Source organism: Monodelphis domestica, chromosome 2 (genome assembly GCF_027887165.1).
Source record: "Monodelphis domestica isolate mMonDom1 chromosome 2, mMonDom1.pri, whole genome shotgun sequence".
Lineage (NCBI taxonomy): Eukaryota > Metazoa > Chordata > Mammalia > Didelphimorphia > Didelphidae > Monodelphis > Monodelphis domestica.
Window position 1 is genome coordinate 471,155,847 of NC_077228.1, and position 144,179 is coordinate 471,300,025.

At 35.5% G+C, this 144,179-nt stretch overlaps 1 protein-coding gene across 14 annotated transcripts; it reads left to right on the forward strand.

Moving 5' to 3' along the window:
* Nucleotides 1–33,105: 33,105 nt before the first annotated feature.
* On the forward strand, nucleotides 33,106–98,322 carry LOC100032985 (pancreatic alpha-amylase). Of its 14 annotated transcripts, XR_008916752.1 has the most exons (19): nucleotides 33,121–33,685; nucleotides 35,311–35,358; nucleotides 36,886–37,004; nucleotides 38,936–39,019; nucleotides 39,646–39,757; nucleotides 41,143–41,211; nucleotides 44,484–44,626; nucleotides 48,612–48,737; nucleotides 49,531–49,667; nucleotides 50,175–50,333; nucleotides 51,302–51,396; nucleotides 51,493–51,551; nucleotides 54,324–54,456; nucleotides 55,792–55,864; nucleotides 56,798–58,272; nucleotides 60,080–60,108; nucleotides 60,275–60,351; nucleotides 76,025–76,075; nucleotides 80,661–80,794. XR_008916752.1 is itself a non-coding variant. In XM_001381852.5 (15 exons), the coding sequence occupies exons 1-14, from the start codon at nucleotides 33,497–33,499 to the stop codon at nucleotides 55,849–55,851; spliced, it is 1,533 nt and encodes a 510-aa protein (XP_001381889.2). In that variant the 5' UTR covers nucleotides 33,106–33,496; the 3' UTR covers nucleotides 55,852–55,864; nucleotides 58,195–58,400. The 14 variants fall into 14 exon arrangements, 9 of the variants coding, with proteins under 9 accessions (XP_001381889.2, XP_007485106.1, XP_016284538.1 ...); XR_008916751.1 differs by lacking the exons at nucleotides 60,080–60,108; nucleotides 60,275–60,351 and adding an exon at nucleotides 74,873–75,074; XR_008916754.1 differs by lacking the exon at nucleotides 60,275–60,351 and having other exon boundaries at nucleotides 80,661–80,793.
* The last annotated feature ends 45,857 nt before the right edge of the window (nucleotides 98,323–144,179 follow it).

The window sequence follows — 144,179 nt, forward strand, 5'->3', positions numbered from 1 at the left end:
CTATCAAACTATGCAAAAATTATTTGATAGAGCTAGAAAAATAATAACAAAATTCATCTGGAAAAACAAAAGGACAAGAAATCAAGGAAATTAATGAAAAATAAATATGAAGGAACGTGTCTTAATTATTTCAGATCTCAAACTGTATTATAAAGTGGCAACTATAAAAACAACCTCATTCTGGCTAAAAAATAGAGTAGTGGATCAATAGATTAGGTACTTGACACATAGCAGTAAATGACCATAATAAATTAGTGTTTGACAACTAAAGATTCAAGCTTTTGGAAGAAGAACTCACTGACAAAAACAGCTGGGAAAACTGGAAAACAGCATGGCAGAAACTAAGGCACAGACCAACACTTCACACCATATAGAAAAGTAATGTCAAAATTGATATATGATTTAGAAATAAAAGGGTGACACCATAAATAAATTAGGACAGCATGGAATACTTGTCAGAAATGTGGGTAAGGGAAGAATTTTTATCCACACAAGACATAGAGAACATTATGAGGCATAAAATGGATAACTTAAACAGCATTAAGTTAAAAAAAAAAAGACTTTCTGCACAAAGAAAACCAATTCAACCAAGTTTAGAAAGGAAATAATTAGGAAAAAAATTATAGCAGTGTCTCTGACAAATGCCCAATTTCTCAAATATATAGAGAACTGAGTCAAATTTGTAAGAACAGAAAGCACTCCCCAATTGATAAATGGTCAAATATATGAACAGGCGAAGAAATTAAAACTATCTTTAATCATATAAAAAATGCTTCAAATCATTATTGATTAGAGAATTGCAATTTAGAACAATTCTGAAGTACCATCTCACACTTATCAAACTGGTTAATATGACAAATGTTGGAGGGGATGTGGTAAAACTGGGGCCCTAAGACCCTATTAGTGGAACTGTGAAGCAATTCAACCATTCTAGAGAGTAATTTGGAATCATGCCCAAGGGACCATCAAACTGTGTATCCTTTGACCCGGAAATATAATTACTAGTTCTGTTTCCCAAAGAGATCAAAGATAGTGGAAAAGACCTACTTATACAAAAATATTTATAGAGCACTTTTACTGTGTGACAATAAACTGAAAACTGAAAGGAAATGGCTGAACAGGTTGTGGTATATAAATGTAATAGAATATTATTGTGCCTTAAGAAATGAAAAGTAAGACAATCACAAAAAAAAAATTCTGGAAAGATTTATTTGAAACAATGAAAAGTAAAGTGAGCAAGAACCAGGTCACTTTAACACAGTAACAGCAATAATGTGTGATGATCAGCTGTGAATGAATTAAGGCTTTATCAACAATGCAAGGATCCAGGACAGCACAAGGGACTCGTGATGAAAAAAAATCTTGAATGAAGCTTGAAACATACCATTCTTCACTTTATTTTCTCTATGAATTTTTCGCTAGTGTAAGCAATATGTGCTTTCTTACACAGCATGATAATTATGGATATATGTATTGTAAAATAACATGTTCAACTTATATCATGTTACATTCCATTTTGGGTAGGGGAGTTGAGGGTAGGAAAGAAGAGAACATAGATTGTAAAGTGTCAGAAAATAATTATTAAAAATTATATCAACATATACACTTTTTTAATTAATCCACTCATTTCTTTTGGTATAGTAATATTTCATCATAATCAGTCATAATCAATTTAGTTATTCCCCTGCTGATGGATATTCTCTCAATTTCCAGTTCTTTGCCATCACAAAGAGGACTGCTAAAAACCATTTAGAACTTATAGACTCTAAAGTAGAATATGTCTTTATTTTTCCCCATCTCTTCTAACATTTATTTTACCCTTTTACCATTTTAGCCAAACTGAAAGGTATGAGAAATCTCAGAGTTGTCTTGATTTTCATTTCTCTAATAAATGAGAGAGCATTTTTCACCTAGTTTTAATTATTATTTCTTCTTCCAAAAATTATATATTCATATCTCTTGACTCTTTATCAATTGGGGAATGGTTCATATTCTTATAAATTTGAGAAAATTCTCTAAATATTTTAAATATGAGACCTCTATTCAAGAAACTCAATTCAAGAAATTCCCCAAATTTTTTTTTGTTTTTCTTCTAATCTTGGCCATATTTGTTTTATTTGTACAAAATCTTTTAAAGTTAATGTATCAAATTTATCCATTTTACATCTTGCAATGCTTTCCATTTCTTGTTTATTCATAAATTCTTCTCCTAACCATAAATCTAATTGGTAATATGTTCCTTGTTCTTTTAATTTGCTTTTATGCTTAGGTCATGTATCCATTTTGATCTTATCTTGGTAAATGGTATAAGATATTTGTCTATACCTAATTTCTGTCAGAACTGCTTTCCAATTTTCCCAACATTTTTTATCAAATAGTGATTTCTTATCCTCAAAATTTAGATATTTATTTTTGTTCTAATCATCTATTTTTTATTTCTTAATTAGTACCAGATAATTTTGATCATTACTGCTTCATAATACACTTTAAAATCTGGTATTGGCAGACATCCTTCCTTCACATGTTTTCACTAATTCCCTTGATATTCTTGGCCTTTTGTTATACTAAATGAATTTTGAAAAAAAGAGATAATAATAGATACACCAATAAAATAACCTTAGATAGAAAAAAAAATGCCAAGGAGAATATCTGCCAAAACAAACTCAGGAACTACATTAATATAAGTATAAAACACTTAAATTTTTATTATAATTTTTAAAAATGTCTAGATTACATATCAAAATAACTTTAAATATTCATTTTCTGATATTTTGCAATCCATGGGCTCTCACTCCCTTCTATCCTTTCCCTCTCCCCAAAAGGGCACATAATATGATATAGGTTGCACATATATTATCATGTAATACATATTTCTATGTTCATCATATTGTAAATAAAGACATATTGCTTATACTAGTGAAAAAATTCATGAAGAAAATAAAGAATGATATGTTGTTATTGGCCAATACAACAGTAAAGGAAAATAATAAATGTTGGAGGGATTGTGGCAAAATTTGGACACTAATGTAGAGTTGTGAATTGATCCAACCATTCTGGAAGGCAATTCAGAACTATGCCCAAAGGGCTTTAAACCAATACCTAACCTTTAATCCAGCAATACCACTACTAGGTTTGTACCCTAAAGAGATAATAATGAAAAATGTTTGTAGAAAAATATTCATAGTCATGCACTTTGTGGTGCCAATAAATTGGAAAATGAAGGGTGTTCCTGGATTGGGGAATGGTTGAACAAATTGCGGTATATGAGGGTGATGGAATATTACCATGCTGTATGTAATGATGAACTCGAGGATTTCTTTATGAATTGGAAGAACCTCCAGGAACTGAACCAGAGTAAAATGAGCAGAACCAAGAGAACATTATACACAGAAAGTGAAACATTGTGGAACAATACAATGTAATTGATTTTGCTAATAAATGACAATCTCAAGGGATTTATGAGAAATAATGTCATTCCCACTAAAAGAAAGAACTGTGAGAGTAGAAACAAAGAATAAAAACAAATGACTTGTCATTTGTTTATATGGGTATATGATTTGGGGTTTTGGTTTTAAAATAATATAAAAATAGGTACAAGTAATAACATTTGTATAACCTAATGGAAGAGATTATTGGATCCAGGAGAGGAGAGGAAAGAGGGGAGGGAAAGAAAATGAAATAAGAAAACATGGAAAAAAATTTTAAAATAAAAAAAATTTTAAGAATGATGTTTCAATTTGCATTCAAAATCTATCTATTCTTTCTATGGTTGTGGATATCCTTTTTTTGTCATGAATCTCTTGGAGTTGTCCTAAATCTTTGCCTTATTGATAATATTTGCCATTCACAATTGATTTATATACATTATTGTTGTTACTATGTAGAAATTTTTTCATGTTCTGCTCACTTTACTTTGCCTCACTTCATATGTCCTTCCAGGGTTTTTAGTAATCATCTTCATTTATCATTTTTATGGCACAATAGTATCCCATCATAAGCATTTATCACAAATTGTTTAGCCATTCTACAATTGATGAACATCCCTTCAGTTTCCAGTTCTTTACTACCACAAAAATACCTCCTTTAAATATTTTTGTACAGATCGATTCTTTCCAAACAAAAGTTTCAATAGTGATGTGAATGGGCCAAGGCTAACAACCAGGGCCATGTGGACATTGGCAAGGGTAGAAAACACCAACAAATATGAGAATCAGCAAAAATCTTCTGTTGGAGGTAGCATCTGAGCTGAGTTTTGATGGGGACCAGAATTCCCAGACACAGGATAATTTAGGCAAAAGGAGATGACTGAGAGATGATATATCATTAATATAGAACATCAAAAATTAGCCTTTCACTTAACTACATTATATTGCAGGCAGGAACTTTTGTAATGTAAGCTTAAAAATTAAAATCCAAATACTTCAAGCATTATATTTTATAAGAATTTCTTAATAATAACTTGAAGAAAAAGAGAGAGGAGAGAGAGAAAGAGAGAAGAGAGAGATCAGGATGCTCCCTGATGGAGAGAGAGAGAGAGAGAGAGAGAGAGAGAGAGAGAGAGAGAGAGAGAGAGAGAGAGAGAGAGAGAGAGAGAGAGAGAGAGAGAAATCAGGATGCTCCCTGACTGGGTTTTTCAAACCTTTGACAGCCTACTGACTTTCAACATCTTGCCAGTGGACCAGCTGTTGGCCCTTTCTCCTTTACTAGGGCTACCCAGGGGCCATTTGCTCTGCTTTGTTGTTCACCACCTTAATTGCTGATTTTCACATTGACCTGAGGGAGGGCCACAACTTGGATTTTGTCTTAGTGATCAAGGTCCCCTAAATAACTTCCTTTGCATGGATGGTACCTTCAGTTCTACCTTTTCTCACTTAAGAACACTAGTCAGGATTACAAGGATCATCTCTTACCTGAAAGAAATGGAAACCTGCTTGGGCGGATCAGGTCTGAGATGAAAGTGAAGGGTCTGTTTAGCAGTCCTACTAAATGCCTTTATATTTCTGGAGAGTAAAATAAATGTGATAGATTATTATCTCACTTTTTAATATATCTGTTAATGTGTAATTTTGTATTTTCACTTTTTCTTTAGTGGTAAAGGATTTATCTTCTCATTGATATCTACTTGGGACATTGATAACCTTTTCTAAAAAGGATTCTCTTAATCTCCTTTTAATGACAATAGCTATATGTTTTTAGAATTTTTCCCTGGACTTCTACTTTAGGGTTAAGGCATAACAAACCAGAGAGAAAGATAGAAAAGTCTGATTTTTCTCTTTGGGTTCTAGTTCACCCAAAATTAATTCTGGCTCCATGTCAATCCAGATATAGGAGCCTCTGTATGTACCTCACCACCATCATAAGTCATATAAATTCTGAAAAATGATATCTGAAAATATTTTAAATAGATACAAATAGTTTCCACCCATTCTGAGCTAACAAAAATCTCTTTTGGTAAAGCCCAAATCCTCTGAAATTCCTAAGACCCACTTCAGCCACTCACAAACTGAATGACCTTAGAGAAGTCATAGCTTCGCTGAGCTTCATTTTTCTCCTCTGTAAAATGAAGGGGATGAATTGGATGTATCCTAAAGTATTGTCTTGCTCAAATCTATGCCCTATAAGCTGACATCAATATCAGCTTCAGACTGTATGTGGCTTCATGGATTCCAGGGACAGGGGCTGGAGTTTGTACACTGTAGCATCTCTCTCTTCTGGGCATAAGCTTTTCTTGGAAAGTCGATTCTAACTGGAGCTTCCACTATTGAAAAATAGTCACTTTCGATACATTTAGGGAGCTTATGCTGCCCCCTGCTGGCAGCTGTTTTGCCATTACTTCTGAAGTTGTGATGTCTTCCACTAGTTCTAAAATCTGATTTTTTTTTTTTGGTAAGGTTTGTTTGTTTGTTTTTAAAATGTGGTGTGAATGTGTCTTTTTTCCTCTCCTTCAAAATTAAATAAAAATTTATTTTAAAAGTCTGGGGATCCTTTTTTATTCACTTTGACTCCCATACTTTTAAAAATGCTCCAAATCACTTATAATAAGAAAAATGCAAATCAAAACAATAAAATATAACAGAAGACTGGAATATTTAATGTTGAAGGGGGTATGAAAGAAAGACACAATAAGGCTTTGTTGATGGTAATGAGAATTAGTCCAGACATTCTAGAAATTATGCAAATAAAGTGTGTAAACTATTCATGCCTTCTGACCCAGAGATCCTACTCATAGGCATATACCCCAGTGATGACATTGATAAAAAGAAAGACCACCATATATACTAAAGTATTTTTAGCAGCCCTTTTTGTGGTGGCAAAGAAATGTAAAATTTAGGAGCCCATCCATTGGGACATGGCTAAACAAACTACGGTAGTTGAATGTAGTGGAATATAATTGTTCTTTAAGAAAAGAAAACAAGAAATGCATTGTGGGATGATGGGGGAGTAGGGTAATACCTTTACGAAATGGAAGCTATACATGGCAAAAATAGCCAGGAGTCTGAAGTGAAGCTAAACTGCAACAGAGGAAAGTTTCGGGCCACTTTGGCAGAAAAGGATCAAACAAACAAACAAAAAATTAAACAACAAGGTAATCACTGGGGGCAGGATTAGTAACCTCACCTAATTTGCCTGCATCCTAAAGGACATTACCTAAATCAGCAGGCAGAGGACCTTAGGAGTAGCTGTGTTTGCTGCAGCCTCTGCTCCTGACACCCCACTGACTCAGAGGTAGGGATAGAAGAAGTGGATACCACGGAGTTTGCAGGCTCCAGGGCCTGAGAGCAGAAGCTCATGCATTGTTGCTAGTGAACAAGGGACTTCAGAGGTCCAAGGAACACATACTGGACACTGGCTCTGTCCTGTGCTGCTGCAACAGGAAAGGAAGAGTGAGGACTGAGCAAGCACTAGTGAGTATGGTTACTGCGGAGCCTCGGTCCCATCAGCTGTGGTCACTGCCAGGATAGTGGAGTACCTGGATACTGCCACAGGGGAAGCTGGTAGCAGCAGCAACAGAACTGCTACCTGGCTCTGGGTGGAATGCCTGAGGTCAATCACAGACTGGTTGTTGAGCATAGGAACCAGGACTAGAGCAGACCTTAGATTATAAAAATTGGAAAAACTAAGTAGGAGCCAGGTAAAAACAAACACTAAAGCCTTAGGCAATATACTTTTGTACAATAGGAACACTGAGAGTTCAGTCAAAAGCCAATAATTAAATTTATTGGCCTGGCTGCTAAAATTTAAAAAATAAAAATGAGCAAGCAAAGGAGAAAGAACCGAACTATTGATAGCTATTATGGGGACAGAAGATTATGGCTCAAACTCAGAGGATAGTGAAGTAAAAATACTACTTAAAATGTAGCAAAGAAACACAGTAAATGGCCACAAGCATAAAAAGAACTATTGGAAGAGCTTAAAAAAGGCCTCAAAAATTAAATGAGAAAAGTTGAGGAAAATGAGGAAAAAAGAAGCAATACAAGAAAATAAAGAAAATTGTAACAGTCCAGCACATATGTATAATTAAGATGTAAGGATTGTGTGTGGACACATGGCCATTCTTGTGCATGGCAATGAACTCCAATCCCAGCATTGCTAAGGTTAAGGCGCGAAACTTAGACCCCTTTGTCTTACCCACCTTTACCTTGTTCGAATCTACACCTGAACCAATCAATACACTCTGTATTCATGTTTATGCATTACGCATCTTTGCATATCAAAGACATTAAAAGGAGCAGCCACAGGCACCTCCCCCCCCCCCTCTCTCTCTCTTAATAAATGATTATAACTCTGGCCAGATCTCCTTTTTACTTGTTATGTCATCAAAAAATGTAGCAGTCCAGGCCACATGTGTAATTAAGATGTAAGGATTGTGTGTGGGCACATGGCCATTCTTGCACATGGCAATGAACTCTGATCCCAGCATTGCTAGGGTCAAGGCATGAAAACTTAGTTCCCTTTGTTTTAGCCATGCTGGGATAAAACCCCACCTTCACCTTGTCGTAATTTACAATTAACCAATGGTAATACACTATGTAATTCATCAATATGTATTGGGTACATTTGCATATCAAAGACATTAAAAGGAGAGCCCCCAGCCACCTCTCTCTGAGATCTCAATGGATTGCCTAACACTGTCTCTTCTCTTTTTCTCTCCTCTCTATCTCTCACCTGAAACCTGGCCTTTGGCCAGGTGCCTTTCTTTTCCAATGCTAATACCTAGCTCCTTCTAATTCATCCTATCATACTCTGTCTATTCTCTCAGATAAGCTATATCATCCTCTGACCGGTGTAGTGTTAAAGTTGGATCACTGGATGGATTCTGCCTTTGGGTTATTCAGAGATCGGAGTTGGCTGCGGCTCCATTAAAATCAATATTGCCTGGTTCCTGACTCAATTCTGCCATCTCTTACCTGGATCCCTCATGCCCCCCGCGGAATTCCAAACTACTATCCTTTCTCTCTCTTTCTTATCTTATGGCTCTTGCAGGCGAGAGGCCGCAAAAAAAAAAAAAAAAAACCTCACCTGGAAAATAGAAGAAGAAACAATATAAGAATGGTTGGACTCCTGGAAAGTTATAACTTAAAAAGGAGTTTAGACACTATACTCCAAGAAATGATCAAAGAAAACTGCCCAGAATTTCTAAAATCAGAGGATAAAATGGAAATTGAAAGAAAATACCAATCACTACCTCAAAGAGGCCCAAAGATAAAAATGCACAGGAACATCATTGCAAAGTTCCATAAATCCCAGGCTAAGAATAAAATACTACAAGCAACACGAAAAAAAAAAACAATGTAGAGCTATGGACAGAATAACACAAGACTTAGCAGATACAACATTAAAAGGACACAGAACATGAAAAACATATCATAGAGCAAAAGAATGGGGCTTATAACCAAGAATAACATCCAGCAAAGATGAGCATAATTATAAAAAAATAAAAAATAGACATTTAACAAACTAAAGGAGTTTCATTTCAGCTATTCCTAGGGGAAAACTCAGAGCTCAGCAGAAAATTTGATCTAAAAGAAACATACAAAGGTAATGGAAGACTGATCATAAGTAACCCAAAAGATCAAATTGTTTAATTCTTTTATTGGAAAATGATACTATGGTACCAAAGAATGGCATCATTGCCTGGATTTTTTGAAGGCGCATGTATGAAGGGAAGATTTGAAGTTGAGATGAATGTAGTAAAATGAGCTGAAATGGTAGTGGAATACACCAGGAGGAAGTAGAGTAGATGCTTAATAAGTAGCAATGTCAGTATTACTATATTATAGAGTGATTAAGGCAGAAATAAGTTATAATCATATATCAATTATGAAGGTTTTATTTTACAAATATCATCATAGTCACAAATATTTCAGATTATAAGAGGGAAAATCAATGATGACAATAGATTTATTTTTTTTTTCACCATGACAAAAAAATTACTCAATATTGCTGTATTCCATAATGGTTAAGAAGAGAATAATTCAAATGCAAATATTATCAATTTGATAAATGGAAAAAATACTACTAATTCTTTTAAAGTATAGAAGTTGTCCTGAATTCACCAAGTATTTTAAATTATATGGGCACATAGTCAGGTCATTAATATGGAGTATGTTTAATTAAAAATGTAAAAGAGTCTGTTTTGACCTAAAAGAATATCCTAAAAGTTCTTTCTTTTCTCCTTTTAATCTCCAATTTTAAGTCTTCTCTACTTTGTCTTGCCTCTTGCTCTTGTTCTCCATCTTACCTTTCTTTCAGATTTTTTTTTTCAGATTTTATACTGGAAAATCCTGAAGTTGGAGTTGAGAATCCTGGGTGTCTCTCCCTGATAGTCCTACTATCTTGGACAAATCATTTATCTTCCCTGCTCTTTAGATTGCTTGTCCAAAAAGTGGGGATAATAATAGCTACCCCTCAGTATTCAGTACAACTGCATACACAGACATACCCACACCCTCACCCATATTTCTTGTTCTTTTTACCTTTGATTCCCCTTTCTCTCTGCTTGTTCTTTCCTTTTTTCAGTTAATTTCTTTCCTTCCCTTCCCTTTTCTCAAAAATTATCTAATTACTTTAGGATTTATTTTTGTTGTTTTAAACCCTTACCTTCTGTCTTAGAATCAATACTGTATATTGGTTCTAAGGTAGAAGAGTGATAAGGGCTAGGCAATGGAGGTTAAAGGACTTGCCTAGGGTCACAAAGCTAGGAAGTGTCTAAGACCAGATTTGAATCTAAGACCTTCTGGTCTCTAGGCCTGGCTTTCAATCCATTGAGCCACCCAGCTGTCCCCTGTTATTGTTGTTTTTTTTTAAATAATCTTTTTCACCAAGTTAAAGTGTTATCATTTTACTAGTATTTCAAGGAGTGAGTATACCAGAGTTATCGAGTTTCAAGTGTTTGCTAGTATTTAGTGATTTCAAGTTAATAAGTATATAACAAAGAGTGGTGACAATAAGTAGGGATGCTTTATATGCAGGTTAAAAATTTATGGGTCAAATCATTTTTTTAATCTGTGAAGCCATTTTCATATATGAGAGTGGCTTAGAATCCCCTGGCTTATGTCACTAACTATTCAGATGACTTACTAGTTGACCTTGTAAGATTCACTCAAAATTTGGATGTTTCAGTTTTCTTATATATAGATAAAAATAATGATTCTTCTTTTACCCAACAAGTATAGAGATTCCTATAGGTGGAAAAGATTTTGAATATAACCTTTGACTCAAAGGACTAATTTCAGGGTACTTTCTCCTTTTTGGTAGAGATCAGTGCCAAGTCCCTGGATCATGAAGAGTCAGACATGACTGCAAAATGACTAAAAATGCCTTTTAATAGTCCAACAGGCAGACAGCAAGCATTTATTGTTTGTTATGTGCTAGATACTGGTTTAAGTGCTAGGAATACAAATAAGAGTCAAAGGAGAGAGCCCCTTTACTCAGGGAGATCGAATTCCAATGGAGAAAAATAATATATAAAAAGGGAACTGAAAAACTAGAGATGGGAGTCAGGGAGAAGGCCCTGTACAGGGGAATGGTGATGAGAGTCAGAAACACAGACAGGAGGGGAATGAAATATGGCCAGTCTGGACCCCCACCCCAAAAAGAGGCTCTGTCTGAGAAGAACCAGTGAAAGAAACAGGCTATGATGGAAAGATGTTCTAGGATGAAGAGGTCTCAGGAAATGAGAGAATTTCCAGGGTGAGAAGGCAGCTGAGTCATGAGGCAACTTTAGTTGACACAAAAGTGTTGGACCTAGAGTTAAGAAGACCTGAGTTCTGATCTGACTTCAGATATTCACTAGCTATGTGAGTCTGGTCAGTTCACTAACCTGTATACCTCAGTTTCCTTAACTGTAAAATGAGTATCAATCAATAAGCATTTATTTAAGAGCCAACTATGTGCTAGGCATCACAGCACTTACTTCCCGGGGTTGTTGTGAGAATCAAATGATACAAAATTTGTAAAGCACTTTGGTACAGTACTGGCCAACAGTAGATATAAATAAATACTTATTCCTTCCCCCTCCATCTTCATGGTGGCAGTCCCAGAGAGTCAGAAGCACTGCCTAGAGGGGAACAAAGGATAACCAGCCAGGGAAGGTCTTTTCCTTCTTCCTGCTCCAGGCCTGCAGCTCTTTTAGAACACATAGCCTAAAGGCCATGATAACCTCAAAGCCAAATGTCATAATAGCCCTACCAATCCAGATAATCTATAAAATATAGCAAATGCTCTCAGGCTAAGATGATGCTTTTTCTTGATTCTTCTCTTAATACTATCAGTTGTAAAAATTAAAATTAGATCTCAATAATGAAAATATTATATTTTAGGAGATTTATTAATGATCGCTAGAAATCAAGGAATAAAGAGGATACAAAATAAAGACCACATGCCCATGGCTGATTAGTCCATTTCAAAATCCCCACTCACCACCTCCATGCTCACCAACAGGGCCAAAAGAGGGCAGGACCTTCCACATCCCTGCCTAATATCCCCCATCTACAGGAAGTAGGTAAGGACAGGAAATCAGTTGGCTCCCAGGAAATGTAGTTCTTTTTTAGGGTAACAGATTTTCAATTATACATTCTCCCCTGAGACCCACAGGATACTAGTCTCTCCAATGGATCTTGTAAACATAACCAACTTTGAAATTACAATAATTTGAGGATAAAAGGAAAAAGAACAAACAAATGATTGCTAGGCACATTGACAAAAAGCCAATTAGGGGGCAGTCTTCTTTGATATAAGAGTATTGTGAAGATTAAATTTAATTCTGCTCTGATTGTGAAAATGAAAATAATTAACTCTCCCCTGAATGTGAAGATTTAAATTGTAACCCCTGATTATTTTTAGAACACCCTACTTAAAGCTGAGTGGGAAGATCTGCCCATTTTTCAGATCTAATCACCAAAAGTGTAAACATCCCACTTGATCATTAAGTGGGAGGTCTGTGACCCATGTGTGCAATAGTGGGTGACAAATCAGAATCGACTGACTGCCTCCTAGGCAGTCCTAAGCAAGGTTTTAGACTATGATTTGTCCATGTAAAAAGTGGAGGAAGATACAGGAAATGACATAAAAGAAGTGTCTTTAAAAGGAGTGGACACTTCCTGTGAGAGACACTTCTTCATTCTTTGGAGTAGAGGCTGAAGGAAAAAATCTGCTGACTGAACCTGAGGCCCTGTTCCTGACAAGACTTGGACTGACACATGGTGAGTGAAAGAGCTGACTCCTTTCCAGTATATTTTCTGAAGAAACTAGCCTCAGGAGAGATTAGCCTCCTGAGAGAGGACCTTGGCTTTGCTGAGGCCAGCTAAGAGCCAGCTCTCCTTGCCTGGTTTGGGCTAGGGACTGGAAGTAAATTTCTTAGTGCTTAAGCTAGATATCTTACCCTATCCTCTCTCTGATTTTCTTACTTCATTTTTTCTACATTTTGTAAATAAATTCTAGATAAATCTCTTTGGAATAAATTAAATTCCTGGTGAACACACTCTTAAATAATCCAGTCCAACCCTTTTATAAATAACCCCTTTTCCTCCTTACAGTATACATACAAAAACAAAATGCATTCAACCCCACACAGTTCAAATCACATCTCAAAGTTCACTCTGGATCTTCTGGTGCTGTGTATGGTCTGTGGAGGCATCTTGATGGTGTTGTCTCGAAACAATTCACTTTCTGGATTCAAAGAGGTAGCATGTTTCTTATCCCAAAAGTAATCTCAAAAGAATTTAAACTTTCCATTTTAGAATAATTATACATTCCCCCCTGAAGAGGCTGTTGAAAAACACAGGGGAGAACATAGGAAAGCATGGATGAATTATAAGATATATGAATCAATTGGCAAGAGAAAATCAAAAATATCCAAAAAATCCAAATAAAAGAGAAAAGACAACTTCTGGATGAAATATAGATGATCAAAGTCTTATGTGTAAAATTTCTAAGTAAAGGAAAAATAGACCTATAACAGGTCCTTGAATCGGGGCCCAATTAAACTGATTTAAGAAATTATACATTTACCCAATGAGTAGCCAGGACCACAGAAAGTTCCCACATGATGAAAGACAGAAAAGGGACTAGATTACAGGAGTCAGGTAGGAGCCAAATTTGAGATACTTGGTAGAAGGTGGGACAAGGAAAACTTTGACATATGTCAAACCCCAAACCCCAAACCTCAAACCCCAAACAAGTTCAAGTCCTCTTGTCTTGGCTCAAAATTTCATCAATCCCATTGGGATTGATTGGTCTCTGACCTTGTGTTTGATTGGCACTATGCAGTTTAGCTTTGTGCTTCTTTGGCTCCTTTTGTATTCCCTTCTCCTGGAATCAGAGAGAATCATTAAGTAAAGTCCCATAATTTTTTAAAAATAATCAATGGCATCATTTTTATAGTCGAAAAATTTTGGGGTATGTATTTACTTTAGGGTAAATGTATTTTAAACTTATATTATTGCAAAATCAAAAAAGTTAAAGAAAAATCTCAGTACTGTTGTGGTGAAAATTTCACGTTTTAAGATTGTTATAATATTGAACAATGGCCGCCAAGGAATTTACTTATGAAATTCCTAAAATGAAACACTCAAGTCAGAATGGAGTCTATGGAGGTTTAATCACAATGGGAGTAGGGAAAAGGAGAGGGAGAGAAGTAGAAAGGGGAAAAGGGAAAGGGGCTACTCAACCTCTGACCAAGGCAGAGGGAATTTAGGCCCAAAGGGCCAAGGTGGAGGGAATCAGTCCTTGACTCACGTGACCGATCTGAAGGGAAGCTGTCTGCGGGCCTCCTCCCTGTCCAAGCTCCTCACACGAACTCACGTCTAGCCCTCTCTACAGGAAGTCAGCGAATTCCAGAGGCTACTCTCTCCGTCACTTCCTGTGCCTCACACGTGCCAATGGTGGCTCAAGCTTGGCTTAGGACAGCCTAGGTAGGCAGTTAGTTATTTCTGATTTGTCATTGACTAGCACATGCCCGTGTAGTGTGGGTGTACACAATTTTGGGGTGCTAGACCAAGATGGAGACTTTTAAAATTCACAGTACTGTTGACATGTGCTTCAAATACAAAAAGGAGAGAAAAAATAAAATTAAAATAGTATATTGCACATGCAAGCAAAAACAGTAATAAAAGAATTTTAAAAATCAAAAATATATAGCTTACAATCATTGACATGCTGTGTCAGCTAAGGAAAGGAACAATACAAAGGTTTCTCACGCCCCCCCCACACACACCGCCCCAAAATGAGAGCCATGTCTTCCTTCAAAACTGGTCATGATGCACTGTGAGTGCAAATGATTTTCACAAAGTAACAATTTTTTATAAAGAACAGTAATACAACAGGTAATGCACATTCAAAAAGTATCAAAATCCCCAATGTTATAATAGCCCTTTTAATGACAAAAGCAAACAAACCCATTATCATTAGGATTCACATGAGTCTGCTCTATGACATTTAAAACTAATGGATACTTGTCACAAGTTTTTCAGGCGTAGCAATCTTACAACCTTGGCTGAGATATTTTTTTTAAATCTATTACTGACTATCATTACAAAAATGTGGCAGAGGAGTCTAGAAAAAACAAACCTTTGTATTATTGATGTTGGGTCTAAAAAAATGTCACCAAAAATCTATATCATTCTGGTGGAAGGGTAGAATAAGCTGACAAGTTACAAATGAGAGATGCTCCCTCTAGGGAGCCATCCAGGGGTACCATGTCCTGGGATCAACTTCCCAGCAACTTTTATATGAGATTGTTATGTCTCATCTGTAAAGATTAAAATTTGGGGGAACCTGGGGCAGGTAGAAATTAGTTTTTCTCTGCAAGTAGTATTATATCTTAATGAGGTTTATTAAAGGTTAAGGATTAAAGAAAATACAGAATAAGAAAGCATGTGTCTAGGCCTAGAGAGGCCTAGACAACCTCACCTACATTATGAAAAAGATGTGTCTGCTTGGAAGCTGCAACATGAAAGCAGAGAGACACCGCCACAGGCGGAGACCCTTTAAATAATAATTTGCTCTCGGCCCAGGTGAGAATTCAGTGCAATTACAAAGAATGCTGGAAGTAGAGCAAGGACTTCTGGGATTGAAGTCCTAGATTCAAGTCTCCATTTTTACACATCCATTCACATTTTTGCAAATGCAGAGGTGGGGATCATAACTGTACTGCACTTCACCTACTAAAATAGACTCTTTATTTCTTGTTAAAAATAACTCAGAGGCAGGCAAAATGATCAATCAGAGTTGTTGAAAAAAATCTAAAATTCATGTTTGAAGACTCCTTAAAATCAATTTTAGATGTTTAGCTCATTAAATTTTTCAAAGGTTGTTAGCCAGGTAGAGTTCATCCATCATCTATGTGCTAATTAACAAATTCCAAATGGAAAAAAAGCTGTTTATGGGATATATATATATGTATATATATATATATATATATATATATATTTCAGTATATTTATAGGGGAAAAGTAACAGAATATATCTAATACTTAAAACACAGTAGATTAAAATGATTCAGTGTAATAGAATAGTATTGATCAGATTACTATATGAACTTAAAACGACAAAATTAAATCATAAACAAAACAATCAGCAAAATACAATAAAATACAGAGACTTTCATAAAACAATGGAATCTGGAAAGGTTTAAAATGTTCATCTCCAATCTCTTTTAAGTTCCTTCCTGGGATCTCCCATAGTGAGGGAGAACATGGGTTTGAGGAATCCCAAACTGGATGAATCTTAGAGACTAAGCAGGCCAAAATGGCAAAGGATTGTATGGAGATTAATTTCTCCCCTGTATCTCAGGCAAGATAATTGAAAGGGAATAGTGCACTCATGAATGGTAGAAGCTGTTTGAAATAGGCAAGGTACTGCTCTTTCATAGAGTATGCCATGCTTGTAATTTACTTCCTGTTTGGAAGAGTACCTTCCTTCCCTCCCCCCCCCAAGGTAAAATGCTAGGGAACAGTTTGTTTCCCCAGCCACGTGGAGAGGGAGTTAGGAGGCTAATTGTTGCCTAAGGAAAATACATGCCAGTTTTTACCAGTTGCCCAGAGATATGCTCCAAGTTTGTGAGTTCCAAAGACATATTGGCAGCTACCAGCAGCCCAGCAGGACCAACAACAGCAATTGGGGTTGGGGCTGGAGATCAGGAGGAGGATTCAGGAGTAGGAGCAGAAGCAGGCAGTATTAGCAGCAGCAATGCCAGAGGCAGCAGTGAGGAACTGAGAAACATGGGCTCAAGCAGATGGATGAAAGAAGTGGTTTATCTCCTCTTCACCAAGAGCCCCACTAAAAATAGCCCGGCTAGTAGGGAGAGCAACTGGGCAAAAAGTAGGGAAATAAAAGGGCAGCAGATCCAAAGAGAGTTCAGAGTTCTCTCAGGGTTTGCAAAGGTGGCTGGGGTGGGTGAAAAGCCTTGGCAGGAGAAACGTGGCTTAAAAATTTATCTAGGTTATCTTAAAAAATTGAGCGTTTCTTCTCCGATTAGTGATTGCCATCAATGTAAAATTTAAATTTAAATCTCAATAAGAAAAATATTATATTTTAGGAGTTTTATTAATGATCATTAGAAATCAAGGAATAAAGAGGATACAAAATAAAGACCACGTGCCCATGACTGATTAGCCCATTTCAAAATCCCCACTCAGCCCTGTCCCCATGATGACAAGAAGCCAAAAAGGCTGAGTAGGACCACCCACCACCCACTCAATATTTACCCCCTGTCTACAGGAAGTACATAATGGCAGGAAGTCAGTGGGCTCCCGGGAAATGTAGTTCTTTTTTAGGGTAACAGATTTTCAGTTATACACAGTATACCTTTCTTTAGGTAACTCTCAGACTGGAGGTTATACAATTTGTTTTAACTTTTTTTGTATTCTTTGTTATCAGCCTGTGTTCCTTCAGACTATTTTGAAGATTCCTCACAATAAAATGTTAAAAAATTTATTTTTATTTTTCACAAAAACCCACTTTAATCAAAAATCTGCTTGGGTAATTCTGTAGAGCACTGCTTTCAAAGACTTTCTACTTACTACTATTGGCATTTTCCTCTTCCTTATGGACCATATCCAAAAGCATCAATTATTTATTTACCCTACACCAGTGTGATAGAGGAATGATCCAGAGACTTTGAAGGACAGAGCCTGGAAGACATGCAAAGGTTTAAATCCACAGTGGGGAAGGGTTGAGGAGGCTTGGAATCTTGAGGGAAGAGGAGATTCCAGGAGGAGGCAGTTGATCTCTCTCTCTATCTTGAGACAGCAAGGATGACAGGCTAATCAGAGATTTCTCTCTTGAGCCATAAAAAGTCCCTCACCCAGCCTGGACATGGAAAGGATTGATGATTGATAGGTCTTTCTCAATTCTGTGGGTGGTGGTGAATGGCCGTTCTTAGTTGGTGGAGCAATTTATCTGGTTAATTCCAATAACGAAGGAGACTCTGGCATGCTAACTAGTTACAAGACCCCTGAGTGGTTGGCATCCCAACTTCTTGGTGGGACAAGTGTTTTTCATCCACCCAAGACTGAGCAATACCAGGTCTGTGATGCCCTTAGATGTCCAGGGCTGGACACACACTACACTGACTGGCTCAGCGTGTTCCTACCCTATGCTGGCAGGCACGGGTAACCCATTGAACCCCATTTGTGATGGGGTTCAGGGACTTCAATTATTCCCCCTGAATGAGGAATCCCCAGTAAGTGTGGGTCATAAGCTTGTGTTGATTAAGTCCCATCTGGGGTGCCAATTGTATTAGAGGGGTATAATGGAGAAAAAGCTGATGATAAATGTATAGAAGATAGAAGGAGGGTGAGATGAATTCCCCCCTTCAGTTTTCCTCAAATATGTCTCCCCACTAACCCTTCCTTTACTCCCCTCTAATAGCTGATTTTAATGGATGAACCACTTCCCTTGGGGAAAGAGAGAGAAATCAGTTTTCTCCCTCTTCCAATATGATAAAGAAGTCAATTTAGGATAACTGACAACTTTATTCTAACAAATTGTGATTAGGGGTAAGATAAGCGAGATGTCTACAGGTTGAGGTTTATAGGAAATGGGGTAAAGGAAGTCCCTATCTGTCTAAAATATCTTTTTTTTCCCTCCCTCCAAAGTTGAGAGACTCAAGCTTGCCAGCTTGGTATCTAAGAGGTTCAGGGTTTTGTGACCCCTGGTCTATCATAGCAGCACCAATGTCCAGATCCAGGGTGTCACAGGAGCTGTGTGAGATCTTTTTATGCTGTTCTTATTCGTTTCAGGTCCTGCTACAATTCTTGGTATCTTTGGGGGGAAATGGTGATGAAGTTCAATGAGGGATGTTATATGGCTCAAGAGAAACTTCTCTGATCAGCCTGTCACCCTTGCTGTCTCAAGATAGAGAGGGAGATCAACTATCTCCCCTTGGAATCCCCTCTTCCCTCAAGATTCCAAGCCTCCTCAACAATCCCCTGCTGTGGATGGGAACCTTTGTATGTCTTTCAGGCTCTGTCCTTCAACATCCCTGAATCATTCCTCTATCACAACTGTCAATAGACCATACATTCCTTCTAATACCAGGGTGCCCAGACAACCTTCTTGGATGAGACTTTATTTGTTAAATCGGGGCAACATTGCAGTGGGAGCAATCAGGGAATATATACCTCCATTTACCTAAAAAATCCCTGAAGCATTACCCACTCTTATTTCTGGGACAGTTTAATGAGACTAGTGACCAACAGCAGGTTATAGCATCACTCTATGATATTCCTACAGATATTCCACAGGGTGTAATGGGCTGGACACAAGAATGATGTAGGCATGATAAAATCAGTAATACCAGTGAGAATAGAAGTCCAGGATTGCATACCTCCCAAAATACCTCAATACAAGCTTAGCAAAGAAGCTTTTGAGGTCATTACCCCTATAATCAACAGCTTGCTGGAGCAGAGCATATTAAGATCTACAGTATCAGAATATAAGTCAAACCAAGATGGGTCTGTGAATTGGCAATTTATTCAGAATCTCAGAGCAATCAATAAGATAATAAAGAAGACATATACCATCACTCCATCCCTAAATGACATCATATCAGAGATACCTAGTAACACTTGGTAGTATACGGTGATAGATCTCAATAATGTCTATTTTACTATTCCATGCCATCCTGAAAGCCAGAATATTTTTGCATTCTCCTGAAAAAAATCTAGCTCTGCTGGGCTCATTTAGTTCAGGGCTGTTGCGAGAGTACATCAATTTTCTGTCAGCTGATACAAAAGAGACCTAGAAAATATAAGATTTAAGCATAGAAAGCTAGTAATTTATATAGATGACCTGCTCCTTGCATCTCCTGATACTAAAACATGCCTAGAAGATTCAAAGAGACTATTAATAGAGTTATACAAAAAAGGACACAAAGTCTCCAAGAGAAAGTTACAGATGGTTCTCTCTAAAGTTGAGTACCTAGGCTTTATCCTGGAAAAGAGCACCAGGAAAATATTCAATAAAAGAATAGCAGATATACAAAAGCTAGGTATTCCAAGGACAAAGAAGCAGCTCAGGGCATTTCTGGGCATGATAGAGTTCTCATGTCAATGCATCTCAGGGTATTCACATATCTCGAAATGCCTCACAGATCTAACCAAGAATATTGAAGAGCCATTGAAGCTCACAAAGGAACATCTTAATGTTCTGTCCACCTTAAATCAAGCTATGCTAACAGCTCCAGCCCTTGGCATACCAAATTACAACAAAGATTTTCATTTGTATGTCCATGAGGCACAAGGAATAGCTTCTGGAGCAGGGGTTCCCAAACTATGACCCACTTGCAGCATGCAGCCCCCTGAGGCTATGTATCCAGCCCCCATCTCACTTCCAGAAGGGGCACCTCTTTCATTGGTGGTCAGTGAGAGGAGCACTGTATGTATCAGAGCTGCAAAGAGTGGTGTTGCTCATATACAGTACTATTTCCGGTGATATAAACCTTTGTGTGGTGCCTTAGAATGAGGCACCTCACAAAGGATTATGTGGCTATACAATGGAAGACATCAGCATGGTGAACGGTGATCTGGGGAAGGGGATTCCACACTGTGTATACTGCTGCCCAGTTAGAGCTAGGGTTAGGGTTAGGATTAGGATTAGGGTTAGGGTTAAGTTTTTATAGTCCGACCCTCCAACGGTTTAAGAGACAGTGAACTGGCCCCCTGTGTAAAAAGTTTAGGGACCTCTGTTCTGGAGAGTTAGCCCAATATCTAGGATTGAATTTAATTGAATTTAAGATCTCTTGCATATTACAGCACAATTCTAGAGCATGTCGCAAGAGGCATGGTGCATTGTTTGCACAGCATTGCCACCATTGCCCTCCTGGTTAAAAAAGCTAATGAATTAGTGCTGGGATGCAAGCTACATGTTTACTCTGCACACCAGCTAGAAAAACTGTTGAAGTTCCAGAGTAGATATGCATTTACATCTGCAAGGCCATCCCAGTATGAAATAATTTTGCTGGCAAATGACAACTTGATTTTACATAGATGTGCTACATTAATCCCTGATCGACCATTGGGAGAAAAACCCTTACATGATTATACCCAAATGGTAGAAACCGTATATAAGACCAGAGAAGATCTTAGGGATACACCACTCAATGATCCCAACCTTCAGATATTTTCAGATGGTTCTTCTTATGTTTTCAAAGGGAAGAGGGTGACCAGAGCAGTGGTAGTGACACTAGACAAAACACTCTGGCATGCTTCATTGCCAAGTCATGTCAGTACCCAAAGCATGGAATTAAAAGGTATTATAAAAGAACTTGAGCTGTCAAAAGGAAAAAGTGTTAACATATATACAGATTCTGCTTATGCATTTAGAATTTTATTTGCTAATGGACAAACATGGAAGACTAGGGGATTTGTCACAACAAGTTATCTTATACTCACACATGAAGGAAAATACATACAATATTTAAAAACACAAAAATCTCACTTGCACTCACCCAATAAAAAACTCACTCTTACATAAATGCATACAATGGCAAAACAAACATACACGCATGATCTTGTATGTTCTGGTAATGAGATGGCAAAGATCCAGAGATCAACAATGAAGGCGAGACAACAGTAAAATATGTATCCAGTAAAGGTGAAGACATCCAGACCTGTGATACCTTCAATCAACACTAGAGGCCAGCAGAGAAACAACTGGACAGAACTTTAAATCAATGACATTATGGGAAATGAACTTCCATTAAAGGGTCATGTAAGACTGAATTGCCATACACATTAGCATCACACTTAGGGAATTACATCCGCATGCACATACAAATCTGCATAAGAAGAAAGATGATCAACCCATCAGGCAACAGGAGAAGTGGAAATCCAGGGGATAATGTGAGTATATGTATTCATCACCACATATTTAACACACAAACCATGAATTCACACTGATATTGGGGGCTGATTCATAAATAAGGACAGCCTATACAATTGTACATTTGTAAATAACTATCTAGTAGAAGTCATGCAGATAGGAAGGAAAAGACTTTCCTGTCTGAATGACTTCAAATCAGAGTATATGTATATGTATATAGTATCATATGCAATATTTGTAGAGAAATAATATATGTACATATGTAAAGAATAACAATCAGGGCTGGAAGACATGCAAAGGTTTCCATCCACAAACATTTTATTCTTGTTCCAATTTAATTGTAGAGAAAACATTTTCATAGGCTGACAATTAGTAGCATAGTGTTCTGACTCTTTCTCTCTTCAACTGCAACCACACTAAACTATCAATATTTCTTCCCTATCCTCATATTCTGAAATACAAACTTTTTTCAGTCTTAACTTCCCATTATTACTAAAATGCCCTTGTGTATGTCTGGTTTACAGGAATGGATTCTTTTACATTACTTTAAAAAATTCAATCCTTGGCTAAAATATTTGTAAAATCTACAATTCCCTCAATATAGTCCTTTCTCCTTATTATAGGTGACACTTCTACATGTACTTAATCCCTCGATCTTTCCCAGCAGATGCCACCCTCATTCCAACTCTTTTTTTGCTATCTATCCTTAGCTATTGGCTCATTCCTAGCTGCTTAAAAATATTCATATTTCCAATCCTTAAAATCCCCTTACTTGATGGGGTCATCCCCACAAGCTACTATTCTCTTCCCATTTACAACTGAAATTGAGAAAGTTATACTGGATACATCACTTTCTTTCCTCTTATTCCCTTTCAAACCCTCTATGAATTGGCTCCTAGTATCTTCATTCAATTAAAACAATTCTCTTCAAAGTTACCAATGATTCTTAAATGAAAAATCTAATGGTCTTTTCTCAGGTTTTTTTTTTTCCCCTTTATCTCTCTGTACAATTTGACACTTATTAACAGACATCCAGTTTGTTACCAGGTTCTTGCTTACAGTCTTTCTAGCCAAAAGATTTTGCATTCTGCTAGCTTAGCCTTCAAGCATCCCAATTTCAACAGGAGGGAAAATAATCACCATAATTAATCAAATAAAAAACACATAAATTACATTAAGAATTACCCAATTACAACAATAGGTGCAAAAAAAGGCCTCTGGAAAAATATAATGTTCATTTATTCATATGAAAATGCTAAAGAAAGAATAAGTTTAGAAAGGCATTTTCTGAAGATGTTCACAAGCATTCATTAAAAATTTGCTAATGCTATTTATAGTTTACCTTTACACAGATGGTCTGATACATCTTTATTAGTCTTCTTGACCTCATAGGCTGACAAAAATGGCAGAAAAAAGTGCAATGATATCAGATTATATGAATTTTATGAACACTAGATTGCAGAAAGATTTTTGAAGGGAGCGGGGAGAAATAGTAATATTCATATTGGCCTCCATGTTTCCAGGCTCCAATTTCTAAGCATCAATACTTCTCACTAAACATGAGGCTTATGGAACATATAAACACTTCAGTCAGCAAACATTCAAGGCCAAAGTAAGAGCGAAAGAGATAAGTATGAAATGATCATTACCATAAGCCAAGAATGGTCTATGACCATGATGGCAAACCTATGACATGTATGTCGGCACTGACACGTGTAGCCATTTTCAATGACAAGTGGCCACATGGGGGCTCAGCAAGCCTTGGGCCCCAGGAGCTGCCTAGGGAGTATGGAAGTGAGAAATTGAGAATAATTTTGTAGCAGGAGTTTGGAGCAGCTGTAACTGATGACCTGTCATTCAAACGAGAGTATTCTATTTAGAATGTGACAGGGAGAAGCAGTTGGAGGAGACCAACTGATGGCTGGATTTTCTGGCTTGAAAGAGGGAAGAAGGATGTAATCTCTTGACTTTGGAGACTGAAGTCTGAAGGTGGTTTTGGCTTTGAAGACAGAAGAAAGAAGGACAAAAGCAGCACCCAGGGCAAGCCAGCTGGGGAGGAAGGGGCAGGGGCAGGCTGGCAGAAGATTGGGCAGGGCTCCTGCCCAAGTGCAACAGAGGAGTGCCTGGAATCGATTACCAGAAACTTTTAGCTCCCTGAAAAACATAACAATGGCTTTACTAACAATTTTCCCCTCTACATACTTTTGTAAGAATTTATTCTCAGCATTAAATATTAAAACCAACAAAAGAAACATTGACAGATGAAGTTAGTAGAGCTTGCTTGGGCTTGAAGTGTACAAAATACCAATCTTCAATTGAAGATTTAGCCAGTGAAATTCAACAACAAAAAGGGCACTAATAGGCAGGTTAGTTAACGAATTCCCCCTCCCCCTCACTTATTGTTAAATTTAATGTGGTTGGACTCTGAATATTTATATAGGTGATCTCCAGGGATTTAATTTCTAAATCCCAAAATGAATTACTAAAGTAAAATGGAATTTGTGGTAGTTTATTTACAATAGAAGGAAGATATTAAGGAATGAGAGAGAGAGAAAGAGAGAGAGAGAGAGAGAGAGAGAGAGAGAGAGAGAGAGAGAGAGAGAGAGAGAGAGAGAGAGAGAGAGAGAGAGAGAGAGAGAGAGAGAGAGAGAGAGAGAGAGAGAGAGAGAGAGAGAGAGAGAGAGAGAGAGAGAGGAAACTCTGGCTTCCTCTGAGCCAGGTAGAAATACTAAGGCCCTAATCAGGTAAAAGAGTCTCAAGATAATGGGCCTTTCTCAGAGGTTTAGACCCCCAAGAAATGCAGGGTCACTAAGTCAGCCTTTCACTCACCAACGGTGACTGGCTATATGGAAAGAAGTCTGGGTGTCCATCTTCCAGTAGCTCAAGTGTCTGTCTTCCAGTCTCTCCTCTGAGTCAGAGAGCTCTTCGATCTCCTTGAATCAAATATAGAATCGAATATCTCTTCTTCTGGCCTCTGATCCTCTTTTTAAAGATCATTTTCTCTTGTGTCACCTCCACTAAATTTCAAGTCTACCAATAACAGCAGATGTTCCTCTCCAGGACTACCCACTCTTTAGTTCACAACTTCTTTGGTTAAATTATACCTTTTTGGGTTACTTAACACCTTTTTTGGTTAGTTCACCTTTCGTAGTTACTTAACACCTTTTTGTAGTTAAAATGGGTAGATCTACTTAAAATACTGATTTATCACCTTTTGGGGATTAAAATCTAAAAATAGATTATGGATTACAATTTGATCTTCCCAATAAATGAAGAGCTAAGTACCTTCTGAAAAGATTAAAATTTAGGGGAGACTGAGGCAGGTAGAAATTAGTTTCTCTCTGCAAGGAGTATTATATATTTTATGAGGTTTGTTAAAGGTTGAGAATTTAAGAATATACAAGTAAGAAAAAACATGTGCCTAGGCCAGAGGCCTAGACAAGACATCACCTACCTTATGGAAAGAGCCACATCTGCCCCAAAATGGAAGTCCAAAAGAGACCACAAAAGCCTTTGCAATCATCTTAAATCCTTCCTCTATCTCGGCCCACCTCAGAATTGCATGAGATTACAAAGCATTTTGGGGAAGTGGAGCAAGGGCTTGTGGGGATTGAAGTCTAGAGTTCTAGTCTATTTTTTATAATTTCCCTGTTTGATCATTTGAAAGAAATTAATTTTTTTTCCCAAAGGATCATGAAAACATAATCAATTTAAAGATTACAATAATTTGAGGATAAGAGAAAAAAAAAGAATAAAACCAATAATTGCTGAACGCATTGACAAAAAGCTAGTTAGGGGGCAGTCCCCATTTGGCAAAAAAGTATAGATACAAATAAATGTTCAATCAACCACACCCAAAGTTCAATTTTGTGCAGCTGGCTGGTGTGGAGGCTTCTTCATGGTATCTTTTCCAACAGTTCAGTTCCGGATTCAGAGAGGTAGCATCTTCTTTACCTAAAATTCTTCTCAAAAGGAATTTAAACTTTGCAATTTAAATAATGATATTTTTACATTTCCCCCGTTAAGAGGGTGATTGAAAAGGATCACTTATGGATGCATGGCTGAGGTATGAGGTATATGAATCAATTGGTAAGAGATATTAAAAAAAATATCAGAAAAATCAAAAATAGAGCTTATAATCATTGACACTCAGTGTCAGCTAAGAAAATATAAAATACAAGGCTTTCTCACCAAAAAATGAAATCCATTTCCTTTTTGTATCTGGCCATGATCACTGTGAGTAGAAGGCAGATGAATTGAGCAAGGTATATTTTTCATTTTTAAATAATAGTAGTACAAATATGTAGTATCAATATCCCCAAAATTCTCAATAGCCCAATTAAGTACAATAGCAAACAAACACACTTTCATATTTCACATAAGTTGTTGTATGACATTTTTAAAAACCTACGAATTGATGGACATTTGCAACAATTTTTACAAATGTAGCAATCTTTCAACCTTGGTAATAAACATATATATATATATATATTTTTTTTTAATAAGGTAAAACTCATCTTGGGTTAAGAACATAATCAAGAAATCTATATATCATTCTGGTGCAAGTAAAGTAGTGAGCTGAAGAGTATAAATAAAGGGGTGCTCCTTTTTTGTAGGCTTTTTAGGGGTACAAATGCCCTGAGATTAACTGCCCAACTTCCATTCACATATTTAGAAATGCGGGAAGGTTGGGGGTTATACAATGTATTTCACTTCAGCTAGGATTGGCTTTACCTCGTGGTAGGGGCAGGCAAAAATAACCAGAGATTGTTAAAAAATTCCAAAAATCATATTTAAAAAACCCTTAAAATCATTTGAGATATTTAGCATATTAATTTTCCAAAGGTTGTTCTACAATTATGACCAGTCCTGAAGTCCATCTATGTGATAATTTACAAAGTCAAAATAGAAAGGCTGTTTTTTTTTTTTTATATGGGCTTAATTACAATAATATTTGTTCAGCACAGTTATAGGGGAAAAACAACAAAATTTCAAAACTCAGTACATTCAAAATAAATTCAATCAACCTTCAGTGTAACAGAATATTGAATCCAGTAATATATGAACTTAAAATCACAAAGTTAAACCATAACAAAAAATGCAATAGAAATACAGAGAGCTTTTATAAACCATTGGAGTCCAAAATGTCTTAGAATATAGCCTCTAGTCTTTAAAGTTCCTTAGGTGTGTTTATCCATTTAAATGTCTATTGTCCGAAGGCAGAGTGGTAAGGGCTAAGCAATGGGGTCTGAGCGATCTGCTCCAGGCCACACGGCCACGAAGTGTCTCAGGTCAGATTTCAATCAGTCTGGGCCTGGCTCCCAGTTCGCTGGGCCACCCATTTGCCCCTTCAAAGTTAAAGTTGAATCTTTGGGCTGAGTCTGCTCCCTGACAGGCAGGTGAAGTCAATGAAATTACCAGAAGAGTCAAAAGGTATCCTTTTAAACAGCCCATTGCTATTAAGTTTCCTGCTTGAAAAATCTGTTTCTTCTCTCTCCCTTTTCTCTCTCCCCTGCTCTGATACCTCCTCCTGCCCCAGTCCAAGTGGAGCCCAGGCCACCCACGTGGAGCCAATACCACCCCCACCCCCCGTTTTGTTGCCAGCTGATAGAAATGAGTCCCGAGCGATCTGCTCCAAGGAACTGGGTTTGTTGGGCAGGCAGGTCACCAGGTGATTGCAATCTTGGTTGAATCAGGTGGGTCAGGTGGGCAGGGCCGGGAATGGGAGCGCAGACAAACAGGGCCAGGAGCTTGGGCACCAGGTGAGAGGCCAGGAGCAGAAGCAGGAGCCGGAGAGGGCCGCAGGCAGGAGCTGATCAAGATGGTTTTCTAAAAAGCATCTTGGAGAAACGTGGCTTAAAAATGATTATCTAGGCTAAAAATTTTGAAAAGTTCTCATCCAATCTAGTGGTCGACAACTGTAAAGATTAAAATTTAAGGGAGACTGAGGCAGGTAGAAATTAGTTTCTCTCTGCAAGGAGTATTATATATTTTATGAGGTTTGTTAAAGGTTGAGAATTTAAGAATATACAAGTAAGAAAAAACATGTGCCTAGGCCAGAGGCCTAGACAAGACATCACCTACCTTATGGAAAGAGCCACATCTGCCCCAAAACGGAAGTCCAAAAGAGACCACAAAAGCCTTTGCAATCATCTTAAATCCTTCCTCTATCTCGGCCCACCTCAGAATTGCATGAGATTACAAAGCATTTTGGGGAAGTGGAGCAAGGGCTTGTGGGGATTGAAGTCCAGAGTTCTAGTCTATTTTTTACACTTCATTGTTATAATCAGGAGATAACTAAATCCAGTCTTCACCTTATCTTAGTTCATGGCACCCCACACAAGTTAAATAATATCAAGACCAACAAAAGAAACCAACTGACAGATGAACAAAGAAGTCACTAAGCAGATAAGTGAAAGAATTAGTTTTTGGCTTATTAAATAGTTACATATTACAATTATACATTTTTTATTTAAACTATAAATATCGCAAAATTATGGGTTTTTTTTTTTCTCATAGTGACACACCACCAGTGTTATGCTCAATTTTTTGGTGAATTTTGACACACCAAGTTCAAAATGTTGCCCATCACTGGGCTATGAGTAGCTTCTTTTGTACCTGAATGCATAATTATGACCCACACATTTGTGAGCTCAAGCAAGAGCAAAAGAAGCTTTTAGGATTTCATTCTCTTTTACACACTGCAGGGTTAGACTGGGGCAGTGTCCTTTGTTCATCTGTAAACCAGGATGACCAGATCAAATTCCTATCATCATGACCCAAAATTTGCCTGGGGAAACAGAATTGGAGTAAAGAAATACTAGCATAAATGTAATATTTCCTATTTGAGAAAAATAAGAGGTTGAATATGGGAGCAAATGGAATGTATTTTCTGCCACTTGCTATCTTTGGGACCTTGGGAAAGCCAAAACTTCTTTGGTCCTTAGTTTCCTCTAATGTAGAAGGGAATACTAAACAATGTTAAGCTTGGATAAGAAAGAAACATGGAAAGGTAATAATAAATGTCTTTTCTGCACTTCTGCTTTCATCCTACCCCAGTTCTCTTATACTTTGCTATTAGGACAACCAAACCAGACAAGTTGGTAGCAGTAGTTCATTCTCAGATCATTCATAAATGATCTATAATTCTGCCTCTATCTGAAAATAAGCATTTTGGAAAGCAAATATTTATCATGGTTAAAAAATATAGAAAAACACTTTTAGTGCCTTTCTTCTAAGATTACTTTCCACTTGAATTCCATATATGTTAAGGGTAAATTTTTGGGTTGAGACTGAATATATTATTTAGTGGTCACCAGGGATTTAAATTCTAAATCCCAATGAAATACTCAAGTCAGAATGGAATTTTATGGTGGTTTATTTTCAATAGAAGAAGAAATTAAGAATGAGGGAGACAGAGGGAAAGGGGTAGAAGATCTGTTCTGGCCTGGCCTGAGCAAGGGGGAGTTCTGAGGTCTCTCAGTCAAGGGGCCTTCCTAGAAGATTAAATCTAGCTCGGCTTCCAGTCATGAGGCCTCCTCCAAGATGAGGGGCCTCCTTAGAGGCTGGTGCCTTCAGAAGGGTCAAGGGAATGGGGAGTCAGCCTTATCACTCATCACATGGTCGCCTAAGGGAAGCAGTTCCACCAGGTCAAGTTCTACTGCCAAAGTCCACAAAAGCTTCAAAAGTCCCCCTCACAGGAAGTAACTCAAAATATAAAGGCAGTTCTTTACATCACTTCCTGTGTCTCACATGTACCAATGGTGGCTTAAACTTGGTTAGGGCAGCCCAGGGGGTCAGTCAGTTGTTTCTGATTTGTCACTTGCTATCACTCGCAGGTCACAGACCATCCTCCTCCCTTATGTGGGAGTGTATATATTCCTAGTTGCTAGACTAAGCAGGGTGGAGTAAATCTAAAATTCACATATATCCTGCAAGTATAATTTTTCTCTTATTGTCGTTTCTATTACAGTGTAAGCCCTATGAGGTCAAGGACCTTGGTTTTGCCTTTCTATGTAAACCCAACACTTCAAACAGTGCCTAGCATACTATAAGTGTTTTATAAATGCTTGTGACTTAGTGCTCGAATGATAGCCTTAAATATCCCTGATAGATGATGAGATGAGATGAGAGATGATTCGTCAGAGTGCCTTCTGCACTAGAAAAGTTAGCTATAGCAGTAAGAGGAAAATATGTGAAAGGATTAATCTTTGGCAAAATTATCTCTAGTTGAAGAAAACTTGATTTATTTAGAAAACTAATGAATCAATTAAGAAATTAACAATATTTTAGGATCAGCAAAGTCACAGGATATAAAACAAAAATTTAAACTCACTTAAAATGCATATATTCACAAATGAGATAAAATTCAGTGTGTCCTCTTCAAGGTAAAGCATCCATCTTGTCCCTCCCCCCTCCCAATCAGGAATGAAATGTGTAAATAAGTATGTTTTTAGTTTCAAGGTTGTCTAGTTATTTTAGGACTAGACCTTTTAATTTCACTTCAAGTGTATTGTTAGGGCTCAAGAAGCAAGGAGAACAAAGCCTCTCAGCCCAGCTGCAGCTGCCTCCTTATCTTTTCTTACCCTTAAAAATTTAGGGGGATACACTTACCCTTACTCCTCTCACCTAATGAGCTCATATAATACTATGTATCTTGCTATTTTCTGATTGGGGTAGACTTCATGCCTAGATTGTAAATCCTAGGAGAATGAGACAGAGGAGAGTGTGGGGGAAATTTCCCATGAGGAACCTATAAAATGTTTGTATCTGTACCCATGCCTGACATTTCTGCCTTACTTCGGTGAGGTGCCCTTTTTCATGAAAAAGAATAAATTTCTGTCTCTTCAACTCTCACTTTCTGATTCCAGGTTTTTTTATTTGATTTAATGGGACATTCATGCTTGCTTTTATCACATTCATTTATATATAGTGTATATACATAATTACATGTGTTTTATGACAAAATAGGAAGAAAATATAGAAATATAAATACAATTGGAGATCATAACAAAACACACAAAGACCTGGGATTTGACTACAGGACTTATTCCCCCTCCTCCCAGTGTTATGAATAAAAATTAATCTTGGGGACTTTATACTAAATTCATAAGTATTTATTGGTAAAGAGAAAGAAAGAGAGAAATTAAGGTTTTCAGCTTTCAAAGTAATAGCAGGTCCTCAATTTCAGCCTGGTAATGTTCCCTTAGAGCTGTTGCTTGCTTAGATAAGCAGGCTACCTGACAGCTCAAAAAATGGCCAAGAGAAGGAGCCAGAGCTGAGTCTTGAGAGAGCTTCATTAGCTGGCTTTTCATGTCTCTCTCTGAACTCTTTCCATGGGTCCTTTAATTGGCCCATGGCATCCATATGTCATATCTCCTGGTCTCCTTGAGTTCCTCACCCCATGTTGGCAGACCCAGACATGTGGCTCTGTGACTCCTATGTTCACCCACTGTGATGAAGCTTCTGGGATTGGACTGAGCTAGAGGTCCCCCAGATATTTAATTTACTCCTTAGCAAACAATTCTATTATTTCACCTTATTTTTTAAAATTAATTTTTTTCAGTTAAATGTCAAACAATTTTTGACAATTGCATTCTGATATTTTAGAATTCAGATTTTCTCCTTCCCTCTTTCCTCCACCCCCCCAGCAATAAATAGTCTGATATAGGTTATGCCAATGCTTTCTTGTAATACAAATTTTTATATTGCTCATATTGTGATAGACATGTATCACTCTTTTCTTGTTCTCCTTCCTTCCCATAAGGATAAGAAATATTTCTATAGTTGAATATGGATATTATTCCTACTTTGCTCATGAGAGTACTCTCATGAGAGTAATGTTCAAGCACTGCCCAGCACACATTCCCATGTTTCCCTCCACTGAATTGTTTCTTATACAACTCCTCTTATTTTCCTAGTGTATTCTCTTCTTAATCCTTGATTTTTAAAAATATCATCCCATCATATTGTCAACATTGAAAAACACAGAACCATCAAAGTAGTTAGAAAGAACAAGTCTTCAATGCTCTAATGACCTAAACGCAGTGTCATGCACAAAATATCATACAGAAACAAGTTCTGATACTCTAAGAACACTGTACAGGGTAAAAATGCACCTTCTATGGATTTTCCAATGAGCTAAACTTGGGGTCTCATTTACCTTTTGGGAAATAAAGGACACAAAGGACAACTGATTGGCTTACAAAGGAAGGAGGATTCCAGCCTGAGGCTAGACTACCTAGAAGAGTCCTACATACAATGGAAGAAACTTCTAAAACAAAAGGGCACTTAAGATTTTACTATATAGAATGTGAAATATGTACAAAGAGAGATCTAAGCAAATATAATAAAAATTTTCAATTTAGCTGACGCGGAACAAGGAAGCTTTCATGGCAAAGGTGGTGCCTGAGTTTAGCCTTAAAGAGTGAGGAGCTTCATTGGGAAGGAGATTCTTGGAGTGGAATGGTAAATACATCCCAGATATAGTTGATAATGTGGATAAAGGCACATAGCACAGTGTCTAACACATAGCAGGCTATTAATAAATGTTATTTAATTGTATGTGTTAAGGTTTTCAAAACATTTTACTTGGTTTAATTCAGTGTGTCTGAATTCTGTGTGGCTCCATGGACTATAACTACTCATGGGGTTTTCATGGCAAAGCTATTGGAGTGGTTAGCCATTTCCAATGGATCCTTTTGTCAGGCAATCACCCCAAGATTACCCAGCCATGTAGTATCTGAGGGCCAGATTTGGACTCAGAAATATGAGTCTTTAACTCATTAAATCGTACTGTTCTCATTTTACAGACAAGGAAAATGAGGAGAGAGATTAAGTGATTTACCCATTCACAGAACAAGGCAGTGCCTGAAGAAGCACTTTAACAGTGGTCGTTAGAACTAGCTGACTCACATAAATTTTGCATAAGTATACAAACCTCTTAGGTTCAAGGACTTAAAAGGGCAGGGAGTTTAGCAGTCATCAGGTTTTTCTCTTTTAACAGACAAACCACAAAGCACGGAGGTTAAAAGAATTGGTCAGGTTCACATAACTAAGGTCTGTGGCAGGATTCGAAGTCATTTTTTTTTACCTGATTCTACGTCCAACACCCTATCTAAAAGGACACACAGCTGCCTCAAACGATTTTGGGATATTTCCCCAATATGCAAGAGGAGAAATTCAGACTAGAAGATTTCTAAGTAACTTTGCAGACTCATTCAAAGCGTAAGGTAGAGCACGAATTTAAGTGCTTCCGGGACAGGTGAGAGCTAGTTACGCATGCGTAGTCAGTCCCGTCCAGGAGGGAAACATACCCAACTACTTCACCTCCCTCATTTTTTGGTAGAAGCAAAAAAGCTCCTTTTTTCTCCTCCACTTCTCAGAAACCTAGGGATGTGTTCAAATAGAAAAGTCTAATTTAGGTCAAGTTGGGAATTTAACTCTTCATCTTTGTTTTCTGGCCACTTTTTGGTCACAGTCGCAACCGCTATAAGTACCCCAGAGACCCGTCTTTGCTCATGCGCAGAGAAGTAGTCTTAGAGGATTCCGGGAGACGATGCTTTCCTGAGGCCGCACTTCCGGTCGTCGTCCTGGAGCCGCCCTCCGTGTTGGTCCTCTCCGATTCCTGTCATCGCCTATTTACCCCGAGATTTCGGCGTCCTTAGGGGTGATGGCGGCCCCCGAGCAAGTCCCGCTGTCGCGGGGCTGCCAGGTACCCTCAACGCCGCCGCTGCCGCGGGCCAACCGGACCCTCCTGGTGCGGCATTTGCCGGCTGAGCTGACGGCGGAAGAGAAGGAACATCTTCTGAAGCACTTCGGCGCCCAGGCGGTGCGGGTTCTGTCAGACAAGGGCCGATTGGTAAGGGAGTGCTGGCTCCTAATCCGAGCCTAGCGGAAGTGCTGGTGGGGAGGGGGGGGAACACTGGGGATTATTTGTTAGGGTGGAGTCAGGGTAGCGGCCAGGCCCAGGTGGAAAACATGCTGTCCTTGTCCTAATCTAGATGACTGTAGGGGAGAGAGGGGAGAATTCCCCTACCTTGAAAGAAATGAATACATCCGGGAATCCGGGACGCGAAGGAAGCTTTGAGATTATCTGGACCAGCCCCGGAGAGGCAGTTGGGTATAGGGTAGAGTGACAAGCAAGTGACCATGGGGAAATCTCTAAACTCTAAAAGTCAGTTTCGTCTTCTTTAAGAGTGGGATAATTATCTCTGCTGAAGTTCCTGGTCCACGGGTTCTATGTGAGGCTCAAATGAGGGTGTTCAGGGCTTACTAACACCTCTGGTTGTGAGGGCTTCTTAGTCCCTTTAGGGGTGTCTATCTTCACCCCACTCTCACGTGGCTTCAAGAAGCTGTATTGGCCACACCTCCGTAAAAATGTCTTGCGATGATATGTCCCCCAAATAAGGGTTGACTTTTGTTACCAAGGTCATGAGGTCAGCTTTAAAACAGGTGCCATTCGAAGTACTTAAAGCTTGATCAGACATCAAAGATGACTGCATCCCAAGCCATCACCAGTTCACTTTACTTTTGTCATTCCATTAGAAAATGAGGCTGATGACTTTGTATAACTCTTCCTCATTTAAATCTAACTCACTGGGAAATCAAGACCTTTCAGTGACATCATTGATCCTTTTCTAGAAAAATAGTAGAGAACATGAATTCGAACCCAAGTGTTCCCACTCCAAACACCATCTTTTTGCAGTACCAATATGTCTTTTTAGTTAAGCAACCTATTCTTACTATTCACATCTATCATTCCTTGAAGAGACCTCTTTGACCTTGATGAATGGGAAATTTTGAGCCCAGAAATACTAGCTTAGATCTTTTAGTTCAATGCCTGTTTTTTAGTTGAGGAAAAAACAAGGATTCAAAGGTTCAAAAAAGTAGTAAGTAGCAGAGCTGTTTTTTACCCCATGTCTTTTCCATTTATAATTAAATTTTTATTTAAATCCTTTGCTTTCTCTGTTACCCCATAATCCCTATATGATTTTGTAACTTAAGTGCTAATGTCATGTTTTCCATACACTAAGAAAAATGATATAAATAGGTTAAAAAATTCAAATGAAATGTTTCAGTTGAAACTCATTTATATTGTTCTAGAGTAAGTCTAAAAATGCAAAACTTCATTTTGAGAAAACCAAAGACAAGATCTTTGTTCATATGACTAGATAATACAGTAAATGTTGATATTTGCTGCTTTCTATGTTTTCTGTCCTTTTAAACTTTGATTTTTAGAAGTAGAATTTTCCCATAAAGGCTGAGCAAAAGGCTATATATTTAAGCAATGACATAAGGAATTATTTTTCTACTAGTGAAAACTGTAATGCTTTGCAGATGAAAGACATTAAAATACTACTGATATAGTTTAATAGATCATCCTCTCAGATTTTCCTGCCCTTGCTGATTTTATGTCTTTTGCTAATTATTTCTTGCTTTTGAATATACTTTGATTCTATTCAATATACTATGGTTATCTTTCAGAAACACACTGCTTTTGCTACTTTCCCTAATGAAAAAGCAACGATAAAGGTATGTGATATTCTTGACACTAAACATTTTATCTACATTCTTTCATTTCAACACTTTGGTATGTAACATTTAAATTGTTTCATGCTGAGGCCTATTGATATGTTCTTGACCTTTCTTATGCTACCCTTTCATTCTTTCCCTCTTTCACCTACTCTAAGTACATAGAAGTAACCACAAGACTTATTTAATAGTAAACATTTTCAAGTAGTTCTTTTATTTGAAGTGCAAAATTGGAACTGTTTCAAAAAATACTTAAAATTTAACTGAAAAACAGTTACTGGACTTTGCCCATGTGCACTAAAGCTCCTAAAGAAGAAAGAAAAAGAACAGATTGGGTAAATTTCTTTCTCTCTAAAGACTGTGTGGTCCTGAAATTGTGCAGTAGATTTGCTTGTGGTGGTTCATGTTGTCAAAGGTAGGTCTCTTCTATTTATTAGGAGGAGCAGATTGAATATAAGCCAAAATTTGAACTAAAGTTGAGCCACAAACCCATGTGACATACTCCTGTGATATATGTCAATATTAAAAGAAAGAGTAATAATTGCACTAACTAATCAATTCTTAATCATAGAGTAGGTGCTAAGTACTGTAATAAGCACCAGATATTTAAAAAAATCCCAGCTTTCAATGAGTTAGCATTTTAGTTGGAAAGACATAAGTACATTACTTAAGTATATATAAAATATATATAAAAGTTTTGAGAAAAAGTCAGTATAGCATTGATAAGACCTTAGTAGAAGGTAGCTAGCACTTCAGAGTTGAGACTTGGAAGAAATGAGATTGTGAGAAACCAAGATAAGGTAATAGGATTAATAGTAATTACAGTGCAAAGTTAATGTGCTTTAAAGAGTTTGGTTGTGGAGATTCTAAGCAATGTCTTAGATGCACAATAGTTACCCTGTAAATATTTCTTGATTTGAGTGTCATTGATGGTATTTTTTAGTTCTGCCACCAAAAATAAAAACTGACAAAGCATCCACATGAATAAAAGAAGTCATTATTGTAAAATTAGATATTAATAATTGGTATTTTTAATGAATGTTTGAAGAAATATGTTTTTGTTCATTTTTGGTTGTAGTAAGCCAACTGTTTTGAATTTTTTTATCTTGTTAACATGAAAGACTTTTTTTAGGATGATTGCATACTTAAAATTTTAGTCTGTTTTAAGAATTTTAACTTATGGGGGCAACTGGGTGGCTAAGTGGATTGAGAGCCAGGCCAAGAGATGGGAGGTCCTGGGTTCCAATATGACCTCAGACACTACCTAGCTTTGTGACTCTGGGCAAGTTACTTAACCACCATTGCCTATTCCTTACTGCTCTTCTGCCTTAGAACCAATACACATGATTCTAAGATATAAGGTAAGGGTTTTAAAAGGGAAAAAAAAAGAATTTTGTGATTTATGAACTTGAATGATAGAATATTTGGGATAGAGAACACTAATTAAAAATGTATTATTATCTAATGAATTTTAAATGTTAGTTAACATTTATCAAATTTAGCTTTTTTGCTTTCTGTCGTTTGAAGGCATTATCAAGACTTCATCAGCTAAAAGTTTTAGGTCACACTTTAGTTGTTGAATTTGCAAAAGAGCAAGATCAAGCTTCCTCCTTCTGTCAAACTTCATATTCAGAGAAAAAGAAAAGGTATGTGGTTTTATTTTTTGGCTCTCATATTTTTAGAATTATTTTGGAATAGAAAATTCTGAAAATAATTGCTGAATAAAGTTTGTAGCTGTTGAAGCCAGTAAGTAAAGAGAATTAATATTTTTGGAAAATTTTGCAAGCCAACATATTCCGAAATTTTATTATTTCAGTACAAGCATTTATTTAACTGGTTTGAGGTATAGCATTGATGGAAAAGAGGATTTACTCTTAATGAGTGAAGAGGGAGTTGAGTTGAGGTCCTCTGCCTAGAGGAAATAGGGGGTGCAATTAATAGGTGGTTTGAAAAGAAGAGTGGGTTTGTAATTGCTACTGTGAAGAGTGCTTTTGGGAATCAATCAGAGAAAAATAAAAGACTTTCCATGTAGCAGTGAGGGTCCTATTCAGAGTAAATAGCATACATTTGTAGTAGACTTAGTTTTCCTAACTGTATAATTTCCTTCAATGTTAGATTGCTTGGGGAAAAAATTCCTGGATGAATTTTGTATGTTGTCTTAAAAACCTAACATCACTAATAATTTGATAGGAAATATAACAGAAATCAACACTGAAGTTACAAATAAACTTTATATCAAAACTTGTTAATAAGTTAAGAGCTTCTTGTAGTAGTATTTATTGAAAAATATTTGACTGGAAACTTGTCAGTAGAGAGGACCAAAAAGATGTGAGTTATTTTTCTAGAAATTAGGAAAGGAAGATGAGAGATTGTTACTTCACCAAATTTTCATTACTAGGAAGTGACGGAGCCAGAATTTTAGTGATTTTATTTTCATCTTTTTCCACATTTCAGAGCTCTTAATTTCTGTGTTCTATGGCAGCTCATTTCTTACCAAGCACAGATTCTGGTATACCTTATCCTTTCTTGAACATATGCTATTGAATAGAGCTTGAAGGCCTTGCTGATTGAATACCCTATGAATTCATGGTTTCCAATTTTAATTAGACTGTAACTTATAGTCATGATTTCCAACTACTTGGATCCTGTACCCTATAAATTCATGGTTTCCAAATTTAATTGGGCCCTCATTGCAGAAAGCCAATCCATTATTCTTCCCTGATTTCCTCCTTGATTACTTCAGCACAAGCTATACCAAATCTTCTCAAAGCTTCCCAAGCTCCCATACCTTCACCTTCCTCCCTAGCCCCTAATATCTCAGCTGAAGACTTTACCTTTTACTTTACTGAGAAAATAGAGATTCTTTCCCCTTCTCTTCATCTCAGATACCCTTGACCTCATCTTTCACCCTCTGCTCCTTTCCGCATTATGATATGGCTATTCTAGCCAAGGCAAGTACCTCTCCAATTGTTCTTAATCTCATACCCTCTCATCTCCAGAAAATGGCTCTCTCAATAATCCCATTGCTCTAATCTTCAGTCTCTCTTTACTCATTAGTTATGAAATAAAAGACCAGAAGGTGGTCACACACTCACATACTGGGGCTGTTCCTTTGCCTTCCTGGATCTGATTTTTTCTTCTTTTACAACTTCTCTCTTACAGTTACTTTCCTACTGCTTTTAAACATAAATAGTGCATTGATGTTTGGAAATGATGTCACACATTTTCTTACTTATTCCTTACATTTCAATAAATTAGTAGCAATTGTTATGCCCATTTCACATAAGCTGAATCTGAGGATTAGAGATTCGATGACTTGCTAAGGTTTACATACTAGTCAGGTTATTCTGCCTAGCTTAAAAGTCTAGGCCTTTTAACTACTACATTGTATGATTACAATTTTATAAACATCTTAAGAACATGGATTTTGACTTATTTATCTTTTGTATATTTAGCATCTAGCACAGTACATTTTTGTTTGTTAGATGAATTAACTTTACATAACATAATTTAATACTTCATATTTTTTTTAACAAAATTTTGAAAGTAAGACCAATTTTGGTCTTTCATTTTCTAGGTCTGATGAACCTGTGGAAGAAGATAAAGAAAAAAAAGAGCCAAGTTGTTTGACCATAGAAAATGGAATTGCACCAAATCATGGGTTAGCATTCTCTTTTTTTCCTACAGTTTTGTTCTTTTTTTTTAATGAGATTAATGAAAATAAAATAAATTTGAAGTTAGAGATTTTACTTCAGTGCTTTGTAACATATTTGTAAATGAGTATAAATTAAAAATTGATTACTCTAACAATTGGAGAAATACAAATTAAAATAATTCTGATACTACCCCATACCCTTCAAACTGACAAAATTGAATACACTGAATTGAATACAATGAAAATGCCAGTGATGGAAAGGATATGGAAAAATAGGTTCATTGATGTAATGCTAGAAATGCTGTGGATTGGTCTAGCTGTTCCATTGAGCGCAAGTTAGCATGCCTGTTTTCTCAACCCTTCTGATATTGATTTTTTTACTTTTTATCTTTACCAATTTGATAGGGGTAATACTATGAATTATTAATAGATTTTGTGTTGATTATTAATGACATCAAGCATTTTCAAATGGATTTTTAATTTTCTTAAACTGCTTATTATATTCTTTCACCATTTATTGATGAAAAACTTTGGGAAATGGTTTTTTATTTTTTTTGAAATATGTTAGTGATATCATTGATTAAATTATATTAAAACTTCATAATAAGAATTTTTAAAAAATTTTCCCATAGGCTAACTTTTCCTTTAAATTCGTGCCTCAAATACCTATATCCACCACCTTCAAGCACAATACTAGCCAACATAGCAAGTGCCTTGGCAAGTGTGCCTAAGTTCTATGTACAGGTAAGTGAAGGAAATTTATACTTTTGAAATGATAAATTTTGTATGCAAAATTTGGAGGAATTTAGTCTAACTTGAAGCACGAAATGATATTGTGTCACATAAATCCTTAAAAATCCAGGAATCAATGTACTATATAATAAATCAGCAGTATAAAATGGTATTCCAGAAAGCTTGATTCAGCCTTGGAAGCACTGAAATTCTGGGGCAGCCTGGTAGCTCAATGGATAGAGAGTCAGGCATGGAGTGTGGAGGTACTGGTTTCAAATCTGGCCTTAGATATTTCCTAGTTGTGTGACTCTGGGCAACTCACTTAACTTCAATTGCTCATTCCCGATTACTCTTCTGCCTTGGAACCAGTACTTAGTATTGATAAGGGTTAAAAAAAGAAGAAAAGAAATAAAGGTATGTACTAGACCTGGAAAGTGATAGTCTCACTGTTTTCTGTCTTCATCAGACCACATCTGGAGATTTGGTTCTGGGCACTATGTTTTGAGAGATAAATTAATAACTTGGAGATCAGAAAGCAATCTTAAGATGTCAAACTTCAAGAACATACCATAAGAAAGTCAGTTGAAAGAGCTGAGTCTAGAAAAAGCTTGAAATGGGAGACATAATGGGAAATGGGAGACAAATTTCCAAGTTTGTAAAGGGCTGTCACATGGTAAAGATTATTATGGATGTCCACAAAGGCAGAACTGAAAATAAGAGTTGCAAAAACTACCAATTTAGGCTTGAAATAGAGGAAAAGCAATTCCTGCCTTTTAGTGCTATCTGAAGATATGTACTGCCTTAGTGGGTCTTGACTTACCTTTTCAAGAGAATTTTTTCCCATCTTTTTATACTTACTCAGAATTTCATTACTATATTTGAGTTTCCTTAAATTTTGAATTAAATATTAATGTATCAATTCCTTTAGAATAGCAGTAATATTTAATGTGGGTCTATAAGGTGTTTGGCTTTATTATCATAATTATGATTTTTTTTCTTTACTGGCATGAATTGATAAATCAATGTTATCTACTAATTTTAAATGCCTCCATGTTAGCACTACTTGAAAAAAATAACAGTATTTTTTATTCAGCAAATATTAAAGAGACAAATGTACTTTTATAATTGAATAATTTATATATTACCAGGTCAAGTCTAACTAAAAAAATTAACAAATACATATCTTTTTAGAAATACATTAAAGCTTTCTTTAGTATTGTCTTTAGATTGTTTTCTGTGTATTGTATTATAGTAAAGTTCATTGGTACTTAAGTAATTAAACCTATGTGCATGAGGTTAAAGATGAATTTGCTTTATACTAAATATTACTGAAAGTACTTATATTTTATACATATTAAGTAATCATTTTAATTCCAAATAATTAAAAAATTTTTAAGGTGCTTCATCTTATGAATAAAATGAATTTACCTACACCATTTGGACCAATTACTGCCCGACCTCCCATGGTAAGAATATATTTCTATAATTTGTAATATAAAATATTTTAAATTTGTTATCGTAAATTAGAACAAAGATCAACAACCTTCCCCCCTGAATTCATCTGTTGAACTTAAATAATGCTAATAAGATGGGATTAAAAAGACCTAAGATTTTGAAGACAGAAAAAGAATGTGAACCAAAGGAGATGAAAGATAATATCCAAATAAATTTGGAAACAAAGACAAGAGAAAAAACAATTAGTAGATTTCATCCATGATAACTGAACCATCTATCACCTTATGCACATTGATAATTATTAAGTAATGTACTATATGTGAATGTGTTAAGAGTTCATTGTTCTCATTTTTAGAATTACCTTGAAAGTGTTGTTCAAGGCACTTTTCTGGAAGATGTTGAAGGCAGTTGTTAAATATAATATTCAAATTTTAATAGATAATAGTCATGTAACAAGCTATATCATAGAGTTATAGATTTAGAGCTAGAAGAGACCTTACAAGTTGTTTAATCCAATGCTTTAATTTTTAAATAAGAAAACTGAGGCCCAGAATAGTTAAATAACTTGGCCATAAATAGTAGTAGTAAAAAATAAGTAGTAAGTAAAGTAAAAAACAATAGACCTAGGAGTTAAGACTACATCCTCTGAGTTCAAATCTGTCTTTAACAATTCTGGGAGTTTTTTTTTTTAATAATCCTTATATAATAAGACTCAAGATAGATTTTGGTTACTAAGCTACAAATAAAAGAAAATATTCTTGAAGAAAATAGTTACTTTTCCCCCCCAATACAGAACACACTTCTGAATTCTGTTGCATTCAAAATTTTGAGTTAAACATGGATTTGCAAAGGATTTGCTTATAGAACACAAACTTTTGACACTAATAAGTTAGAAAGACTTCCATTAAACTTTTATTTAGAGAAACTTGTCATCTTGACTTGCCTCATTGATGTATTTTTTGACCCTGGCAACTTTCAAAGACCTGGTAGTTTTTAGAATTACTATATTCTTCGTGGTAGAAGAATAAGTACCAACACTGCTTTGAGTTTGGATTAGTGAACATCACAGTATCTGGAAATTCAAAACAGGAGATGCAAAAAAGAAATCATAGGCAGTATTACCTTACAAAACTTTGAAAAGTAAGAGGGAAAATGAACCTGTAAAAATCTTGTGTTGTAATTTAAGCCAGATCATTCCAAGGAGACTTAGACATGAAATTGAAAAGACAATAATGATGAGAAGAGGGTTAGATTTGGAACAAGAGGACCTGTATTTGGATCATAACTGATATTACCTATATTAAGTCATATTCTCCATGAGTCTTTTAGTTTCTTTATTGATAAAATATCAAATAAAAGATAACTTTTGTGATTCTTTTCATCCACTTCATTTTAAAAGTATTATTTTTTAAGGCTGTTAAGACATTAGCAACTATAAATATGCTTTATCTCTAAAACAATATGGGAATGATCTCTACACATATATACTTAATGGTGCTGTGAGAAAAAAACAAACTTCTGTGGTCAGTTTTACAGACCACATTTTGAGTTACACAACTGATTCAAATATTTTATCACCTGTGGTGTTTTGCAAATTAGTCTGAATTGGTAGTACTCTTGGCTGCCATATCTCTTGAAAATGGAGATTAAGGGTTTACTGACTGAGTCTTTTTTTCTCCTCCTTTTCCCTTAGAGTTGTCTTGACCATTCTGGAATAGTTCATTTCTCAAAGAAATAGTAATAGAGTCATTATTTTTATTCATTTTCTATTTTTCAAAGTTCAACTAGTTTAATTGTAACCAGCCCTTTATATTTGTATCCAATATTGTCTTCTCATTTTTATCCTTCCATTTTGGTATTAATTTTACTTTTGCCCTATTTGTTTGGTTACTGCACACAGAAGATTCAGAAATAGTACCAGTTTTTTGTTTTTTTTTTCTGTCAAAATATAAGCACTTAAACCTTTTTTGCAGTGTTACTCATCTCTGTGACTTTCAGATAATTTTTCACAGAAATAGTAATGATTATAGGATTATATGTTTAGAACTGAAAAGAACCTTGAAGGTCCAACCCTCTCATTTTACAAATGAAGAAGCTGAGATAAAAAAGATTAATTTCCTAAGATTGTACAAATAGTATGTGAAATTTGAACCCATAACCTCTTATTCAAAATTTAACATTCTACAAAACTGACCTCTTTCATTTTAATCCCAAGCTATGTTTTTCCCATCTTCTGAATTAGTTTATCTGTTGACATCAATAGTTATTAGTTTTTCAACTTCTTCATCCCTTTCAACAATCTGTATAATTCCCTTGTTAACACTTACCATTAACATTGCAGACAGAGTTATTTCTCATTTTCTTTTTTTTAACCCTTTCCATCTTAGATTCAACATTGTATATCAGTCCAAGGCAGAAGAGTGATAAGGACTAGGCAATGGGAGCTAAGTGATTTGTCCAGGGTCACATAAGTAGAAGGGATCTGAGATTTGAACTCAGGACCTCCTATTTCTAGGCCTGATTCTGAATCCACTGAGTCAACTAGCTACCTCCACTAATTGTTATTTCTTTTGGCATGTTCTGACATCTAACTTTGCCCAGTCTTTTATTAAGCTTGTAACTTACCTGTTTTTTCTGATTTAATTTATAGTCAGAATGTCTGATATAGGTCCTGATTAGTATGAATAATAAATCCCCTGAAGCAGTCCTATGTATTTGAATTCACACTCTTTGAAGTTATAATTTTGCTAATTGTGTTAATTGGTTTCAGCATAAAAATATATATATATATGGTGTGAATTCAAATAATAAGACCACTTCAGGAAATTCATTATTCAAACTAATCAGGACCTAGTTGCTATTCCTCTAGTGACATATGATCTCTTTGATTATTGAGCAGAGTTTTCCCATTTAGAGTTCTAACATTTAGTTGATCTTTATCACCTTGAACTACTGAAGGCCATTTTTGTTCATTAGGTACTGTGGCCAAAAAGAGCATAAATTAGTTGCCATTATGTTGTTGACTAATGTCTTTGTACTTTTCTAAGCTGATTGTTGGACAGTAGGGAATGTACTCAAAGCCTTTCCATCTTAATAGAATCTGTCAGAGCTTGAATCCTGCTGGCACAACCTATGATAACACTGTGCTGTTTCCATATCAAGAAAAGCCATTGATAAAGTGTTCTTTTAGTAAACTTTTATGAACTATTAGTTCATATCTGTCTATTCCAGTTGAATTTATAAATCACATTCTATAATTATACTTTCTGATTCTTTTGGTTAGTATGAAGAGTATATGCCAGTGCATGTGCCTCTTCCCCCTGTACCTCCTTTGCCACCTGAAGAACCTCCCATGCCAGAAGAAGGTGAAGGATCTAGTGGAGAAGAATCAGAATATGAAAGTGGTGATGATGAAGCCCGAGAGAGGTTTGTAATAAATACATTTTAAGTGTGAGAAATTGCAAATAGAGTATCATTTTTCCTTTTAGATTTTTACTTTGTATAATAGAATATGTAACTGATTAGGAGTAATACGATTATTCAGCTTATAAGTTACTGAGTAACTGTAATTAAGCAAGAGTAGTTGGATCATCTGATAGTTGGGTATCTGAAGGGGAGAAAAGTATAAGAAAAATCATGAGAAAGCTAGGTTTTGAAGGACCAATTGAAAATAAGTATATGACATTTTGACTATAGATTTGAAGGTCAGGAGGAGAGCATAACCAAAGGGAAAAGTTCATGGAGATTATAGGGAATGTGATGTAGGGTAGAGGAAGAACAGTTGGCTTTGTTAAACTGAAGAATCTGTTCTTCCTCTGAGATTTGCACAGAGGAAGAAAGAATAGAGAAAGATGGACTTTTGAGATTAAGTGCTTCCAGGAGTAGCTAAGGCTAGCATATTGTTTGAGTTTAGGAATTCTAAGCTGTAGTATGCTAACTCCAAAGGACTGATCTGTCACCAATACATTGATCTCCCTGGAAGTGGAGAACCTGTAGGCTTCCCAATGACAGATAAGTTTTAGGTCAGAAGCAGAGCAAGTCAAATCTCCTGTACCTTTCATTGGGTTAGGCCTTTGAGTGTCTATTGTACTTATAGCCTCATTGAGAACCCAATCTCAAAATAAGTTTTTTTTTGTTTTGTTTTGTTAAGGAAAAGCTTCTGACATAGCTTCAGTTTTCCTAATAACATATATGATGAGGTCCTTTGTTGAGAGGGAGTCGGTTGTGTAGGTGGCTTGAGAACAATAGAAAGTTTGGAACTGGCAAAGCAGAGCACAATTTAGAACCTATATGAGAAGAATAGATGGAATTTCATATACTAGTGAGTCAGTTGAGATTAACATAAATTTATAGCAGATAAAATAAACACAGATCAAGCTATTGGATTCATCTTCATTGTGTTTGGCAGTTTATAGATAGGAATAGAGTAAGCATATATAAAAGCAATCTAAGGTTGGAGTCTGCAAAAGGCTAGAACAAGGGATTCAAGAATAAAGGACCAGAAACTAGAATCATTTAATTAAAACACTTAAATCTTGGTATTTTATCTTAGATTTTTATATTTAAAAGTATCAAAACTAGCAGTGCAATGGGAACAAGAAGAAGCAAACTGAGAAAAGCAGTATCAAGGAGTGTTGTTATACAAGTCATTATTCAGGATATGTATAATGTTAAGATTAAAATTCTCTGGAAATTGTCTCCTGATCTCCAGGGTGCTCCCCTTCTTTTCTCAATGAATTCGATACCTGATTTACAGTCTTTCTCTCCTCTCCAACTTCTGACCTCATAAGAGGGAATTTCAACATACGTATATTTAACTATGAAATATCCTATCCTCTTAGTTATTCAGCTTAGTCATTTCCTGTGACCTTGCCTTCCAACCTATTTTAGCTACACAGAGATAGTCATTTCCTTCCATTAACTCATTAAGGTACCACTTCCATCTTCTTGAACTCTGAAATTCTGTGGTCATTCCCCCAAACAACATTCTTTGTCTTTAACATAACCTCTAATTCTTTAGGCCCTCAATTTTCTTCCTCCCACCTATTCCCTGTTCCCAGCCATTACCCACTGGCTATACTAACTTCTCTTCTTCATTTTGACCCATTAGTGGGAATTATTTTAACTCTACACTGTACTCTTCTCTCCAGTCATCCTAGAGATTCGTTAAGCCCCAACCTTGGATTGATGACTCTTATGACTCATGCTGCTGAAGCTAAAAAAAATGAAACCATGCCTATTAGCATAGCTCCATTATGAATTTGTGTTACATAATCTCAACATCAAAGCTATCTTTGTATATCTCTCTAATTAATTCACTATCCTATTCTCCACAGAGACTTTTTCCAAACCTTTTCATCCTGCAGACCTTACTCTACCCCGTTTACTTAGCTGAAAACTTTGCCTTATATTTCACTAGAAAAATTGAGGCCATTCACTTAGAATTCCCTCTTCTATCCTCTTCCTTATTACACATCACTCAGTTCTTTCTTCCACTGTCAGCTCCTTCACAATCATATCTCACATAATGAGGTGGACCCTTTTTCTTAACAGATTATATTTTCTTATTATTCTCCACTACCTCATTTATTTCATTCTCTCCTCTTTTATTGGCTATTTACCTAAAAACATATCCATACCCATCCTCAAAAATTCCTCATTTGAGCAACCTATTCTTGCCAGCCATTGTCTCATTTGTCATCTATTTCTCCTTTTTGATTAAATTTTAGAATATCTACAGTCGCTCCTTTTTTTCTCATTCTCTTAACTTTTTACAATCTGGCTTCTAGCTTTACTCAACCCAAACTTCTTGATACATTGATAATATTTATTTCCAAATCAAGTGACCTTTACTCAATCTTCATTCTTGACATCTCTGCAGCCTTTGACATTGTTAGTCACCCTCTTCTTGACATGCTCCTCTCTCTAGGTTTCTGTGACTGCTCTATCTTGATTTTCCTATCTGTCTGATCAGGGCTCTTTACTGGATCTTTATCTATGTTACACCTTCTCTTTCTTGTTCCCTTTTCTCTTTTCTGTCTGTACTGTTTCAGTTGGTTCATAATATTTTTTCATTAATTAGCTCCCATGGTTTCTATTATCTTTTTGTTGATGATACTGAGATCTCCTTTTCCTGCTCTGATCTCTTCTAACATCTAGATTTGAATCTCCAACCATTTATTGTACATCTCAAACTGGTCTCATGCAATTTTAAATTCAGTATTTCCAAAACTGAACTTAACTTTCTCCATAAACTTCTCCCTTCTCAAGGCATATTGTTACCATTGGGAATACACTAATTTCCCAATCACCTGGCTAATAATCAAGGTGTTACTTATCTCCTCAGTCTCATCTCTGATATGCAATATGTTGCCAAGCCCTTTTGATTTTAATTACATCAGAGTTCTCATGTTACTTTCTCTATCATTTTCTCTCTTATATTCTGTCTCTCTGTCTCTCCCCTTCCCTCCCTCCTTCTCTCCCTCCCTTTCTTTCTTCCTCCCTTCCTCCCTCTTTCCTTCTTCCCCCCTCACATTATCACCACTCTGGTGTAGGTATCTTCATCACTCTATGCCTGGATTACTGCAGTAGCCTGCTGGCTAGTCTTTCTACTTCAGTCTATTTTCCACTCAGTTATCAAATTGTTCCTCCAAAGATTTGACCATGTCACCACCAATCAAAAAAAAAAAATCCCAATGCCTCCCTATCACCTCTAGGATCATATACAAAAGCCTATGGTGTTCAGAGCCCTTTGTAACCTTGTCCTTTAATACCTCTCCATTTTTCTTATGTTTTACTTACCCCCACATACTCTTCAATACAGTGACATTGTCCCTCTTGTTATTTCTCTAGCAGAACACTCCCATCTCCTGACTGGACATTTTTACATTCCCTTTGTCTGGAATGTTCTTCTTACCCATTTCACTCTCTCAGCTTCCCTGGCTCCCTTCAAGTCTCAGTGATAATCTTACCTTCTACAAAAAGCTTTCCCTAATCCCTATTAATGCTTGTGTCTTCCCTTAATTGATTATTTCCAGTTTTATACTGTATATATCTTCTTTGTACACAGTTGTTTCATGTTGTCTCCCTAATTAGATTATGAGCTCTTTGAGAGTAGGGACAGCCTTTTGCCTTACTTTGTAATCCCCAATATTTAGTTATTTTCCAGGCACATAGAAAGACTTTAAGGGCTTTAGACTGACTGACAGAAGTAGTTGATAAAAATCAATTGTAAAAAAAAAATGCTTAGGTTAAAGTTGTAAGTAATTCTACTTTTCTTTTTGTAGTATGCCTAATTTTGAGTTGTGATTTTCTTAACAATTTCATCTTGAAAAAACAACTTTAAACAATTTATAAATGATGACCTGTAGATAAATCCAAAAAAAGGAATATACATTATTTTCTAATTTAGGATGACAAAACTAATGGAATTAGCTAATTTTCAACCCAAAAGACCAACAACTGCAAAGCAACGCCGTGTAAGGAAAAGGCAAAAGATAAAGGACATGTTGAATATACCTACATCTACTTCACATAGGTAATTTCAAGTTTCTGACTTTTTGTTGTTTAATTTAGACTTGTGATTTCATTAGTTTCTGAGTTACACAATAACATTATGAAATATGAGTTATATCCTCTAAAAAACTTGAAATAGCCATGCCTTCTTTTGTAGAGAAATTTCATTAAAGTTGGTTAAAATAAACTGATTGGCACTACACATTTTCATTATGTTGGTAATGGAATTTAATTTAGAAATGTTTGGGTTTCAAACTTTTTAAATACCTTAAAATATTTTGTATCTTGATGTTTTTTGTTTTAAGTGAAGACATTTTAAAAGTTGCATTTTCCTTTTTTATTTCCTCACACTTACACAGTATTATCACCCAGGACTTTTAGGTTAACTGACCCAAAAATCATATTTAAATGTTTTTGTTTTCCTTTTATTCAGATTTTCCCTTAAGTATTAAGTAACCAAAAGGTTTGAGAAACACTGGTCAAGAAAAGTCTTGATAATCCTAATTTTAAGAATGTAACTTTGTTTTGCTTGATATTTACAATTATTCTGTTGTCAGGCTTTATATTTCTGTCTTTGAAGTTTTGCCACCATTTTTAGTTCACTTTTAAGTATAAATAATAGATTAGAAATTATTTTGCCCTTGTAAAGGTATTCATTTTCAAAACCCCAAATAAATACATCGTTAATGTTAAATAGTAAAAGTAAATGCAGAAATCAGTAGTTAGACTTTGGGGATGACAATCCTTCTTCACTAGCTGGAAGAGTTATTTTTTCCTCCCTTCAGTGAGACTAATCTGGTGCTATTTTTAAACAGTAATTTACACCCAGCACTGTTGCCTTCAGATGTGTTTGAGCAGCCGCAACCTGTAGAGCATAAAAAAATAGAATTCAACATATCTTCAGGGATACCAACTTCATTTGTAAAAGATTTAGAAGGAGAACAAAATAGTGGTAAGGAAACTTTATAATTTTATCTAATACTGTGTAAAATCAGGTTATATATGTTTTTAACATCTTTTATTTCATAAAAGATAAAACTTTTATATTTTACTTCTTCACATTTTTTATTCTTAAACTGGTTTTTAACACATCTAATTAGATGTTATTCATTAAAATCACTGAATAGTATGTATATAGTAACTTTGCCAGACCTAGAAATTATATTTGAATGTTAATATCTTTAAGACATTCAAAGCTGACATTTAGGACTAGGTACCTATGTCACAGACTTAAAATATTATAGAGCTAGAAAAGGCATTCTACTCTTATTTTATAGAAGGGATAGAGATCTAGAAATGTGAAGGACTTACCATGGTTATGTAACTTTAATTAGTGACAGATGTAGCACCAAAATTTAGCTTGGTAATGATACCATTACTATGTACTTTTCTTTTCAAAACTTGAAACTCTTCTAAATTAGGCATTTATATGACTAATGTTAATATCAAACTACTTTAGATTTGTCTGCTCCTGGAGATACAACAAATGAGGGTTTTGGAAAGATCTTTCCAACTCCTATTCTGAATGACAAAGAGGAGATTCAAGAAGACTCAGATGAAATACCAGCAGAATTTGTCTCTAGAAAAGAATTGGAAAAAGGAAGAATTTCTAAAGAAGGTAAAAGGTTACTACTTGTTTTTGTTTTTGTTTTTTTATTTTGTTGCTGATAAAGCTATTCACCCTTGTAAAAGTGAATAGTTGAATTCTTTAGTCCAAATAGATAATCACCAAATCCACAATATGAATATGGTATACGTAATTGTACTGGAATTTTACAATAAAATTAAGAAGTCATATTATTAAGACTTGAGTCAGCAATTGTAGGACTAACTAGGTACTGGTTAGTTGAAGCTCTGAACTCTTCAAGTCATTTAACCATTTTCATTTCTTTATCATTAAGTTTCTATGAATAAAACCAGAATTGCAAAGTATAGTGTTAGGTATATAGTAAACACAGTTATTAAATTAATAAAGGAGACCATGATAGGAATATCTATAATACTCAAGAGAAGAAACTTTCAAATATGATTTTGTGAAAACAATTAACTTGCTAATTAACTTACTTTCTTAAAACATTTCATTTAGTAATGTCTTTTAATCACTGTTGACTGAATTTGGGCTAATTCTATGAGAATTAACAATAGAAACTCCAGATATATTTGGTAATTAAAACTACATTATTTTCAGTAGTTGATTTATTAATAACTGGCATTTATGTAGCATTCACTATTTGTCAGACCCTGTGTTTTTATAGTTGTTATCTTGTTTGGTCCTCACAACAAAACTAGAAAGTAGGTGCTATTATGTCTCCTATTTTATAGATAAGGAAAACTGAAGTAAAGAGAAAAGACTTATCCAGAGTTACAGATAAGTGGCTGAGATCTGATTCGAACTCAAATCTTCCTCAACCTAAGCCCAACACTATCCAAATACACTTTATCATCTCTAACCATTCTTCATTTTCAACTAGATATTGAATGTTTCATATTATTTGTAATTGGTTACATTTATGACATTATACATTCATTTTGGAAATTGATTAAAGCCTCATGATTTCCCCTTTCTTTTTTATTTATTGCTTCAAGAAATGGAAACACTTTCAGTTTTCAAAAGTTATGAACCAGGAGATCCAAATTGTAGGATTTATGTAAAGAATTTAGCAAAGCAAGTTGAAGAAAATGTAAGTAGAATTTTCTAATTTGATCTTTAAAAAAATTTTTATTTTTTGGGCTTCTTTGTGATTTTTCTTTTTTTTTCCTTTTTGATACAATTCTAGGATCTTAAGTTTATTTTTGGAAGATATGTTGACTTTTCATCCCAAACAGAACGAATCATGTAAGTCATCTCCAGCAAAGTTTTCTCTCATTTATCTTCATTTCTTCCCTATTACTTTCTCTCTAAAACAAAGTGAGTGAGGATTGCATAACAAACCATAAACCATGGAGGTTATGATACAGCTTGTTACTTATCAGCAACTTCTTTAACCTCAAAAACCATTTCCCCAGTGACTTTCAAAATTAGTGACCTAGTTTTTTGGAATCTCTTATTCTTTTATTTCTCTAGCAGCCTCTTTTGGCTTAACAGACGCTATCTGAGGAAAGATACAGAACATTACTTTTAACCATAATTGTGTTTGTAAGAAACATTTGGAGGTGCTAAAACACGGTACTTGGAGGATTTCCTTTAAAGTTTCAAATTTAAGACTTAAACTTTTTAGTCAGGGAAAGAAGCCTTCAGGTGGACAGTAGCCCAAAAATCCAACATTTGAGAGAAGTTGGAAGGCAGAAGTAAGAAAGAAGTGATGTGACATTTTTAGGGGAGAAGTTGTTGAAATTAAGGAGTATTCTCTATTCCTATAACTTGACCTTTTATTTCATCTGGGGAGCACAAAGTATATCATTCTTCTTTGAGAGATCTATCAGTAACAATTTCTTTTCAAAGGAGAAAAAAAGATTATATTTATTTGAGAAAAATATAATCCTTTATAATTAATACTGAAGAGAGAAATATCCACAAATAAATGTTATATGTTAAGCTAATAACTTAGTGTTAAAATTTGGTTTTTAGAATTCTCATTAGTTTCAGAAGAGATTTTTTTTGCCAGTGTAGTTTTCAATGCTTTTTTTTTTTTGCAACAAAGGTACACACCATCAGCCTCTTTTTATTAATGTCCTTAAAATAGGATTGAAAGCCAATTATCTTAGTACTGATGTCAATCTGTATATTACTTCCATTTGCCATGATTTTAACTTTTTTAAGAATAAAAGATTTTGAACATAGAATGCTACAGACACCTATAGTGCTGTATTTATATATCTGTGTGCCAAGAGTTTTAGCAATTTAATTTTTTGCTGTTTTCTAGGATTGTTAGATTTAAAATGGTTGAAGGCCTTAAACTGTAACAGTTAAAAGAGTGATGTTGTAAACTGTAGTGAGTTAAAATGGTGGAAGATATAAATTGTGATAGATATAAGAGAGGGTGAGTAAATTTGACCGCAGAAAATGTTTCACTACAGTGTCTTGGTTTTTAAATCAAATATAAGGTGGTCGCCAGGGAAATATTCCCAATTATTCAAATACCCAAGTCAACTGGGTTTTATAGAGATTTTAATTAATACAAATGTGGAATTAAAGAAAAGAGAGAGAGAGAAAAAGGAAATAAGTATGAAGGGCCTTAAGCCAACATGGCCTAGACCTGAGTCTTAAGAGAGAGAGATCAGTCAGTCTTTTAACACTCACCACAAGGTCTGTCTAAGCAAGGATTCTGGTGACACCAGACCAGCTCCATCTCAGCTGACTTCACCAGAGAGAGTTCCAGCCAGAGTTCTCCTTAAAGAGCCTTCCAGCCAGAGACTGTTCCAAAGGGCCTCTCTCCAGAACCTCCAGAGGGACAGAGTCCCCTCAGAGGAGCTCCAGCGAGACCTCCTTAGAGATTGTCCTCCAAGAGCTTCCCTTCTCCAGAACCTCTCTCAAGAGATTCTTCCCAAGCGATCATCAGAGATCCTTCAAAAGGCTTTTTTTCTCAAGAGATTCTGCTTTTTTCTTATATTGGGGTTTTTCTCCTATGTTACCTCCCCTAAGTCCTTACATCTACCAATCACTGTAGACGTTTTCCAAAGGACTGCCCATCTGAATTCCTGCTAAGTCGACAAATCTCCTCAGTAAGTCTGAACCAGTGAAAACACAGCTGAGTCAACTAATCTCATTAAGAGAAAACTTGCCTGACCCTTTTAGGACCTAGCATCTCATTGTATCAATTCTAAAAAACAGGCATGGCTCAAAGAACTCCTTGCCTTATTATAAGCATGGGTCCAAGTACTTTCATTGTTTAGCAAGGATTTTTCTCCCCTAAAGCAGTCTTAAGTACGGGTGGAGTAGAGGTCCTCCCATAGCAAGGATTTTTCTCCCCTAAAACAGTCTTAAGTATGGGTGGAGTAGAGGTCCTCCCATTTCTGATCCTTGCGAGTTCTCACATCAAAATGGGGAATGTTTCCCAGTAGAGAATTTGTTCCAATGGAGGATTCCTCAATGTGGAAATTTTTAACATTCTCAAGTCTGAGAAATTTCAAGATTTACAGGATCCTATATTTCCCAGTGAAGAATAAGACCTAGATTCTGTCATTGGTTCTTCAAGGAACCAGCTTGTGATATTGGGGTAGTAATATTGCATACCTAATGAACCTGCTTCCTCAGTTGCTTAATGAGAAGACTAGATCTCTGTAGTGTCATTCAGCAGGTTTATGGCTATTCTCTTATGAAAATCAGCATTCCTTCTTTCTGTTGGTGTTGAGTAGTATTCTGTCTTAATCATAGTAAAGTAACCCCATTTATTTCAGTAGTGGGAAACTGTTAAAAAGAACAAAACATTTGGAAATATGCATTCATTTTAGAGTTTTAAATGTATTCCTAAGTTTAAAAAATCCCAACAAAATTAGATGAGTCATCATTAAAGACCTTTATAAAAACAAAACGTAAATATATGTTTTTTGAATATAACTAATGAGATGCCTGGGTGATAATGAATATTTTACATGTATTTCAGGCAATTAAACAATTTTGATTAATGTTGATTAGAACCAAAACTACATTTTTCATAACTTTTTCTAGGTTTGATATACGCTTGATGAAAGAAGGTCGCATGAAAGGTCAAGCTTTTATTGGATTTCCAGATGAAAAAGCAGCAGCTAAAGCTTTAAAAGAAGCTAATGGATATGTACTTTTTGGAAAACCCATGGTGGTGGTATCCTTTTTAAAGCTATTTATGAGTGCTTTGTTGTTTAGGTATCAGCTTGTGTAATTAAAATCTTATGGAGTCCAAAATAGGCACTTGTTATGTCTCTGGTACCCTATTATAGGATAAAAGTGTGAGGGAAAAAAGTATTGATGTTTAGGATTTATTTTTAAAAAACAAAAGAAATCTGGTAACATAAGGATACTATCAGACCATTGGTGTGTTATAATAAGTAATGTTCTTTTGATGTACCTTAGGTACTATATTTTTCAGAGAAAGATTAGTTTTTTGGGTGACTAATTTGTATGGTAAACATAACCAGTAAATGTCATTTACCAGGAAATATAATAGACTAGGTTATAATAAGGCTAATGTTGACTTCCGTAATATAGCAAGAATCACTGGGATCAGTCAATCAAAACAACTTTTATTAAGAGCTTAGTATGTACCAGGCATTATGCTAAATGCTGGGGATATAAAGAAATATAAAATAACAGGCCTTATACTAGTTTATGTCATAATTGGAGATACTACATGTAAGTAACAACTTCAAAGTTCTTTATGTTTGTTCCTCGTGACAAGGTGAACTTGACAATTTTTAGGCCTTATTTTACTGAGTTAATAAGTTGGGGTTAGGGTTGTCTAGCATTATCTTTCAGAACTAATTCAGCTATTAAAATGTATATGTGTTAGACTAGGAATAAACAGAAAATGGGGTACTGTTATAATTCTACAAACTACTACTTCTCAATGCAGTAATTCCTAAGATTATAGAATTTAGAGCTTAGTTTATAGAGTTTAGAGCTTAGTTAGAGCTTAGTCCAGCAATTAAACTTTTTTTTTTTGTGGATTTCTCAGAATAATGTTTTAAAATATATATTAAACAAAAAAAACAAAATTATCAAGATATTGAACCAACTTGATGGACTTCAGGTTAAGAACATCTAATCTAGTCCATCCATTATATTTTTAATACAAGAAAGCAGGCCTAAGGAGAACATATGACTTTCCCAAGTTCACCACATTTGCTAAGTAACAATCAAGGTGGAACCCAGGCCATCTCTCCAGTTCCTTTACTTGATCCTACTGTAGCATGTGGTATAATTGGATTTGCAAGAAGGTATGTGTAGTGAGATAGGGCCAGATTTTGGAGTGAGTTAAGATTTCGAAGGGGTAGTAGGAAGAAGCAGCCTTACTATAATAAACACAGGGTTATTGTTACTAGGGATTTATAAGAATTGGCTGAAAGCCATTAATTAATAGAAATTAAGTCAGTATTATTGATCCTTGTTAGCAAATACAACTTTCATTTTCCCCTCAAGAAATCCTTAATTATACCATTAGCAATTTGCTCGATCTGCTAGACCAAAACAAGATCCTAAAGATGGAAAAAGGAAAAGATAGATAATTGCTAAAGGTAAGTGTGGACTTTTATGTAACAAAGGGAAATTGTTATTCTGTAGTGGGAAACTAAGAGAAAAATTCACATTAGAGTAGCAATGAAAATATCTCAATTTTCTAACACCTTTTTTGTTGGGGGTACTGTTGCTGTTCATTTTGAAATAATAATTGTAGAATTACGTATAAAAACTTATATTTGCAAGGGAAAAGATTTAAAAACAAATTTTGCATTGAAGAAAAGCTCTTGCAGATTATTTCTTTACATCACGACAAGTTAAGATTTCATATAGTAACCAAATAGAAAGCTAAGTTTACTAAGATTAGTTTTAAAAACTAACCAGAAATATAATTGCATAAGTCCTATATGGAAAATAATTATGAACATTTCACAGAAGGAAAGTTAGGTACAATTTATGGATTGATAGACATTTTGCATATGTCAAGTTTGTACTTTCATGATAATCTGTTTTTAGTAAAATAAGAGCAAAAATGATATAAAAAGCCTTATGAAAATTATCTGCTTAACAGTAGCTTTAAGCATTTTTAGTTAGAAAATCTGTTTCAGTGGTTTCAGGTTTGATCTCTTAATGAAAAAAGAATAATGTTAAAGTAGTAACCCTGAATCAAAACGTAGTCCTTTTGTTTCCTTTTTAAAAACAAAAGCAAAAAATCCAACTCTGCCTTTTGAAAAGACTAAATGATAGGCCAAAATGACCAAAGCTTCCAAATAAATGAAAAGTTGCAACATTGCCTAATAGTCACTCATTAAAATTCCTTGAACACTTGTATTTTATTATTATCCCAGTATTGTTGTACAGTTATCCTAGAATGAAAGGATTTTAGCTTTTAGCAATCAAAGCATACTCATTTATGATAGGATATCAATTCTTTATAAATCTAATGCTGAAAAATAAGGAAAATTAAACTACATTCTGCTGTTCTTCTTTAGAAGCATTCCTGCGTAAATACTGCAGTAATACTGTCATGCAAAGTGTATCCTTTCTTGTTGTATCCTTTTTTGGGCAGTGCTTTTCTCTAGAAATCTTTTATTTTAATCTTTTTTCCCTGATGTAGATTTGAGATTAACTTTTCATTCTAGAAATAATATATTTCAAAATTGTTTGATGTAGGTTGAAGAAAATTTGATATTCCTTCTAGATTTGTTTAAATTTGTCTATGATGTGCTTTATTTTTAGAAAATTCATTCCAGGGAAAGTTAGTGAATCAGGTCATCAAATTTACTAAAGAGATACTAACAGTTGCTTTAATTCAGAATATGATGTTAGCTCTTGATATTTGTCTTCTTCCTGAAATTTAATTATTGTAATTTATGGACTTGGTGGTTTTGAAATACCTGGTTTGGGTCTTTTTTATATTTTTTTTTGCAGTGTAGTACATGAAATATGTCAGTACTGATTGGATGAAAAACTAAAAATTTAGTCTTTAAAAGATATTACAGAAAATCCATGCAGAAGTTGATTTCTAAAGATTGTCTTCTTATTGGCTTTTTAAGTGTTATAATTGCCAAATGACACTTTCACTGTTCACCACCTGAAACCTAGGGTGTCAAATTTTTGAAATCCCTACTTTAAGTAGATAACAAGTAGAATCATCCATTACTAGGATAAGAGATAAATGGAAATGTCAATTTTTTTTTTGGTGAATACATAATTGAAACAAATAATATATTTGCTTATGTTGATTAATGGTGGCAGCCACAGTATGTCTGCCAAATGTAATGTATAATAATAACCTGTCAGTTGCCAAAACGCTTTACCTGACCATTTCTTAACCTTAAAGGTTGGTCAAATAGAAGGTATGTAATCTTTCCTTGCACCCCGAGTCTGGCACAAAGCATATACTTAATAAAATGCATTTTGATTGAATTGGCATAGTACAGTGGATACTGTGCTTAATAATTGTTGAGTAAAAACCCACTTTTTCCCATCCTCAACCTCTTGAAGACATTGGTAATACTCATCAAACCAAACTTTTTCAACTGATAACTTCATAAGTTCTAAAAACAATCTAGGCTATAGTTGTTTAGTCGTCCCTGAAACGTTTAGAATGGGGAAAAAAAGACCAATATAGAGAAAATAAATTGAATTCATATAATATTCATCTATATTGTTGTATGAGAACCTTAAACTATATTTAATTTTAGTGCTTTAATTCACAATTTAATTTATATAAACTGATTACCTATGAAAATTATTCTGTCAAATTGACATGATTCACTAATTTTCTGAATATTGAAATTTTAACTTTCTAATATATTTATAAAATACAAATATCTATTTCTACTAAAATAATTTTCATTTTTGATGGGCTTTTATGGTGTTTTAGGTTCCTTTTGAATTCCATATCTTTCAAGCATTCTCCAGCTTTGAGAAGAAGAAACTTGACGATCTGGACTTTTGAATTGTGCGTAATAGCTTTTAGAATATATTTTAAAACTAAATGAAATGCATTTAGATCTTATTGGAAGATATTCAGTAAATGTGTTTTAGTCAACTCTATACCTCCAATAAATTATTATTTTCTTTCCATTACTATGTCTTGATTTTTTTTGTGTTGGGAGCAAAGGATTAGATGTATTGTCATTGGAGAGAACTGCCCGTGTATGATCCTAACTTGAGCTTAATATCATAAGTGATGTATAGTAAAAAACACTTTAAAATTCCAAATGTAAGTTTCTATTTTTTTAACTGAATCTGTTTTTATTATTATAGGGAAATCGCAGTATGGAAATGCCTTCTCCCAGAGCACATCAGCATAGCTCTGAGACATAGCTTTAGAGAGTTTACTGGGACAGTGAGAGGGGGAATGGTAAATGGCTTGCTTAGAATCACATAACCATTTTGTGTCAGATTTGACAATTGAAACCAGATCATCCTAAATTCTGAAGTAATTTATTATAAATTTTGTCATTTATTACTTATACATGGTTACTAAATATTTAGGTACACATTTAAGGAAAAAAAAAACCTATTCATAAACTCTTATTTAAACTTGGGAATTTGAAACATACCCAAATGGAATGTTGCATTTCCTACCTGTGCCACTTAATATCATCCAGATTTCACTACTCAAAAATTTTCATGTGCTCATTTTCCAATTATCTTTTGAAAGGTTAAAGGAAATGGTATGAGAAGAGTTTATAAGAATGGTGCCATTAAAGAAATGATGATAATTAGCAAATTTATATGTAGAGTATATAAGAATGAGTAGTAGAAAATAAATATTATTAGTAAATAAAGGATAATGGTAAATAAAACCTAGAAATAGACATGAGGATAGGAAAGGATGTGAGAAAGAAGAAGCAAAAAGTACTGGAGTCTTTTGGGATACTATTTCATGTCCCAGTAGAGAAAGGAAGAGAAGTGGTTTGGAGTGATAATGAATTTGCCTTTAGACATGTTAAAACTGAGATTCCAGTTTGATATCCAGGAAAAGATGTCATGTAATAGCCTTTAATTCTCCGATATTGAAATGCAGGAATAATGAGGTATCCGTTGTGAAAAGATGTAGTGTAGTACCATAAATTCTTTGGGGTAGAATATTGTGAAGTGTCTTAATGGGATATTAGGAAACTAGATTATAAATGAAAGGAAAAGATACAACCATTTTATAACTACTAATTTTTCCAAGAGGATGATGGGAGAAGTCCATTAGAATGAGTAATATTTTTAATTATTATAAAATTTACTTTGTTTGCAGATAATAAGTTAAGGATAGTGAAATGTTATGCAAATAATGATGAGCTGTAGAAAAATCCTTTAATTAAATAAGTGCAGAAAATGTTGATCCATGAGTGAGCAGAGATATAAATACTGGAATGAGCATGATATAAGTGAGGATTGGTAAACTAGACTTCAGAGGATAACATTGAGAAGTTTTATCACAATGAATTATTTGAAATCACGTCAGAAAAATCTAGTGGCCAAAAATAAATCATAAGAGCATAGACTGAATAGACTTCAGAAGACATTCTTCATTTTACCAATAAGGACATGGAGACACAACCAAATAAATTGATTTGCCCAGGCTCACCCAGCCAATGTCAGAGGCAGAATTGGAACTCCGATCTTCCTGACTATAATGCGAGAGAGAGTTGGTTTTTGTTTTGTTTTGTTTCTTTTGTAATTTCAGCTAGGTTTTTTCACTGTTCAATGATAAAATACATATTCTCCAGTTTTTTTTCATTTGTCTTATTCCCCTTATCTTTCAGAGACCTTGCCTCCTACTGAGAAAATAAAGGTGATTTTCAAAAGTTCCTCTTCTTCCCTCCTTCATATCTCAAAGCACTTCATTCCTGTACTCTTCTCCATTCCTAATTTTGGCTCTGTATTCATTCCTTGGAAACTTATTCCCTGATTCAATCCTCCTTGTTCCTCCCCTACCCCTCTTTTTGTGTATTATTTAGACTCAAAAGGATACTTCAGGCAAAGGCTTAATGTTATCCTGAGTTTGGACCTGAAACACCAGGCCTGGAATCAGAAGGTTGGGAAAAGTTTCCTATCTTAATTCTCTTATACTCCATTTGAGTCATTCACCCATTCTGTCACTCAGTCCTTCATTTTCTACCCTCCATTTCCATGTAGAATCTACTCAATTGTTACCTAACTCCCCTTCATCTTTGGAGTTTTTATATTTTCTCATTTTTTTTTCTTTTTTTAAACCCTTACCTTCCATCTTAGAGTCAATACTGTGTATTGGTTCCAAGGCAGAAGAGTGGTAAGGGCTAGGCAATGGAGATTAAGTGACTTGCTCAGGGTCACACAGTAATTTTTCATTTCTTATACTAAGAGGAAATTGACTGCTCCTAAAATATGCTGTATCCCTGACCATACTCACTCCAGTGCTAGTTGCCAATTCATTTGTCCCCTAGTCCTCTGGACTAAGAAATAATTTACTCCTTTCTTCTCACTTCTGCTTTTATAATCTGCTCCTGTTACTATTGCTCAGCAGACTCCTCTGGAAATCACTCTAGTTGTCTATGCCCTCATTGTCCAGATCTTTGCTACTGAGATTTCCTATCTTTTCATTCAGTGACCTTTCTTTCAAAAGAAACTGGGTACCTAAGTTATTCTTCTCCATCTCAGTCTCTGCACTTATTTATACTGAGAGTCTAGTATATGTTTATGCCTCTTACAGTACCTTGGGATTTGAATTCATCTACTTCCTAAACTGATAGCTTCTTTCTACCCCCTACTCGCTCCTAAACTATAACTTCTCTCATCAGCCAATTACCTTCAAGGATGATCATTTATACCTTAGATCTCACCATCATCAATAACTGCCACTACCATGTTCCTATGTGAAATTTTGAAAATCTTTTCTCATTAAAATCTCCATCCCCCCCCTTAGAACCTATTCTGCCTATTGTAACTAACAGACCATTCCTCCCTCCCAGCCTATCTCTTCTCAATTTTCTTTTCCTAATTTTTCCATTATAGGTAATAGGATATTAGATTAGAATATTATTTCGTTCAGTCTATTAATTTTACAGTGTAAATTTCAAAACTATTCCACCCTAATCAGACCATTCTTTAGAAGATCTGATGTAGCTATTTCCTGATCAATAACAATAGAGATACTTGGAATAACAGAATCAGGTCTTGGAAACCCACATTCTCCACCCTACTCCGTATAATAAGATTAGGAAGGGCTGCATCAAACTCAAGATTTAATTATTTGAGAAAATGGCCTTCAACAGATATGTGCAAAAAAAGGACAGACCTCTAGGTGGTCCTAAGTCAAGCTTGAGCCACCATTGGCACATGTGAGACGCAGGAAGTGAGGTAGAGAACAGCCTCTGGAGTTCTCGAGACTTCCTGTGAGGAGGGGAGAGGGCAGTTTGATCCTGGAGCTTGAGGTTGGTGGAACCCCCACAGACTCCTTTCCTTCAGATTGGTCATGTGATTGATAAGGACTGACCCCTTTCCCTGCCTTGGCTCTCCACGGGCAATGGCTCAGAGTGGTTCTGAGTTAAACTCCTTTCCTTCTCTCTTTCCTTCTCTCCCTCTCTCCCTCTAATATTTTCTTCCTCCTGTTGTAATTAAAGCACCATAAAAATTTGGCAGCTGACTTGGGTATTTTATTATTTGGGATTTCCCTAGGTGACCTTTTAAATTTAGATTTTTTTTCAGTCTCAACAATAATTTTAACTGTTATAACATATGAGGAAACTAAAGCTCAATGAACTTGCCTAGGGACAAACAGATAATGAGGGACAGAACTGAGGTTTGAAACCAGGCCCTTTGACTCCATATCCTTTGTTAGTGAAGGTTCTTAATAGGATTTTGGGAAACTAAAGGAAAAGATACAAAGACCTATATTATAACTGATAGTTTTTCCAAGAAAAAACTACACTGTCCTCAACCCTTGATTTCCTCACTTCATACAACTATTGATGTTTTACTCAACTCTATCACCCCTACAATCCATCTTTTCATCTCCTACCCAATAGATGCTTAACACCATTGGAGGTAGTCATACTGTCAGATTTATATGGTCCAGTTCAAAGTTTTTAACCAACTACAACCTCCAGAGAACAACATACACTATTTAATGTGCAACTTCAAGCCCACTGAATTCTCTCCTTTAACATTGAATGAAAAAAATTAAGTAAAATTCACAACCATGGTAGCCATTTCTGATAGCATATGCAGCATTTATTATACTATTCTCTTGAGGAAAGAAGTAGACTATGCTTAAAGACCCAGTTTTGTCATATTTAAAATCACAGTTGTACTGACACCTCTCACTATTGTTTTCTTTTACATTATTATTACTATTTGTGTTCTTCAGGTTCTGATGATTTCACTTCATATCAATATAGTACATATGGGTCTCATAGTTTTCATGGATTCCTTTTATTTCTTACTGTACAGTATTCTAGTATATTCATATAAAATAATTTTTAAAGCTATTCCCTGGTTAATAAACAGTTTTTTCCAGTTCTAGAATGTTTTTATATGTATGGATATTTTGTAAATATTTTTTACCTCCTTGGTAGTTGTCCAGGAGTTAAATTGCTAGGTCAAAAGGTATGAATAATGGAGTGATTGTTCTCACTTAAGTCCAAAGTGTTATCTAGAATCATTAAATCAGTTCACAGATCCACCAACTGTATATGAGTGCACATATTTTCCCATAGCGTCTTTAAGACTTCCTGCTTTTTTTTCCTTTTCATCATAATTATGCCAGGTTGGACATAACTTGAAAATTTCAGTTTTGTTTTGCATTTATTTTTATTATTGATTCAATATATTTTTCCATATGGGAATTGATATTTTTTAGTTCTTTTGAAGCTCTCATCTGACACTTTACCTATTAGGGAATCACCTTAGGTCTTAATATATGTAGAGTTTAGACAAAGGTTCTTAATCTTCGATCCATGAACTTATTTTTTGCGGGTGGAGGTGGGCATGTACTATTTTTCAATTGTATTTTAATGTAATTATTTTTATCCGTAATACTATATATTTTATAATTTAAAAATATTTAGAGAAGTGGTTCTATGGATTTCATTGGACTCCCAAAGCTGCCCATGACACAAAAAAGTTAATAACCCATTGTATAAATTAATAACACTTATTTGGTGTAGCTTTTGCCTACTTATCATGTATTGATTACCAAACTAAACAAGCAAAAAGGCATTTGAGTCTAAAATGTGAAATATTTAGTTTTAGAGCCACTGCTTTTACAAGGTGTTTCTATGCATGATATTAAAGAGAAAATTGATATGACTAAAATATAATTTAGACTCAAGCCTGCCAGAAATAATTTTACTTAACATGTATCCAAGTTATTTCTATCTTGAAGAAATATCCAAACTGGAATAGGCACTCATGTTTCATCATGACTGTTTAAAGAAGATTTCAAGTAACAGGGATCTTGAAAAAGGAAAATATAAAATAAAGTTTTGAGTTAATATTCCAGAATAGACACTGTTCAATTCCTTCTTATACCATTCCCTGAGTTCTTTCTTATGACTAATATTTCAACCTTGAATTTTGAAAGAATGCAGATACTGTCATAATGTGGGTCATGGCACCAAGCACTCCAGATGAGTAGGAAGAGAATCATCCCAGCAAGACAAGCAAGTTTGATTATCACTCTTATTCTATGACAAAGGAAGGCTCTATCCTTTGTTCTTGCCACTCTCCAAAAAGGGAAAGGATTCAAAAGGGTTTTAAGTCAGGGAAATAATATTTCTAGAAATACTAAGAACATTTAAAAAAATGTTTCCATAATAGAAAATTCTTTGTTCAACATTTTCTATTATTGATATCAGTTGAAGCGTCAATAAAATTGCCACTGTCCTATAAACTGTCCCATTTGGACTAAGTGACATTAATGAATTTAATTTAGATTTTAAAATAAATTAAAGATTATCTAGTTTAATCTCTGAACAGATTTTGTATATCCTCCTCAGTGTGTAGTTTTTTCTGTATCTTCTGTTCCAAAGTAAAAATACCTCCACTTTATGAAAATTTTGTAATATTTTAACAATGGAGAGGAAAATATACTAGAAATACATATTGTTAGTCTAGCAAAACTTAGAATTTAAATTAGGTTGGATGATAATATAAATGCTCTCTGACACAGAGATCTTAATTAAATCTCAGAAAAAGAAATCAATCCAACCATAGAAGAACTACATGGTTATAGGGTGGAGGACATTAATGAGCAAGATCAATTAATCATTTGGGAAAATTGCTTGCAAAAAGAAAAAGTCTTTACCAAACATCTTTTATGAAACAAATATGTGTCAGTACTTAAGCCAGGAAGAGACACAATTGATAAAAAAAAAGAAGCACTGATGATTTAATATTGATGTAAAAATTATAAATAAAATATTTGCAATGAGACTGTGGTAATAACATATTTAGAAAAATATTTCATTATAATCAAATTAGTACCATTCCAGGAATGTAAGGATGGTTCAACATTAGGAAATAATTAGTATGAAATAAAAATACATAATTTACCAATGAATACAGATAAATCTGAGAAAATACTGTACTTGTTTACAATTAAAACTAAGAAGCGTAATCGTAGAAATTCATTTTTAATACTTTGAAAAATAAAGGATAAAAGTTCTTGAAAAGATGAAATACAATTTTAACTAAAAGTTTTCAAAGGAATAAAACCAATGCATATTGAATAGTAAAGGAAACCTTTAAGTGGGCAAATTTTTGCATCATAATCTTTTAGTGCTTTGGCAAAATTTTAAGACTAGAAGGTGCTGACTTAACATTAGGGATTTCTTCACTTGGCAGTTTCCTTGTACCAGTGAAATCAGAGGACCAGTCTCTATTCCTATATATGATCAAAAGCCATTCCCCAATAGAAAAGCCATCCAAAATATGAATAAAGGTTTTTCAAAGGAACTCAAAACCACAGTCACATGAAAAAATGGGAATTGTTAAGTGTTGGGGGAATGGTGGGGAAACACTGGGAAAGGAGGTACACTGTTAGTGAAGCTATGAACTTGTTCACTCATTTTGTATAATAATTGAAACTTCAAGAAAAATGAGTCTACAATAAGTACCCTATAATCTAGTGATCCCACACTTGACAAAGACTTCCAGGATGTGAAAAAGATGAAAATTCCATATATGCCAAAATTTTATAGAAAGAAATACAATGAGGAAAGCTAAACATCTCATGGTATGTGAATGTAATGAAATTCTGTTGTGAGAACCAATGAACATGAAGATTTCAGAGAAACATGGGAAAACTTGTTGGAGCTTACGTGTAGTGAATTAGAACTAAGAGAAAAGCAAATATGAGAATTACAATGATACAGATAACACTAACAGGTCGCCAAACTATAGGAACAGTTTGGTCCCATAGAAAAGAACGAAACTTACGTTGCATTTTTATGAGAGGAACAGATTTCAGAGTTTGCATACATTGTCATAAAGTTTATAATGACATTAGCTTTACATTATTTTGTTTAATTTTTTACTACTGATTTTTCATGTATACTAGCATTTTTTTTTTATTACAGAAGTAGGTTCAGTTCTGGAGAACAGGAGTAAAGTAGGGACATCCAGAAATGGATGTTAAAAAATATAACATACAAATAAAACATTAAAAAAGCTTGAATGGAACTATTCAACAAATATTAAATATCTTGCATGTATAGGCAACTGCTGTATAAATTGGCAGAGGTAAAAATTTTAGATAAAACTTGGTCCATGCCCTCTTCAAGAATATGTTCTAGTAGGGGTTAAAAACCACATTCAACTATCTACATACTTGTAATACAAATTAAATGCATGAGGTCCAAAATAAAATTTATGTTATAAGCAGGGATATCTAAAACTGAGGTTGTCTGGAAATTGGACTGTTCAATATCCAATCTAGCCAGTCTTATTTTTCTTGTTATCTAGCTGAATTAATTAAATGTAGTTGGAGTTCTTGGTCCTAGGAACAGAATACCATGAAATGTATAAGGTGGGGAAAAAAATTGTACTTTTCCTTCAATAACCCTTTACAAGGTTTGGATAAATTTGACAGCTATGACTAATTATATAAAATTCAATTCACATAATCTAATTTGTTATCATCCATAATAAAATGTTACGGATATATTTGCTCTTTATAAGTTTTGTAACTGCTATCTTTTATGAATATACCTGAATTGGCATTGCTTATTAGAAAATATATATATACATGTCATGGGTATGGAGGTATTAAGCACCTAACTATATACCAAGCACTGAGAATATAGACAGAACAATGAGAAATCTCTACAGGTATATGGAAGACTTAAGCTTAAAGTCACATGTAAGAGTCTCATGGTTCTTACAGTGTAATAGCAAACAGATGGTAATATTCCTTCTTAATGTCATTTCCATTGATAAAAATCCCATCAGTTTCTGGTGTTTAACCATTTGACAGAGACTTTGGAACTTTCTTTTATTGGTCTTGAGAATATCTATGCTTGCCTATGATTACCAGGCTATATCTCCATGGGAATTGCTTCCTGAAAAGATAGCCACAGACACTGGACTTTCAGAAGCATTGCTTGCTATTCCTAAAGCTCTTGGCTTCAGGATCCTAGGCCAGTGATGGTGAACCTTTTAGAGATGGAATACCAGGCCCCACCCCCTTCTCATATCCTAGACTGAGTGCAGTGCCTGTCCTGCCCCCAGACCACATGTTGTGCCCCTCCCCATGCTGGGTATGCCCTGCCCCCTCCCTTACCCCACACAGGGGAGGGAGAAAGCTCTTCCTATTGGGCTGCTAGGTGGAGGGGTGAATGATATGAAAAAATGTCATCAGGTATGGTGGAGAGAGGGAGGGGTACAGCTCCACCAGAGTCCCTTTGACTTTCTAGTAATGAACTCTGAGTGGGGGAGGGTAGCCATGTGCCCATGGAGAGTGCTCTATGTGCCATCTTTGGCACCTGTGCCATAGGTTCTTCATCATTGTCCTAGTCTGTCTCCATTAATGGCTGAGGGGACATATGGTTCTGTTTGGGACATACCATTTCTCTCATACATCTAGGCTAAATTGCTTGACTGTATGAGCATTCACTTTAGATCAAATAGGGTCCTATTTAGATTGGGAAGACAAGCCATTTCAGAAATTTAGTCAACAAGCATTTATTATGCTCCTAAATAATTATGCTAAACACCAAGTAAAAATAAAAACAATCCATTCCCTAAAGTTGCTTACATTCTAATGGAGACAACAAATAAACGTGTACCTGCACAGACAAGTTCCAGAACCTTTATTTAATATTTATCTATGTTCTAAAACTGATTGTTTCTCTCACAAATCAGAGGAATGAGTTTCTGAGTTAATGAAACAACCTGAATATTTATCTGTCCATGCACTGCTATATCTTTGCCATTGTCTTCAAGTTTGTTGGCCCCTTCAGCTAGCAAAAGGGGATATCCTTTGACTCAGCTGTTTGTACAGTCTAGTCAGCCTCTGATGGTGGAGATTCTTATATTGGGGAGCAATGCTGCAAGGAGATCTAGTAGAACCTAAGAACCCTGAAAAAGTATTGATGAAGTTCAGAATTGAGGCAATTTTATCACTTTGGGAATTTGAAGGCCCATGTGCTAACATCTAGGCAATTAGAATTAATTGAAGCAAGGAATTGCCTGCTGTTCATAATTCAGCATTTTACAAGAAAGCAGCAATTGCTCTTACCCAGAGACTTTTGAGGGTAAAGGGTCACTTGACTTTAATTGGCCCAGTTAGGCTCAACCACAACATATGAACATATTAGCAACTGCTTATTGGCCTACTATACAGATTCAAAATTTCTTGATATATGAACTACTGTGCAAAATTCTTTGAGTTAATGCTAGCCTGTTTATTGCATATAATGTTTTAGAAGTTAGAGTTTGATTCAGAAAAGTCAAGGTAAGTCAAAATTTCAGGTTAACATATGGTATCTTATCCCCCTTATAAGCTCACAGTCAGATATTTGGGGGAATGGGCTCATTGACTGGGGAAATTATTTGGAATATATCCAAGACCATAAGAACAAGCTGCTGAACAGAGCCAAAGTCAGTCATGTAAATCTAACTCTCTTCCTTCTCTCTACCATCCAACTTCCTTTTCCTTTTAGCCCTTAACTAGTTACAATACCCCACCCCCAAAAAGCCAGGTCAGAGAGCAGAGGTAGCAGATAACACTTTGTCATTTCACCAGTTACTCATTTAAAATCCTTAGAACTAATAAAAACTAGAAGTATCAGAGGTGGGACCTTTCTAATTAAAAATAATAATAAAAGGAAAGTTGGCAAGATTGTCACTGCCCTATCCCCGTGATCTGATCAGATATTTAGGTCACCTAGACAGCTTATGTATGTTTACCACAAACTACCTAACTCTCATGAGACCCCTTTCAACTACAAAGAATCTTTTAATAAATCTCAAATGTTTTATCTGTTGTATGTAGTCTGTCTCTTTTCCTTTTATTATCATTGACACTCTATCACTGACTTGGAAAATCATTTGTTGCTCAATTTGTTGCTAAAAAGAACTTGTTCAAGTCATTTAAAGAAAAAGCTTATGGCATAAGTGAATTGGTATTCTCAGGAAAATGTGAAATAGCCATCTATTTTGACATCTTCTAATCTTTTCTATGCCCTCTCTTATTGTCTAATTCTATTTTTCCCAGGTTGGCATTGTCCTCATTGAAATTTCAAAGTTCCTAATTTTATATTCCATACAAGACTGTCAAAACTCCCAATGTGCTCAAATCCTACCCCACATAAAGAAGACAATTAAAAAACAAACACTCTTCTTCCCTAAAAAACAAAAAAAAAAAACAAATTCAAATGGACATTAGAAAAAAAAAAGTATCCTAATTGAACTCACTAACACTATAGTATTAATGAGAAATGACCCTTTGACCCTTCTGCTCCTTTAATTTTTAAGTACTTATATTAATACAATATGACTGCAATTAATAAAATTTCAAACAGTAGAACAAACAGATTATTATCCAAATTGCAAATAAAAATACAGAGTAAATATAGATAATTCTTTTATGGAATTCTATTTGATATTTTTTGTCTATGATAACTTGTAGCAAAACATAGCTTACTTGTTTATAGCTTTTAATTTAATCATTTTTTTTTGTTTCACTTTAGACTAAGGTCACACTTGCAATCTCCTACCTTTTTTTTTTTCACTTCAATAGAATTATGAAAGATTTTGTTCCACTCCATTATTTTAATTCTGTATGTATATTTTTCTTTCAAATGTGTTTCTCTTAAGCAACATATTATTGGATTCTGCTTTCTAATCTATTCTTTTATCTTCCTTTTTATGAATATATAACATGATGAACAATATAACAGTTAAGCATGTATTTTCCTCTTTCCTTTTTAAAATTCTTTTCTTAGTTTTTGTTTCCCAACCCTCTTTTATAAGTTTGCTTTGCTTAATACTAAATTCCTCCATTAACTTGACCTTCCTTGTTTCCCTACCATTTTGTTAGGTTTCCTTATTGAGTGAAATATATCTCCAATTGTATTTCCTTTTATGAATTCTTCCATAATTTTTCATAAAATGATGTTTTTTTTCTAAATATTGAATCCCTAGAAAAATCAGCAGAGAAATCAGGAAAAACTCTTGTGAAAAATGAAAGGTTATAGCAATTGACATAGAGATATTACTGTTTCAGAGGAGCTTACTGACATCAAGTTGAAAGCAAGAACAGAAAGCAGTCAAAAGGTTTAAGGTCAACATTTCCAGGGTCCAGGACAGGACATGTATAAAAGGCATGGTAATAGTCTAATCAGTCATCGTGGGACATTTTGTTACCATATCATAAGTTTACATTTGTGATCCTATCTACTGTATAAATGAGTTATTCTTTCATATAACAAATACTACTAATTATATATAATATTATTTTTACAAATCCTATGGGTGGTATTCTATGAAATAAGTTTTGACAGCAAAATCAATCCTTAAATGGACAGTTTTAACATGTGATTCTGTGTGCTGTTATTGACTTTACTAGCAGATCTGAATGTTACTTTATTTGAATACTACCTAATAATACTTGCTGGTGTTTTCTAGTTTTTGAATATTCACTTCAGTACTTTGTAAATATAAGCTTAATATTTCATTTTAAGAATGGTAACTATAAAATTAAATATATATGGTATTGTTCAATTTTTAAATGATTTTCTTTGACATGCATGTTGATGTTCCTTTTTAATATTTTCTATTATCAAATGTCTCTATCAGGTTGAGATCATTTTATGTTGTCGAAATATATAATGTCACAATATTCATAATAACTAGACATCTATTTTTTAAAATCTCTGAAACACAAAATGATTCATTTTATTATGTCCACTTATTTTTATTTTAAAACATGTAAATAAAATGTTATAAAAATGCAGAAAAAAACATGATTTTGAGAATTCCTGTGAATACTGATTTCTTTTTTCTTAGACTAATATCAGTCTAGAATTTGGAAATCTTATGTCTATGTATTCTTCCTTCTGACTAGTTCAGATGAAAGTGAGGCTCAAGTGTCTTCATTCCTTCTATTCCCTCCTTATTTAGAAAGATTTCTTATGAACACAATTTAGATTTTTTCCATTCTTCCTCCCTTTTCCTCCATTCATCCAGTGTATCCCCTTTCCTTTCTGATTTTCTTTTAAAATCATCAAAACCAAAAAATACCATTCCCAGGCCCTCTAATTAAATTTCCTCTATGACCACAGATGGTGATAGAGTTCTGAAAGGCTACATGTATCATCTCCACACATTAGAATATACATTTTTGTTGTTCAGTGGTTTTCAGTTATGACCAACTCTTTGTGACCCCCTTTAGGGTTTTCTTGGCAAAGATTCTATAGTGGTTTGGCATTTCTTTCTCCAGCTCAGTTAGGGTTATTGACTCGCCCACATCACACAGATAGTAAATGTCCAAGGTCAGATTTGAATTCAAGATTTGAATTTAAATCACTGACAGGTTTAAGTCTTATCAGTTACCCTCAACCTGATTTAGCCCATCTGCCAAGAAAGTGTATGTACACAATACATATATAACCAAGGGAGGTGATCTGGCATAATGAATATAGGTTAGCCTTGCAATAAATAAGATCTAGGTGTAAGTAGTGCCTCTGACATATTTCAGCTGCCTGATCATGGGCAAGTGACAACTTCTCAGGCATCTAAGACAATAAATTGCCATTTCAGAGAGAATTAACATACTAGGTTTTCCCTATATCAGTGAAATCACATATAAAGGAGATGGCTGTGTATATCGAATATAAAAACACACATATCACAGATGTATGTATATGAGTATGTGTACATATATGCATCTATGTAGGTGTATATGTGTATATGCCTTTAGTATGTAATGCATAATAATGTGATTGTGCATTATTGGCATAAATATTTACCACAGAGATTATTGTGCCCTTAAGGAGATGATAGAAGTTTTTTATGGGGGAAACAGGTGTTAAATTGAAACTTTAGAGATGGAGAGTAGGGAGGAAATATTCCAAGTTAGGAGTTTGATCTGGGTTTTGTTTCCCAGATAATGGGAAATAAAGCAATGAAATAAGGGGCATATAGTTTTGTTTTGCTTTCAGTGATCAAGTAATTGATAAATTATCTTTAAAATTATATGATATACTATAACTATATAATATAATATAATAAGACAATATTGGAATTATTCCTGTAAATGTGTATATATGTCCATCCATGCTGATACATTTTTAACAACTGGCTCTGGACTAAAAGTACAAATGACACATATAAAATAACTTTGCCTTGTTAACAATTCTCTTCACCACTTTTAAAACTCTAATTAAACAAAAAGAAAAATCAAGCTCTAACTTATAACATTTGCATATTTCCAAAGTGAAAATGCTCATACTGAACATTTAGCAAGCAGGGAGGGCTGGTTGGTGTTGATTTTAGCACCCCTTTAATATATACCAGCTGATAATGTTTGCTTTCTCCTGATTATCAACACAAGGAATGACATTTATCTTGCTTTGTAGTGAGTAACCAAAAAAGAAATTCTAGTCAGATATGTTCATGTCCTTAGAATATAAAGCATGTTTGTAATTACTTTTGAAATTTTTATTTCTGAGATATAAAGGATTAAACATCTGTTCTCAGATTAGAATGGAGCACTAAACAACAGCAAAACAGATATTTCCCCCTTCAGTTTCAATTTATGATATTTTTGTGTCATTTAAAAATTTATGACATCTGGATAAAAAATTTTACTAGATGTTCTAATCAGTTATAGTCTCTAAAGAACCTTTAGATTCTTCCTAAATTTTATGACTCATGACAGATTAGAATTTTGTTTGGAATTGGAAAACAGGAGCAATAGGGAGAAGCTATAAGGTGGTAGATGAAGAAGAAACAATTGCCTAAGAATTCCAGCTGTCCAAAAAAAAAAAAAAAGGATTGAGCTGCTTTCAAAAGTAGTGAGATCTTTATGATGGGAACTATTTGAACAAGAGATGGAAGATCACTTTTGTATTTTTGTTTTAGATAGAGGCTGTAGTAAGAAAAGTAAAATGTCTTAGAATTCGTAAGATTCTGAATTTATGTGGATTTCTTCAAATCCACTGAAACTCATTTAAGCACATCAAAGAGCTATGCTCTACTTATGAATATGTTTTACAGTTAAGTTTGTTAATGCCTAAAGGTTCATCACCTTGTCACTACCAGTTCTCTGCCCTAAATTTGGTGGGTCGAGCCATGAACACTTAAATCTTCATTTAAGGAAGCTGCTTAGCACAGACATGTCCTCACTTCCCATCTACCTGCATTTCTTTAGGACTTCTCCAACTTCTCCATGTCCCAGAATCTCGTTACTGAGAAAGTCGCATCATCCAGCAAGATCCAAACAGCTTCTATCCCTCTGAATGGGAGGTGGAACCATCAACTCTAAAACCTATTTAAGAAGGGAGCTCAATTCAGAAATTTCATTTCTTATCTGGCTGTATTATTTGGAAACTTCTCATAATTTCCATCATGCACCTAGGGTGGCTACCTTCCCAGTTCTATCCCTTCCCTTCCCCTCCCCCATCTTTTTCAGCTTCCCTTTCTGTATATATATTCATTAGATTATAAACTCTTTGAAGGCAGGGATTATCTATTTTCATATTTATATTTTCCAATGTTTAGCATTTTTTTAAATTTTTATTATTTTTTTTAAGCCCTTACCTTCCATCTTGGAATCAATACAGTGTATTGGCTCCAAGGCAGAAGAGTGGTAAGGGCTAGGCAATGGGGCTCAAGTGACTTGCCCAGGGTCACACAGCTGGGAAGTGTCTGAAGTCAAATTTGAACCTAGGACCTCCCGTCTCTAGGGCTAGCTCTCAATCCACTGAGCCACCTAGCTGCCCCCAGCATGTTTGTTTGTTTGTTTGTTTATAACACATGCTAGATGCTTAGTACATGTTTATTGACTGATGGACTAAATAAAGCCTTCAAGGATATCCTAGAGATGTTTTTTTTTTTTTAGTTTGAGTATTTATACTTAAGGAATATACCATATGGTACAAATCTAGGCTTGAGTGATTGTTTTGTTGATGTAGGTCTAGACTTAAGCTGATACAAAAAATGTCAATAAGGCAGATTAAGTTTAGAAGTGTGTCTTGTGCATATTAAAAAAAAATCTAGTAGTTGACCACTTACTAGTATGTCTCTGCATGAAGCTAATTGCCTTGGGCATGTGGACAACTAGCCCTTTGAGGTCCACATGTTTTCTTCATGCTATGCATGCCTTTTTTACATTCTGTTTTTGGTAAGGTTAGGCAGTAGGGATGAAGTAGCTTCCGGAAGGTCACACAGGTAGGAAGTGTCTGAGATTACATTTGAACCCAGGATCTCCTGTCTTTCAATCCAGAGTAGCCCCCTCTGCTTGTACTTCTGGTCCTACTGCATCTAGGATTTAGAGACTAAATTCATCACTACCTACTTCCCATCAGGCCTCCTAGTCAAGTGTTGTTTTTTGCTTTTCTTTCCCACTCTCTGAATTCATCTGATCATAAATTTAGAGCTAGAGAAGCTTGAATATCATGTCGGTTAATCGTCTCATTTTATGAATGAGGAAACTGAGGCCTGCAAGCGGTGAATTCCCGGAATCAGGAATAATAAGCATTTCTATTACTTCAAGGCTTGCAAAGTGCTTTACAAATATCATTTGGTATTCAAGACAATCTAGGGAGATAGGTGCTATGTTTATCCCTTCTTTACAAATGAGGAAACTGAGGCAGATGGAAGTTAAGGGACTTGCCTAGAGTCACACCATTAGTAGGTTCCTGAGGTAGGATTTGGATGGAGGACTCCCTGACTCCAAGCCCAACACTCTATCCAGCTGGGGATGGAGTAGAAAAGAGTTTAGGGAAGTTTTATAGAAAGACACCACAGTGTCAACTCTTAGCTCTACTGGCTCACTTGAGCTGGTCTTTCACACTGCCTCCCTAATTTCCTAAATGGAGCTCCTGAGTTCATTATCTTCGCTACTCTTCCTCTAGGAATGAAGGCCCCCATACAGGAACCCATAAACCTCTTCCTGTGCATTGTCTCCTGTGAAGTCCAGAACATTCTACTCTACTCTTTTTTCATACCAACCTTGCTGACGTCGAGCTCCAGTCTTGTCCGTGACCCTCTATCTACACACGTCTCCCTCCGAACCCTTCGATCACGTTTCAACTTCATGGACCATGAAGGGACACAGTAAAATCTAATAAAAGGGATTGAGGGGATGGGAAGGAAGATGGCCTGTTCCTGTCCTTAGAATTCTCCCTCCGTCCACAAGCCATCTCCCTATGCCTGCAAAACATTGCTTTTTCCTGTCTCCCTGGCAGAATCTTTCTTTACCTTCAAGGCTCAGGCTGTTACATCCCCCAGGAAGCTCTTCCTCTTCTCTCCATTAATCACCGTCACTCCGTCTCTGTGTGTCTCCCCTGGCTGTCTCTTTCTGGTTCTCTGTCCCTCTCTATCTCTGCTTTGTCAGACTAATTTATTTAGCTTGTTCATTAGCTCTGAATGCCTTGTGGGGAACCAAAGGAAGGGCTGCTACCCCCCCTGACTCTGCTGGTCCCAGCTCATTACTTCAAACGACGAGTCCTTTAAGGGATGGAGGAAGGGTCGGAATTCTGTTGGGCAGCCAGAGAGAGTAGGAGGGAAGTGTGCATTCAGGAACGGGGGCAGTCCCTTGCAGCCAGCCAAGTCAAATCATCTGGGTAAGCCCAGGCTGCCATTAGTGGACGAGGCTGCAGATCCTCTGGATCCCTGCTCTGAAGAAGGTGAAGTAGGGGAAGCTGTCTAAATGCCCAGGGTGTACAGACCCTATTCTGTTCAATTAACGTGTTTCTGGGCACGCAATTGGATCTAGGGCAGCATTTTGGAATCGGTTTCAGGCTTGTTGGCAGCTACGTAATTGTGCTGAAGTCCAGGAGCACAAACAGAAACTGCTGCTCCTGTCCATGACACCTTTGGCCATGTCTGGCTTCTCTCTGACCTTGCTGTCAAAAGTCCATGCAGGGAATCGAGTCTTTGCATCTTTTTCACACAGTGGATCACCCTGGGATAGGTTCAGCCTCTCTGTTGGAATCTGTCTGTTGTCTAGGAAGTTCTCTGCAGTGTAGATGATTCATATAACTTTGTTTGTTTTTTTTTGGTAGTAAGAGGGATCTCCAGGCTGCCATAGTGGATGGAATGCTGGACTTGAATGGGTAAGTGACTTCAATTCTCTGAATCTATTTTTTTGTTCATAAAATGGGGTTAACAACATCTTCTGTACACACCTCTCGCCTCACAAGATAAAAAAAAAAAATAGATGTGAAGCCTTTTGTAAACTTTAATGATACTATGTATATAAGGTATTATAAAGTCATTTTAAAGTAGGGTATTAGTTATTATTAAGTAGAGTAGGCTATAAATGTTGCATTTCCTGACTGATTAGATTGAAAGCTGCTTGAGGGCAGGTTCTGTTTCCCCTGTCTGTGTGTCTGTGTATCTGCCCCCAAGGCCTAGCAGAGTGCTGTAAAAATTAAATTATTATCTAGTAATAAAATGTTATAATTATGAGGTTTATTAAGGATTATTAGAAATCAAAGAATAAAGAAGATACAAAATAAAACCCATGTGCCCATGGCTGATTAGCCCATTTAAATCCCCACCCTTAGCCTACTTGCTACACTTGCTATATCATTGCAATGCAAGAGAAGAAAGTGGTAGGCGTTACTGCCAGTTAAATACTAATTGTGATCTCACCCAGGTGGAGACTCGGGTGAGATTATAGGGAATTCTGGGAAATACCAAGGACTTCTGGGAATTGAAGTCTAGGCTTCAAAATCTCCATTTTTACAGTGCCTGGCACATAGTAGTAGGTTCTTAATAAATGTGTGCTGAAGGGTAGATTGATGACATGAATAGAAAGTCAGCCCTTTGAGGTCAGGGACTATTTTTATTTCTGTATTTGAATCATGAGCAGAGTGCCTGGCATATACTGAGAGCTCAATTAAAACTTGTTGAATTTAAGAGGAGGAATTTGGTAGAGTGGAAAGAGTGCTAGACTTTGGCCCTGAAGACCACTGTTCATATTCCCCCTCTGACATCATTAGTTTTGTGACCATGGGCAAATCACTTAATCTTTCTGGAATTTAGTTTCCTCATCCATAAAAAAAGGGGTTGAACTAGAATGCCTTCCAGTTGTAATTCTATGATCCTTATGAAAAGCAACTTCCTTTTCTTTCTTTATTTTTTGGGGGAGGGTGGGGGAGATACAAGAAAATCTTATAGTGAAGGAAGAAAGGATGGAAAGAAGTACAGATCCCAAACTGATAGACTCACAATGGCATTACCTAATTAAGGAAACTTCTGGAGAGCAGCCATGAAGTTTATTGGTGTCCCTATTGATTAGTTTGATAAGAAAATCATTCTGTCCACCATTCACCTAGGCAAAAGGTAAAATTAGCCATTGGCTGTTACAAGGGAATCACTTTAAAAGACTGATATATATTAATTTAAGGTCGCCAAGGAATTCAGCTATGAAATTCCTAAATGAAAACTCAAGTCAGCAGTAAATCTTTTATGGAGTTTAATTACAATAGGAGTAAGAAAGGAATTAGAGATAGAGAGAGAGAAAAAGGGAGAGAAGGGAATAGGGCTTAAATACCCCTTCTGTTTAGGCTGGGCCAAAAGGCCCAAGCCCTTAGATAGCTGGGGCAAAGAAAAGAGATCAGTCCCTATTACTCACGTGACCAAAATGGAGAAACAGTCTCAGAGGCCCCCACCTTCAGCTTCCTTCAGAGCAAGCTTCTCAGAGCACACCGCAACCACTCCGGCCAACTCCTCAACCACCACACTGAGTCTTCAGACTCCCCTATCTTTAAGGAAACCATCCAAGTTGCCTCCCCTCAGTTCTCACATCTACCAATCACCTGTCCATCAATTTCCCTGTGCCAATGGAGGCTCTAGCTTAAACCCAGGACCGCCCAGAGGTCTCTGGCTTTTGCACATGTCTGTTGAAGGTCATATTTTCAAATAATTAAATCTTTGATCCTTTGCTACAGCCCTTTCTAAATCCTGTTAACCTGAGTAGGGTAGAGATTGGAATAATTAAATTTTGATCTAGGCTGCAGCCCTTACTCAATCCTGTTAGGACTAAATAGGGTGGAGATTGATTCCAAGTATCTCCATTGTATCAATTCTAAAATCAATCATGACTCAAAGAAATTCCTGTTCTATGCTTAAGCATAGGTCAAAGTCCTTTCCATTGTTCAGCAAAAGGTTTCTGTCCTAAAGTAATCTTAAGAAGGAAAGAGAAGGAACCTCCCATGCCAATGGGGTTCACATTCCAATAGTCAAGACCCACTATCAATAGGAAATTTTTCAAGTATGAAATTTCCCAATGGTGAAATTTCCAACATTTATAAGAATAAGAAATTTTGAGGTTTACAATCCCCCCTGATGATCATTGGGAGACTAGTCTCCCCATTGATCATTTAACATAATCATTTTGTAGTTCTAAATTCACTTCTAACTAAAGATATACACAATATTCAATTTTCTAGGAGAAATTAGAATAGTGAGAGAGGAAATAGAAAAGAAAAGAAAGCAAAACCAATGTTTGCTAGGCGCATTGACAGAAAGCCAAATTAGGGGCAGTCCCTTTTGGCATAAATGTTACAATAAATGTTCAATCAAAAGTTCAGTCCAATCAATCACATCCAAAGTTCATTCTTGATCTTCTTGATGAAGTGTAGGTTTTTGGCATCTTTCTGCAACAGTTCATTCTCTGGATATAAAAGTTTCAAGCTTCTTTCTTGAAGATCTTTTCTCAAACAGAATCAAAATCTTTGAATTTTTTTTTTATAAAAGTAAAATTTTAAACAAAATTCTTGGATTTTTATAAAAATACAATCTCAAACAAAAAAAATTCAAAAATTCTTAGATTTTAAATTAAAATACAATCCCCCCTGAAGTAAGTATTTAAAAAAAATATCAAGTTTTAGCTCAGAATGCAATGTTCAGTTATGGGGGTGTATGTGTCAATTATCAAAAGAATAGAAAAATAATCAAAAACATAAGAAAAATCCAAAATAGACCTTGTATAGGTCCAGTTTAAAGTAATTTCTATCCCACAAGTATGTAGGACAAAATGCAGTAATATTTCACTTAGCCATTTGTAGCCAAGACTACAGGAAGTTGCCATAATATAAGAAGGAAAGAATTAGAATTCTATTTTGATGGGGAAATGTCATTCCCTTGTCTGATTTTTTTTCCTTCAGAGATATAGGGAGCCAGCATGATAGTCAAGCTTTGTACTTGTTTGAGTACTTCGAAAAGAGTGTAGATACAAGGAAGTCCTACGACTTAAACATAAGTTAAGCGTCGCAACCTCGAGTCTCACTTTAATATTTCTTGTGTGCTCTATTGGCACTATTCAGGTTTAGTCTGTGCTCCTTGTTTTTATCCCTTTTCCTGGAATCAGACACAAACATTAATCACAGTCCTATAATATTTTATCAATAAATGGCAGGTTCCCATAGTTTAAAGCTTTTAGGCATATATGGCCAAGAGAAAAGCTAACTGGTCTGGAGGTTGTCCTTGGAATCTCAGCCTCCATGCTTCCTGTCAGATATTCTCTCTCTCCCACTCTCTCTCTCTCTCTCTCTCTCTCTCTCTCTCTCTCTCTCTCTCTCTCTCTCACACACACACACACACACACACACACACACACACACACACACACAGAGCATTGCCTGTAAATTGTACAGATTACTGGGTTTTCTTGATGCTGTTTTGATGGGGTGAAGATTGGGAGGAAAAGATGTCCTGCCTTCTTTTTCCAGCTTTCTCTTGGGAAATAAGAGATGGCTCCTTATCCAGAAAGAGAGATAGTCTGTCCAGTACCGTGAGAACTCCTGATGTGGGTGTGTTTTGGGGGTAGAGTCATGGAGGATCTTTTGGCCTCTGGACTAGTAGTAGATGTTGGCTCTCAAGAACACAAGCCCTGTGCACTGGTTTACATGGAAATGTACATAATATTCTCATTAAATTCCTGATAGATTTTTTTTATTATTAAAGGTTAATTTATATTATTTTTTAAAAAGTCCAATGATAAGCAATTCAATGGTAAAATAAAAAGATATTTTTGTGATTGGCTCTCTTTTAAGATTGGGCTAGGCTGTGAATCAGAGAAAGGCAAAAGCACGATGTAAAGAACTCTACTTTGTTGTTGAGGGAGGAAGCATGGTCAATAGTTGACCTTCTTTTCTAGATGTATATTCTTAGAAAGTTTTCAAGAAGCAACTTGTGTCTTGTTGTTGACCTTTTCTTTGGTTTTTTAAGAGAGGATCATTTTTCTTTCATTAACTTAGAAGAAAACTAAAACTGAGGGTTTTTTTTTAATTTTTAAAATTTATTTAATGAATTAATTAGAATATTTTTCCATGGTTACATGATTCATGTTTTTCCCTTCCCCCACCATCCCCCCATCCCAGAGCCAAAGAGCAATTCCACGGAGTTTTACATGTATCGTTATTCAAAAACTATTTACATATTATTAATATTTGCAATAGAGTGATCATTTAAAGTCAATATCCCCAATCATATTCCTGTCGAACCATGTGATCAATCATTTGTTTTTCTTCTGTGTTTCTACTCCCACAGTTCTTTCTCTGGATGTGGATAGCCTAGAACTGATTTTTTTTTTTAAGGAAGATGAGGAAAGAGTCTGAATTAATAACATTTATTATGTTAAACAGGCTTCTTAATCTGGGGTTAATGCATTCTTTAAAAATATTTTGATAGGGGGCAGCTGGGTGGCTCAGAGGATTGAGAGCCAGGCCTAGAGACAGGAGATCCTAGGTTCAAATCTGGCCTCAGATACTTCCCAGTTGTGTGACCTTGGGCAAGTCACTTGACCCCCATTGCCTAGCCCTTACCATACTTCTGCCTTGGAACTAATACACAGTATTGACTCCAAGACAGAAGGTAAGGGTTTAAAAATATATATTTTGATAACTGTATTTCAATTTCATTAATTTTCTTATTAACCTATGTATTTTATGCATGTAAAAATGTTATTTTTGGGAAAAGATCTGTTGATTTACCAGATTACCAAAGGTACCTGTGACTCAAAAAATATGCATAGGTTAGTTCATTTGAACCTCACAACTTATGAAAGTTATTATTATTGTTATTATCCTTATTTTACATATGAGGAAATCAAGGGACAAGAGACTTACATAGAATCACACAGCTAGAGTTTGAAAAAGGATTTAAATTTGGGTCTTTTTGTTTCCAAGCTCAATTCTCTATTGATTGATTTGTCTAGTTAGATTTCTCTCTGAGACATTTTTCCATTTCAGTAACTTAATGCCTTTCAAATAACTATAATAAAGCCCTGGATGACCAGACTTTTGCTAGAGCTCTAATGGGCAAATATTAGACTATTCAGATTAGAATATTGTTTTCTTTTCTCCATCTCCTCCCTACCCCTTCCTCCTCGCAAGTCTAGCCTCACAAAACACACATTGATGTTTGATTTTTAGAAAATATTATGGGAGTAGCTGGGTAGCTCAGTGGATTGAAAACCAGGCCCAGAGATGGGAGGTCCTGGTGTAAAAATTAAATTAGTCTCTAGTAATAAAATATATTTTGTGAGGTTTATCAAGGATTATTAGAATCAATAATACAAAATAATAACCATGTTTGTGCCCAGGGCTGATTAGCCCATTCAAAGCTTACTTACTGCATCATTGCAATGGACAAGCAGAGAGAGACAGTGGGAGGCGTACTAATTGTGATCTTGCCCAGGTGGAGACTCAGGTGAGATTATAGGGAATTCTGGGAAATACAAAGGACTTCTGGGGATTGAAGTCTGGGGTTCAAATCTCCATTTTTACACTGGGTTCAAATTTGGCCTCAGACACTTCCTAGCCATGTGATCCTGGGTAAGTCACTTGACCCCCATTGCCTAGCCCTTACCACTCTTCTGCCTTAGAACCAATACACAGTATTGATTCTAAGATGGAAAGTAAGGTTTTGAAAAAAGGGAAAATATATATGCAAGAAACTATTTCAATTATTGCAGTTTACAAGGAAAAGGGAGAAGGGATTTCAAAAGTGTAACCTGGAAATTTCAAGAAACTCTTGCTTAGTTTAGGATAACTGCTTCCTGGTAGGACATTTTATAGCCCCCAGATGATTAAGAACAGTAGGCATTCTGATCACAAACCTCTTTTTTTTTTCATCTTTGTTGCAGGATACTGTAAGATGTCACAGAGTTCTATAGGTTCCATGTATATGGACTTATGTATACATGTATATAGTCATACTTATTCATATGAGAATGGCCAGAACTATATCCATCACTCATCTGCCAGGTCCCAACAACTCTGGAAAAAGAATCCAAGAGAAAACCAGTTTCTATAGAGGTTACGTTTATTTCCCTACAGAGAGAGAATTCAGACACGTGCTGGAATCCAGGCAAAGCTGAGTTCACCTAAGAGAAAGAGGCTACAGGTTATATAATGTTCACTTGTGGGGAACTAGAGAGGGGGTGAACTCTAATTCATAAAACAGGAAATGCTTATCATTTATTTGGAATGTTATATACACAGCTCAGATTGCTTATCAGAACATCGGACATAGTCTAGATGAGATAAAAAGGAACAGCCTTGGAGCCATTTGTAAGATTTAGGGCCTTCTTTTGGGACAAACGTGGCCCTGACTCTCGTGCTGGATTTATGCCCAAGACTGGCATCTCTGTCTTATCTTTAAGTTTCCTCCTCAGAGTCAGTGGAGTGAAAGAAATTAAAAGAACCGGGCCAGATTCCTGAGCCAAAGATCTGACTTTCATTTTATAGTCATAAAATACAGTAGCCAGAGGTCTGCAGTCAGGCTGTTTTAGTGGTCTGAAACGTCCTGTGTCCAGATGGCAAATGTTTTATAAGCTTGGGCAATAACTCAGTAGAGGCTGTGAAAAGGGCCAAGTGTTCAGACCAGAGGTATGGAACACCTTGATGAAATGATCTCCTTTTTTAATAGATAGGATTTTCTTTTCTTTTCTCTTTTCTTTTCTTTCTTTTCTTTCCTTCCTTTTTCCTTCTTTCCTTTCCCTTCCCTTCCCTTCCCTTCCCTTCCCTTCTCCTTCCCTTCTCCTTCCCTTTCCTTTCCTTTCCTTTCCTTTCCTTTCCTTTCCTTTCCTTTCCTTTCCTTTCCTTTCCTTTCCTTTCCTTTCCTTTCCTTTCCTTTCCTTTCCTTTCCTTTCCTTTCCTTCCCTTCTCCTTTCCTTTCCTTCTCCTTTCCTTTCCTTCCCTTCCCTTCTCCTTTCCTTTCCTTTCCTTTCCTTTCCTTTCCTTTCCTTTCCTTTCCTTTCCTTTCCTTTCCTTTCCTTTCCTTTCCTTTCCTTTCCTTTCCTTTCCTTTCCTTTCCTTTCCTTTCCTTTCCTTTCCTTTCCTTTCCTTTCCTTTCCTTTCCTTTCCTTTCCTTCCCTTCCCTTCCCTTCCCTTCCCTTCCCTTCCCTTCCCTTCCCTTTCCTTTCCTTCCCTTCCCTTCCCTTCCCTTCCCTTCCCTTCCCTTCCCTTCCCTTCCCTTCCCTTCCCTTCCCTTCCCTTCCCTTCCCTTCCCTTCCCTTCCCTTCCCTTCCCTTCCCTTCCCTTCCTTCCCTTCCCTTCCCTTCCCTTCCCTTCCCTTCCCTTCCCTTCCCTTCCCTTCCCTTCCTTTTCCTTTCCTTTCCTGCATTATTTTTAGAACAATTGGATCAATTCACAGTTTCATCAAACAATGTATTAGTGTCCCTGTCTTTAGGCAGCTCTTTCATTATAGAGTATTTTCATCTTTTGTCATCTTAGCCAATTTGTTGGATGTAATGTGAAACCTTAGAATCATTTTGATTCATGTTTTTCTTAGTTATTTGGAAAAATCTTTCATGGAATGTTAATCTTTTGTAATTTGTCTTTTGAGAACAGTTTGTTTATAACTATCTGACCTCTTCTTCACTTATTTGACTAAACTTTTTAGATTGTTTTTCATGACATCCTACAATGAACAATAATATACTTGCCATTAAAGACTGAACTTTAGCCAGATGGCTTCTAAGGTTTGTTCTAAGTAAAAGTACTTAGATACAGAATTACTTAGATACACAACTGTGTTACGAATTGAAATAAGAAAGAGCATAATCTTTTCAGTCAATTCATGGGTGTTCTACTCTGGAAAGATTTCAGAGATTTAGTGAAGAACATTAAATAAGAATGAACTAATTTTTTGTAAAGAAAAAATTTAGGATCTTATAGTTTATTTTTCAAAAGGATCATGACTTTAGAATTTTACTAATAAATATGTAATATTCTCAATTTGCACTAACTTCTTTTCTTCTATCAGAAAAAGGGCTGATCCTAATTAAATAACAGCTACATCAAGACTGTCTACACAAATAAAACATTCCATATGTTCAAAATGTCTAATCTCTGAATAAGAAAAATATTAAGTCCTTAAAGGTCACCTGGTGTTATGATCCTGGGAAATTTTACAGACTATTTTCACCTGTTTAATTTTGCATTACTTGTAATCTTTTTCAGAATACAAATAAGTTTGTGTGCCAGTTATCCATTCAAATAAATATTTACCAAGAGTTTGTTTGTTTTTTATAGGAGTATAAATAAGTTGCTGAAAAGACTGCTAAAGACTTCAGAGCAAAATGTGGCTCTTGCTGTTGCTTTCAGTCCTTGGGACATGCTGGGCACAGTACAATCCTAATACCCAACCGGGTCGAACATCTATAGTGCACTTATTTGAATGGCGTTGGGATGACATTGCTCTAGAATGTGAGCGTTACCTAGCTCCCAATGGCTTTGGGGGTGTTCAGGTATGTGCACTTTAAAATTTATTTGATATTTATGTAGGCATAATAAATACTTTTAATTTATTCCTGTAAATACAAAAAAAAAAGAATATAAAATGAAGGGGTTGGATTGGATGATCCTCAGAAATCCCTCAAGTTTTAAGAACTAGGCAGTACTTTATACAGAGTCTGGGACCTGGAGTTAAAAAGACTCGAGTTCAAATCCAGCCTCAGACACTAGATGTATGATATTGGTCAAATTATTTAACATCTTTCCCCCTCAGTTTCTTCATCTATAAAATGGGGACAATAATCAAATCTCTTAATGTTGCTTATCTTTCAGTGTTGTGAGATTAAAATGAGTTAATGTTTGTGAAATGTTTTGCGAACTTTTAAGTGCCTACATAGAGAATAGCTATTATTATTAATTCCTTTGTAGTATAGCAGCAAAAGCACTCGACCTGGAGTTAAAAGGTCTGAATTCAAATGTGCTTCTGCCATTTTCTACCTTTGTAATGGTGGCCAAAGTCACCTTAAAGCTTGGGGCCTTAGGTGTCTCATCTGTAAGTGAAATAGAGTAAAACAAAGTCCCTGATCAGTTGGTAAAGGTAGGAATCAATAAAGTAGACTTTCCCTTATAGAAAGCAGGCTTAAGGAATGTGCTTTCCCTGGCTGTAACAACAGATGGTCAGGGGCACTAGGGGATGCCCCCTCAAGGACAGGATAAGCCAGGTGCAGGATAGGATATATAAGGAAGGTCCATCCTCCCCATTTATGGTACATCGGGCCTGTGTCCGATAAGACTTAATTGTCCTGGTCAGTCTGCCCCAGGCATTAAGGTCACATTTCACTTATTTTAAACTTAAAGCCATATATCCTTCATCAGCTTGGTATGAGCTCATTTTACCTTTTCACCTTTCTCACATATGTAAACCTACAAAAACTGTCTGTAACTTTGCCTCAGGGAGGCTTTCACTAGGAAGGCTGCCCTGGACTGTTAAGTACATATTATTAATCAACTGATTAATAAACAAATATTGATTCCATTAATTGGCTGCCCTGACCAGTTACGCACATATCATTAATCAATAGATTAATAAACAAATATTGGTTCTATTAATTGGCTGCCCTGACCAGTTACATATGTATTATTAATCAATAGATTAATAAACAAATATTGATTCCATTGATTGGCTGCCCTGACCAGTTACGTATGTATTATTAATCAATAGATTAATAAACAAATATTGGTTCTATTAATTGGCTGCCCTGACCAGTTACATATGTATTATTAATCAATAGATTAATAAACAAATATTGATTCCATTAATTGGCTGCCCTGACCAGTTACGCACGTATTATTAATCAATAGATTAATAAACAAATATTGGTTCCATTAATTGGCTGCCCTGACCAGTTACATATGTATTATTAATCAATAGATTAATAAACAAATATTGGTTCCATTAATCAAACTTCTGGGTGTCCGGACTTGCTTTATGATGTGCACTACTGCATAAGTGGTTGGATAGGGTGGCCTCTTTGGTCCTTCTAGCTGTAAATTCATGATTCTACAAGTTAATGTCTGTGAAAGAACCTTGAAAACATACTCCCGTGCAAATCAGAGTTTCTATTAAAGGAACTCATCAACCCCTTGTTTAAATTCTTGATACTATATCGCAACTCATTGTCAGTGGATTTTGAAGCATTTCTACATTTAATAAAAATATGATTTATGTGTTATTAACCCTTGAACCTTCCCAAAATGCAGATCTCACCTCCAAATGAGAATGTAGTGATCCATAACCCTTCTAGACCCTGGTGGGAAAGATACCAGCCAATTAGCTACAAGCTATGCACACGGTCCGGAAATGAAGAGGAATTCAGAAACATGGTGAAAAGATGCAACGATGTTGGAGTAAGTGGATGACAATTACTTTCTCAGGGATTCTTATTATGGGGTCCACAAATCCCCAAGAGGTCTGTGGATAAATTTCATGGGTACATGAATTTGGATATGATAAAATTATATCTTTATTTGTATGAAGGGGTCAATGATACAACAAAGATTAAGAACCCCTGTTCTTTGGTGCAGGAGACTCCATGTCACTTTCCCTGCTTCATGCATGCTGCTTCCATGTAAACTGTGATTACCGTGATGGTCCTTTGGTTGATGTCACTGTGATCTCATGCAATTGGAGATTTCCTCCAAGAGCACAGATCTGAACTGCGTATATGCCTTCCTTTAAAACTCTTATTGCTGTCCTGGTAGTCTTTTACAAGGGATTCCATCCACTGAAAACACACACACACACACACACACACACACACACACACACACGCACACATGCACGCACGCACGCATGCACATGTGAACTCTCCAGTTCAAAATTAATTACTATTGAGAAGTCATCTTTTCTAAATCATCACTTGTACTTCATTTATGTACCAGAGAGAATGTAAACCAAAGAAACCTGATGGTGGCAGAGTTGACTTGTGCTTTTCTGAGGAGAAAACAGTTAAACTAAAAGAAAATGCTGATTTCAAGGATTTCCCTCACTCCTTGCATTTAAAACTACATGTTGCCCTTCAGTTCTTGAGGTTTAAATTCATTCCTTTTACAATGTATGATGGATTAGTCACCAATTGTGTTTCCTGCACCATTGAGGTGGCAAAGGGGTTATGTCATAAGTGTTTCCACTTTGAAACCTTTTACTTTCTTAACCAACTTGTTGACAATCAGATGATGGGATGATAATAATGTTTTCAAGACGCTACTTTGAATGGGTCTCTCAAATGGGCAGCAAACACACTTAAGTCATTTCTACAGCACACTTAATTGATTTAGTCAGTTTAGCTAAACTGATTTGGTGAAGTAACTGATTTATTTCAATTGGCCAATGAGTCCAGTCAAAACAGATGGTTCAGTTGTGTGTTGGTATAAACATATTCTCATGAAAGACAAACAAAATGTTGAACGTGTTCTTCTGGGGAATAACTCTGAGAAAAGGTAATTACTGGGAAAAAAAAAAAGAAAATTTTATCTCCTTGAAGTTAGGATTATTTAGTGTCGTCTTTGCATCTCTAATGCCCTGCCTTGAAGTCTGCCCTTTGGGGGTATTTGTTACCTTTTAAGAGGAAAGTAGAATATATTAAATTAATTTCATTGCATGATTTAATGTTCAAGGTTCTAGCTTCTAAAAGCAATCAGTAGTCCTCTGGAGCATTTATTAGTACTTGCCATCACCTGGACAGCTGACAACTCAGAGAACTGAACCTAGATTAAGAAAGACCTGAATTTAAATCAGTTCTCAGATAATTACTAGCTCTGTGACCCTGGACAAGTCAATTGACTTGTCTGGTTCACTTTCCTCATCAATGAAATGGGAATAATAAAAGCCACCTACCACCCAGAGTTGTTGTGAGGATAAAATGAAATAATAATTGTAAAGCACTTAGCACAATGCCTGAAACATGAATGCTTTATGATTTCTACTATTTTAAAATTATAATCTATAGTTTTATGTAGTTGTCTATCTTCCATTTACTATATTCTTCTGGTGTTTAAATGTGGATCTTTTATGTGAGATAATGTGGTACGTTGGGAAGAACCCTAGATTTACAATCAGAAGATTTGTGTTGGAGCCCTGACTCTGCTATCTTCTAACCAAATGACCTTGGGCAAATCACTTATGCTTCTAGGTGCCATTTTTTTTTCTTTCTATAAAATAAGGAGAATACTGTGTACCCTGCCTGCTTCATAGGGTGTTTGTAAGGATCAAATGAGATAATACACATCAATGCTCTTTGTAAACTGTAAGGTCTTAAATAAATGTAATTTGTTGTTATTGTGAGTAAGACTGTGGAGAGGTGGTGACTTTTTATATCATAGTAATTTCTCACGATATTCTTTTCCCTTTCTGTGAATCCTCCCTTCCCATATTGTAATTAAATTAAATTAAAAATAACCAAGCAAAACCATTCCAAACAATGGCCCTGTGTGATTGCACCTGCAACATACTATACCTGTAGTACAATATTTAAAGGGATACTGAAGAAGTACAGCTTTCCTTTCCACAGTTGTACCCCAGCCAGGCCAAGATTGGTCTCATTACAATTAATCAATATCAACTTTGCTTTGGTGTTCTTTTTGTTTTTATCTTTCTAGGCACTGTGTCTATCATCCTCTTATTTCTATTTACTTCATTCTTGAACAGTTCTCATCCCATTTATCTGCAATTAGTGACCATTGATTCTCAAGCCCAGCCTGATTAATTTAAGGTCCAGAGGACAAAGGCAAAGACACATTTTCATGACTTAATTACATAACACCAGTAAGATAGATTTATAAGCTCATTGAAAAAGAAATTGCCGAGCTGCATTAACATTCACTGTCATTTCATAATGAGGGCGAGAAGTAGCATGGCGAAGCAGAAAGAATACAGAAGATGAGATTCCAAGTCCTTTCCGTGATGCTCCACCTGCCAAATTCAAACACATGCCTTGCTTTTGCAGGTACACATTTACGTGGATGCTGTAGTGAATCACATGTGTGGGAATGGCGTGACTGCTGGAAGAGATAGCACCTGTGGAAGTTACTTCAATCCTGGAAAGAGAGAATTTCCTTCTGTTCCATTCTCAGGCTGGGATTTTAATGATGGTAAATGTAAGACCGGCAGTGGGGAAATTGAAAACTATGGTGATATGTATCAGGTAAATTTTTTGTGATAATTAACTAGCGACATATTATTTATCTGAACCCAGTTTTTCTCCCCAGCCTGGCTTCCCTAGCTGACTCTATTAATTCCATTTTTTAACCTCTTCTCTCTAGACATATACAAATATCAGTGTCCCCCTCTCCTGGATTATTCTAACAATCTCCTATTGATCTCTCATCTCCAGTCTCTCCACTCTTTAATCCATATTCCATAGAGTTGCCAAACTGAATCTAATTCTAAATTCTAAATCATGTCTGACCAAGTCACTCACTTGCTTAAGAAGCCTCCATGGCTTCCTAAAGCCTCTTAGATCAATTGCAAATCTTTCTTTGGCCATTTAAAGTACTTTCCAAATTGGCTCCAACCTTTCATTCCAAACTGATCACGTAGTCATTGTCCTCACCCACTCCATGTTCCTGCTATACTGACCTGCTTGCTGTACAAGAAGGTGCATGACTTTCTCTCTCCAGACTGCCTTTGTCTGGAATGCTTTCCTTCCTAATTCTGCTTGTTGAAATTCTAGCTTCCCTTCCAGATTCAGCTCAGGTGCTTTCTCTTGCACAAATCCTTACCTGGTCCCTCCAGTTTTTAGTGCTTTCTTTCATACCTACTCCTTACCCCCAGTTACTTTGCTTATGATCTCTTTGGGGTACAAACCCAGCAGTGCTATGGCTGGATCAAAGGGCAGACAGTCTTTTATAGCCCTTTGGGCAGAGTTCCAAATTGCCCTCCAGAATGGTTGGATCAGTTCACAACTCCACCAGCAATGAATTAATGTCCCTACTTTGCCACATTCCCTCCAGCATTCATTACTTTACTTTGCTGTCATGTTAGCCAGTCTGCTAGGTGTGAGGTGATACCTTTTGATTTGCATTTTTGTAAACTCCCAGCTACTTTGCATGTACTTCTTTATAGGCACACATCTTATCACCTGGGTAGAATGTATAAGTTTCTTGAGGATTGTTTGGTCTTTGTATTTTCTACTGGTAGCATAATCACTCACACATAGAAGATAACTTAAGAAATACTGAATTCAACTTTATCAGTATAAAGAACTCTCCAAAAAACTTGCAGCCCCTTGTGATGTAGAAGAGTGCACTAAAGTTCCATGACTCACTTAGGATTAGGATTTGAGTTTAGCTCTTCCTGATCCAAATCCAGAATTCTAACCACAATACCAAGCTGCCTCTACACATATCTGAAATCATAGAATCATAAAATCTAGATCTAGAAGGGATCATTTTAACCATGTAATCTAATCTTCCCATTTTATAAGTGAGGAAACTAAGGCCCAGGGAGGTTAAAAAACTTGTCCAAGATCATACCAGTGGTAGGTATCAGAGGCAGGATTTGAACCCCAGGCTTCTGACTGCAGATTCAGGGTTCTTTTTATTATATTACACTAAAGGAAAATGAATTTTAAGATTACTCTAGCCAAAATGCTTAAGTACAGTGAGCCTCAGTTTCTCCATATTCACCCCAGATGTTTAGTATTTTGAGGTAGAAGATAATGCTGCATATATATCACATAAAACATTATTATTTTTATAGGTTAGAGACTGCCGTTTGGTTGGTCTTCTTGATCTCGCCCTGGAGAAGGATTATGTGCGTTCCAAGGTTGCTGAGTATATGAACCACCTGATTGACATTGGTGTGGCAGGGTTCAGAATTGATGCTTCCAAACACATGTGGCCTGGAGACATGAAGGCATTTCTGGATCAGCTACATGATTTAAACAGAACCTGGTTCCCTGAAGGGGCCAAAGCATTCATTTATCAGGAGGTACTAAGATAAAATGTGTGTAAAGACTGGAGACAAAGATTGGATGACAGTGTAGGCATCAGTGATTTTATTCATTGTAAAAAAATGATAATTTTGATTAAATATGTGTTTTCTGTAGGAAGCCCAATTATAAGCTAATCCTGGTTATATAAGCCTGGATTGGGTCAGCATTTTCACAGGATAAGAAAAAATAATTGCCTAGATAATTTGATTTTTTAAAATAGCATCCTTCTAGAAGGTATAAATTGTCATCCTTTGAAATAAGCAAATTCATTTGAATATTTAATAGCATATAGAAGTGGAGTTATTGGCTTCACAATGATAATATGATGTCTAATATATTTTAAGAATTTCTAAGCAAAATTTTATTCTTCTGATTTCTACTAGGTCATTGATCTAGGCGGTGAGGCAATTAAAAGCAGTGACTACTTTGGAAATGGTCGGGTTACAGAATTCAAATATGGCGCAAAACTGGGCACAGTTCTTCGCAGATGGGATGGAGAAAAGATGGCTTATTTAAAGTAAATGAAAAGGGCTTCCAGCTTTGCCTTTTCAATGAAACCTTTCCTTGAGTGTGCAGCAACTTTTTGGCATCTATTTTTATATTCCAAGTATTAATTGGGATAGTTCTGCATCGATGTCAGTAATCATCCTTATTACATATAGAGGCCAATTCGAAAGTGTGCACTTTCAGAACCCTAAGACAAAGTCACTAGTTTTTAATCCAATCTCATGATAAAATGGAAGTATATTTGGCTAATGCTTATTTTTATAGTGTACTAAAACATTTGAACGTTTAAAATCGCTGCAGAGTAAAAATAACATGTTGCAGTCTCATTATAACACACCTTGCTTTAATTCAGTTATGTGATAGTCTTTTTTCCTACGTGGTCTCACATAGAGTATATAAATACTACTTAAGTATGTGACAGATAGAGGACCCAATAGAGTTTCAACTTAATTACAGAATATGAGGACTGAAAGAGACCATAAGGGGCCAAACTCATTTTACTGATACAGAAATTAAGTCCCAGAATGGTGAGGTGACTCCTTCAAGGTTAATCTCTTTGCAAATGGTTAATGCAGAATTTGATCCCATTTCTTCTGACTCTTAGTTCACTTCTCTTTCTAGTATACTATGGGGATTCTAGATAAAGGTTCTTTTTATTTATGTTAAGGACTACCCAAAGGGAGAAAAAGACCAGGAATAGCCTGCCTCTAAGCCATAAGAACAACATTTTATTTCTTTGTACAGGAACTGGGGAGAAGGTTGGGGCTTCATGCCTTCCAACAGGGCGCTTGTCTTTGTGGATAATCATGACAACCAGAGGGGCCATGGAGCTGGAGGAGCAGCCATTCTCACTTTCTGGGATTCCAGGTAGGTAATAGAGTCCTTCACCTTTTTTTTAATTGTATCTTCCTAATCATCTCTGGAATTTCCTTCTTTTCTCTAATGATCATATTTTATATCTTCCAGACTATACAAAATGGGAGTTGGATTTATGCTTGCTCATCCTTATGGATTTACACGAGTGATGTCAAGCTTCAGGTGGCCAAGATACTTTGAGAATGGAAAGGTATTTTTAATGTCAACATTTGAAAAGTACCTACTATTTCTAGAGTGCTATGGGGTGGTGTTAGAGAGAGCCGTAATCAATCAGCAATCCATTGATCTCCAAGCAATTATTGTTTGCTCTATGCCTACTCTGCTAGGCTTCAAGACTACAAAGCAAAATAAAAAACAATCAAATGAAAAACTAAGCTAGGCGCAGTCCTTTCCTTGATCAAGCTCATAATCAACTGGGAATATATAGTAAGATATAACACACAGATAACTATAAAATGGAATTATGTTCAACAAAAGAGAGAAAGCTAAGTCAAGTTCTTTGTGAAGTCTGAGGCAAAGGAAAGATTGTAAATGACTAAAAGAACCAGGGAAGGTATATGGTGGAGATAACATGTGAGCTGGGCTTCAAAGTCAAGTAGAGGCAGGACTGGATCTAGGCATAATGATTACTATTCAATTCTTTCCCTAAAGCAGAGAGTAAGTAGTTGAGAGTAGTAGGAGATAAGATTGGGAAGATATGGTGGTCTTGGATTGTAAAGGTTTGGAATGCCACGCTAAAAGTTTAAGTTTTGTTCAATGGGCGATAAGGAATTATTGAGGAGTTCTGAGCAGAAGAGTGACAGAATTTGTTCATGGAATCATAGATTTAGAGGCAGAAGAGACTTAATAGCTTATCTGATTTTCAGATGAGGAAATTGTGGCCCACAATAATTTGTCCAGGTTCACATGAGTGGGAAGATTCATCTGTTAATGGTATAAAACTGAATTTTGAGAACCATGAGAATAGAGTCCAGAAGTCGTCTGTTTAGGAAATAACACTGTATGTAGTCTATGAGGAGTACTAAGTGCATATGCCATGTTAGTAGCAGTAAAAATAACAAGGGCAAGGCAACTACTTTTAAGTTTTCTAAAATAATTTGGCTCCTGAGAAAAAGATAAATGCATCATTGTTGTATATGATCCAATTAAGTTATGCAATTTTTTTAATTCAATAGGCATTGTTCAAATGCTTACCAAGCCTATAGTTCTGTACTAGACATGGTGGATGATACTCAAGAAGGAAAAGTGATAGTCTCCGCTCTCAGGAAACTCAAGATGTGTCAGGGAAAGAAACATTTATGAAACAACTAGTGTGAAGGTCCGGGATTCCACCCACCACCAAGGAAGACCCGTGGACAATGCAATCAGGCAAAGAAAGGGCCTTTTATTGAACTAGTGCGCACCAATGGGAATTCAGCCAAAAGAGTTCCCCCTTCTCTCCTGAAGACTCAGTCTTAAATACTCTTCAGCATGTAGAGCCCCCCTCCCTTCCTCCTTCTAGTCCATTATCTGTTGCATACCCTTGTTGGAACATTGCCGGTATGTTTGGCTCCCCTCAGCCCTTATCTGCTACGTACTGTTCTTGGTACCTTGACATTTTCATGTCACAGGGTCTTTTCGGCCCTTTCTTATCTGGTGCCCAGTGCAGCTGGGATCTTGGCATATTTGTGGCTTTGAATTTCCAAGGCTAGGCAGCTCCCTGTTCAGGCCTTCCTGAACTTCCAAGGCTGGACAATTTCCTGCTTTGGCCTCCCTCACTAGGAAATCCAAAAAGCCAGTTAGATGTAACCAGGGATAGAGTGATGGACCTAGAGTCAAGAAGGTCTGAGTTCAGTTCTGGCCTTATTTTCTTTCTAATCCTAGACAAGTTGCTTGGCCTTTATTTGCCTCAGTTTCTTTTTGTAATATGGAGATAATAATGACTCCTTTCTCCTTCTCAGAGTTATTATGAGGATAATGAGATAATATAAAAAAAGCATAGAGTAAGTGGTTGAGAGTAGTAGGAGATAAAATTGGAAAGGTAGTGGTATTGGATTGTAATGGTTTGGAAATGTGGAAACAATGTAATGTGGAAACAATAAATTGTGTACCTGTGATGGCTTACCTTGGGGTGAGAGGACAAGAGTTCACACCCTGCTTTTTATCCATGTTGACTGTCATACCTTGAAAAATCCACCTATCCTCTCATTGCCCCAGGCAACTTTCAGATCGGATAAGGAATAAATGGATTGCCCTCTTCATTGAGAGAGATAGAGTAGCATAATTTAGGCAGTTGGGCAATGAGTTTTGAATCCCAGCTCAGTCACCTGATGTCAGCTTTCCATCCACAATGTGCTGCCTCGGTGATTAGTGATGCTCACAAAGGATCTTCATGACATCCTTGGGAAAGGTGACTGCAGACAGCAAGAGAAGTGGAAGACATGAGCAATAGTGATTCTTGAAATGCTGAAGATAATGATAATAAAAAATAGCATTTCTATAGCATTTTAAGGTTGGCAAGGTGTTTTACATATGCTGTCTCATCTGATCCTAACTAAGACTCTGAGGTAGTTGCCATTATTACCCGCTACCTAAAGATGAAGAAACTGAAGCATGGAACAGTTAAATTATTTGCCCAGGACCACACAGCTAGTACATGTCTGATGCTGGATTTAAAGAAGTTAGATCTGGGGGCAATTAGGATTGAAATTGAGAGCCAGGTATGGAGATAGGAGATCCTGGGTTCAAATCTGGATTTAGGTGACTTAATTGCATGACCCTGGACAAGTCACTTAACCCCCATTGCCTAGCCCTTACCACTCTTCTGCCTTGGAAGCAATATGCAGTATTGATTCTAAGACAGAAGGTAAGGATAAAAAAAAAAAAGAAGTTGGATCATAGGGAGAAATCAGTGGAATAATCCAGTAGACTTGTTTAACCACTGGTTATGAGAGGAGGAAGAATCAAATAAAAGAAATTACTGATAATGTTCATGTCTATGTTTTGTCAAATTAAGGATATTAATGATTGGGTTGGACCACCCAATGATAATGGAATAATTAAACGAGTCACTATCAATCCAGATACCACCTGTGGCAATGACTGGGTTTGTGAACATCGTTGGCGTCAAATAAGGTAGGAAGATTTGGTGGCATCTGCGTGATGGCATTCTCTTTAGTGATATACCAGTGTCTCAAAATTTAATATTTTAATTAATTTATCTAATTAATTAAAACTTCTCTAAGACTTTTGCAACTGTGTGTATACACAAAGAGGGGAGGGAGGAGGATTTTCAAGTCAAATATATTTACCAATATTTTATATATTTTGTTTACAGGAATATGGTTATTTTCCGTAATGTAGTTGATGGCCAACCTTTTACAAATTGGTGGGATAATGGAAGTAACCAGGTGGCTTTTGGCAGGGGTAATAGAGGATTCATCGTATTTAACAATGATGACTAGTAAGTACCTGCAGTTTTTAAATAGGTTCATGTAAATATATCCTTGACTGATTGTTTTTTCTGATCCCTGATACATTTATTTATATATATTGTAAAGGACCCCAAAAGAGGCTTAGAATAGCTGTTGCCAAGTAAAAAGAGAGCAATGAGAAGGAAGGAAGACTGAAAGGGAAAGAAAATAATTCTCTAACGTCAAGACTTCAAGAAGTACATTCTTGAGTCGTTTCTAATGGGGAAAGCTTTGGTGTATCTTGTGGCCCAGATGGTTAAGTCTTGACATTTTAAAACTTAAAAAAAAATCCTGCTTTAATGAAACTGCCATACCTGGAATCAAGTCTTCTACCTCCAACACTCTGTCTTCCAGGTTCAGGATTTGAAGAAGAAATCAGAACAAGAATTGTATTTTATTAAAAAAAAAACAATTCTTAACCTTAATACTATGCTTTGGTTCCAGTGGAGAAGAGCAGTAAGGATTAGGCAACGGGGAGTAAATGACTTGCCCACAGCCATGCATCTAGGAATTGTCTTAGAGCAGATTTGATCCCAGAACCTGCTGTCTCTAAGCCTGACTCTCAGTCCACTGAACCACCCTGCTGTCCCCCTTCAAACCATTTTGAAAGCTCCAAAGATTAACCCTACTTCAATTTACCCCTTGTTTTTAGCTCACTAGAGCTAAATTATACACTCATTAAGTGTCCTGCCTCGTTAAACATTGTAGCTGTTTGTTTTCTAATTCATATCTTCCATGCACAGAGACAGCAAAGTATACACTGGATGACTTTGCAGTTCAGTTGTTGAAGCACAAGATGATTTTGTTTTATTGAAACAGTTTTTTCTTCCTCAAGGAAAAGGTTAGAAATGACCAGATTTAAATTATTGAGAGCTACCGATCTTTCCCAATGGAAGCACTAATGCATGAATTGGAAATGTTTCCATTTATTGAAGGATCATGATGAAAACCTTGCGTAGATATAAATTTTCTAAAGTCTCCACTGTTGTCCTTTAATTCTCAATCTTCTAACATTTACCACTGACCAGGAAGTTCCATCCTAATCATAAGGCTTATTTTTCCCCTTTAAAGATTGATCAGATTTATTAAGCCATTTTTCAGTCTGTAGCCTCTCTACTTACAAATTTTTAATTATGGCACAAACATACTCTTTTAAAAATTATTAATTTATTTTTACATGTCAATACAATAATAAAAAAAACCCTAACTTATTTCTTAGAATCTATACAATGTGTACATTATAAGGCAGAATTGTAGTAAGGGCTAGGCAATGAGGCTTAAGTGACTTGCTCAGGGTCACACAGCTAGGAAATATCTGAATCCAAATTTGAACTCAGAACTTCCTATATCTAGGCCTGGCTCTCTATCCACTGAGCCCTTGACACAGTTTTTAACAATTGTTTTCTGACATTTTGTGATCCATGTTCTCTCTCTTTTTCCCTCCTTCTACTTTCCCCTCTCCAAGACAGCAAGTAATATGATATAGGTTATACATGTTCTGTTGTGCACAAAATTCCACATCCATCACACAGACAGACTTGTAATCTAAGCAGTTGGGCTGCCTTGTTTCTATGTTTTTCAAAACTCATTTCATATATTTTTTTAACCCTCACCTTCCGTCTTAGAATCAATACTGTGTATTGGCTCCAAGGCAGAAGAGTGGTAAGGGTTAGGCAATGGGGGTCAAGTGACTTGCCCAGGGTCACACAGCTGGGAAGTGTCTGAGGTCAGATTTGAACCTAGGACCTCCCATCTCTAGGCCTGGCTCTCAATCCAGTGAGCTACCCAGCTGCCTGCCCCCTACAGTTCATATTTTTGCTTTATACTAATGGTTTCCCTTTTGTTTTACAGTGAATTGTCATTCACTCTGCAGACTGGTCTTCCTGCTGGAACCTACTGTGATGTGATTTCTGGAGATAAAATTGATAACAATTGTACAGGAATTAAAATAACAGTTTCTGACAGTGGTAATGCTCACTTCAAAATTAGTAACACTGCTGAAGATCCATTCATTGCCATCCATGTGAATGCTAAATTATAAAGCAAACTATATGCATAATAAGCAAAAACAAATGGCCTGATGATCCATTCCCTCTTCTTCAATATGCAATTGTACCAAAAATCAAGAAATTATTGGCTATATGATATAAAAAGCTACTGTCAAAAGAAACCCAATGTTTTAACATTTAAAGCATATTTTGGTGTAATAATTACTATGCAATGATTATAGCCTCTATTAAAATTACATGGAAAAATATAAAAATATTTATGGGTTAATTATGAATCCTGTGTTATTCTTCTGTTTTTATTTCTCACTAAGGAAAACATATGACCATGTTTGTTGTAGTTCATGAACTACTTTAATGGGGGAAAATACATCAGACTTGCTTCTACTTTCATCTGCAAAGGACAAGAATTAGAGAGAATGGCTCTACTTTTGATAAAATGGTACATAGGCTCATAATGGCATCTCAAATGGAATTACAAAGGTTTCTAGTCCAAATCCTTTTGAATATCATTTGAAATCCTTCCCAAGAGATATTTAAGCATCTGCATCCCTTTCAATGATATGTTAGAGCTCACTTTCAGATTTGTCATCTGTAAATTTAATAAATATGCCTTTTACGTCTTCACCTAAGTCATTAATAACAAAAGCTAGCATTTACATCATTCTTTAAAGCTTACAAAACATTTTTTCAGATTTTATCCTCACAATAACTCTGTTAAAGCATATTGTCGCCCTCATTAAAGATGAGGAAATGAATGCAAATGGAGATAAGTGACTTTCCCAGGGTCACAGAGCTAGTCATTATTGGAGGTGAGCTTTAAATTCTGTTTTTTTTTTCTTATTTTAATCCTAGAACTCCATCTATTATGTGACCTAGCTACCTGATTCTCATTATTGAATAGGACGTGGCAGAAAAGGTCATAAATATCATAAAACATCTCCTTCAAGTTTGACATAAACAATAAATCAATCTCCAAACATTTCTTAATGGTCTACTACATATCAGATATTAAAAATACTTTTGGGATCCAGTCACTTGACAACGTGTGCACCTACCTATACTGTTATGAAACCAACAGCTTCCAATCTTGTCCAGAAACTTACCGTAAATAACTTATTAGTTGATACTAGAAACAAAATTTTGAACATATTATAAATAATAAGAGCAAATGGTGAATATGGAAATAACAATCCAAGGACCACTGATTACAATTATATATAACCAGGAGTTTTAGAGGAATAAATAATGATAGTTTACATATATTCATAAAAATTAACACATTATATCATTTGAGTCTCACAATCCTGTGTGATAGACAGTAAATGCAGATATTATCTCCTCTATTTACAGATGAAGGAAGTAAAGTTTTTAGAGGAAATCTGATTGTAAGGAAAATGATTCACACAAAACTGTTAAATGATAGAGCAAAAAATCCTTTGATCATAGATTTAGAGCTGAAAGGCATTTTAGAAGTTATTTAGTTTGAAACCAGCTATATTTAATGATAAGGATAACTTTTCTCATTATATCTCCCTGCCTTTCAATGTATTCTTTCCAATCCCTTTCATTTCTGTGGGTCACCATTATAACACTTAGAAACAAACCTATTGGTAATTCCGGATTATATTTCCTAAATCATTATTTATAAAATTTCGATCTTGTTCTGCTAATACTTTTTCTCAGACTACAAGCCATAAAATGACTACTTATCTTATAAATTACATATCTACACATACATGTATATGTACTAAAATGCTAATAATTATGTATGCGATAAAACTGATTCAGAAAAATGAAATAATATTTGTCATTAAGATTTTATAGGGAACCACTAGAATTTATTAAATAGAAGCAAAGTTTGAAGTTCTCTTCATTTTTTTGATTCCATTTACTTTTATTTTTTATAGTTTATATAATATGCTACATAATAATAATACAAATGATTTATTAAAAATGTCATAAATAGTGATAAACATGTTTTTCCAAGAAAACAAATTCTCACATTGGCATTTTTTTACCATTTCCCTGCCATTTCTCTCCCCATCCAAGAAGGCAGGTAATATGATAAAGGTTGTACATATATCATAATATAACACCTATTTCCTTGTTTGTCACGTTGTTAAACGACACATATTGCTTACACTAGAGGAAAATTCACGGAGGAAATAAATTAAGGAATGGTATGTTTCAGTTTGCATTTAGACTCCATCTGTTCCTTTTATGACTGTGGATGTCCTTTTACCTCATGAGTCCCTTGGAATTGTTCCTTGCCTCGTTCTTAATATTTTAGTTGTTCATAGTTGATACATTATTGTTGTCACTGTGTACAATGTTCTCCTGGTTCTATTCACTTTACTTTGTGTCACTTCATATAATCCTTTCTAGTTTTTTTTTATGGTCATTTTGTTTGTCATCTCTTATGGGACAATAATATTCCATTACAATCACAACCACAACTAGTTCAGCCATTCTCTAATGATGGGCATCCCGTCAGTTTCTAGTTCTTTGCCACCACAAAAAGAACTGATATAAGTATTTAGAAGATATAGGTTCTTTTCTTTTTTCCTTTATCACCTTCAAAAATAAGCCTAATGGTGTTACTGAATGAAAAGGCATCCTCAGTTTTAAAATTCTTCAAGTATAATTCCAGATTGCTTTCCAAAATGGTTGGGTCAGTTCACAGTTCCAACAACAAAGTATTAGCGTCCCTTTCCCCCCACATCTCTTCCAACACCTGCCATTTTGTCCTTTTATCCTTGTAGCCAATCTGATCAGCATGAGATATTTCAAAGTTGTTTTGATTTTCATTTCTCTAATCAATAACGAATTAGAACATTTTTCATATAGCTGTGATTTTTTTCATCCAGAAACTGTCTGTTCAAATCTTTTGACCACTTATCAATTGAGGAAGCTCTCTTCCTGACTGTAGATTTAACACTTTATGCATCACACTCTGCTGCTTACCCACTGTTAATTTTGAAATATATTTTTAAAAGTTATGAAAGAATTTTGTTTTTCTATTTCAAATATTTATAGACTGCTCCAATTTTGTGAGAGGAACCTTGTAACAAAGTAAAACAATTAAGTAAAACTAACAGATCTGTAGCAGCCACCCTCTACTTCTCTATTTTTTTTTCTTTTTCTTTTTTTTTTAAACCCTTACCTTCCATCTTGGAGTCAATACTGTGTATTGGCTCCAAGGCAGAAAGAGTGGTAAGGGCTAGGCAATGGGGGTCAAGTGACTTGCCCAGGGTCACACAGCTGGGAAGTGTCTGAGGCCAGATTTGAACCTAGGACCTCCCATCTCTAGGCCTGGCTCTCAATCCACTGAGCTACCCAGCTGCCCCCTCTACTTCTCTATTTTTAAAAATTTCAGAAATCTATTTTTGTCCCACTCACCTGCTACTACATTAAAAAAATCAAGTTTCTTATAACTATTATATGTAGTCAAAGCAAATTCCCTTAATGGTTGTATAGGTATACTATACATACATGCATGTACATATATGATACTAATACATATGTCATATATATTTTATATATACACATGCCTTATTCTGCATTCTAAATCCATCATCTCTCCTCTGGAATCTTGAATGGTCATTGTATTGATAATAGTTTTCAGTTTTCAAAGTTGTTTTTACTATGTTGTTGTAATTGTATAAATTTTATTCTATTTCTACTCATTTCATTCTTCAATTGTATATAAAGTGCTCAGGATAAATCATTTTTATAATATCATTACTCTGGTATAAATTATACTGGACTGATTTCTTTCACTGTGTAAGTTGATATATTTTCCATGTCTTTTTGAAATAATTTATTTAAATTTTTTTCTATTTCTAATACTTCATTACATTCATGCTCATTCAAACATCCCTCATTTTGTTGTGCATCACTTTAGTATCCAATTAGGTTTTGTTTTATCTCATTTATCATCAACACACAGAGAATAGTTACAAATAGAATTTTGATGTAAAGGATATTTTCCTCTTTGTTTGATCTCTTTTCAGTATAGGCCTAGAAGTGACCCGGCTAGGTCAAAGGATATGCACTAGTTAGTAACTTTTTCTGTTATTTTTCCAAATAGAATTGTTATTCCACTTACAGGTCTGCTAACAGTGCATGAATGGGTTTATTTCCTCATAGCACCTCTGACATTTGTGATTTTCCTTTTTGTCATTCTTGTTACTTTCCTGACTATGAGATGGAATATTAGAGTTGTTTTGATGTACATTGAGTGAACAATTTTTTCATGTTTTCTGATTCATTTATGATATGGCCTTTTATATCTAGGTTGTATATTCACTTGGAATTTGACTTAGTATAAGGTACGAGGTGTTGAGCTAAATCTTATTTTTTCCATATTACGATACCACTTTCCCGGCAGATTTTGTCAGACACTGAGCTCTTATCCCCATAACTAAGATCTTTGTGTTTTATCAATGGATAGGAAAAAATTTCATGATTTGTGACTTTGGCCAAGCTGCTTAACTTTGCAGAGTTCAGTGCAATTCTTTAAAAAGAGAAGTTGCAAAGAAAGTGATCATTTCCAATAATAGAGGATTTTTCATCACCTGAAATTTTCTCATACCAAAGAAATCATAATTCCTTTCATTAATTAAAATGATTGCCTTATTCTGACAGGCCAAAGCAGTGACTTTTTTTCCCCCTGCACATAAAGATTACAGATAGATTTCTGAGGACAGGCACTAGTCCCTTGGTGCAACTGCCAGATAATTTGTAGGTGGGCTGTAGACCTTTATAAGGCAAAGGTTTGTTAAGGGGCAGATGAACCTAATGAGCCAGTCTGATAAGAATATTATATTTTGTAATGTAAAGAGAAAAATGCGGCTGGAAATGCTTCAACCAAAGATAGTATTGCCCTAAATAATAAAAATTGGTACAGAATTTTTGGTAATAACTCTTTGACTTGGGGGAAGTTCTAAGAAATTATTAAGCCTGTAATAAAACCCTAGAATTGAGAAGGGCTGTAGTGAGTAACTCTTTTGAGTACTCAGTTTTCTCATTTCACAAATGAAAAACCAAGAACTAACTAAATACAAAGGACTTTCCAATTCATTCAGATAATGGCAGATACAAGACTACTATTGATTGTCCACTATCATGCTCTCTCCATTATATTACACTGCCTCTCTTGGCTTAAGCTGAACTTTAGGTTTTCTTTTGCTTTTCTATACTTCAAGTCACTCTACAGGAACAACACAGAATTTCTAAGTATAACAGATGCCAGTTTCAGTTTGACTTAAAAAATGTGGTGGGAATAAAGTTTAAAGAAAAATAACTTAAAACCTCCAATTAAAAAATAAATAAAACAATAACTTCTTTATTTAACTGAGGGAAAAAGTAATTTCAAGAAAAGACCTTTAAAGGTCTTTCATCAGAAATTGAACAGATGGGCAAATACACAGTCTGTTTGCTCTATTTGCCCTTGAATATAAATCTGAGGGAAAAAAGATTGAGTATGGCACAAGGCCATTGGAACAATTTGTTTTTAAGTAGAAATGGGTTTATAGAATGGGTTTAGGTACAAAGTGCAATAGACTCAGAATGGAATGAGAAATGGCATTCAACCTCCTCACCTACTCCACTGGAACTGGAAATCCACCACATGCAACTAACTTGTATTCTTTGACTCCTTTAGGGACATTTTCCATGTTTCACATCCTCATTTCCTTTATTTTAGTTTAATATTTAGCTTAAATCATGACCCTTGATTTTTAGTTTAATATGCTACACAGAAGACCATCTGTTATCTCCTATCTTACTTCCACATAACCCCTGTTTTGAAATCTCTAAAATATATAGGATATTAGAACTGGATAGTAATATGGAGCAGATCTAGTATTAACTCAATTTTCCACAGTCACCTTATAGAGCTCCCTCTTTTTTTTTTCTCCCTGACTCTCACCTCACCTATGAAAAGGATAAGGTTCCTTCCTTCCTTCCTTCTTACAGGAGGACAGGGACAAGGCAAACAAAGTGAAGTAACCTGTCCAGAGTCACACAGCTGGGAAATGTCTGAGGTCAGATTTGGATCCAGATCCTCCAAATTCCAGACTTGGCACTCCATCGATTGTACTACCTAGCTTCCCCCAGGTGCTTTTTCTACTATATAGTGATGTCTTCCTACCCATCTCTGTATCTACATTTCTGTCTACATTGAATACTTTCCCTCACACAAAACAGAAAAATGTATGCAGAAATCACTAATATTAGCAGCCAGAAATTTCATTGACTAGGAGAACAAAGGAACCCAAGAGATCAGCTAGTCAATCCCCAGCTCATTATCCAAATTAAAAAAAATTGGCCAGAGATGTTATGTTCCTCTGCCAAGGTTGAATTGATTGAAAGCTACAGAGTTGGAATTCAAATTTATATCTTCTATTTGAAATCCAGCATCTTATCCATGCTACCTATTAATGAGTACATGCAAGTGTGTGCTGGTAAATGATTAACAACTGGTTCAAGGCAAGGGTTTTCATAATATACTTCTAATTTTAATCTTCATTTCTAACATTGTTAACAATTTTCTCAAGTGTAGACAATCAAAAAAGCAATAGCATTTGCTAATTTTAGATGTAAATTCTCCCAATTACAACTTAACAATCAGCTCTCATGAGCTAGTTCAAGCTGATTTTAACACATTCTTGGAGTATATGACAGATTTGATGACCTTATTTCTGGTTCTAGAGAGCTGGTGTCCATTTAGTTTTACCTCTATTAGCATAATTCCACCTTCTCTTCCTCTTGCATTGATATAAATCCTCAATCATTGATACTGAAATTTATTGATTCAATATTGTTATAGTGACTCTACTAGGATGACAAGCATTAAAAAATAGCCACAACCATCAGTAACAGAGTATTACAATTGGATGGGCTTCTTTATTCTCCCTAATTTCAGTGTCTTTCATAAAAAATGGATAATAAAGTAGTTAGATCCCTTTCCTCTTATTTCTGAGTTTTTCTCAAAATTTGTTCTAAGTTCTACAACTTGTAGGATTTTTCTCTTCTTGGAGCTTTAGACCTAGTCTTGCATTGCTGCCATGTACCCTGTGAGTGATCCTACTACAGGTGTTGTTGGGCCAACTATGAAGGCTAAACAAGTTTGGATGATGTAATGAGAATCAGCATCGATAACTGAACAAATATTTATAGATTGTCTAGCATTTCCAGTGAATCATTCATTTATTTATTTATTTAAAGGTATTTAAAGGTATTTAAAGGAAGCCATAAGAACCTAGTTCTTGAACTATGACCCAAAGACTATACAACTATGCATCCTTTTGACCTAGTAATACCATTACTATATTGTAAGAATTGAATTAATATTTCTACCCAGATATACATTTTATAAAGTTTATTAGAAAGGGTAGACAATCATAGTTTTAAATCTCATTCCTCTAAGTAACCTGACCACGAGTTGCCTAACCTGCCAGTCCCTTCCTCTTTCCCCCTTACCTGCCTGCTCTGTTCCTGCATTTGTTCAAAGCCGAAAAGACCCGGCCACGAACTGCCCCCTCACTTTTATTGACATACAACATATTCACAGATGCAAAACCTAGTGTAACTGTGTTATGTGAGGAATGTTGATGGATAGGTCAAGATACTCAGGAGGGTGGGGGGAGTAAACTTCCTTGACACAATATCTATATACCAAACAGTGTTTTTTAAAAAAAAGGGAAATAAAATTATAGGGACAAAAACATTTATTACACTTCTTTTTGTGGTGGTAAAGAATTGGACATTGAGAAGATGTCCATCTATTAGGGAATGGCCGAATAAGTTGTAGCATATGATTGTGAAGGAATACTATTATACTATAAGGAATCATGATCAGGATGCTTTCAGAAAAACCATACACAAACTGATCCAAGTGAATTGAACAGAACTTGAGGAAGAACATTGAGAACATTGTACATGGTAACAGCAGTATTTTATAATGATCAACTGTGAATGATGCAAATATTCTGAGTAATACAATGATCCAAGAAAATTCCATAAGGCTCATAATGAAAAATGCTATCCACCTCCAGAGGAAGAACTGATAGAGTCTAAATGCACATTAAGGCATATTTTCTTTTTCTATTTTTATATTTAGTCTGTGTTTTCTTTCACAATATGACTGATATGGAAATATGTTTTGTGCTCTTCTGCACACATATACTCTATATCAAATTGCCTGCTTTCTTAGGCAGAAATTGGGAGAGGAAAGGATTGAGAGAATTTGAACTAAAAAAAAAAACGTTAAAATTGTTTTAACATGTAATTAAAATAAAATATAAATACAGTATAAAAATTAGTTCCTGATCTCAAGTAGCAACGACCTAGTTTTTGAGATATGAAATAGTTAGGTAGGTAATACAATGACCACTTTTGGCATGGATACTTCTTTCCCCATTCAGATTATAATTCTTTCTTATATTCTCATCCTGGATGGTTCTTCTTTCTTATATTCTCATCCTGGATGGTTCTTTTGATATTTTGACTTCTGTAGGTCTTTAATCTATACAATATGGAATGGAAATTATTTGCACCATGAGGAACTGATCTGAAGTGGCACATAAAGTATTAAGGAGTAAGTAAAGCAAAAAAAAAGGAAAGAAAAGAAAAAAAGTATTGAATCTTTTAGGATGTTAGGTATTAAGATTATATAAGAAATAAAGTTATCAAAAAGAAATCTGTTTCTTTCCTCCTATTCCTTACTCTCCTTCCTTCTTCCTCATCTTGCACTAATTTGGAGAGTATGAAATTCCCAAAGCTTCGGCCAAGAATTTCTCAAATAGGAATAATAGGAGGAGAGGAATTCACTGGGTACTGCATGGGTATATATTAGATAAGAACCCTATTACCTTCAATTTCCTTAATCTTTAAGAGGCTCTTGCAATATGTGGTAAGTGCTAAACATAGCTGGAAATATATCATTTAACACATGAATAACTGATCAGAAATGGTTATGCCTCAGTCGTTAGTCATTAATTGGTCAGACAACAAGCAATTGTGTAACATTTAAAAGAAGTGGATGCCATAAACTGTTATAATTAAAATGGTTGATAGATACAAATTATGCTAGATATAAGAGTGGGTGAGTAAATTTGACTGCATAAAATATGTTTCACTACAGTGTCTTGGTTTTAAATCGAATATAAGGTGGTCGCCAGGGAAATATTCCCAATTATGAATATTCCCAAGTCAACTGGGTTTTATAGAAAATTTAATTAATAATACAATGAGTAATCAAAGAAAGAAAGAGAGAGAGAGAGAGAGAGAGAGAGAGAGAGAGAATGAGAGAGAGAGAGAGAGAGAGAGAGAGAGAGAGAGAGAGAAAGAGAGAGAGAGAGAGAAGTATAAGTATGAAGGGCCTTAAGCCAACATGGCCTAGACCTGAGTCTTAAGAGAGAGAGATCAGTCAGTTAGTCTTTTATCACTCACCACAAAGTCTGTCTAAGCAAGGATTCTAGTGACACCAGGCCAGCTCCATCTCAGCTGACTTCACCAGAGAGAGTTTCAGCCAGAGTCCTCCTCAAAGAGCCTTCCATCCAGAGACTGTTTCAAAGGGCCTCTCTCAAGAGCCTCCAGAGGGACAGAGTCCCCTCAGAGGAGCTCCAGCAAGACCTCCTTAGAGATTGTCCTCCAAGAGCTTCCCTTCTCCAGAGCCTCTCTCAAGAGATTCTTCCCAAGAGATCCTCATCAGAGATCCAAAAGGATTCTCCTCAAGCAATCCTCATCCGCCTCATAAGAGATTTCTCCAAAAGGATTGACCTCTCAAGAGGTTCTGCTTTTTCTTATATAGGGGTTTTTCTCCTATGGCACCTCCCCTAAATCCTTATATCTACCAATCACTGTAGATGTTTTCCAAAGGACAACCCATTCTAAAAACACTACTGGGTTGACTTAATCCCTTCAGTAAGTCTGAACCAGCGAAAACAAGGATGAGTCCACTAATCCCCTCAAGAGAAAACCTCTGAATAAGTTTTCACCTCTTTGCTCCTGGCAAGTTTACAAGTTGCCCGACCTTTATAGGTACCTAGCATCCCATTGTATCAATTGTAAAAACAGGCATGGCTCAAAGAACTCCTTGCTTCATCATAAGCATGGGTCCAAGTACTTTCATTGTTTAGCAAGGAGTTTTCTCCCCTAAAGCAGTCATAAGTATGGGTGGAGTAGAGGTCCTCCTATTTCTGATCCTGGCGAGTTCTCACAGTCAAAATGGGGAATGTTCCTAGTAAGGAATTGTTCCAATTAAGAATTCCCCGATGGGGAAATTTTTAACATTCACAAGTCTGAGAAATTTCAAGATTTACAATTGCTAGGTGCCTACTAGGTTCTAAGCATTGCATTAGGTGTCAGGATTAAGCATGCAGTACTAAATAGATCTTCCAAAAGATATACTACTTAAGCTTGAGATAGTGAAAGAGCCATAAGGTAGTTTGAGGAGTCAGTGGAGGAAGTTGTAAGGAGACAAATTGTCTTAAATTAAAAAAAAATAATAATCAGTCATACCAAATTTGAATAGTTGCCTTGGGAGGTAGAGGGTCTTTAAGTAAAAGTGATGACTACTTATCTTCACAAGGTAGAAGGATTCTTACTCAAGGGTGTATTGGGTTATCAGATAGCCATTGAGTTCTCATTCAATTAAAAAAATCTGCAGTTGTCTCTCTGGAACTATACAGGAAAATATAATAATAGTAATGGTAATAGCTAGCATTTTACATAGTGTTTTAAGGTTGTCAAAGTATTTTGCAAATATTATCTCATTTGGCACAACATCCCTGGAAGATATTATCTGTATTTTAGATGAAGAAACTAAAGCAAATGGAGGTTATGTGACTTTCCCCACCAAAGATCCCCCCCCCCTTTTTTTTCTTTTTCAAACAAGCTTGGCCCATGTAGAACTTTTTTTTAAATAAGTGGGCAAATGGAATACCCAGGACCTTTCAAGGGTCAAGAGTTTTCTGAGGGCCAACTGGGCCTTCAGCTGGTGCTGGTGGGCCCTAGATGGGCAGAAGTCCCCCTTATCCCTACCAGGGAAGATGACTCTAGTGCCACAAAACCTAAAAGGTGGGGTTGGGGAGATACCATTGGGAGGGGTCATCTGGGAGCCATGGTCCCCTATGCTGAAAAGCCTGATAGGAGAGTGTCCAGTCATCCCAAACCTCTTATACAGGACTGATCTCTTTTTTTGTTCTTCAGTCAGCGAGACATTGCTTCCTGGATAAAACTGGCTGCTGTGTCCAGGGCTTAGCCATTCAGTCAATCATTAAGCTATCCATGGAAGTCTGATGTCTCAGTAAAATGGGGCAGATGAAGAGATGATACAGGAACTGGAGACCATTACAAGCCATTGGAAGCATGTACTACAGCAAGAAAGCTGCATAGGAAAAGGGAAACCAGAAAAAGAAGATGACAGAGAAGAATTCTGCCAGACCAAATATACCATAAACTTAGCCTGTTAATATCATGTTCATTGTTGGGGATTTTAGTGGACTTGAAGTCTTTAACTGAACATAATTACAAAACTCTTTCCACACAAATGAAATCAGACCTAAAAATGTAGAAAAAACCCAATATTTTCTCATGGATAGGTTGAACCAGGGTAATTAAAATGACAATCCTATCTAAATTAATTTACCTATTCAATACCTACCAAACTATCCAAAAATTATTTCATAGAGTTAGAAAAAAACAATAGCAAAATTCATCTGAAAGAATAGAAGGCCAAGAATATCAAGGAAATTAATGAGGAAAAATATAAAAAAAGGAGGCCTAGCTATACCATATCAAACTATTATTAAGTGGTAGTCATCAAAACAGTCAGATATTGGCTAAGAAAAAGGATAGTAAATCAATGGAATAAGTTAGGTAATCAACAATATCAAAGGACCATAGCAACCTAGTGTTTGATAAACCAAAAGATCCAAACTTTTTGGGAAAGAACACATTATTTGACAAAAGCTGGTGGGAAAATAGAAAAGCAGTATGGCAGAAGCCAGGCATAGAACAACATTGTTCGGAATACATTAATATGATCAAATGAGACATAGAGAACTTTACAAAAAACGAAATGGATAATTTTGATTACATTACATTAAATAGTTTCCACACAAAGAAAATCAATGCAACCAAGGTTAGAAGGGAAACAACACATCTTAGGGAGGGGAAATATAGTAAGCTTCTCTGACAGAAGCCTAATCTCTAACATAAAGAGAGAATTTACTCAAATTTATAATACAAAACATTCCCCACTTGACAAATGGTCAAAAGTTATGAACAGGCAGTTTTCAGAGGAAGGAAAAAACTATCGTCATGTGAAAAACATTCCAAATTACTATTGATTAGAGAAATTCAAATTATAACAACTCTGAGATAACACTTCATGCATATCAGATTCCCTAAAATGACCAAAAAGGAAAATGATAAATGATAAAAATGGATATGGGAAAATTGGGACACTATTATACTGTTGGTTCAACTGTGAACTAATACAACAAAGAACAATATGTTGGAGTCTGGTTGCAGATTAAAGCCTGCCATCTTCCACTTTATTTCCTTTACGAGTTTTTAATTGTATGTACGATATGTATCTTCTCTCATCGTATGAACAATGTGGAAATATGTATTGCATGAAAACACTGGTCAGAGAAAGAAATTATCTGGGAGGAGGTGATCAGAGAGTAAAGGAGGGAGGGAGTTTTGAATCATAAAATGTCAAAAAGCAGTTCTCTAAAATTGTTTCTTTGTGTTATTGAAAACAAAAAAGATACAAAGAATTAAATGCATATTTTTAAGCAAACAATAACATAATTCTTGTCTGTTTGGCAAAAATTGCGGCAAAAATCTGGAATAAACTAGGCATAGACCAACATCATTCAGCATACACCAAGATTAAGTCAAAATGGAAACAATCTAGAAATAGAAGAAAACACCATAAACAAATAAGGGAACATGGAAAAGTTTACCTGTCAAATTTAGGGATAACAGAAGAATTTAAAGAACATTACAAAAGATGAAATGGATAATTTCCCCATGATTTTGTTATAAACTCTAAAAGAGGAAGGGGGGCAGAGTAGGGCCATTTAAAATTTTTGATAGGTCTCTTTTGGATATATATATACAAATATGTGTATCTATCAATATCTGTCCATCTAAAGATCTCTCCCTCCCTCCCTCTCTCTCTCTCTCTCTCTCACTCTCTCTCTCTCTCTCTCTCTCTCTCTCTCTCTCTCTCTCTCTCTCTCTCTCTCTCTCTCTCTCTCCCCAACTATAGATTATCCAAAAATGACTTCTGTGTGTATATGTATATATATATATATTATATATATATACATTATATACATAAGTATATATGTATTTATAAAATTATTTGGTGACTAATCTGGAGATTATTCTCTCCAACTTAACTAGGTCATTCTTCCATCAACATATGAGCAACAGATCTATACTCTGAGACATTCCATTTTGACAGAAACTTTTAGATCCTGTCACATCCTTCCAGAAGCTAAAATATCAGAATAAGACTTTTGTGTTTGACATAATTTGTGGTATTGGCAAGAATATGTGACAAAATTAAATGATGTGGAAAAGGCATTGAAATTAATGCTATAAGATAATAGAATTATAATATTTAGTTTTTAAAATAGCACTTTAGTTGTATAGTGGACAAAGTGATGAAAATGGAATCAGGGAGACTTGAATTTGAATTTTGCTTTAGGCATTAAGCTGAGTGATCTAGGCGAGTCAAAGTTTCTGTTAAAAAAACTATCTCCATCTTTAAAGTGGAGATAATATCACTTATTTTCCATTATTGTTGGGAATAATGCATGTAGAGTTCTTTGCAAACCTTAAATAGCTATACAAATAGTTATGTTTATGTTTATTATTATTTCAAAACATTTTATGTGTTATCTCATTTGATCTTCAAAACAGGTACTACTTATCTCCATTTTACAGATAAGGAACCTGGGATTCAGAATTATAAAGTGATATGCTTATGAGTGATAGAGTGACATCTTGAGACTGTCTTCTTACTACAGATTCAATGAAATTTTTAGTCTGCTCATCAGTGACACAAATAATGGTGTTTTTTGAATTGAGATATGGAAAGATCACTGCAGATTAGTTAGGAAAGATTTCAAAATGGAGCAAAGACACAAGATAGATTATAAAAGATGGAAAGGTTTGGATTAAGCAGAAGAGACTGTAGAATTTCCTCCCCCCCCCAAAAAAAAATATAGGGGAAATACTTCAGCAATGCTATGGAGATTAGAAAAGTTTGAAACATGCTTGAAGATCAGAGAGTAAGCCAATTAGGCTATATAGGGCTTGTATGGAAGCCTAATGAGATAATTCATAGAATCATAGATTTAGAGCTGGAAGGGATCTTTAAGGTAATAGAGCCCTATCCTCTGAGTTTACAAATAAGGAAACTGAGACACAGAAAATTAATGAATTTTCTTAGGGTCAAAGGCTCGTATTTTAGAAAGGTTAAAACTTGAGTCTTAATGGCCTCATGTCTACCACTCTCTTCACTATTCCATAAGATAAAGCTGGAAAGGCAATTGGTGAGAGATTCCAATGGAGTCATTATTTTACTATCTCTGATAGGTATCCACTTAGACTGCAGCTACATCAAATATAGCCTAGTTCATTATGACTTAGTCACCTCCTCACTCCACTTCTGAGGGTCATTTCTCTCCTTGGTGAATTTTCCCTGTACTTCCACTTTTGGAAACCATCCATCCTTGATTTTCTGGACTTAGCAATATGCCAAGTGCATGGGTCCTTCCTTTACCTTCTCTGTTCATTCTTGATATCCCATTTTATGTATTGTTTCATCTGTTAGAATTTAAGCTCCCTGAAAGCAGGAATTCCTTTTCTTTTTCCTCCTATTTGTATCCCAATACTTCACACAACATACACCATACACAAAAACCCATTCATTTTTGGTGTTCATCCCATTTCCTTTATTAAAAATTTCCCCTAATTAATTCCTAAGCTTCAGGTAAAAACGAATACAGTGCATTTCTTTGTATACCACTGGCATTTCTGCCAATCATTTAAGCACTTTAGATTTGCATGAACCTATATTTGTCAACTCTTCCTTCTAGATTGGGATTATCACGGTTTGCAATGACAGATTTTGACTGACAGCCTGGTTGCTGAGGGCTATTTTTATACTAACAGTGATAGAAAAATGAAACTAACCCTAGATCGAATTGTCTGTCAAGAGACATCTCAGGCACATTCTAAAATTAGACAAAAGCCTCACAATATACCAGGAAGCCATGTTGTCAGTATTGGTGCTAGCTCTGTAGAAGTCTAACATTTCAAGTTTTGTTTGAACTTGAAAAGAGTATTAAAATAGCATTAAAAGAAACAAACACCTGAAGTAGTGAATTTTATCTGACAAAGTGCCAGATAGAGCAGACTAAACTATGAAGTTTACATTTTAATAAGTATATTTGAATTTACATTGGCATCCTGAGAGACATGAAATTGGGATCACTATAGAAAGGAAGTTTCCATTTCTAAAGTGGTGAAGTATCATCTATTAGACCACGATAAGTATATCTATTGACCCTAGAATCAGGAAAGACCACAGAACAAATCTTGACATTACACTTTCTAGTCCTGTGTCTAAGGACAAATCGCTTGATCTCTCTGATTTTCATTAATTTATGTCATGAGGAATTCTGTTGGTTCAATATTACTTCTGTAAGGAATAGACATTTTTTAGAATGAGGCATGGCAGAAAAATTGAATATTAAATGAAATTTGATAACTAAATAACAGAAATTGTTTTTTCTTATTTTTTACTCTTAATAATCAATACTTTGGGAGGTGAGATGACTACTTTAGAAACTTAACCTCATGAAGAACACAAAGAATAAATAAGGAACAAATGAGGTTATAGCTCATGAATCAGAAAACAAAATTCATAATAGACCAAATAAAAAACCTAATAAAGATGACCAAAGATAATCTTTTTGAAAAGGAAATTATTAATAGTAAGAGGTTGGAGGAAACAGAAAAGGGGAAATTTTGAAGTATTTGCTTAGCTGAATTGAGAAAACAAGAGGACAAAAGAACTAGAAAAAATAGATAACCAAATAAATTAATGAAAGAAATGCAATTAATGATTTATGTAAAATCAAAGCACTTAGGAAAAGGTAGGCAAACAAAAAAAGGAGTTGGAGAAAAAGTCTATGTGGAGAAAATAGAATCAAAGCAATTTAAGCAACATTAACTTCAGGCAGAAAGTACAAACTTAAAAGAGAAATGGATTAAAATAAATTTAAATAAGTGAATGGTTAAAACAACAATAAACAAACCACAAGCCTTAAAATCATAGCTTTAAGATGTTAATGTTTTTAACAATCAAAATATATGAAAGAGAACTTAAGAGATCTTAGCCCCTTTCAAGTTAAAATTACTTAAAGAGGGATTAAGGGTTTTTTAAGGTTAATTTTGATTATATGAGTTTTCTTTTGCTTTTTGATGGCTCAGTGGAGTACACTAGGGATGACACTGAGCTGGCTAGCAGGAATAAGTAAGACTTTGACAGAATTAAGTTGGGAAAAAAATATTAACTTGATAAAGCAATGGCATAAACCTAAAACGAATGTGTGTGTGTGTGTGTGTGTGTGTGTGTGTGTGAGAGAGAGAAATAGAGAGAGAGAGAGAGAGAGAGAGAGAGAGAGAGAGAGAGAGAGAGAGAGAGAGAGAGAGAGAGAGAGAGAGAGAGAGAGAGAGAGAGAGAGAGAGAGAGAGAAACAGAGAGAGAGGACAGAGAGAGAGTGTAGAGGAGTAGAGATTGGAGCAGAAGAGTATGAGAGAGTAAGCATTTATTAGGCAATTACTATGCTTAAGGCACTAAGTTAAGTAGGGGGAGGAGAGGAGGTACCATTTCATGGAGAAATGATGGAAAAGGTCAGAGCACTAGGAGTAGAATGTGGAGAGAATTGAGTATGAATGGCCTGAATTTTTTATGAGGCAGTGATGCCTTTTAGGAACTCACTAATCAGAGGAGGGAACAAAGAGTTGGGAGGAATCATTGGAATTAGAAGGTTGTTGGATGGAGGTGGAAGAGACCAGAGTGTCAAGTGCAGACTTTGTTGTTGTTCAGTCATTCAATTGTTTCTGATTCTGTGTGTGACCTCATGGACCACAGCATACCAATCATCTCTTTTAATCGAATCTATTTTTACTTTACTTTTGTCTGAGATCATGATTGCTACTCTTGCCTTCTTTGTCTTAGTTGCAGCCTAATAGATTCTGTTCCAGCATCTTACCTTTACCCCGGATGTATTTGGGAGCTCTTGAACTTGGCTTTAACATTCCTGGGAATTGTCATTTGGGGATTTAATGTAGGCAGTGATCTGTGGATTCTTTCAATTTCTATTTGACTCTCTTGTTCAAGGACATCAGGGCAGTTTTCTTAGACAATTTTCTATAGTATGATTTTTAGGTTTTTTATTTTGGTCATTTTTTTCAGTGAGTTGTTTATTTTTTTTCATTCTTTTGATTTTGTTTTGTAGATTCTTGATGCCCTGTAAAGTCATTAGCTTCTAAGTGTTCAATTCTAATTTTTAAAGACTGAATTTCATCCATGACTTTTTGATTCTCCTTTTCCTTTTGATCTATTTTTCTTTGTAAGTCATTTTTTTTTTCATCCTTGAATTTCTTTGCCTCGTTTTTGAGCTAGTCAATTCTGGCTTTTAAAACACTATTTTCTTATTTTGGTTCATGTGTTTCTGTTTCCAGATGACCTATTTTGCTTTTTTAAGTTCTTTCCCCAATATTTTCAACCTGTCTTATTTGTTTTTTTAATTCTTTTTTGGAACTCTTCCAGAGTCTGAGTCCAATTTGTTGGAGTGTTTGAAGTTTTGCTTGCTGTTCCTTGGTCTTCTTCTCTTCCATCTGTTCTTTGTTCTTTATCCTCATAGAAGTTTTCAATTGTAATATCCTTTTTTTTCTTCTGTTGTTTACTAATATTTTTTCTTATTTTCCCCTCCTTGTGGACTGTACACTTGCTCCTCTGTTTGATGGATTTATGAGTTTGGGTTTTTCTGCTCTGAAGCATTTTCTCTGCTCTGCTGGTATATTGGATTAGACCAGTTGAACTGACCTGCTGAGTTAATATGCCCTGAGGCCAAATCTTCCCCAGGTGCCAGCCGAGGCTAAAGGTGAAGGTGTGGAAGCTGAAAGTAGTAACCAGCCAGCTCTCATCTCTGCTCCTCTCTGCAAACTTCCTCCCTGCCAACTAGGATCAAGCCCTTCATATTGTAGTATCAAAGTACCTTGTTAGCCCAAGTCCTACTACGGATTTCAGTGCAGTAGGTGGTAGAGGGGTGTTGGGTCTTTCTGTCTTTACCTCATATCCTAGAATTCAACTTTAACTGTGAATCTTTCAAGTTGAATTAAGTAGAAGAGTCCTGTGGTTCCATCGTGTTATCAAGATTGGATTTCTGTCTTTTTTGAAGTTTTTTTTTTCTTTTTTCTTGTTATGGAAGAATAGTCACAGAGGATTTCACTTCTGCTGCTTCTAAGCTGCCATATTGACTCTGCCTCCTCTCTAGGCCAATCATCTTCATGGGATTTTCTTGGCAAAGACACTAAAGTTGTTAGCTATTTCCTTCTCTAGTGGCACAAGGCAAAAAGAGATGAAACATCTTTCCCAGAGTAACACAGCCAGGAAGGGTCTATAGCTGGATTTGAACTTGGGTGTTTCTGACTCTGAGCCCAGAAAGTTATACACCGAGCCACCTAGATACTTCTAGGTACAGGCATTGGAAGTGAAATTTAATAAGTATAAATGTTTTATCTTATACTTGGGTCAGATTGACAGACATCTAACTTAATAAATTATATGGGTAATTCTGGACAAGAACACAAGGAATTTGTCCAGCTTAGAAAAATAAACAAACAAACAAATAAACTAACTTGATTTTCATATCAGGCTAAATGTAACTAAGAATCAAGCTTGGCTTTTTCATAAAACCCTCTCCATTAGTAGATATAACAATAATTTAAAATTTTCCCTGGGGCAGATTAGGAATCCTCTTTTGGTCAAGCTGACATATTTTGAATTGAGTGGGAGAATATATTCTCTTAATGTATTGTTTGATGTATTTGCATCTTTCTGTATTATCTGATTGGATAAATGGAATTTTTTCCCCTTTACTTTGTATAACTATAACTTGTGCAACTTTGTATAACTTGTTTAATTTTGGTGGGGAAGGAATCAAGTCTTTAGATATAGTTTGGGGCCCTCCTTTCTCATTAAAGCATAGTGATCATGAGACTAGCTTAAGGTTAAAAACTATTTCCATAAAACCTGTTTTGGGAAACTATACAGCTAGTGAACTAAAAGTGGTCATTACATATTCATAATGAAGTTTTGATATATTTAAAAATGTTAAATACATTAGATTGAGGTAGGGGTACAAAATCTGGCAGTAGATTAGATTTGGTCCTCAAGATTTTGGTTTCTGAACCCTACCTGAAATTAACAATATTCAGATAGCTAATATGGTTTCACCCCTGTATCCCTCCTGAGAGGAGAGCAGAATAGGCAAGCCCCATGGACTCTATCTCAGACAGAAATCCAGGTATATTCCTCCTTCATTAGAATGTAAGCTCCTTGTGAACAGGAGTCATTTGCCTCTTTATGTCTCTAGTGCCTGGCAGATAGTATGCATTTAATAAATACTTATGTGCTTGATGAACTAAATGGTTGATCCAAAAAAATTGATTGGTTATTCTGACATTATAGAAAATAATATTTAAAAGTGCTCTTTATTTTTCTTTCCTGTTCTATATATTGTTACTCTTCTAAGTATGGAATTATCAGCTGTTAAGAATGATGGAAGATTATAAAATGTAATGATTTCAGACTAGATGATTTATAACCATGTTGGTGAAGGTGTAGCATGGGTGCCTAGGGCAGCATGGGGGTGTTACTCTGTTCCCTCTCTCCACAGTGCCTGAGGACATTTTTTTGCATGCCCCACCCCTCTTCCCAGCTGCTCAATGTGATCATTTCCTCCCTCTGCTGTATGGGAGGCTCATAGGCAGCTTGAAGTTGCAGTTTGGGCATGTGATCTCAAAAACATTCACCAACACTGACCTATAAAGTCATCTCTAACTTTCAGAGTTTATGATTCTATTAGGTCAATCAAATGCTATTAATTACTCATAAAATGATAATAATAATAACTAATATTTATATAGTATTTAAAATGTTCTTGGTAGTGTGTTAAGTACTTTGCAGATATCTCATCTGAGCCTCACAACAACCCTGGGATAATGATTCCTCCTTTACAGGTGGATAAAATGAGGCAAATGGAAATTAAATGAAAGACTCGCCCACAATCACAGAACTATTAAGTGTTGGAGGATAGATTTGTCCACCCCTCCCTTTAAAAAAATATCTTATTTTTTTCAACTACATGTAAAAATTTTAACAACCATTTTTAAAAACCCGTATCTTTCATCTTAGAATCAATACTATATATTGATTATAAGGGAGAAGAGTGGTAAGGGATAGACAGTGGAGATCAAGTGACATGCCTAGGTATAGTTAAGAAGGATCTCAGGCTGTATTTGAATCCAAAACCTTTCATCTCTAGATCTGGTTCTTTATCCAATGAACCAACTAGCTGCCCCCTTAATATTATTTTTTTTTAACATTTTGAGTTTCAGATTATTTCCCTTCTTCCTTCTCTTCAGAAGGCAAGTAATTTGATATAGATTACACATGTGAAACCTTCCAAAAATATTTCCATACTAGCAATATTGAAAAAAAAACACAGACCACAAAAAACCCTCAAAAAACAAGCAAAACAAAGAAAGTTAATAAAGGTATGCTTTGATCTTAATTAAGAATCCATTGGTTCATTTTCTGGAGATGAAGATCTTTGATCTTAAGATCTTCAGAATTGTCTTGATCATGGTACTGCTCAGAATAGTTCCATCATTTACAGGTAATCTGCTGTTATTATGTTCAGTGTTCTACTGGTTCTGCTCACCTTGCATCAGTTCATTTAGTCTTCCCAGGATTTTTTTTCCAAAAGCAATACTTCTCATCATTTCTTGTATTATAATAGTATTCCATCACATATACCACAATATTTGTTCAGCCATTTCCAAATTGATGAGCTTCTCTTCAATTTCTAATTCTTCACCACCACAAAAAGAAGTACAATAATACTTTTGTACATATAGATTCTTCTCCTTTTTTCTTTAATTTCTTTGGCATCCAGATTTAGTACTGGAATAGCTGGGTTAAAGGGTATGCAAAGTTTTATAGACCTTTGGGTATAGTTCCAAATTGCTCTCCAAAATAGATGGAATGGTTCACAACTCTAAAAATGGTACATTAGTACCTCAATTTTCCCACATTTCCTCCAAAATTTTTCATTTTCCTTTTCTGTAATATCAGTCAATCCAATAGGTTTTAAGTGGCATCTCAGAGTGGTTTCAATTTGCATTTACTTCATGAATGGTGATTTAGAGCATTTTTTCATGACTATGAATCAATTTGATTTCTTCTTATGAAAATTGCCTGTTCATATCTTTTGATCATCTATCAATCAGAATGTCTCTTTCTACTTAACTTTGTTAGCAATATGTAGAAATGCTGATGATTTGTATGGCTTTATTTTATATCTTGCAGTTTTGCTGAAGTTGTTAAATATTTCAACTAGATTTTTAATTGATTCTCTAGGATTCTTTAAGTATACCATCATATCTTTTGCAAAGAGTAAAAATTTTGTTTCTTTATTGCCCATTTTAATTTTCAATTTCTTTTTCTTCTCTTACTGATAAAGTTAGCATTTCTAGTATAATATTGAAGAATCATGGTGATAATGAGCATCATTGCTTCACCCCAATCTTATTGGGAAGACTTCTAGCTGATCCCCTTTACAGATAATGCTTGTTGATGGTTTCAGATACTACTTATGAATTTAAAATGTTTATTAAGCACTTAACTATGTGCAAAAAACTGTGTAAGCACCGGGGACACAAAAGAATAAAAAAGTAGACATATCCTCATCTCAAAGAACTCCTGTTCAAATAAAGAGACTGATGTGACATATACAAATACACAGGAGCTTTCAACTGCAAATCAGATGGCAGAAACTTGTGGTCTTTAGACCTTACCATTGAAACTAATGGCAATTCATCTTCTTTGATGTTATTTTAATTGATAAAACCATACATACTTCTGATATCAAATCACTTTGGATGGTTTAGCATAGCAAGGGATAGACATTTGGCCACAGTAGAACTGAGTTCAAATCATCTGGCATCAGCCAGTTACTAGCTATGAGACCCTGAACAGTTCACTTAACCTCTACCTACTTTTTACTTCAATTTCCTTATCTCTAAAATGGGGTTAATAAATGCATCTGTCCAGGGTTCTTCTGAGAATCAAGTGATTCTCACTATTATTATTATTATATTTATTATTGTAATTATAAATATAATAATCAAAAATTGTTAAATTATAGAGTATTTTACATTAGGTCTGGCAAATAGTAAGTACTATTTAAATGTTCTTTATGATGATGATGATGATGATAATTATATTGAATCATTTGAAACAGCTAAGTGACACAGTGGTTAGAGTGCCAAGGCAGGGTTCAGGAATCCCTCAGTTAAAATATAGCCTCAGACACTTAAAATGTTATTCAACCCTATTTGCTTCAATTCCTCCCTGTAAAATGGGAAGACACTGAAGAAGGAAATGAGAATCCACTCCATTGCCTTTGCTGAGAAAGCCCTATGGAAAATCCATGGGGTCAGGAAGAGTTGGAGATGAGTGAATGATTGAACAACAACAGCAACAGCCATATTACAGTGCAGTATTATGGTGAAGCTCAAATGAGATAATAATTATAAAACTTTTAGGATAGTATCTGACACACACACACATATATGTATATATATATATATATGTCAGATATTGGTAGTGGTGACTATTTAAGGAAGGATTGGGATAGATAGTCACAGGGATTATTGGTGGATCTAAAGGATCTAAAGGGCAGTTGGTTGTCATATTGTTTTTAATGGGAATAAGAATATTAATTAATGTATTATGTCCTGAAGAAGAGGTGGAAGACAAGGGTGAGCGGATCTTGAAAATGACAGCAAGGAAGATGTCAGAACCACAGACCAATACATGAAATAAACATATCTTTATATCTTTCCAGATCCATAATGATTACCTTTTGACTCACTTATTGTATACTCTTCCCAGTCAGGAATTCAGGCACAAGCATTTATTTAAAATATATTATGTTTACACATAGCATATGTATAGGCCTGGAAAGACATAAAGATTTCTATTTAATATAAATATTCTGGCTAGAAAACAATGCATTGCTTCAGAGACATTTAGTAAAAGAATTCACGAATAATATTTGGAATTAGTCAGTATCTCTCATATCTTGAAAGATTATTTAAATTTGTTTCACTTGTAAATTATTTCAACTTGTAAAATAAACCATCCGTTTGATGTCAATTTTTTCTGTGACCTTTTAAAATCTGTTGATTTTTCTTTATTTAAGTTCTTCATCTTTAATGATGAAACTTGCAGGGAAACAATAGACAACAGAAGAACAGTTTTACAAAGGTTTTTAAGAACTTTTTTTTTTTTTGCCATCAAGGCCAGCTGAGTCACCATTCTATTATTATCCTGCTAGATGTGTTTTGAGTTAGTGGAAAGAGCACTGAACAAAACAATGGCAGCAAAAATTACTGAATTCGACCAATGGTACATAGTAGAAATTCAAGATAGGGTTCTACAATTGTGAGGGTATTAATCTATGTGTAGGTAGAGAAAATATAAAAAGTGTAGGAGAAAAACTCAGACCTTACTGATCTGCAAAGAGAGTGATAGATAGAACTTGAATAGCTTTTGCCCTGTATGTCTACTTTCCCTTTGATATGAATTTTTATAAGAATAATCTATGCATGCAATGAGGATGTTCTTAGAGAAAATAATAGGATTTTGCAAATGACATAGTCCACAGTAGATACATCTTTATAATTATTTAATTGCCTGAAAGATGAGTACAAGACATTACTTTTTGTTGTTTATTGACTATTAAAAAGTTTTGTCTTATTGATGTAAGACATTGATTATCTCTTATATTTGTGCTCTTTGTAATTTTTATCTTTATAATGTCAAGGGAAAGTGAGACAAGCTTTCAATGGTAGACTCCCTCAGAAGAATTATGGGAGGATGTGTCTAAAAATAATATAAGATGGGTAGGCATGGATGGATTATGATCTGTATCACTGGAAAAAATATCCTCATCACTGAGGTCATAGATACACTTTAATCATGAGCACAGCTAGACTGAAATTCTTAATTTAAAATTCATTAAAATACAATTCATGAAAATTTAAAATTCTGTGGTAAAGATTAGTGCAATGTTTCCTTTATACAATATTTAGTTTCCCATTAATGTGCTTCTTCCACACTCTTTTGAGGGTTAGGTATCCAATTTAATTTTTCAAATAATTTTTTTGTAAATGTTTATTTCTCTCTAGATTATATAGACAATATTGGTAGTATAATAAATGGTTTTTTGATAATTAAAACTGATTACTTTGAAAAATAAATTGAACAAGTAATGTTGAAACATATATTATTAATACTTTTTAATTCTTCTCCTCTATTATCTAGTCTCTCTCTATCCCTTCTCCAACACCTTTGGAAATGGACAAGATTGGAATCTTTTAATAGAAATTCTTTTTAAAACTCCTTTTGGCATTGTTAGGGTCCTGGTTTTCACCCACCACCAAGGAAGTCCACGGACAATGTAATCAAGCAAGGAGAAAGCCTTTATTGGGAAGACTGATACGCACATCAGTGGGAATCTCTACCATCAGAGTTCCGAGTTGCTTCTGACAGGCTGGGCTTTAAATACTTTTCTGTAGGCACGGTTTTCCAGCCCCTTATCTACTACATACCATGCTTGGAATTTTGCCTGTATGTATGGCTCTTATCTGCTTCCTACTATTCTTGGAACTTTGACAATTCTATATTGTTGGGGTCTTCCTGGCCTGCTGTTTGACATATTTATTGGGGTCTTCCTGGCCTTTATCTGGTACCTACTGCAGCTGGGGTTTGGCATATTTATGGTTCTGACAAACTTTTCAAGGCTAATCAGCTTGTTAAGTAAGGCCTAGGCCTCCCTGTTTTTCCAAGGCTGGTCATCTTGGCCTCCCTCAGTATAGCCATGTTCATCAGGATTAATAGCATTGGTCTGACTTGGGTCAATCATTTTTCAGGTCTAGGTGTTCTGTTTAAAAGAGTGCATATGGTAGTTGAGTGGTGGAGTCAATATATCCATTAATAATTAAATTGTAAGAATGTCTGAAAAATCTCTAGCAGTGATGTACCTCTAGGTATATTAGAAAAAGATTGTTTCTTAGTTTTCTCATCTCTAAAATGAGAAGTTTTGACTAATAGACTCTAGATCTGTGACCTTCTGATCCTGGGATACTTAAGTCAAACAAGATGACAAAGGCACTATAATATAGAATACTTTTCAATATTTCATTAAGAGAAAGTACACAGACAAGGTAATGTGAATCAAGAAGAGAAAAATGAGTGGCAAGAGGTTGAACATGTTCTGTGAGGGTCATTTGGAATGAAAATGAGATGAGAACATTTAGAAAAGCATGAGAGTTGACTCTTTGATGAGTTATTATATGTAAATAAGATTAGATTTCTTCTAAATAGCTCCAGAGGGCAGAGTTAAGAACAATGAGTAGAAATTACAAGAAGACAAAAACTGACTTGAGGTAAGGCAAATCTTCCTAACACTAGCACATCTTAGCATTATCAAAAAGTTGAATGGATTGCAAACATGAGAGAGAGAGAGAGAGAGAGAGAGAGAGAGAGAGTGAGAGAGAGAGAGAGTGTGTGTATAAGAATGAAAGAGCATTTGTGATATTTGTGATAAAGAGAAGAGAGACAGAGAAAGGCTTAATTAATAAAAAAATGTTTTAAAGCCTTTATGCTTCTAAAGTTTATGGTTCTGTGGCCATTGGGAAGATCAGAGAAATAAAGGTCACAGAAAGGAAATCATAGAGCATTGGCCCAGGACCCTGGGTTTCCCTCAGACACCCTAAATCATAGAAATATTTCAGGCCAAATAGAAAGCAGGAAAATTCCTTTCCTTCCTTGCATTCTTGTAATGCTGAGGAAAGGTGACTCTGGGCATCAGAGACCCACAATAAGGAAAGACCCCTGAGAGAAGTATACCCCTTGGATTCTCCCCTAGATTTTGAGGTGGACACAGATATATATCTTCTGGTTATGCTCTGATACCATCAGGTTGGATCTAGGCTATCTACTTGTTCCCTAAACTATTCCTGGTTACACCCTGTGACTTTGGGACACAAAACATCACTCTAGCCCCAATCAGATAACAAATATCTCCTACTTCTGCCTATCCTCATTCCATTCTCTCATCATGGTCACACAGCCCCTATTGTCAAAAAGGTATATAAAGCCCATAACACATTTCCTCTAGGAGTCAGTGTCCCATCTGCACTGTCCTCCCAGTCAAATTCAACATGAATTCCAAAATAATAAATTTCTCTTTTTATTTTTAAGCTAAGTTTTGGAGTCTTGCATTCTTGCAAAGGGTACCCTTCCTAAACCTGGGGTTCACCTCAACTCCCCCCACAAAAGCATCTTTATTTGAAGGATTGAATTCGAACTTGACAGACACATAGGCTAAAATTGAACCAATATTATATGGGAGAATTCAGAAGAAGATTCAAGAAAGACTCTATTCTCATTATCAAATAGTGAGTTGTTTTGTCCCTCTCATTTGAAAGATTTTTATGGATCCAGAAAGCAAATGATACTGTTCATGATACAAGGTTTTTAGAGTGTTTGTCAATAGCTTCCTTTTACTCTTAATTGACAAGCTTATTGGTACTCCAGCTCCCAAAAGGATAAAAGAGTTAAAATTTCAAAGAATAATAAGTTTAAATGTGATAAAAATGAAGCTCTTGGAACCTGTCAAAATGAAAACCAGAAATCATCAGGTGCAGCAATGTTGAAGGAAATTACCAGTGTAATGGGCCATGCAATTATATATAACAGGATTTAAACATACCTTCCAGGACTGTTCTGTCGACATGACAGATCTCAGAATGATCCAGAGAGTGAAAGGGAATGTTCCCTTACCTCAAGTAGACTGACATGTAAAATCACAGAATGTGTTCCTTGAAGCTTCAAGCCTCAGGATATTTGTGGGCACTTACATTATGAATAACCTAGTCCTGAATCAATTCTTAATCGTATCATTTTTAATTTGTGTCACAACAAGACCAACTAGTACCTGGGAGCATTGATGAGAGCTAGGGCTAGTTGAGTTATGTGATGTATTTTGCATATTTAACTCTTTAAAAAATGCAGTTTCTGAAATATCTTGATAGTTTAAAAATCTTTACTATGGAAACTTAAAGATAGGGAAGAATCAGTATTTCTTTTTAGAAAACATTTATGTTAATGAATAAGACTAGGAGCTGGTACTTTGAAAAAATAAATAAAATACATAAAGTACTGGTTAATCTAATAAAAAAAAGAAAGAAGAAAATCAAATTAAAAGTATCAAAGATAAAAAAGGTAACTTCACCTATAATGAAGAGGAAATTAAAGTAATTTTTAAGAACTATTTTGTCCAACTATACGACAATAAATATGACAGTCTAGGTGAAATGGGTGATTATTTGCAAAAATATAAATCGTCTAGATTAACCAACTAGGAAATAGAATACTTAAATAAACCCATCTCAGAAAAAGAAATTGAACCAGCCATCAATGAACTCCCTAAGAAAAAATCCCCAGGGCCAGATGGATTCACAAGTGAATTCTATCAAACATTTAAAGAACAACTATACTATATATACTATACCAATACTATATAAACTATTTGATAAAATAAGCAAAAAAGGAGTTTTACCAAATTCCTTTTATGACACAAATATGATACTGATTCCAAAGCCAGGCAGACCAAAAACAGAGAAAAAAAACTGTAGATCAATCTCCTAAATGAACATAGATGCATAAATCATAAATAGAACACTAGCAAAAAGACTCCAGCAAGTTATCACAAGGATTATTCACTTTGACCAGGTGGGATTCATACCAGGAATGCAAGGATGGTTTAATATTAGGAAAACCATCCATATAATTGACCATATCAACAAGCAAACCAACAAAAATCAAATGATTATCCCAATAGATGCAGAAAAAGCCTTTGACAAAATACAACACTCATTCCTATTGAAAACACTAGAAAGTGTAGGAATAAAAGGGCCTTTCCTAAAAATAATAAAGAGTATATGTTTAAAACCATTAGCAAGCATCATCTGTAGTGAAAATAAGTTAGAAGCCTTCCCAATAAGAATAGGAGTGAAGCAATGGTGCCTATTATCACCTCTATTTTTTAATATAGTCCTAGAAATGCTATAGAAGAAAAAGAAATTAATGGGATTAAAGTAGGCAAGGAGGAGACTAAACTATCACTCTTTACAGATGTAGCAGTTAAAATTTAGGGGAGACTGAGGCAAGATAGAAATTAGTTTCTCTCTGTAAGGAGTATTATTTTTATGAGGTTTATTAAAGGTCAAGGGTTAAAGAAAATACAAGCAAGAGAAGCACATGTTAGGTGGGCCATGAGGCCCACTCAAATTTCACTCACATCATGAGACATGTCTGTTTGCCAGCGGAGCCAGGAAGAGAAGAGAGACCCCGTCTACGACGAATACCCTTTAAATAAAATTTTGCTCTCTTCCCAGGTGAGAATTCAGTGAGATTACAAAGCATTCTGGGGAAGTGGAGCAAGGGCTTCTGGGGATTGGTCCTGGATTCGAGTCTATTTTTACATTCCCCCCCTTTGATCGTTATTGGGGAAAAAAGTTTCCCCAAAAAGGATCATGAAAACATAATCAACTTAAACATTACAACAATTTGAGGATAAGAAAAAAACCAAAACAAAACCAATAATTGCTGGATGCATTGACAAAAAGCCAGTTAGGGGGAAGTCCCCTTTGGCATAATAGTATACATACAAACAAATGTTCAATCAACTATACCCAAAGTTCATTTTTGTGCAGCTTGTGGTCTGGAGGCTTCATGGTGTCTTCTCCAACAGTTCAGTTTCTAGATTCAGAGAGGTATCATCTTTCTTTACCTAAAATTCTTCTAAAAAGGAATTTAAGCCTTGCAATTTAAATAATGATATTTTTTATATTTCCCTGTTAAGAGGGTGATTGAAAAATACAGGATAACTTAGGGATGCATGGCTGAGGTATGAGGTATATGAACCAATTGGTAAGAGAAATTAAAAAGATATCAGAAAAATCCAAATAAAAAAAGAAAAATACTGGATGAAAATATAGACTATCAAAGTCTTATGTGTAAAAATTCTAAGTAAGAGAAAAATAAATCTATAACAGGTCCTTGAATCAGGGCCCAATCAAAATGATCTAAGCAATGATGCATTTACCCAGTCAGTACAGAAAGGTACCACACTATGAAAGGCAGAAAAGGGGACCAGATTATAGGAGTCAAGGTTTCGGGGATACTCATCTGTGAACATTTTCAGAGTGAGTGTGGTCACAAGGAAAGCCCATGTCTAGCAATGATAAACACAGTAACCTCGAGTCTTCACACTAGGTTCAAGACCTTTGTATTGGCCTAGAAGTGCATCAATCCAACCTGGATTGGCTTTTCTTTGGCTCTGTGCAATGGCTCTTGTGTGTATATCTTGTAAAGTCCCATAATTTCTTTTAAATAATTAGTGGCATCATTTTTATAGTCACAAGCTTTTGGGGTATGCATTAGCAAATGTATTTTAAATAGTATATTGCACATGCAAGAAAATATAATAATAAAAGAGCTTTAAAATTCAAAAATATAGCTTATAATCATTGACACACTATGTCAGCTAAATATAATATAAATATAAATAAATAAAATATAGAATGCAAGGCTTTCTCACCAAAAATGAGATCCATTTCCTCTTCATGCTCCAATATGAGTATAAGGCAAATGAATTGAACAAGGTAAACTTTTTCATTTTTAAAGAAAAGTATTACAAATATGTAGGTATCCCCAAAATTCTGAATAGCCCAATTAATTACAATAGCAAACAAACACATATTCATATTTCACATAACTTGCTGTATGGCATTTTTAAACCTATTGAATTGATGGATATTTGTCACAAGTTTTTACAATCATAGCAATTCTTTCAACCTTGGTAATAAACATATTTTAAAACAAGGTAAAACTTATCTTGGGTTAAGAACATAATCAAGAAATCTATATATCATTCTGGTCGAAGTAAAATAGTGAGCTGAAGACTATAAATAAAGGGGTGCTCCTTTTTTGGAGGCTTTTTAGGGGTATAAATGCCCTGAGATTAATTGCCCCAACTTCCATTCGCATATTTAGAAATGCGGGAAGGTTGGGGGTTATAAAACGTATTTCACTTCAGCTATGGGCCTTACATCGTGGTAGGGGCAGGCAAAAATAACCAGAGATTGTTAAGAAAAATTCCAAAAATCATATTTAAAAAACCCTTAAAATCAGTTGAGATATTTAGCACATTAAATTTTCCAAAGGTTGTTATACAATTGTAACCAGTTCTGATGAAGTCCATCTATCTCTATATGACAATTTACAAAGGCAAAAATAGAAAAAACTGTTTTTTCACATATGGGCTTATTCAATAATATTTGTTCAGCACAGTTATAGGGGAAAAGCAACAGAATTTAACAGTAGTTAACCCAGTACATTAAAATGAACAGTATAAAGAATAATATTGAATCCAGTAATATATGAACTTAAAATCACAAAGTTATATCTTAAACCAAGCAAACAGTAAAATGCAATAGAATGAAGAGATATTTTATAAACCATTGGAGTCTGAAATGCCTTAAAGTATATAACCTTTAGTCTCTTTAAAGTTCCTTAGGTGTGTGTGTTTTTAATTATTAATTATCCATTTAAATGTCTATTGTCAGAAGGCAGAGTGGTAAGGGCTAGGTAATGGGAGTTAAGGGCCCCATCCAGGGCCCCACAGCTGGGGAGTATCTGAGGCCAAATTTTAACCCAGGACTGCATGTCTTTAGGCCTGGCTCTCAGTTTGCTGAGCCACCCATTTGCCCCTTCAAAGTTAGTTGAATCTTCTCCCTGACACGCAGGTGAAGTCAATAAAATTACCAGAAGAGTCAAAAGGTATCCTTTTAAATACCCCATTGCTTTTAAGTTCCTGTTTGGAAAAGTCTGTTTCTTTTCTCTCCCTTTTCTCTCTCCCCTGCTATGATCCTTCTGTGGTCAATACCCCATCCACTCGGAGGCTTAGCCTAAGGGAAAATTGCCCGTTCTCCTTTCCTCTTGTCTCTCCCCTCCACCCACGTGGCCAATACTGTTACCAGCTGGTAGAAATGAGTCCTGAGTGATCTGCTCCAAGGATCTGGGTGATGAGTCAGCTGGGGTTGAGCTCGTGGGGCTGGGGCTGGGGCTGGGGCTGGGGCAATGAGCCATCTGGGTCAGAGGCCAGTTTTTGCTGGACTGGGATTGGCTGGGCCAGATGGGCGAGAGACCACTGGGGTAGGTCGGGGCAGGAACGCAGGGCCAGGAGCCAGAGTACCAGGTGAGGATAGAGAGAGGTCAGGATTGGGGCTGCAGGCAGGAAGAGGCCGAGCCAGTGGGAGGGAAAGGCTCAAGAAGTCTCAATCGAATGGCTGCTGGGAGGAGCTGATCAAGATGGTTTTCTAAAAAAGCATCTTGGAGAAATGTGGCTTAAAAAAATTCTAGGCACTAGCTATTAAAGCTGAACTAAAGATCAGAAAAGAATCAGAAGACTGAGAGTATTTCGTTTTCCAGAAATGGAAAGCCAAAACTGTAACAGTTAAAATTTAGGGGAGACTGAGGCAAGATAGAAATTAGAGAAGAGAGACCCTGCCTACGGCGAAGACCCCTTAAATAAAATTTTGCTCTCGTCCCAGGTGAGAATTCAGTGAGATTACAAAGCATTCTGGGGAAGTGGAGCAAGGGCTTTTGGGGATTGAAGTCCTGGATTCGAGTCTATTTTTACGCAGATGATATGATGGTCTACTTAAAGAATCCTAGAGAATCAACTAAAAAGCTAGTGGAAATAATCAATAACTTTAGCAAAGTTGCAGGATACAAAATAAACCCACATGAATCATCAGCATTTCTATATATTTCCATCACATCCAGGCAGCAAGAGTAAGAAAGAGAAATTCCATTTAAAGTCACTCTAGACAATATAAAATATTTAGGAATCTATTTTCCAAGACAAATACCCAAATTATATGAACACAACTACAAAACACTTTCCACACAATTAAAACTAGATCTAAATAATTGGAAAAACATTAATTGCTCATGGGTAGGATGAACTAATATTATAAAAATGACAAGCCTACCCAAATTAATATTGTAAAAGGGAATTCTTTGTTCTCTCTGAGTTCACACTTGTGAAAGGGAATCCTTTATTCTCTTTGTCTATTTTGAGTTAACACTAACTTAAATCCCCCTACTTAGATTGTGAAGACAGGATTAACTCTCCTTTTTCTACTTTTGAATCGAATCAACAAAATATTGAACACCCTACTTAGTACTAGATGAGAAGCTAGTAAGAATTCACAAGTCACTTACTTAGAGAGCCCCACGTTTTTAATTCAGTCACAAACTTGTGAATCCTATGATTTACACCCTCAGAAACTCAATCAGTCAGGAATCTGTGAACCCTTTTGATGATCATTCACCCATCCAGATGGTGAGAACTGATTCCCACAAACACTGCCCCCTGGGCAGTGCTGCTCAGTTTGGAAACTGTGATTGGTCCCTGTGAAGAGGGGCAGGGACAACAAGTCACCATAAAAGCAAGCTCGAATTTCCTCAGAAGAGATTGTCTTTGAGAAGATAATTTGAAGAGATTGTCTTCTGAAGATAGTCTTCTGATTGGGGAGAGTCTTCAAGAGAGCTTTGCTGGAAACTGGGCTTGGATCTTGGGCTTGGACCTCAGCTTCAACTTGGGCTCTGACTTCTGGACTCCTTCATTGGGTGAGTGAAAGGCTGATTCCTTTCCTAGTTTCCAAAGAGACTAGCTTCCATCTTGGAGGAGGTTGCATGGTTACTCACTATCAGCCTTCCTGGTTTAGAACTAATTAATCTCTGCCTGGATTAAGCAGACCAGGAGCAAAACATTTAGGTTGATAGGATAGATAACTTCTCTATCCCCCTCACATTTCTTTTCTTTTTGATTATATTAAATTGAAAAGGTTTTGTACAAACAAAACCAATGCAACAAAAATTAGAAGGGAATCAACAAATTGGGGAAAAAAATCTTTATAACCAAAACCCTTGACAAAGGTCTAATTTCTCAGATTTGTAAGGAGCTAAATCAATTGTACAAAAAAAAAAAATCAAGCCATTCCCTAATTTATAAATGGTGAAGGGACACGAATAGGTAGTTTTCCAATAAAGAAATAAAAACTATCAATAAGCACATGAAAAAGTGTTCTAAATTTCTTATAATTACAGAAATGCAAATCAAAGCAACTCTCAAAATTGGGACATTAATGCAATGTTGGTAGAGTTATGAATTGATCAAACCATCTGGAAGGCAATTTGGCATTATGCCCAAATTAAAGCCCTTTAATTAAAGGCTTTAAAAGACTGCCTACCCTTTGATCCAGTCATACCACTTCTGGGTTTGTACCACAAAAAGATAATAGGGAAAAATACATGTACAAAACTATTCATAGCTGCACACTTCATAGTGGCAAAAAACTGGAAAATGAGGGGGGTGTTCCTCCATTGGGGAATGGCTGAACAAATTGTGGTATCTGATGGTGATGGAATACTATTGTGCTGAAAGGAATAATGAACTGGAGGAATTCCATGTGAACTAGAACAACCTCCAGGAATTGATGCAGAGTGAAAGGAGCAGAACCAGGAGAACCTTATACACAGAGACTCATACACTGTGGCACAATCAAATGTAATGGACTCTACTAGTAGCAATGCAATAATCCAGGACAATCCTGAGGAACTGATGAGAAAGAATGTTGTCCACATCCAGAGAAAGAACTGTGGGAGTAAAAAAATAGAAGAAAACATATGATTAATCATGTGGTTTGATGGGGATATGATTGGGGATTCAGACTTTAAATGATCAGTCTATTGCAAATATTAATGATATAGAAATGGGTTTTGAACAATGATACATGTAAAACCCAGTGGAATTGCTTGTTGGCTTCAGGAGGCGGGAGGGATTAGGGGAGGGAAAGAACATGAATCATATAACCATGGAAAAATATTCCAAATTAATTAATCAAAAAATTTTAAATTAAAAAAATTATGTTAAAACAACATGATTCTACAATCAATAAGCAGTAGAAAATGGGTATGAAATAAATTTATTAATTGAGAGCTAAAGGACATCTAGTCCAACCCTTTCATTTTATGGAGGAGGAAGCTAAAACCCTGGAAGCTTAAGTAACTTCCCAAAGAATAGGTCTGTAGTAAGTGGCAGAACTTGAATTTGAATCCAGATCCTCTGACTCCAAACCTAGTACTCTTTTCATTAAATTTTTGTATCTCCCATTTATGGGATCTGGTTTGGAATCTTAATGCTAATAATTTCTACTTGTGTAACCTTGACCAAGTCATTTAAGTTCTCAGATCTAAAGTTTCCTCTTTTGCAAAATGTTGGACTATTACTAAATGACCTTAGAGAACTAGTTCTTGATTCTACTCATGATCTTGGAGATATCATAACTAATTTTCTTATGTTTGAACTTGAACTAAATTCATATTTTAATACTTTGATGGATCTGTGATCTCATCTATATTGGACTCTCCAATCTTGTGTAACTCTTTTTCCCTGAAGATAAATCTTTCATCTTCCAGCCACCCGATATGTGCAATCAATCAGTCAATAGGTACTTACAGCATGCCATGCACTGGACTAAGGGGAAGAATGAAAGGTATAAATGAAACTGTTCCTTCTCTCAAGGAGCTTACGTTCTAAATGGGTGAGATAGGTTATATGTATTTATGAGATATATATGAAAAAATACAAGATTGAAAATGTAAGGTGAGTATAAAGAGTCTTAAATGATACCTGAAGTGCACATTAGATAGATAACTGGGAGAATGGTTGTACTCTCAATAATAACAGGGAAACTTGGAAGGTGGGTGGAAACCTTCTTTTAGTGCTTTTAATAATATGTGGGAATGAGTGCAGCATTGAGCCTGCCCATCTGTTATCCTTTATTCTTCCTACATAACTAGTCCATTTTTTGAGGGGGGTCATACATTTCTTGGATGATTTCTTTTACACTGCTTAAATGTGAGTCATTGTTGTTAGATACAGCAGTCTATTTATAGCTACCAGATGCCTCTTCATCGTCCTTTGGATCACCCACAATTTTTATTCTGGAGAGATTATGGTGTTCTCTGATAAATGGCCAAAGAGCATCTCTGCTAAAAATATTAGTGTTAAAAATGGGTTATTGTTTCAGGCAAAGATTTGGGATAATGGAAAGTACTGTCTAATTTCTAATATAATTTAATCCCTTCTCTTTCTCTAATGTGATTTGGAACCCATTTAGTTCATTGTCTCCCTGCACTATCTTTCCAAGATACATAAGCAAAGCTAAAGTAACTCATTGTGCAATTCATTTAATTGTAATTCACAGTCTGGACAAATAGAAGCTTTCATCTGCATTGCTATACCTTTGTGGATGGTTACTCTTTTTGAGTATCTAAAGGTCGATTTAAGGAGACTTTTTCAAAATACTCTTGGGCTTATTGTAATCAATAGATTAAATTCTTAATTTTAGGATGACATTTTACCAATTGTTAAATTCAAATTTAATTTCTAGCTTAAATAGGTCAAGGTTTAGTATATTTTCTCAATGGTACTGGTATTTGAAAAGGAACATTTGCACTCGTTATAGGCAAACCATCAGTATTGTAGCATTCAAAGGTAGATGTAGGATCATGAATTGAGAGGAAGAGGATGTGGAGGTCATCTAGTCAAAACTTCTCTTATCACAGTGGAGGAAATTAGAGTTCAGGTATATTAATTAATTTGTCTAAGATTACACACATCGTAAATATTGGGGTAGAATTTGAATCTTTGTCCTTTTATGCTAGAATGAATGCTTTTCCTAGTATAATTTTTAGCCTTTTCCTTGAAGGAAATTATAATACAGTAAGAAAGATATTACTGGTAAATATATACTCGTACACAAATAATCAAGACACAAAACAGAATATGATAAAAATGATGGTGTGGTATAATGAATAGAGTGCTGGACTTGAATTTAGGAAGATGGGTTTTATCCTTATGCCTTGAAAGTTAAAAACTATTTGGCCATTGGAAAGTAAATGAACTTTGTTAAGGATCAGACAGCTCTCTAAGATGATAAATTATAGACACATTGTGATTTGTATTGGTAGAGGGAATTCCAACATCAATACAATCATTAGTCCTTGACATATTGATGTAAATACATACAGAGGTACAAAGTACTTTGAAAGATCCAAGAAGGTAACCACATCATTTTGGTAGAAAGATAAAAGTTCACATATAGGGTATATTTCAGCTGTATCTTGAAATATAGGTAAGTTTTCATGGGCAGATTATAGGGAGCTGAAAATGCATCTCAGGTATAAATGGCAGCAGCCATCAACATGCTTTTACTAATCCCATGCCATGTAATCAGCATTGTGTTAAGAGGTAGAGAAAAAAAGACAAAGAAATAAATAATCATGGTTCTTAAGAAACTTGAATTATATTAGGAAAGACTTTATATCATATTTATATTTATTTCCATATTTTATATGTTTGTTATAAATACTGTATATGCTTTTATATAATATATTTTATTCTTATTACATTAAGTATATAAAATATTTCCTGGAAATATTTTAATTTATTATATTTATATAAGTATGTATAGAATAAATACATTCAAAAAACTAAATATGAGGTAGTTTAACACCAGATAGGTGGGGAGGGAGAACACTAGCAATTGGGGGGAGGATCAGAAAAAGCTTCCTTAAGAAGATTGGCTTTGAGTTTTTGTTTTAAAGAATTGTATTAAGTAATGGTTAAGAGGGAAAGCATTTGATGTATGGTGGATGGCCAGTGAAAAGGTATGGAAACTGGAAATAGAGTTTCATGAATGAAGAACAGAGTGAAGTTCAGTTTGGTTGAATCAAAGAGAAAAGAAGGGGCTATAATTCCTAGTGAAGCTGGAAAGACAGACTAGGGTCATTTATGAAGGGCTTTAAAAAATAAATGGGGGAGACATAGGGAACCACTGCATTTGATTTAGTAGAGTAGAATGGTTAATTCTGAGCTTAAGAAAAATCACTTTGGTAGCAGTGTCTAGGATTGATTAGAATGGGGAGAGCTTTAAAGCAAGGAGACCAATTAAGCAGCCATGGTGTTAATCTAGTCAAGAGGTCATGAAGCTCAGGAGAGGATAGGGCTGGATACACAGGGCTATGAGTCAAAAATGCAGATTTGATAATTAAATTCATGAGATCTGGGAAGGTCACTAGAGTATAGAGAAGGAAGAGAAGAGGGCTCTCCAAAAAGACTTAGGAGTCATAAAATGGATAATGAGCAGGCCAAGGGGACAGAGAAGAAACAAATAAGCATAAGCAAAATGTGAAGTGCAGGGTGAGTTTGGGACACAGTGAGTAGTTTAATTTAGTTGGAAGATAGATTAAGTAAGTGACAGGGACTAGTGTGACATGACTATGAAAGTGAGTTGGAACCAGATCATGGCTATATTTGGAATAAAATACAAGGTTAATGAAATTAAGCTTTATACCACCTAGCAGTATGGGTCCATGAAGTGGGGAATGACTTGATCAGATTTGTTCACTCAAAAGATTACTCTGATAATGGATTATAGGATAGATTTGAATGAAAATCTATCCCAAGAGCATAGATTAAATTTTTTTTGCTTACCTTTTCTTTTGATATTGACAATATTTCCCAAACTATGCTTCTCCCCTTCACTTTCCAGAAAGGTACAGAGATTTAGAGCTGAAATAGTCCTTTATGGCTCATCTCCTAGGGACTCTAAAAGTTTATTGATGAATTGATTATACAAAGGAGAAAATCAAGGCTCAGGGACTTTTCCAAGGTTACATGAATGCCCAAGTCTTCTACCTTCAAATCCAGTGTTTATTCTTACTCATTCTGTAAAATAGAGATCAGGAAGACTAGCTAGAAGTCAGCTGCAGTATGGCAAATACTTAAATTATATATACTTAAATGAAGCATATAAAATATTTCCAGAAATATTTTAATTTATTATATTTATATAAGTATGTATAGAATAAATACATTCAAAAAACTAAATACAAGGTAGTTTAACACCAGGTTAATATATATCCTGGCTATAGAACAATCCTGTACTGTTTAATACACCTTAAACAGATTATTAGAGTTAAACAAAGGTCTCAAATTACATTTTTATAAATCATAAAGTTGATTTCCTCATCCTAGGCTTTTACTATGAGACCTTGGATGAGACTTGGTAAAGCTAAGCAATTTCTATGCTGTTCAGTGCTTTACATATGGACAAGTCAGATGAGTCCTTAGTGCATCGTCATATCAACCAGAGATGCTGGTGAGTTTCCCTGTCAACCGTCATGACTGATGTTGCAGCCTAAAGATGAATTCTGCTCAATATGTGTAGTCATTTCTAGACCCTTTGGAAGAACAAATAAAGCAAAAGAGATACATTAGGCTACGTAGTCCATGCACAGAGCATAATAGCTGCCTCTCTCTTCAAGGAGCTATGGGAGAAAATTCACAGATGAAGAAATGACAGATGTTCAAGAGGAAAAGAGAGGTTCTGTGATTTATTTTGAGAAAATAAAAAGTGACTGATACACTTAACATGCATTTATATGAGTAGCTTTCTTTTCAGTCAATGCTACACAACAATTTAATGCAAAAAATAAATAGATAACTAGAAGCATTAATGAGATTTCTTTAATCAGACACTTATTTGCATGTGATATAGTATTAGGTGATATAATTCAAACTTTGAAAATTACAAGCCCGTTTAGGCTAGGGAACACCTAAGGAGAAGCAGTACATGGAAAATGAATAAGGAAATTTGTATTCTTGGCTCAACTTCTGTGCCCTTAGAATTACACAGATATTTTACCGTCCTGAAAAAATTTCTTGATATTTCATGGTGCGACTCTGAGCTTAAGTACTTTGGGCTGAAAAAAATGCTGGGTTTTTGCAATTGGAAACTCCCTCACTCCCCTACCATCTCAGTGACATGCATCATAAACTCTCTGGTAAACACTGGGCTGGATTTTGATGGGCCGTGTATATGGAGAGAGATCTCACTTCCCATGAATGATGTGACTAATAAATGTCAGCAGATACAGGCCTTAGCTTGCATCAATGGGAGTGGAAACAGTGAAAAATGTGGCTTGATAGGTCATTAAATATTCCTTACATTATACAATATATGTATTTATCAATGGAATGTATAAATTGAATTTTTGTAAATGGAATATATTTTAAAATGATTTAAATAAATATTCCCCAAATTATTTTACAAGTATATATTTTAGTTATTGAATTTTCTCAAAATGAAAATGGCATATGTGTCCCAGGAATGTATTCATGCTATTTTCATTTTATTATAAACTTAAGAAACATCAAAAATGAAGATTTAATAAACAAAGAACATAAAATAGAATGTATATGAAAATATGAATTTTTATTATGTAGTTATGTATATGTGAAATTCTATATAAGACTTTCCTTCTTATCTCTGTTCCCTTCTTAACTTCTTTTTGCTCTATTCTGTATTTTTAAAAATAAAATAAAATAAATTTAAAAAATCATTACTGCTATTTTCCCCCAAAGTTCTGTCTTACAATGTAAAAATATGGTCAAGTAAAATAAATCAACACAATGGTAATATCTATCAAGTGTAAGACTCTGTTTGCACTTCCAATCTGTTACCTCTCTGCCAGGAGTTGAAAAACATCCTTTATCTTCATTTTTTGAGGGTCTTCTGGTGACTGCAATGATCAGAGGTCTGGAGTCTTTCAGGGTTATTTTCATGTGATCATCATGTAAGTCATTCTCCATACATACATTTTTCAAGTTATTATTCCTATAAATTTGTATATTTTAATATAATAAATGTTCATTTATTATATTTATATATTACATATTTATTATATTAAAATAAAATAAAAAATAAATATTTTAATATAATAAAAGTTTAATAGGATAAATGTTTGTTAAGCAACTTCCTTGGCATCTAGGTGGTATAGTGGATAGGATGCTGGGCCTGGAGTCAGGAAGATTCATCTTCCTTGGTTCAAATATGGCCTCAGATACTTATTAGTTGTGTGATCCTGGGCAAGTCACTTAACCCTGTTTGCTTCAATTTCTTCATTTATAAAATGAACTCTGAAGAAGGAAATGGGCAAATCACTCCTGTGTCTTTGCCAAAAAACCCCCACCAAAAACCAAATAGGGCCACTAAGAGTCAGACATGCCAAAACAATTAAACAACTTAAAAAGCAGCTGCTATGCACAATGCAATATATTATATTAAGGAAATGAAGGCACAATGAAAAAGAAATCCCTGTTCCCAAATATCTTATATATTGGAAAGTGCAACATGTAAGTACATAAAATAATCATTTGATGCAGGGCAGAGCACTAATAACAAGGACATTAATTAATTAACTACAATATGCATGAAGTGCCTCCTTTGTGCCAGCCACTAGGCTAACCAATGGGGATGCCAATAAAGGCAGAAACTCTGCCCTTGGGGAACTCAAAGTGTAATGTGCCTTGTGATGGGTGGCTACTGACTGGGTAAATGCATAATTGCTTAAATCACTTTAATTTGGCCCTGATTCAAGGACCTGTTATAAATTCATTTTTCCTTTACTTAGAATTTTTGCACAAAAGACTTTGATAGTCCATATTTTATCCAGAAATTATTTTTTAAATTTGGATTTTTAAAATATTTTTTTAAATTTCTCTTGCCAATTGATTCATATACTTCATAACTCATCCATGCATCCCTAAATGATTCCTGTGTTTTTCAATCACCCTCTTCAGTGGGGTATGTATAATTATTATTAAATTGCAAAGTTTAAATTCCTTTTGAGAGTAATTTTAGGTTAAGAAATATGATACTTTTCTGAATCTAGAAAGTGAACTGTTTGGAGAAGACACCATGAAGATGCTTCCACAGACCACAAGCTACACCAGAAGATACAGAGTGACCTTAGGTTTGTGGTGATTTGAACTATGTGGGGTTTGAATGCATTTGTTTTGTATGTATACTCATGCCAAAGGGGGCTGCCCCCTAACTGGCTTTTTGTCAATGTACCTAGCAATTATTGGTTTTGTTTTCTATTCCTCTTATCCTCGAATTATTGTAATTTCATAGCTGGTATGTTTACAAGACCCACTGGAGAGACTAGTCTTCTGCAGGTCTCAGGGGGAATGTATAAATGGAGATTTTGAACCTTTGACTTCATTCCCTAGAAGTCCTTAGTATTTCCCAGAATTTCCTATGATCTCTCCTGTATCTTCATGTTGGTGAGATCACGTTATTGGTATTTAACTGGAAGTAATGGCTCCTATGTCCTCTCTTCTTGCATGATGTAGCATCAGCAGTGATGGTGGTAAGATGGGGAAAATTTGAAAATGGCTAACCAGCCATGGGCATGTAGTTTTTATTTTGTAGTCTCTTTATTCCTTGATTTCTAATCATCCTTAATAAACCTCATAAAATATATTTTTATTATTAGAGATATAAATTTAATTTTTACAGTTGAGAGCCTAGACCCCCAGATTTGGGGGGGGTCAGTCTGCCAGTCTTTAGGGACTCTTGCTATCCACTTTCCTTACCCAAACCTTCAATTTTTTCCTTCCCTGAGTGGTTCTTTATTAAAGTGTTACTATTTAGATCAGATCTGACTACTTTCTGACATCAAAGAAGGGCACTGAAGATTTGGGGAGAATCATACTTCTCCCCAAGGAGAAGGATTAGCTCAAGACCAGGGCTGAGTAGTAAACACAGATCTTAAAGGGAAAAGTGATAGTTGGGGTACTGGAAGGACCCAGAGGCAGGAAAATCTATCCTGACTCTCAACAACAGCTAAGATCAAGAAGGGAGGCAGTCTAGTCCTTAACCTTAACCTCTAATTCCCAAACCCATTCTCTGAGGAGACATACTCTGCCCCTCAGGGAGACATACTCACATTGTCTTCATCAAAAGGAAGAAAGGAGAATATTAACCTCTTCTCCCCCCTCATTCTCTCAACCCTTTCTCTCCCTCTCCCCAATTCACCAGTGAGGTGGGTGGAACCTTCTTTACTGGCCCTATATTAAAATGGCACCCCAGATGGGACCAGAACCCACAATCCCTTTCTTTTGCAAATTCCTCTCTCTTACAAATTCTTCACAAACTGAAATGTAGCTCCTGTGTCTCACCCAACATTCCATGGCCTGTCATAGGCTCTCTAACACTAACTCCAAAGGCAGAAACTGACACTGGCCCAGTGTGGGAGTAAGCAATAAGATTTAGAAACTCAATTCCTAAAGAAGCCCATCATATCAGAGAAATTAGACAATGAACAAGACTGGAAAGTGATCTAACTCAGGTTGTACAGACTAACAGACCCAAAGAACCCTGCTGATAGAGCCAGCCTAGTCCCAAAGCAGTTCTCTCTTCCTTCACAAGCCTTCTCTTCAGAGCAAGTCACTAAAGTTCTAAGAGACTCAAAACAGATCAGAGAAGCCTATGCTAGTAACTGGTACTCCAGAGTCCATGTTAACAAACACTGGCTGCCAAAACTAAGACATGTCCTTATGCCTCCAATGAGTCAACTATTTTTCCAGACATTACAAGATAAGTGTGACCAGAAAGAGATAAGAATAATCATTTACCTCAATAGCCTATGTCCTTTGAGTTGTTTATTCCCTGGTAATGAACGTGTACTGATCCATATTCATTCTCTCACCTAGTGGCCCTGGGAAACTAAATAATGTATTTTGGTGAGATGGCTGGTTTGAGTAAAGCATTCAATCTGTGGCTTTGGAATAGAACAAAGTTAACAGATACTTTAGAAATCAGACTGGCATTGTTAACCCTAGCACCATGTTTCACACCGATGTACTAACCTCATTTATATCTATAGACCCATTAAGGGATGGCGAAAAATAGTTGACATGATTTTAAAAAAGGAACTCCAGAAACAGCTTGCAGAGGTGCCATTAAATTTCCAGATGACAAAAGCTAAAAGGGATAACTGAAATACTGAATGACAGAAACAAGTTCCAGAAAGATCCTGTTTGACTAGAACAGTTTTCCAAACAGATCAGGGCAATATACAAGTAGGTTCACAGGAAGAGATGAACCAGTTAGACAGACAAAGCACTCATATTTTTAGCAATGCTTGAATTTAAAAAATTGGACAATATCACTTCAGAAAATCTTTCACTAATAAGGGCAGTATCATCCATGCTGAGGAAATGTTAATACTCAGCATGTAGAGGAATGCATTTTTAGTCTTCCTTTGTTATCTCCCTCCCCCTTTTTTTTTTGCTTGGGGATTCTTTATTTGGAATTGGCCTTCACAAACAGAAAAGACAAAGAAACCACAGAGACAACCAAGGATATTCATTTTTAGATGGTCATATCTACGACTTATTGTCTTCAGAACAAACCCCCCAAATAGCAATATGAAAGTTTACTTAAATTATCTTTTGATCATTGTATATGAAGGAACTAGATCTCTGAATTAGAGTTATTATAGGTATGCCATTAAAAAGAAAATGTGAATATAAAACATTCTAGTGTAAGGGCTGGTTTAACTGTGCACTACATTCATTTACTGATATAATCAATAAATTGGAGCACTCTATTTATGAGCTCAAGCTGAAATAAACGCCAGTGATTTCAGGAGAGGAAAACAAAATCAAGGCAAAGTTAACCTCACCTACTAATTCATTCTATGCTTGCCATGTTTTGTATGCTTTCAAGGTAGACAGCTAAAATCCAAAGGAAATAAACCTTCGGGATGTCTGTACTCTGTCAAAAGAATGTTCTTCCTTCAGCACAAAGAAATTTCAGCAGCAAATGAGTTAGAGTGTGAGGAAACAGACATGGGATGGACGGCTGAATGAGACTTGTGTAGTGTTGGGAGAGCAAGAGAGGAAGGAGAAAGAAAAAGATAGCTACAGATACAGAGATAAGACAGAATGACAGAGAAAGGATGTTGGATGGATAAACATAAATCCCTCTGTAATTTCCTTCTTTGATGTTTCAGAACAGCATGAAAATGGGCTTGGGTTCTTGATGGCCATGCCAGATCAAACTGTGGTGAAGTTTTACTATGTTAGAAAGGCTGTTTTTATATGTCTAACCCAGCTAAGGACCAGCCTGGATAAGAACAGAGAGGCCTACCACCAGCCATTTTACAAGTCTTTGGACATTCAGGACCAGGAAACAAAGAAAAACATGAAACGATTTTCACCTCTTGGCAGAGCTTTTCCTATTCCATAGTAACAGTGGCAGAGTGATGGAGGAAGAGACAGAGCATTAAGACTGATGTAGTTTTTCATAAGTCTATATAAAAATAACTTGGAGATTTTAATTTAAGTGTGAAATCATTCTCCTGTGATCAATAAGTAGAAATAATTCTGGATGAATTTGAGTCATATCAGTTGTAACATTTTTACTTTACATCAAAGATTTTTAACCTGGGGTCTATAGACTAGATTTTAAAATATCTATTTTGATAATTATATTCTAATGTAAATAGTTTTCTTTATAGGCATGCACATTTTCATTGATGAATTTAAAAACATTATTCTGAGAAAGAGTCCATAAGTTTCATCAGTTTAAGTGCCAGAGTAGGTTATAAAACCTCTGTTCTCAATGAAGTCTTAAGATAAAAGGAAAGGAACATTGTAGTTAAATAGGATAGCTCATAAATCCTTCTTGAAGAGGAAAATAAAGGAATTGGTAGAGTTGCTTTTATTGTATATCCACAGGGAACAAAAACCATCATTTTGTGGGATACTTGATCAGCTCACCTTACATTGAGAGTGACTAACATTTGAAAAAAGACAATCAGGAAGATAATTGCTGTTTATGTACAGCATCTGTGGTAGGGGGATGAAGATTTTTAAAAATTCAATGAAAAATTTGATGAGACCCTCCAAATTAAGTCAATCGATATTATAGTATTCAGTGACTTCAAAAGCAGGCGTAGAGGAATGCAATTAAAAATATATTGGAAAACATGGTTTATGAGTAATAATTAAGAATCAAAGGCTGATTTGAAGGCTTATTAGTACATATTAATCCTTTCAATTCTGTAAATTAATCAAGCATTTGTTAAAACACCTACAGTATACAAGGCCTTACATAATGTGCTAGAATTACAAAGACCAAAAAAAGACAAAAAACAGGGAAAAAACCCTAGAAAATACATCCCAGATGCAGATATTGCCTGCAAACGAGGAATATAACATATAAACAGATAAATAAATATAAATAAAAATGAAAATGAAGGACTGGGAGAATGGAGCACTAATCACTGCAAGGAAATACCTCTATAGGAGGTAGCACTTGAAGTGAGGGCACCAGGCATTCCAAAAGACCAAGGAAGTAGAGCATTGTAGGTAAGAGGGAAGCATGTACAAAGACATGAAGATAAGAAATCAAATGTCACATAGAAGGAACAAGAAATAGATCAGTTTGACAAGAAATTAGCATAACAGGGTATTCCTAAGTCTTGAAAGATAGATTGCAAAAGGCTATTCATTTCAGACACAGACATTTGTATTTTGTCCTCAAAGTAACAGCCAGTTACTAACACTGCTTGAAATAGAGGATATGTCAGACAGATTTGAGGATTAGGAATTTCAGTTTGGTAGTTCAAACAATAAACATTTATTAAATGCCTACTATGAGCCAGGCATTGTAC

Coding starts and splice junctions, on each gene's coding strand:
- LOC100032985 (XM_056819146.1), top strand. CDS start 84,556: ATGTGGCTCTTGCTGTTGCTTTCAGTCCTTGGGACATGCTGGGCACAG. Junction 92,578..92,676: donor CTCACTTTCTGGGATTCCAG/GTAGGTAATAGA, acceptor TATATCTTCCAG/ACTATACAAAATGGGAGTTG. Junction 96,029..97,889: donor GTATTTAACAATGATGACTA/GTAAGTACCTGC, acceptor TTTGTTTTACAG/TGAATTGTCATTCACTCTGC.